This window comes from Sinohyriopsis cumingii, chromosome 16 (assembly GCF_028554795.1).
Source record: "Sinohyriopsis cumingii isolate HCF-2022 chromosome 16, ASM2855479v2, whole genome shotgun sequence".
NCBI classification, from domain to species: domain Eukaryota; kingdom Metazoa; phylum Mollusca; class Bivalvia; order Unionida; family Unionidae; genus Sinohyriopsis; species Sinohyriopsis cumingii.
In genome coordinates this window covers 51474679-51618857 of record NC_142976.1, presented here as the reverse complement: position 1 = coordinate 51618857, position 144179 = coordinate 51474679, and the positions used below count along the sequence as shown (strand labels likewise).

The 144179-nt window shown below is 35.9% G+C and overlaps 1 protein-coding gene across 1 annotated transcript; it reads left to right on the top strand.

Moving 5' to 3' along the window:
• Positions 1-26099: 26099 nt before the first annotated feature.
• On the top strand, positions 26100-112864 carry LOC149780395 (ATP-binding cassette sub-family A member 2-like). The gene is made up of 42 exons (XM_089937318.1): positions 26100-26153; positions 31209-31316; positions 32053-32146; positions 35533-35626; positions 36300-36397; positions 36812-37057; positions 40335-40456; positions 41489-41605; positions 45421-45634; positions 47984-48159; positions 53095-53198; positions 54878-54992; positions 55102-55292; positions 56072-56222; positions 56674-56878; positions 57392-57583; positions 58564-58637; positions 60054-60163; positions 61031-61162; positions 62892-62972; positions 63513-63709; positions 64978-65151; positions 65904-66215; positions 68156-68314; positions 69003-69596; positions 70082-70274; positions 71385-71490; positions 72601-72712; positions 73774-73834; positions 74337-74511; positions 79002-79117; positions 80237-80384; positions 82584-82707; positions 84363-84495; positions 85175-85301; positions 88354-88425; positions 91788-91894; positions 98295-98442; positions 107446-107580; positions 107978-108081; positions 108438-108822; positions 109683-112864. Exons 1-42 carry the CDS (start codon positions 26130-26132, stop codon positions 109863-109865), a joined length of 6513 nt encoding a protein of 2170 aa, XP_089793444.1. The 5' UTR covers positions 26100-26129; the 3' UTR covers positions 109866-112864.
• Positions 112865-144179: the final 31315 nt, after the last annotated feature.

The window sequence follows — 144179 nt, the reverse complement described above, 5'->3', positions numbered from 1 at the left end:
TATGTTTTTTATATGTTGTTGCATCAATTTCAAATACTTTAAAAGACTAAAAATAGAGAACGTAGCTATAGTTGAAAATGAAATTGATTTATTTTACAATTTGTACGAATTTCTGGGATGCGGAGACTGCAGATGTTTCTAAACTATCATCATGACATATAAACATGATTACAGACAGAAAACTTGTCAGAACCCAAAATCCTACTCTAGCTAACTCTTAAACGTCATGACATAATAATGCTCAGTTTTAAGATTAAATACCCCCACCAACAGACAAAAAAAAAAAAAAAAAAAAAAAAAAAAAAAAAAAAAAAAAAAAACAACAACAAAACAACGAAAAGTCCCATATGTTACACATTGCGATTTTGAAAGTTGAACTGTATCACTGACCTAAAGAGATGTAATATATCTATGTCCACTCGAAGCACTTCGTCTCATCCGGAGATGAACACTAGGACTGGAACATCCATTGTGTCGAAACAATGTATGTGCTTTTGTTTTATTTGTTTCATGGCAAAAAATGTTAATACTCCCTTTGCTATGTATCTTGAGTGGGCTGTTTCTGCAGTCAAATCGTCCAATCTAAAGGGGAGTTCAAAGAATCAAACTTGTAGTTTTTTTCTAATGAATATCGTCCTTACACATTGTTCAATGCTATTGATAAATGTGCTATTGATAAATGTGTGCAGACAGATCTTGATTTTCCCGCTCCACATCATATCTATGCTCATTTGCAGTCTGTTAAATAGAACTATCAAATTATTTCGTTAGTATTATATTCAAAGTATGTTTATTCATAAGTCATATTTATGTTCTGGATAGAAGGCACATTAAACAGTCTCTAATAATTTTCTTAAATGTGTTTGGTGTAGCTCAAGCATTGAACTCTTCATTTTCATATTTTAAGCCAGTAAGGATGCAATATCTTATTTTACAAATAACTTTAAGAGATATAGAATAAAACAATATACCATCCGTTTGACACAGGCTGGCATTCAGTTGCTAACCTTGCCAAATAGTATAGTTCCCAGGCAAGCAAGTTAACATGAATGGTGATTTCAACGACCAGGTTCATACCTTGTGATGAGTGTGAAAGTAATCTGGCCCCGGACTCACGTGTGATTTTTCCAAGTATTTGTGAACATTGAGACAATATGAACCACGTTAATTAGGCCTCTCCTCCTAATTAATTTATAGTTGACGAGAATAATGCGCCCCAAAACGACAGGACAGATGGCAAATGCATCAGAATATTAGGCAATTCCACACATCGCATCAGAACGCATGGCATTCCCAGACAAATCCTAAGAACACTATTTTACAGATCATCTCTATGCCAAACAACCGTTTTACACACGGAGTTGCAAAATATCAGAGACGGGATGGGCGGAAAATTTTGTACCGCGGTATAACGCAGTCTTTGTGAACATACAGCGATACGTACCACGGTGAATCGTAATAATAAAGAACCACCAATGTAATGTTCTCGGTTAGGGGCCTGACACCGTTTTTCGTTTCAGTCTGTCAATAGGTGGAAAACTATATTGCTCTGATTTATAGCATAGTAACATTTTAATATATCCATTATATTATTTGAATAAAAGATTAAATATCTCAGCTTAAAAGAGAATCACAGCACCCTCCCCTCGAATATTAAATGGTTGTTACCTTATTATACATACATTTGCTATATGTATGTTAATTATTGTACTCGTTGTAATCGTAAAACTGTGACTACATTGGTATGATTAAGTTTGCATTGTACCTGGCGTCCTGTGAAAGTCATTGTGCCGAGAACTCGCCAGCACTTAATATAATAAGCAGGGAAACTTTGAGAGGGACGCTAACATCCGGGCAAGATATATACCCGAGAGGATCAGTAAACATAAAACATATGGATTCAAAAAACGATGAAAAATTTAGTATACCTAATAAAATACTTTAAATTCAAACTGAAAACAAGTCCTCTCCTCAAAATCTTAGAAATTTTGCTGCCTCACACAGGATTACATATTCATAACACATCGATATGTTCCATTAAATAACATATCTTTTATGTTTTAATTCGACATTGTTTCAGCAAGGTTGATAAGAGACGAATATGTTTCGCAACATCCCATTTATGCACTACGTTAATATACGTAACACGTGTCAAACATGTGATTAATGGATCATAAATATAAGAGTATTTATAATAATAAAATTGATTTGTTACAAATACAACTATTGTGTAAAAAAAGTTTAATAATTTCATGAATGATTTTTTTTACGAAAAAATAAAAACACACTGTTAATATCATTAAAGGGTATATACCGTAAGTGCAATATTTGGCCCATAATCAGGTACAGATGAAGTTTGTATACATACATATACCCCTCTCTCTTCCTTAAATGTGTATTTAATTTTTAATCAGGACGGCGTTCAATAAAGGAAATCAACAATTAAAATACATATGGTTTTCTTCTCCATTGTGGCCAAAAATAGATTTTGCTGCTTTGTTGCTGGTTTAACGCTATTTTTCAGCAGACGATAGGCGGCCAGCATAAATTGTGGTGGAAGATCCCTGCAAAGCCAGGTGAAGAACCACAGGCCACGGGATGCTACTGGCAAGCTTTCTTACATAACCATACTGGCCGACAAACGAACCCACGTAGACTGAGGTGAGATGACAGTGATCGGTAAATGCGAGCGCTTTAGACCACTCGGGTACCCTGTGCCTTCATGAAAGGTTTAACAAAATTAATCTGGAATTTCCGTACATTCCCTGCTAAAACTACCAAAGTAACAGCAGAGTGACAAGGAACCGTAAACACTCACCCCTACAACAAAAAAAAAAAAAGAAAAAAAAAAGGGTTCCATCAATGGTCGCCTCAAGGATCTACAAGTGAGTGCTTGGGAATGGTTTCATCAGATATATTTATATGAACAACTACAAAAACACACAGCTTCTATGTTTAGAACATCATTAAACGTAAGTGTGAAAACGATTTTCCTCTCGATTGGTGGCAGTTTGATTTTTGGATTGATTAAAGAAAGGTATCACACTGTCACTTGCCAATCAGATATGATGCTTTCTTTTTGCCGGAATCCTTTTACGTGCGTGTGTGACTATGTATAGAAACAAAGAAAACTAATCTAGACTGGCCTAATATTTCCCAGGTGATGTGTCGAGTTCAAGGTCCTTTATTTTTGTTGTTGTTGAGAAATTAGGATTGTTCCAGAAGCAAATCGTTTACGAATTTGTTGGGAAAATGACCATCATCTAGCTCTGTTATTGTGTCTTAGCATTTTATATTAATGTCCCTTACTTCGAAAGTGCGAGTTTGTGTATCATACTAACAAGATACAAAGTCGTAATTAAGAGATACAAATTGAGTTCCAAGTGGCAATAATAGGCTTCCATAACACTGCGTTCTGACCGTAAAGCTTTTATATTTATCAATTTCAGCCAGCCATATTGAGAGTGGACGTTTTTCTTTTAAACTTATTTTCTGTAACTTAAGTAGCAATATTTGTAGAGAGTGATTTCGACTGACATTATACTTAAGACAGACCAATACACATGATAAACTTACAGCGCGATATTCATATCAGTTCGAGGGCAGACAAACTCACATTTCTCGCCAAAATAGCTCATACACTGTTATATTTCTGCCAGGATAGACTCCTCTTGTAAAGAATCTATAGACAAACTTATTGAATATTACATCTTGGCACTTATGACCCCAGCCTACTTTTATATCTTCTTTCGGGGTCCTGAGTGGCATAGTGGTCTAAAGCGCTCTCCGTTACGGATCACTGCCATCTCACCTCTGTCTGCGTGGGTTCGCGTCTAGGATTCGGCCAATGTGGATATGTGAGAAAGCTTACCAGTAGTTTCTCGTGTGACGGTGCTTCTTCCTGGGGTTTTCCCGGGTCTTCCTCCACCATTAATACTTCCCGCCATGCATAGCATATCGTGTGCTGAAAAATGGCGTTAAACCCCACAACAACAACAAAAATATCTTCTTTCAATAATCCAATCATCTGGTAAAATTATAGGATTAGGTGAGAAGTAAAAGGAATGGTATATTGGAGGGTATGGACATTGTAGAAGAACTATAAGTTTTCCATTATTTATAAGAGTTTCCCTTCATGAGTTGCGTGTATTGTTTTATATTAGGGATTACAATTCTATATTATACAGAAGAGAAAAAAAATCCTTTACATCCTAATATGTGTGAATGGGACAGGAGATTTACTTAAAAATGGGAGGGTAGGGGGATAGGTAATGGACATTACAGAGGTTTTACTTTAAATAAAAAGGGATCATGTGGTAAGATTGGGATAGAGACGATATTTTTTATTTTTAACAGAATTAAATTCAATTCGTGTACCATTATTACATATGGTCATTGAATTGGTAACGTTTGGTCCTAAAACATTTCATGTTAACCGGTATTTTTATCAATACTTTTCTTGTTAATGGCCAGAAAACTCCTCACATCATAAACTTAACGATGTAATATTCATTTCAGTTAATGGCCAGAAAACTCCTCACATCATAAACTTAACGATGTAATATTCATTTCAGTTAATGGCCAGAAAACTCCTCACATCATAAACTTAACGATGTAATATTCATTTCAGTTAATGGCCAGAAAACTCCTCACATCATAAACTTAACGATGTAATATTCATTTCAGTTAATGGCCAGAAAACTCCTCACATCATAAACTTAACGATGTAATATTCATTTCAGTTAATGGCCAGAAAACTCCTCACATCATAAACTTAACGATGTAATATTCATTTCAGTTAATGGCCAGACAAGTATGAATGGCAATTCGTGTTACTGGCAGTCTGTTTTAGCGCGTATAAAACATACGCCTATGTCTTCACTTTTAACGTTCTGTTTTTTAATCTAGCACGCTAAAATTTGTAATTAGCGTGCTGTTTCTTCATTTGAGCACGCTTAAAATGACAACTTACGCGTATGTTTCATTTTCATACGGGCTAGTTTTTCTAACGCGTAAGGATTATTTTTAGCGCTTTAGTTTTGCTCTGAATGCATGTCTGACGCTCAATTTTATGAAACTAGTGCGTAATTTTCCTCCGTCCAATCAAAACAGCTGTTATCATTACTCCCCCCACCCCGGTCTGGCAGAATTCTGAAAACAATAAGGGGGCGCTCTGCAGATATTATGAACTTCTACTGCTGTTGAAATACATTTGGATATCGTATTTGTGGAGATTGTACATATAATTAAAATGACTGCTCCCTTATGTTAAAACAAATTCCGTCTGAATTAGTCTACAACACATTATCTTTAGCAGTTATTACAATATGGAAAATGTATTTTGCCAGACTAGAAAATACTAGCTTCTGAAAGTGCAATGAATTAATTACCAGCTACATAAAATGTATAAAAAATGTTGTTATCGGCTCTTTTTTATATACAATTTACCTCGGAAATCTGTGAAAAGAAAAGACCAAGTAGAGCTAGCACTTTTTTGAAAGATGCACATCTGAAGCAAGGCCAAGCTGTATACGCTATAACCCAAAATACATCCTTCAGTCAAACATCAAAATAAAGGGAATTCAACATTCTTTGAACAGTACCTAAGGTATACAATGTCACTTTTAAATAGCAGTATAACCAGTGTGGAAAACCCAAACTAACTATAATAACATGTAACGGTTGTAACAAACGATCATTTTCCAGCATGTTGAAATATATAAAATTTAAAAAAGCTTTCAAATCAATACCTCCTGTTTATGTCAGATCTTCAATAATTCTGTCCGATATACTAATTCTGCATAAATTTTCTACCGTAACCTGGTTTCATTGTAAAATCTTTTACCTGTCGTCGCTTTCCAGCATGTTTTTACACTAAAGAGCCCCCATTCCACGCAATCTTTCCGGATATACAATAGTATGATTCATTTCATTGGACGACTGAAAATTGCAAACTTGCGCGCTAAGCATCAGAGAGGGCGAACAGACTCTAATTGACTCACCCTCGAATTGCAAAAAACAAAAGCCTTCCTGAAAATCGCAAAAGAAAATCGCAAAAAGAGGGATCGCGGTGACTGGGTGCCGAGTAGGAGACTTCGCCTTTCTGCTGCTATTAATTAAATAAAATTATAACAAATAATGCCACCAGCGCATGAATCTTACACAGCTAGATTAGCTTGAGAGCGATTAGAAGCAATTAAGAAATATATTCCGTTGAGAGATGCTGTTAAACAAAAACTACAAGCACGACAAGAATCCCAAGTTGAATTCACTACAGGTACAGAACAATTATTTAAGCCTGTTACAACAGTTACTGAAAAAGACGTAGAGGCTACTGAAGGTCTACTTGCGCCAGTACAACAAACTGCTGAGCAAACTGAAAAAATAGCGGCGAGAACTAAACAAACAAAAAAGATTTACGAGCACTTCCAGCTGAAATAGCTGCAGCTCAACCTCCACCCGTCGATGAAGAAATACTTGAAACTATTCGTACTGAAATCGCTGACGTAAAATAATTTGCTCGTAAACAAAAAGTATAAAAAAAGAGAAAATATTGAATTGATTAAAAAAGTTAAGAAAGATGTAGTTGAAGATATTAAAAATACTAAAGAACATGAATTGCCTGGAAAAATACTTCTTGGTGTGTATGAAAAATCTAAAATATTAAACCGTGGTTATGAAACCGTAAATGATGAAATTTTTATTAAATGGGTATATCGTGTATATTATAACAAAAAAAGCAAGTTAGACGCGATGATGTTAAACACGATGCACTTGTTGAAAAAATAAGAATACTTGATAAAGAGTTTAATAAACAACTATCTTCTTCTCCACTACCGCAACAACAGATAGAACAACAACAATGTTCCTCACCACAGCAAAAGTTGATGCTGGAGCTTGAAAGGGTTGAAGAGCTACCTAAAAAAGCAAAGATAGAAAACTCACCTTTAATATTATTTAAGAAAAGCGTGGAAACAACAAATGAGGAAAATGGGGCAACTGAAAGTGGTCTTGTTGCTTGTCCTAACAAGATCATCGATGACGTGCAACGACTAGAAATTCTCATAGGAGGAAAACGAGCTGGAAATAATTCTCCGGAAATAAGTAATGAAGCAGTTGATATTTGTCGGCGATTATTCCAAGGCGGTATTATGGATATTAATTTACCGTGGTCTTATTGATGAAATCGTGGAACGCTACCACAGTGATTAAACGAATAACTAACAAATAAGATGATCATACATGACTCACCGCAGACCTAAGATGATCAGAGTAGGAAACTCACGATTACCTGGTTAAAGCGCTTATTACGGGGATGTTAGTTCAGGGATTATTTACAAGGATAGCTCCAAAGGCAGGGCCAAACACAAAACTATTATCAATGAAAGCCATCGACGTTATTCGTGAAAAACGTTCTGGTGCAATCAGTGACGTTGCTGGTAATGTGTTCACTGCAATCAAAGACAGAATAGCACGATTAGTACGACGACGAAAGGTGGTTCAGCAACAACCAGAAAAATTACCAAGCACCGAAGTTATGCCCGCGAATGTCAGTAAAATAATAAATCAGGCTGCAAATAAAAAATCTAGCAGAGTTGGCTGTTGTACCTTCCGCCAAAGAAATAGAAAAAATATAACTGCAACTCTGATAACAGGACGTGGTCTTCGTGTTAGACGATAACAACTATAATAAAAAATGTTCAAGCGTATATACGACACTGCATTTTACATGGACGCACCAGTTCCCAAAGATGAGTCTGTGCATGATTATCAGTATTATTCTTATGATGCGCGCACACCAGACGCATGTGGAAGAATTGAATTACATGTTCAGGATACAGGTAGATATTTTATACTCTCTGAGGGGTTTATCGAAGTTGAAGGTAGACTCACAAAAGCAGATGATGCAGCATACGGAATTGGTGATTGAGTTGGTTTTGTAGTAATGGCATAATGGCGTAATTTAAAAGAGCTAAATACTCTATTGATGGAAAGGATGTTGAATCATGTGTTGAAAATGTCGATGTTGCCACGACGATACATGGTCTTGTAAGATACTCCGATGACTACAAAAGATCGGCTGGTCCAACAATGATGTTTACAAAAGACACATCTGATCAGCCACAGCACCGAAACGTAACAACGAATCCAGCTGGAACCAAAGTTGCATCAACGAATGAAGATTACAACATGGGATTTGCTACACGCCGATGAATGTTAAACGACAACGAAGGGTTTTGATGCATGATTCTACTGTCTCATACTTTTGGATTTTGCAAAGATGTTGGAAAGGTTATATTTGGCGCAACCATACATTCGTACTTTGTTAGAAAACCCACTGACAATAATGCAATATGGCATTATGTTGGAGTTGATGATGGTAAGGTAACACTAACAAAACTGTCACCGTGGATGCCAGTAATGACTCCTTTGCTTGCTGAAGAACAGCGATTAATTTCTTTTATGAACACAGGTGGTAAATCGATGTTATCATGGCTTATAATGTCCACGGATAGTTCTCCCGTTAACGCCGCTGGTTTGTTCATGTGGCAAATAGCATCACACCAGTGAGTGTAAGCATATATTTGTTGCGCTTCAGGCAAACCACAGAGTAAACAGACAAGAAGGAAATCCAATGGTATTTCACTCATTTGGAGTTTCTGAAGTTGTTTTGAGAATAAACGGACATCAAGAGCCATCTGAAGAAATACTGCTGGATTTTGAGTATAATCACGTTTCACGATAAATGTCGTATATGGGACATGTTCAAAACATCAATACCGATTTACAGATATATCAGCGCGATTTTACAACACTGTATCCGATTTATTACTTCTCGTTGGAACATTTTGATTTATTCAGGCAATCTGTCGTTGATATACACTTTCGAGCTCGCATAGCTCGAGTACCAGCAGGAGCAGCTGGTCCACCGGTTATTCCTGCTGGTGTTAGAGCAATCGCGGTTATACTCAACGACAAGGTAATGTTGCTTGAAGGAGCTGGTAGTCGAATGAAACTCGTTGATGCACCAGTATGTAACGATTTAAAAACACGAATATTTTATAAATGTCTTACCATCACGTTAGTGTTAGTCTGACTCCTGGTCAGAGTTAAAAAACTACAATCCTCGTCAGTTAAAAAACAGGAACCACAATAACGCTGAAGCACAATCAAACCACATGCGGTGAAAATAAACTGTCGTTAACAGAAAGTCAGATTAAACATTTTAGCAAGGCTAAACAATCCAAGATTGGAGTAGGACTTAAACTTTCCACTGGTGCCATTAGCGATACCGCTAAAACAGACAGGATATTCCCACTTCTCACAGCAATACCAGCGCTGATAGCCTCAGCAGAACCAGCCGTTGCAAAAGCAGTCTCGTTAGGTGCTGTTGGAACCGCCGCTAGAATGGCATTAAAAGAAAAGCAACGGGAAAGGGCTTAAGACTCATGGAGGAAAAGGTCTAAGGCTTCCAGAAACACTGTGTTGATTTCACCTATGTTAAATTTTGATTTACTTGATGCTGCTAAGCAACTAAAAATAAAAAATAAAAACTTTAGAGGTCTTTTTATGCTCGATCAGTTACCACAACAACCAAACAACACCGAAACATGTATAATTAACCTCGATAACAGCACAAGACCTGGAACACACTGGGTAGCATATGCAATTGATCTTCGTGGAATTGTTTCTTTTTTTTTTTTTACTCATACGGGTTAGCTCCACCGCAGGAATTTATCAATTATGTTGCACCGTGCAGAGTGCCAATCTGGTACTCAACGCTATTCAACGCTGCATCAGCGACACCATCGTTACCACCTCACAAAGTTGTGCACAATTATACAAGTCAACAGTTTGAGAAATCATTGATTTAGATCAGAAAGAAAATAATAATGCTTGATATTTACGGAAGTCTCTGCAGTGATACTACTAGGAGTAAAATAAAGTTCGACGAAATAGAGATTTGTCAAATTACGCGACCAAAGACGAACTCGCTGAAATCATGAACATGTCTGGGGTTGACCGAGATGAGGTTGTTGTTCTTCAGGATAAATACGGTGTTTTGAAAACGAGTAATATAAAATAGAATTATACAGTTCGTAGAGTTCTCGGTGCTACAACTGATAACATCCTTGTGTTTACTGACGGCGGTAAAATCAGAGACTCAAATATATCGTTTACAGCCATCAGATATGAAATTGCAAGAAACGTTGCTAATCGTTGGAAAAATACCGGTGACACAATGACAGGTGAACTCAATATGAACGGAAATAAAATAATAGTGCTCAGAGATCCAACATCCGACGAAGACGCGGCATCAAAGATATGTAGACGTTAACTACTTCACCGTTGATGGTAAATTATCCATGCTGCGGGTCGTGTATAACGTTCACGTAAGTACATTTACAAATTTCTGTAAATACGTTAGAAAAATTAATGAAAAAGCAGAGGAATTCTATGGTACCCCGCTGATCGCTGATGTGAAACTCTCTGATATCAAGACGGGCATTGAAACGATTTTAAAAACAAACAAACACTAGAGGATGTCGTAAATGGAATTCCTGATATCGTTAATAAAACAAATCTGATTAAAACTCCTCACAAACAAATCACCAATATAGTATACACAGTGTCTTCGGGATTCTCGACATGGTCACAGCAAAATAATACTATCAAACACACCTCAGAAGTCACTGGTGTGTACAGGTTGTCTGTGTTCAGCGCTGCAAAATTTAGTATTTGCACTACATATCCCTGGCGGCATTCAACCGATAAGTTTTCCGGGGTTGTGTCTGTTGTGTTAAATAGAGGGAACGATGAAACATTTATACTGGAAGCAGCTGATAAGAAATTAACCGCAACATCTTACTGGTAGTGTCTGGAATTTGTTGCTGAAACGCAATTGGTTACTGTGTAAGGTATAATGGAAGTTCAAACATTTAGATATGATCGAGTACGTAAATGGCAAACAGCACTAAAAACCATCGTTGACAAGTAAAGCGTGAATTTAAAACAATACCGAAGATGTGTAGTTGCCATAGATGTCATTGAGTACTCGGTATCTACACTCGTTGCGTCCACTGGCGTAGTGTTATCAGCGTTGACCCCGCTAACGGTAGCAGTTGCAACAATATATGTTTCATCATCGACGTCCATCGCTGAGATTTTTAATATTATCGCGAAAAAAATATCCAAGTTCACGAGTACAAATTTGCCTGATTAATCTGTGAGATTACCGACACCATCATAGGCGTACTCTAAACTGTCGTCGCTGATATCATCAAGCCTTGACGATACGACGAAATCAGGTTCCGAATTTGATATAATGGTTAAGACATACAGTGAAGTACTTGATTTAGAAAACCGGCAGCAGATAGTCGCAAAAACAATCCCGCTGAAAACCACGATGATATCAGTAAGCTCAACAAGCCCTGAATTCAGTATTAATTTTCTAATCGGATTCCAGTGAGCGAAATCGCTCTCGCGCAGTTGCGAGTATATTACATTTGCCCAAATGTCAGGTCAGGGTCATTCGGCGGTATACAATCAGATAATTCGTTGGTATTTGCAAATGAAAATAAACCAGATTTAACACCTGACTGGGTAGTTGTTGGAATATCAAATCGAACAGATCAGTGATGAATTTGCGCGTAGAATAAAAAAATATAACCGGGAAAGAATCCAAGATAGCAATAACAGTTTATGACCCAGCACTGTCCACCGTGATATAGATAAATTCTCCTGATTACGCCGTGGATATCATCGATCAGATATTCAGATCAGTGCTAGGATGGCCTGATGTTGCCCCGTTACTGCCTGCACTGATACATGAACCAAAACGGGCTGATTTGACCTCAGACAAACAGTCACATTGGAAAATTGCCCCATCATACAAAACCCGTTTACCTGATATAAAATACTCAACTGGGGTTAGCGGGTTTGACTATATGGGTAAGAACTTTGCAGTTTGGTATTTTCATGAACGCGATGGAGGTGAATATAAGCCTATATTTATTCGCCTAGATGAAATTACTAGATACGTTAGAATTATTAATCAAGAACATAAAATACAACGAGAAAAACTACAGCAAAGTTTTATTGAATATCTTTTTGACATAGAAAGTTCACGCAAGGAAATCATTAAGCAAATTGAAATATTAAACCAGCTTGTCTGATATGGAATATATTAACCAAAGAGTAATTCATGAAACAATTAATTATACTGATGACACAAATCTCTTTAAACAACAATTTTTAAATACATATTCGATAACAGATGCGGATTTTCCGGATTATAAATTTCCCGGGTATAACGCACACGAGTTAAAAAATCCGTCAATGATAACATTGATGAGTTTTTCCCTAAATTACTCGCCGGGTGGAGAAAGGTACACCACCCTAGGATAACATTCTCCGGCACAATAATGGACAACACGGACAGGGCCGTCATATTTCTCCGGGAATCGTAAATATAATCTCAACGATCTCAGTCTTGTGTGGGACGTAATTGATAGCAGCTATCAGACAAACACAGAAATATCCACACAGGCGCAGCAGGGATATATTCTTTATACGTTTACCCTGCAAGTTCTACCTGGATCTCTCATTGTGCAGGAACCAATTAACCCGGTCTATGTACGATGTCATAATCCGCTATTATCAAGAATAAATTTCAAACTAACTGACCAAAGCAATAATTTGATCGATCTTCGTGGAGAGACTTTAAGTCTGAATTTATATGTAAAATCTTAAAGATTTCCTCGTAGAGTGTTATATCTCTTTGACATAATCAAGTTACCAGCACGTACTTTAAAAATGGCACTGACGCGGGATACACATTAAAAACAGCAACAACAAAAATAATTCCGCGCCTTGTCATTGATAAAATCAGGGGTGGATATTTGTTTTACTGACAAAGGGACTAAAATCTGACATACTTTCACTTTTCATGTCTACGAATGAGTCTAACTTTCATTTTCATTACCACTAACAGCTTCTGACATAATTGTTCTTAGTTGTCTTATGCGAATATTGTCTTGTTTGGTTTGTATTCACGAGATAGTTCTGATCTAATTTTTTCGATTGCACGAGAGAGAGAGAGAGAGAGAGAGAGAGAGAGAGAAATTCCCTCAGGTCATTTTTTTTTTACTGCAGCTAACAATTTATGGTAGCGTATATCTCCCCTCCTATTTACGTTCTTGTAATGTTTCAAAATCATAAATAATTTTTTTCAGGATTTAGTTCATTAGATATATTTATGCCGTCTTTTTCTAACTTTTTAATAGCAGAAATAATATCATTGATGTTTCATAATTCATTATATACTAAATATACGTTTAAATGAACAATATTTTACACGCCCATATGAACTTCTAGGATGCCATATGACATCCTAGCATGTCCATAAGGGTGTTCTTTTTTACACCGAGGACATCACAAGCCTATGTTTTATTCTAGGATGTCATATGCCATCCTAGCATGCTCAGGGACACACGAAACACAACCTTCCATGTAAACCCCTAGCCTGTCAAACAACCGTCTAGCAGGCCTAAGAGGGGGTGTTTCCAGTAAGGACGGCATAGTACATGTTGTGTATACAAGGACGGCATAATCTCCCATGAAACCCTAGACTGTCAAATAACATTCTAGCAGGCTCAAGAAGATATACAGTAAATCTTAATTCTAAGGACGGCACAGTACATAAATCTTAATTCTAAGGACGGCACAATCTCACATGAAACCTTTACATTGTCAAATAACATTCTAGCAGGCTCGAGAAGATATATTTACAGTAAACCTTAATTAGAAGGACGGCACAGTACATGTAGTATATACAAGGACGGCACAATACATGTTGTATATACAATTTAATTAAACACGGGAGCCATTCTCTAAATTCAACAGATTTTCGCACACACACCCACACCCAAAATCAAGCCCAGGAGAGTGCAAAAGGACACCCACCATTTGGTGACATGGCGGGTGTGTGTATTTTTCCTGTTGAGTTTCGAGGCGTAGCGTGGGCCCACAATTATATATAGAAATATCACGAAATATTCGCAACCATCGATAGTTGTCAGTCATGGGACTCGATCGCTAGACCTCGAGTATCAGAGTTCTATGCTTTAGCAATGAGCTACGGAGACATCTGGCATATATATGTTTCAGAAAGTTATGTTGGATTGCAAGAAAATGATAGTTATTACAACACAAATTCAGAGAAAATACGCTATTATAAACGTTTTTCTACTTAACAAGTTCAGTTTTGAAAATAACTCAGGAAATGGTGTGACTACTCGCTCTTTGTGTTTGTCTTAAATATAATCGCAGAAGAAGTTCCATAATTGCTCTCCATGTAGTTTCTTCATGGTTTTGTATAATATCAATAATATGTCGATTAAAAACGAGTTTTTCTTCTGTTTGTACTCTTGCTGCATAGTCTAAAAGAACACTTCCTATGCCATATTTCTTAGTCATTCTGTCAATATCTGGTATAAATCCCGTCTATTTTAGCGGGTTGTTCGGATACTTACATAAGCGCATAATGAAAATCATTTTCCAGATAAAAGTCCAATCGACCTTACACAATCGGTTGAAAAAGAGCAATTTCATCCTATCTATGTATGCTTCCATTGACCAGAGTCCTAAGGTACTACTCGTTGCCTCCGTAGGCGAATATTTATGGAAAGCTTCCATACGTCGCGCTGCATATCTCTGGCATAACTCAAGTTCTTCTATATTCGAATTTGTGATACCTGACCATAGATCACATCCATATAAGACCGAGGGTAGAATAATTCTTTTCCAAATAAGATACGTACGTATGTATGTATGTATGTATGTATGTATGTATGACTGACTGACTGACTTTATTTCCTCTAAAAAAGAGATTACATCAGAATAAACAAATTCATGATAATACAAGATCATAAAATAAAACAGAAAATTGACAAAAATACAATATTAATACTGTGTCAGCTACCGTATTGACAAAACGAAATATCTCAATGCCTGCAATTATGCAAATCTGCAGTCATTTGGCGGAGCAAGGCACTAATCTTTTAACAGTTGCTTGATGATGATAATATTTCGAAAAGTTAATACGTCTATAGTGGTATGTACTTAACATTAAGTTCGAGATTGTAATGAAAATGAAATGAAAAACTTATTTACAAAATGAGATATATAAATACAGAAAACCATATAGAAATCTCTTGGAAATAAACATAAACAAATACATAAACAAATACATAAACACACACACAAACAGCTGTCATACAACAAAATTTGCGGATTTGAAAAGAAGACTTTGGCCTTTAATTGTTTATATTTAATGTTAATTTACTACTTACTTTAAATATCATGTTAGGGCATGTTAGTTGATAGTAGGGCACGCATTTTATTGTAGAATGAAGCTATGCTGTTTGCGGTCACCAACATGAGCCTATCTGATAGTCATCGTCAATAGACGACATGCAGTCAACCCTGCTTCCAAGAAGTGTCTCCAACAATATATCGTCTTCTTGATTGAATAAGTTAACCCCGTCTCTCAGTTCTAAAGAGTCAATCACTCTCTCAAAGAAAACGTTTCGTTCCTCAAGCAGCATTTCGCAGCCTAAAATAAGATGTTTCGCTCTGTCGTCAGTCTCTTTTCCACAGAGTTTGCATACCATAACTTTACCAACAGGCATGATATATAGTTTCATTACTTCAGAGAGAGGCCATAACATGGATGGATATTTACGCCCAAGAAACCATATATTACTTGGTTTTAAGTCCAAATGAATGTTTCTGAAGTGAATTAAATCACCCCTTAGTTCCATATTTGCTCTCCAGGTAGTTTCTTCATGGTTTTGAATAATATCAATAATATGTCGATTCCAGATGAGTTTTTCTTCAGTTTGTACTCTTTCTGCATAGTCTAAAAGAACACTTCCCATACCATATTTCTTAGTTATTCTGTCAATATCAGGTATAAATCCCGTCTGTTTTAGCGGGTTGTTCAGATACTGACATAGGCGCATAATGAAAATCTTTTTCCAGATAAAAGTCCGATCGCCCTTACACAATCGGTTGAAAAAGAGCAATTTCATCCTATCTATGTATGCTTCCATTGACCAGAGTCCTAAGGTACTACTCGTTGCCTCCGTAGGCGAATATTTATGGAAAGCTTCCATACGTCGCGCTGCATATCTCTGGCATAACTCAAGTTCTTCTATATTCGAGTTTGTGATACCTGTCCATAGTTCACATCCATAAAGGACCGAGGGTAGAATAATTCTTTTCCAAATCTTCAGACTTGTTAGAGGGTTCATTCCTCCATCTCTGATACCAATAAAAATATAAAGTGTTTGCCTTTATCACATGCTTCTTTTATCGCGTCGTTTGGTTTTAAGTTGTATTTTAGAGGTATGCCGGCATACTTCTTACTTTTGACTGACGGAATTGGAGATTTGTCGAGCATATGTATGTATGTATGTATGTATGTATGCATGCATGCATATTGTGTGTGTTTATGTATGTATATGTGTGTGTGAGTGTGTGCGTGCGTGCATGTATGTATCTATGACTGACTGACTGACTTTATTTCCTCTTTAAAAAGAGATTACATCAGATTAAACAAATTCAGAATAATACAAGATCATAAAATAGAACAGAAAAGTGACAAAGATACAGTAGTAATACAATTAGTAATACTGTGTCAGCTACCGTATTGACAAAACGAAATATCTCAATACCTGCAATTATGCAAATCTGCAATCATTTGGCTGAGCATGGCACTGATCTTTTAACAGTTGCTTGATGATGATAATATTTCGAAAAGTTAATACGTCTATAGTGTTATGTGCTTAACATTAAGTCCGAGATAGCAACGAAAATGAAATGTAAAACTTATAACAGTGTAATTCTATATGTAGTTTCTTTTCTTCATATGACGCATGTATTTATGCATATATATACTTGTTTGCGCGTATGCGTGCGTGCATGCATTTATCTATGACTGACTGTCTAAATGACTTAGTAACCTCTACAACAAAGAGTATATCAGGTTGCTAAGATACATATTATACATATCATAGAATTATGAGACACATCATAGACGAGAACGCAAGCATGATATATACATCGTCAACTAATACGTTTACAAAATGAGATATATAAATATAGAAAACCATATAGAAATCTCTTGGAAATAAACATAAACAAATACATAAACAAATACATAAACGCACACACAAACAGCTGTCAGACAACAAAATTTGCGGATATGACAAGAAGACTTTGGCCTTTAATTGTTTATATTTAATGTTAATTTACTACTTACTTTTAATATCATGTTAGGGCATGTTAGTTGATAGTAGGGCACACATTTTATTGTAGAATGAAGCTATGCTGTTTGCGGTCACCAACATGAGCCTATCTGATACGTCATCGTCAATAGACGACATGCAGTCAACCCTGCTTCCAAGAAGTGTCTCCAACAATATATCGTCTTCTTGATTGAATAAGTTAACCCCGTCTCTCACTTCTAAAGAGTCAATCACTCTCTCAAAGAAAACATTTCGTTCCTCAAGCAGCATTTCGCAGCCTAAAATAAGATGTTTCGCTCTGTCGTCAGTCTCTTTTCCACAGAGTTTGCATACCATAACTTTACCAACAGGCATGATATATAGTTTCATTACTTCAGAGAGAGGCCATAACATGGATGGATATTTACGCCCAAGAAACCATATATTACTTGGTTTTAAGTCCAAATGAATGTTTCTGAAGTGAATTAAATCATCCCTTAGTTCCATATTTGCTCTCCAGGTAGTTTCTTCATGGTTTTGGATAATATCAGTAATATGTCGATTCCAGATGAGTTTTTCTTCAGTTTGTACTCTTTCTGCATAGTCTAAAAGAACATTTCCCATACCATATTTCTTAGTTATTCTGTCAATATCAGGTATAAATCCCGTCTGTTTTAGCGGGTTGTTCAGATACTGACATAGGCGCATAATGAAAATCTTTTTCCAGATAAAAGTCCAATCGCCCTTACATAATCGGTTGAAAAGGAGCAATTTCATCCTATCTATGTATGCTTCCATTGACCAGAGTCCTAAGGTACTACTTGTTGCCTCCGTAGGCGAATATTTATCGAAAGCTTGCATACGTCGCGCTGCATATCTCTGGCATAACTCAAGTTCTTCTATATTCGAGTTTGTGATACCTGTCCATAGTTCACATCCATAAAGGACCGAGGGTAGAATAATTCTTTTCCAAATCTTCAGACTTGTTAGAGGGTTCATTCCTCCATCTCTGATACCAATAAAAATATAAAGTGTTTGCCTTTATCACATGCTTCTTTTATCGCGTCGTTTGGTTTTAAGTTGTATTTTAGAGGTATGCCGGCATACTTCTTACTTTTGACTGACGGAATTGGAGATTTGTCGAGCATAAAAGAAGGTATACCAGTCGTTCTTTTGTTAGTAAACAAGATGGTGCAACTTTTATCTGCATTATATCTTAATCTCCACCTTTTCGCATAGTCGGAAATTGTATCTAGCAGCTGTTGCATTGAATGACGCGAGTTAGACATTACAGTTGTGTCATCTGCTAATAAGACACAAGGCAGGTGGAGATCAACAAGATTTAGACCTCGCAAAGTGTGATCTAATTCCGTGATCAAATCATCTATCATTACAAGAAAGAACCAGGCAGACAAGATACGGCCCTGTCCTACACCCTGCATAATATCGAAGCGTTTGGACAGCTTGCCCGCATATAAAACAGAGCTTGTTACTCTCTCAAACGAATCTTTCATGATGCGCCAGGTCTTCCCTTTGATGCCAAGTCTGTACAACTTGTAGAATAACCCGTTATGCCAAACTGTGTTGAAGGCTTTAGCATTATCAAGAAATGTAGCATAGACAGGAGTATTTTTATCCAAATAGTAGCATATAGATTCTTTGATACAGAACGCTGCAGTGATACTACCGCAATTATTTCTAAAACCCTGTTGCAACGGATTTGGAAAAGAAATCTGTTTAGAAAATATAAGTAGTCTACTATATATAATTTGTTCTAGAACTTTCTGAAGCACTGGAATTATAGTTATATCGCGGTAATTATTCATATCTAATTTGTTCTTTCCCCCTCCTTTGAATATTGGTATAACCAAACCTTGTTTAAAGTGGCACGGGTACTTCTCGGCCTCGTACACTTTTGTGAATATAATTTCAAGTAATTGTACACTGCTTGGAGGGTCCGCAAACAGTAAATGCTCAGCAACAATACCGTCGTGGCCACATGCCTTATCTTTATTGAGAGAGCTAATTGCACTACTGATTTCGTCTCTAGTGGGGATTTTATCAACAAGTTCATCAAAGTGTGAATAGGTTTCTTTAGTTTGTTTTCTGACCTCTGCTAAGACCATCTGGTAATGATTTTCATCGTACAGATAAGTATTGTCAGGCAGTGATAAACTGGAGAAATGATTTGCCCATAACTCTCTAATAGAATCGTGATCGCGTACAATTTTTCCGTTTGATTCGATTTCATGAATGTAATCGCGTTTATTTCTTTTATTCCGTATAAAAGTATAGAAAGTAGAAATATCGAGCTCTGCAGCCTTTTCAAGCTCACTAAATTGTTCTCTATCGTATATTTCTTTAGCTTTCAATAATTCTTTTGCAAACAATTTCTTCGCTTTCTTATAGTTCGCATATGATATATATTCCCAACCTCTTGGCCTACCATTAGAAATCCATACCCTGCGTTTCAGCCGCATTTCCGTGTGAAACTTTTTTACGTTTAATAGTTTCCAATAGGGGTTAGCGTATGGGCAAAACCTCTTTATGGGGAGAAACCTAGATGCTGCTTCATGTAAAATCTTTACTGTGTCTTGAATAATAATTTCAATATCGACATTCGTCGCTAATTCTGCTTTATGCATTTGCGCTAACAATTCGTTGCGTGTTGCTTCCTTATATCTATTCATTTGTTCTGCTGAGGCTTTCTTCCAATTTATGGAATGAATGATATGCTCGTCAGCCATTGTTGCCTTATGTACTAAAGGTGTGACCAACTCTATTTTTACAGGAAGATGATCTGAAATGTTCAAAGGATGATCATCTATTATTTCTGCCTTAACCACTAAATCGAATTTACTTTTTTGCAATAGTATATGGTCTATCAAAGATTTTGATTTGCCATCGGTTGAGAAAAAAGTAAAATCTGGCCCTTCACAAATGGATTGACTATTAACAGATATTAAATGTCTATCGCTCAGAAACTTTTCCAGAATAGTGCCTCTAGCGTTTGATGTTAAACAATTTGCTTTGGAGCTAAACAGTGAACTTAGCTGACCATTGAAGTCTCCGGCAAGTACGGGAATGCCTTCTTTGCAGAAAATATCAAACTGATCCTTTAGTTCTTCTATTGTTTCGGAGTAACTTGCAATAGGAAAATTAGTTGATGGCAAAAGTGCCCCGAATATAAAATATTTAAGTCTATCATTACATTTTACCTCTATCCCTATAACTCTGTCACTGCCAACGCTCGACAAGGGATTAACGCGGAGTGATTTCCTATAAAGGATTGCTATTCCCCCGAACCCCGTATGCCTTAGCCTTTCTTCGAAATTTACTGCTAGTCTTTTGTCAGAGCGTGCGAATGATTTAAAATCTGGATGTATATTATCCAGGAAATTGAGCTGCTCCGGAAGAAGCCAATGCTCAGTAAGTACAGCAACATCTACCTCATTTAGCAAAGAATACAAGTAAGGTGACCCGTACATGACTCCTTTTACGTTCCACGTCAGCAAACGAAATGTATGACTAGACATTAGTTGACTTAACGAAAAATAGATTTTCAACACAAGTATTGTAAAGACTATATAGCAATTTACCATAATATATGTATTTTACTTACTACTCCTTTATTTATTTACGCCAGTACTGCTGGGTGTCCTTATCACCATAATCCTCATACCATTCTCTTGCCCATACAAAATTTGGCCAAAAACCTTCCTCTAAAACTTTCTCAAAGTCTAACTTATCTACCGTGATTAAAACAGTAAAAGTGTCCTTTCCTCCTTTTACTCGCCAATGCTTTAATATCTGAGAGTCAATTACTTCTACCCCTTTAATTTTAGCGTGTTTTTTAATACAGGTTCTCATCTCCTCTCTTGTTCTATCAACTGGTATTCTTGACATTAGAACTCGACGTTCATAAGAGTTCCTCATTCGTTTATGTGGTCTGTAGTTTCTGTTGGTTGTGATAACTTCAATCGGTTTGTTTACTTTATCAGTGTCCTTCAATGAGGTGCCCGGATTATTTGCTAATGGTGACCTTCTCTCCCTATCGTTGTTCCTTGTGTGTACTCGTGCCGAGTATTTCTGAACTAGGAGAAAATCACGTACATCGTTATCTTTAACTAATGTAGGTTCTTCGTTGGAAGTATTGAGTATGGTGGACAGTGTCGACGCCACTCCTTCCCTTAAGTCAGTTGACTTGGCCGTATATTCCGTTTGATCCGATAAATGCTTCCGCCGTTTGATATAATCAGAGTCCAGAGCATTTATCGCTTTAGCCCTCTTTTCCGTTTGTGTTTCATTTGAATGATTGCCCATACGCACTATATCAGCTAGTAATGTCTGAGTTTCTGCCTCACATTTTGAAGTTACATTTTCTTTAGCCTTGTTATATACTTTATCACCGAGCAATTGGTGTAGAAACAGCTGGTGAGCATTTATAGTTTCCAGCTGGTTATTTTTCTCCCTGAGTGAGATTCTCAAGGCCAGGTTGTCTTGTGATAACTTCTTCTCTTCCTCTTTGCATCTTCCTAATTCTGATTGTAACCTAGTCGAGTTAACATCTCTACTGAGCAGTTCTTTACGTATCTTGTCAAGCTCAGTTTTCAATTCATTTCTAATGTCATCTTTCATTTGTTGAATACTGCTTTGTATAAAATGTTTTAGGTCTATTATCTTGTATAAGTTCTCTGTTGTTATTGAACTGTCATTTTTATCATTTGATAGTGAAGATACTGAATTGTGATCTGATAACGTTATCACCTGTTCTGGTTTTGGTTCAGATCGCTGAGACTGTTTGTTAGATCCTTTTCTTTTAGATGCTTGACTCACGCGTGTACTGTTATCAATCGTGCCCGTGCTCGGCTTCTGTCTCGACGCAAGGCTTTTCACTTCAGATAAGTTGTTATCTCCTGTTAAGAAATGGCATGTATTTATGTATATATATACTTGTTTGCGCGTATGCGTGCGTGCATGCATTTATCTATGACTGACTGTCTAAATGACTTAGTTACCTCTTCAACAAAGAGTATATCAGGTTGCTAAGATACATATTATACATATCATAGGATTATGAGACACATCATAGACGAGAACGCAAGCATGATATCTACATCGTCAACTAATGCATTTACAAAATGAGATATATAAATACAGAAAACCATATAGAAATCTCTAGGAAATATACATAAACAAATACATAAACACACACGCAAACAGCTGTCATACAACAAAATTTGCGGATTTGACAAGAAGACTTTGGCCTTTAATTGTTTATTTTTAATGTCAATTTACTACTTACTTTTTATATCATGCTAGAGCATATTAGTTGATAGCAGGGCACACATTTTATTGTAGAATGAAGCTATGCTGTTTGCGGTCACCAACATGAGCCTATCTGATACATCGTATATATATATATATATATATATATATATATATATATATATACATATTCATACACATACATACACATACACACACACATATATATATATATGTATGTATGTATGTATGGATGCATGCATGCATGTTTGTATGTAGATATGTATGTATACATGCGTGCAATAACACACGCACTTACCCAGGTACATATGTATGTATGTATGTATGTATGTGTGTGTGTGTGTATGTATGTATGAATGTATGTATGTATGCGTGCATACATGTTGTGTGTGTGTACGTGTGTGTGCGTGCGTGCGTGTGTGTATGTATGTATGTATGTATGTATGTATACATGCGTGCACTAACGCACGCACTTACCCAGGTACGGACGTATGTATGTATGTATGTATGTATGTATGTATGTATGTATGTATGTTTTTATGTATGTATGTATGTATGTTTAGATGGATGGATGGATGGATGTATACATGCGTGCTCTAACGCACGCACTCATCCAGGTACCTATGTACGTTTGTAAGTATTTTTGTATGTATGTATGTATCCATGCATGTATGTATGTATGTATGTATGCATGCATGTATGTATACGTGAGTGCACTAACGCACGCATTTACCCAGGTACGTACGTATGCATGTATGTATGTATGTTTATATAGGTATGTATGTATGTATGTACGTACGTACATGTGTGTATATGTATGTATGTATGTATGTATGTATGTATGTATGTATATATACATGCGTGCACTAACATGCGCAATTACCCAGGTATGTATGTATGTATGTATGTATGTATGTATGCATGTATGTATGTATGTTTGTATGTATGTATGTATGTGTGTATGCATGTATGTATGTATGTATGTATGTATGTATGCATGTATGTATGCATGTGTGTATGTATGTATGCATGCATGAATGGATGAACGTATGTATATATGTATGTATACATGCGTGCGCTAACGCGGGCACTTACCCAGGTACGTATGTAAGTATATATGTATGTATGTATATATGTATGTATGGATGTATGTATGTATGTATGTATGGATGTATGTATGTATGTATGTGTGAATGCATGCATGCATGCATGTATATATTTATGTATGTATGTATGTATGTATGCAAGCATGTATATTTGTATGTATGTATGTATGTATGTATGTATGTATGTATCTATTTATGTATGTATGTATGGATGTATGTATGTATGTATGCTAGTATGTATATTTGTATGTATGTATGTATGTATGTATGTATGTATTTATGCATGCATGTATGTATGTATGTACGTAAGTACGTACGTACGTGCGTTTGTGTATGTGTGTGTATTTATGTATGTATGTATGCATGCATGCATGTATGTATGTATATATGTTTGTGTACATGCGTGCACTAACGCACGCACTTACCCAGGAAAGTATGTATGTGTGCATTTTCACTTTTTTAACGTAGCTTTAAAAATTTTGCAGCCATATCGCTACAATGTGTGCAGTGTGGCAGTTTATAGTGATGTCTAGCAGTGGGGCATCATGCCGCAGACATGTAGCACGATGTCCCACCCAGTCACATTATCCTGACACCAGTCCGACCAGTCCTAACACTAACCCCTTAATGCTGAGCGCCAAGTGAGGCAGCTGTTAGTACCATTTTTGTAAGTTTCTGGTATGACTCGGCAGGGGATCGAACCCACGACCTCCCGCATCCGAAGCGGACGCTCCAACCACTAGGCCACCGGAGCGGTTGTTTGTATGTATGTATGACTGACTGACTGACTGACTGACTGACTTTATTTCCTCTTTAAAAAGAGATTACATCAGATTAAACAAATTCAGAATAATACAAGATCATAAAATAGAACAGAAAAGTGACAAAGATACAGTAGTAATACAATTGTAATACTGTGTAAGCTACCGTATTGACAAAACGAAATATCTCAATACCTGCAATTATGCAGATCTGCAATCATTTGGCGGAGCATGGCACTGATCTTTTAACAGTTGCTTGATGATGATAATATTTCGAAAAGTTAATACGTCTATAGTGTTATGTGCTTAACATTAAGTCCGAGATAGCAACGAAAATGAAATGTAAAACTTATAACAGTGTAATTCTATATGTAGTTTCTTTTCTTCATATGACGCATGTATTTATGCATATATATACTTGTTTGCGCGTATGCGTGCGTGCATGCATTTATCTATGACTGACTGTCTAAATGACTTAGTTACCTCTTCAACAAAGAGTATATCAGGTTGCTAAGATACATATTATACATATCATAGGATTATGAGACACATCATAGACGAGAACGCAAGCATGATATATACATCGTCAACTAATGCGTTTACAAAATGAGATATATAAATACAGAAAACCATACAGAAATCTCTTGGAAATAAACATAAACAAATACATAAGCAAATACATAAACGCACACACAAACAGCTGTCAGACAACAAAATTTGCGGATTTGACAAGAAGACTTTGGCCTTTAATTGTTTATATTTAATGTTAATTTACTACTTACTTTTAATATCATGTTAGGGCATGTTAGTTGATAGTAGGGCACACATTTTATTGTAGAATGAAGCTATGCTGTTTGCGGTCTTATGCCCCAGAACTGTGTTCCCTGTTTGACATGTGAGTTCCCTAAGTTCGCTCCACTATACTACTACCGTACACAGTGGAAAAATGAAGTTCTCTCCCCTTACAATTTTAACATTCCGGTACACTTAGTACGACGTAATCTAAACATTATTAAACTTGACCTTAATGATAGCTGTGAATACTCTGTGAAATCTTCTAGCATAAGAATAAATCAAATACAGAAGTTTCTCCAATTACTGAAATCAATGATAAATATCCTTTGGAAAAAAATATATAAAAAAAATAAAAAATAATACGTTACATATTCAAGCCACGTTTATTTTACCGTTTCTACCTGTGAGTACATATATGCATACATACATACATACATACATAGATACATAGATACATACATACAAACATACATACACACATACATTTCTTTGCAAATACAGTGCTAACACCAGCATATAAACTGTGCATATGATATCGCCAGACTGAAACCGGATTGAAAGATAGGCAAATTACTACAAGCACAGCCTGCTTTATAAAGTGTAATACTAAATAAAGTGTTTTTTTTTTTAAATTTTGTTCATTTATGTCAATGCGACCATTATGTGGAGCCTTATGTAAATCGATTTTGTTGAAAGTGATAGAATTCAAGTCAATATTATCCGGGATATGTTAGTTATGCGTCATTTGATAGACTGACCCGAACGTTAACGGCTTTCGCCGGAACATAACGATCTCTGAAAATACATGTACTTACAAGTTCTTTTCACAAGCATTCAAATATACAATATGTAAACAGCAGTTTGTACACGACCCGACTAGAAGCGATATGGCGAGTAATCAGGACAAAGAGGTATTTCTTAATCTATTGATTAACGAATTATCTTTTACAATTAGAAGTTTTATATTTTAATCGCGTAAGACTTCATATGCAAATCAACTTTTTCATGTTGCCGTCAAAACGCACGGTGAAATCTTCAGACGTATACATGAGGTTAAGTTAATATCAGTGAGCTCAATGCATGTTTTCTCTCAAAATCGATTTTGTATAGGGCGGGTTGAACAATAATTGCATTGCATTAAAGTGCCATTGCTTTTTTTTTTTCTTCAAATGAGGTAGACGCTATGGTCATAAACCATGTTTACTTTTACGTCTAAAGCTGTGGAAGATCCAGCTGCCCACCCACCCCACCCTGTAAATAACACCAGTCTTGCCTGGAACAGGGAGGAAAGGGTTTATGGGTGAGAGTGGAATGTTGGAAATTGTGATGGGGTGGGAGTGGGTTCGGGTATGTTTCAGTCTCATGCAAAATCCAAAAATGAGTTTCATTTTTTGTGTGGTAAATTATACGAAATTGTAATGTTTCTGGTCTTGGCCACTGTTTCATCTTGAAATGAACACATCAAGGTTGCTCTCTCTCTCTCTCTCTCTCTCTCTCTCTCTCGATCTCTGAGAATCATACGTCCCTCTTTACCTTTTGAGCAGTTGTTTATGTGGAGAAGAAGAATTGTAGGACAGCCAATTGTCTCTTTTTTCTGTTGTAGCAAGCAATTATTATATCAATCATTTCTAAGTAAGCGACCTCAAGCAATGCAATGAACTGTAAATACAATGGTCTGTTCTATAAATATAATACTTGATCAATCCGTGTGGAAACTTGTTCTCTGAACATGAGCAGTTCAGAAAAATGCAAAATGATTTAATTGGGTTAGAATATAGGACACAGTGATCATGAACTTACTTTTCGAAAAGCTGCCTTTCTCCAGTCTGCTATTGAAACTCCGTACTAGGTTTGCATGTATAGACGTTGGTTTAAATTACAATCATTTCAGATAATCGATGAACAATGAATGATTGTTCATACAATGTCAACACACACACACACACACACACACACACACACACACACACACACAGAGGTACAACTATACATCAAGCAGAAAGTGTTGTATCTAGAACCATCATGAGGCTGCTATCTATAATAGGGAAATTATTATATGGTAAGAAAGAATATTATCATACAACTCTAGCGCAGATTCGCTTTGCGAGATATACTCGTATGCAAAGGGCACAGTCGTGTAACAATAAATTTGGGGATCGCCTGAGAAACTTGATTATGGGGCTCCCTCTCAGTAAAATAATTTGTTTCATGGGACCCTTGGGCCTGCCGTTTCTAAACGCCCCTCCAGTCTCATTTAGTATTATAGTTATAAAAAAATGCATTTGTTATGTATGCACACCATAAAAATGTTTGATTTGACTTTAAAAAATACGCTTTTATAATGAAAAAATTATTCGGCAATCTCTGTAAACAACCGGTAGTTTCCGCGTGCCAAAAACGGGTATGATGTACATGACGTACATGTATCCCTTCTATTCAACCTAGCCACTCAACTTTTTTTCGGGGGTGGAGGGACTTGATAACTTGGTGGGGGGGGGGGGGCAAACTTGACGGGCTTGTTAATTTTCGTATATAGGCTACATAAATTGTACAGCACATACAAATTCGGGGAAGGGGGCGGGAAAATCCCCCTTCCCCCCATGACGTACTTGTTTATAGTGGGGTTTTTTTTTTTTTGTCGACAACAAACACGTACTTCGTCTTGTGGGGATAAATATACGTCATTTCCGGTTAGCGTCCTTTATAGGTGGAAATGGTAGCTAAGGGGAAGTAATAGCGTTGTATAATTCTATTTTGAGTAATTAAATTATTTTTTTCTTTATACTTGATAATTTTTTAATTCTTTTTGTGCGAGTATAACTACTTTTAATCATGTAATGCAAATCTGATGTAAAAAGAAAAATGTTGCAGGATGACTGGTGACCTTTAAGCATTGCGACTAAAGTTTTCATTTTTATTTTGTTCCCTTTCACATTGGTATATTTCACCTTAAAGTTATTATTTCATATTATTTGTGAGCGGCCTCGCGTGGCAGTGTTATAAGACGATCGCGTTTACGAATCAGTCACATATCTCTGTCAGCGTGGGTTTGAGTCTCGACTTGATCTCGCGTACCTATGTCAGACTGGACTGTGTAATGTACAAGTACCAATATTTACAATGGGTACTATTCATTTTACTCATTACATGACACGTACATCTGTCAGCGGCGTATACACACATCTGTTATTCCATAATGCGAGGAGATATTAATGTCTACATTCGTATCTCTATACAAAAACTAGCGTTATGGACCATAACATGATTGTTAGGTTTTCCTCATAATGTAAAGATTTTCTATACGGGTAGGTAATATACGTCAACATAGCTCGTAGTACAAAGGAAACAGAGATTTCAAGATGATCGGTTGATAGTTTCAGCGATATAGGTAGGGCATACTCTATTTTCCATAGACATCAATTTTAAAATTTGAGTATTTATAACTGTGTGCGCTGGATAATAGAAGTGAACATCGAATGCACGTCTTTATACAGGTTTGCACATACGTTTTAAACGATAAAAAGGTCTTTATACAAGTTTGCACAGACGTTTTAAACGATAAAAAGGTCTTTATACAAGTTTGCACAGACGTTTTAAACGATAAAAAGGTCTTTATACAGGTTTGCACAGACGTTTTAAACGATAAAAAGGTCTTTATACAGGTTTGCACAGACGTTTTAAACGATAAAAAGGTCTTTATACAAGTTTGCACAGACGTTTTAAACGATAAAAATGTCTTTATACAGGTTTGCACAGACGTTTTAAACGATAAAAATGTCTTTATACAGGTTTGCACAGACGTTTTAAACGATAAAAAGGTCTTTATACAAGTTTGCACAGACGTTTTAAACGATAAAAATGTCTTTATACAGGTTTGCACAGACGTTTTAAACGATAAAAAGGTCTTTATACAAGTTTGCACAGACGTTTTAAACGATAAAAAGGTCTTTATACAAGTTTGCACAGACGTTTTAAACGATAAAAATGTCTTTATACAGGTTTGCACAGACGTTTTAAACGATAAAAATGTCTTTATACAGGTTTGCACAGACGTTTTAAACGATAAAAAGGTCTTTATACAAGTTTGCCCAGACGTTTTAAACGATAAAAATGTCTTTATACAGGTTTGCACAGACGTTTTAAACGATGAAAAGGTCTTTATACAAGTTTGCACAGACGTTTTAAACGATAAAAATGTCTTTATACAGGTTTGCACAGACGTTTTAAACGATAAAAAGGTCTTTATATAAGTTTGCACAGACGTTTTAAACGATAAAAATGTCTTTATACAGGTTTGCACAGACGTTTTAAACGATAAAAATGGAGAGTTTTGCGTCCTTTTTGAGATAACCGTCAGCAAATCATGGCACAGGCGCAAGCTCCCATTTTGTAAGCACGATATAATTTTGGCTCGCCAGGAAGAGAAAAAAGATGATACAATGTATGCGGAAAATGTGAAGAAAAAAGTAAAAACTGATTAAAGTCTCATAAAATTATTTTTGAAAGAAATCAAATTCCACGCTGATATTCCAGCCAATAGTCAAGTCTTGGAGATAAAGTGCCACATACAACGTCCAATAATCTTCACTTATTTTGTATCCTCAATGTTTGTCTTGAGTTCTTAAGCATGTAAGGAGTAATTAAACTTGTGGACGTTGTTGACAAGTCCAATACCGTGCGTAATAGCTGTGTTCTTAGAGGGGTCATAGCGTACAAATGAACCTTAATTAGCGGGGTCCCGATTGGCGAAGTGGTCTAAAGCGCTCACCGTTATGAATCACTGCCATCTCATCTCTCTCTGCGTGGGTTCGAGTCTCGAGCTCGGCCAATGTGGGTACTTGAGAAAGCTTACCAGTAGCTTATAGTGGGCCGGTGGTTCTTTCCGGGGTTTTCCCTGTACTTCCTCCACCATTTCTAATGGTCGCCAGTATACTTGTGCTGGAAAATGGCGTTAACCCCTATAGAAACAACAACCCTAATTAGTTACACACTTTTTTTTAACCATCGATGTCATACTGTAATGTGAACGAATTGATAAATGTACAGCCTGGATCAATCTAATTGACCACTGCCCTGCATATATTAGGGTCATACATATAAATAATTTTAAAATATAGACCAAACTGGTCAAATACATAAGTGTCGTATATCTACAGCAAAATCATACGAGCGTCCTTTTTTGTTGCATTTAACAGTTGTGATATATGGCTCAGCAGGAGCAATTTATACGTAGGTATGGTGCCGTATTTATATGTTTACACGTTGCTACATGTTTTAAAGGAACACGTTCTGGGGCAAAATTATGAAAGAATTCAACATGTTCGCTTCGGAAAGGTTTCATCAATTTCTCGAAAAGAGACCTACTTATATAAATACATTCTAACTTGCCAATTTAAAAGCAATAAACAATTGGCGTGAATTATACGTTTAAATAATACGATACGATTCTTTTGCCGTTTTAGTTTTGAGTATAGATAACTACCTGCCAGGCTTTTGGTTACAGACAATTAATTTACAATAAAAGAAAGCTTTGCAAATCTTTTGAAACGTCTTGACTACTCCAGTATATTTTCACATAACGGTAGTATTAACATAAGCACAAAGCATCGACGTTTATTGTCTAATGGAAAACCCTTTTAAAATTAACTGCAATATAAGATTCATTTGTTTCTAGTGACATTCATTAAGACCCCCCCCCCCCCCAAGAAAAAAAGAGAAAAGAAAATGATGATTACAAATGCCCAGCAGTTCAGATGTAAGGGGTTGGGGTGTGGTGGGGTATGATGGTTGGGGTGATCCTGTAGACATATAAAGTGGCATGAAGAACAACAAAATTACAGGACAAGTATTAAGTTTAAGTGGACGATAAACATCACAATTAATATATAGGTCGGTGCATATTTGAAAGAACGATAGCGAAAGAATAACCCAAACACATATTATGCATTGCGTATTTTATCCTCTAGGAAGAAGAAGAGTCGGAAGGAAGGCGGATAGAAAGAGACAAAACCGGCTTTTTCCATCAATTGAGACTGCTGCTGTGGAAAAACTTTACCATCAAACGAAGAAGCCCGGTAAGAGAGAGAGAGAGAGAGAGAGAGAGAGAGAGAGAGAGAGAGAGAGAGCGTAATTATTCAGTTCGTTATGTAATTAATATTAAATCAAGGCAAGAGAAACACATACAAAGTGTGGGTGCTCTGTGTTATACATATATATATATATATATATATATATATATATATATATACATTTACTGACATTGAAACTACAATTTCCGGAATAATGGAAAGGTAAGAACCAAAAGATATTGTACAAAATAATAGAGCGAACAGGTTTGGACACCAGCTAGCAACACAATATTGTAACTTAGTTTGCTGGCTATCATTTGCCAAATAACAGCCTTTCCAAAGCGTATGTCCGACATTATGTGATATGCAGTAAAATAATCCTTACAACCAACAATTAAAGACTAGTTTTAACATGATTTCGTGCTTTAGACTCTCACTGAATATTTGTCCAAGTCAGTTACGAATAACACGACAATCAATAAACAGAAATGAAAGCACTGAACTTATAAAACAGCTTGCATGATTATGTTTTGAATGGAAATATTGTTTCAAAATTACGTATTCTTCGACATACATACATACATACATACATACATATCACTCTATCGCACTTGAGCATCATTCGCCCGACATTGAAGCAGAGAGAGAGAGAGAGGGGAGGGGGAGATATAGGTAACTACGAAAATCATGTTTTTTCAAGCATACAGATTAAAGCACTATACTATATCCCTTTCTATTTCAGTTTGTATTGCTATTTGAACTTCTGACTCCCCTGGTTTTGTTTATGATTTTAATTCTGGTACGAAGGAATCAAGAAGCCTTTAAGATTAAAGAGTGTAAGTATGACTGTTTGTTTGGTTGTCTAATAGCTACGGGTATTTAAATCGATTTGATAATAAGAGAGCCTGACCAAAATCGAATAACTAGTATCAGTACAGAATATATGGGTCAATATGGACGTGGTAGCTAAGGAAACACGCATTTCTAGACTTGAACATTAGATGCTTGAATGCTCTGTGTTCGATTGACGTTTACCCTGTTTCTTATTTTAGTTGAATATATACGGTGATATATTCCAAACAGAATTAGCCCGGATAACTTGATATCGGTGCTGGGAAAGTGAAATGTCATGTCAGCAGCCCAGTTTGTAAATTGCCATATCGAACTATTTTCCTAGGGCTTAAGGATACTGAAGGTTTTTTTTTACTCTAAGTTTCTCTTTGAAAGTGTGTTACTACCTTTTATTGAATATATTTGAAATGTTCGCCGGAAACACCTTTGAAAAGCCTATTGGCTTTACAAGGATTATGTGTATAGCTAGCTCTTCGACAATCAACAATAAATCTAATTTATATAGAAGGCTTAGATGAAATTGTTTTGAATAATGAAATGTATATTGATAATTGTTTAAGACAATTAATGGACGAATTAGAAACATATATGGATTTCACCCTTTATTTTCTTGCTTGGTATTACACGGGCAGATGAACAAAGCGTATGCTCCAACTCTTATCCACTACTGATATGTGCAATTGATGCATGCGTATCATTGGCAACCATGAGTATCAGCCAGCTCATTCTTGATGCATGCGTATCATTGGCAACCATGAGTATCAGCCAGCTCATTCTTGATGCATGCGTATCATTGACAACCATGCAACCATGAGTATCAGCCAGCTCATTCTTGATCAGTATGTCAGCAATACTTGTGAGGAATCAACTCTAATTTTTTCTCAGTCGTTAGACACCCCCTTATAGCACGAAAATTGCCACAAACACATCCAACTAATGATCATAGTTACTTATACAAAATATTATAATTAATACTTGAATGAATATATATATATATATATATATATATATATATATATATATATATATATATATATATATATATATATATACTAGTTGCACATATAACTTTGAAGTTGAAAACTATTTTCTAACATCAACCTTTTCGCACTATCATGTCAAAAATGGGACTGTATCCTACTGAACTTAGCAAGATGGAACACCGGAAGTGGATCAATGCTATCACTCATTTTTCCCTAGTTCAATTATTCTCATGTACGGAGAGAACGAAATGTGTTGTGATCATATTAGTACATTCGGGCTGCAGGTAATATTACAAACGGGTTAGAAATTATAAATTGATGATCGACTTAAGTTTTGTGCATATCCTTGAATTTATTTGTTTTCAATTCTCTAGTAGGTTACAAACGAACGGGATGGCAAGCGAAGCTGCTAAATGCCATTTAAGCGGTCACCCTCCCCCAACCCCCCACCCCCAAATTCCAGAAACAGCCTTGGCCCATGATCGAGGAAAAAAAAAAAAAAAAAAAAAAAACCGGCACACGCACTGGTTACAGATTACAACAAACGTAATCGTCTGTATACCTGGCTGGAATGAGAGCTATCACATTTGGTGCATGTGGTTGCGCAGCTCAAAGGGAGTTATGGTTATCTACGGTTCATCCTAGCCCGTTATTATGCACCTGAGCAATCATTAATCAAATGATTTTGAACTTAAAACGAGCCTCGAACTCTTCACCTTTGACATTTTTGGCTACAAAGTCTAGCATGAAAACAAGTTTGTAAGTGGTATAGTTTGTGCCTAGTAACATTGTATCCAATCGTATAAATAACTTCGTATTTTGAAAGAAAGGTAATGCGATCAGTTCTGCTATACATATCAACAGAAACATGATCAGTATATTAATATACATAATTTTCAACTAATGCACATCATTGATTGCATCTCCTTTTAGGTAAAATTGTAAAACCTCAATAATCCAAACCAATTTAAAAACAAAACGTTTACTTGCAACCGATGGTTTTCAGTCAGGAGCTTTACCGATACAAATTTCTCCTGAACTTACAGTAATTAATATTCTGGAAAGCGAAATATTAATTAATGTAATGTATTCGGCACGTTGGATAGTGAAAAATACCTGAGTGAAACCGGTACTCGGACACGTTCGTCTTACGAATCAGTTTCAAGGTGTTCAGATAAACTTCAAATGGTGTTATATTGTGCCAAGGTCACTGGAGCAAAATGACATTGCCTACAGACACAGCACGGTAATCTACCAGGAACAATCAAAACAAGTTTTGAGCTGTCACCCTTCAGGTTTTTTTTTTTTTCCCGGCACACTTTATTTTAATACCTTAAGGGCCTATCATTAAATTTGTTGGATGGGGAAGGCATTTTTAGGATCTCATTTAGCACGGTAAGAGACTTTTGCTCTGATTTATCGGGAAAACAAACCTAAAGAAACAAACTTGTATATCTATTATGTAAGTTGATTGCATAAAATAAAATAATATACTACTACTATTACTACTACTACTACTACTTTCGTCATTTCAAAGAAATAAAAGTATTACGGGTCAAATAAAAATCCCATACGTCCCTCTCACCGCCCCCCCCCCTTTCCACGGCCAATAAAATCACCGGTTCCTTAGCCATCGAATCTCCTAATGTAGCCTTAAAGCAGTGGTTAGCGTACTTTTACTGTATGAAGACGCCTTCTTAACTTCAAAACATTTCATATGCTAACTGCGATGACTGGAAGGTCAAGACTCACGGCGATGCTATTTAACTTCGTGAACCCCTTGTTTAAGAACCACAGCTTTAAACGATACTGTAGTGATCCCTAACTCGATGTCCGCCCTTAGTTTTTCATCTTTTAACTGGTTTGGTTTGAGCATCACTATATTATTTAGGAAGGGGTAAAAATTTCACATAACTGAGGTAAAGAAAATTAATTATTTTGTAATACAGAACAATTAGCTTGGGCGTCATTTCTGGTGATCAAGGGCTGTGTTGCATGTTTGCAGATAAACACTAACAAAAGCAAGAGTCAAAACAATTAAAACTAGTTATATATATATATATATATATATATATATATATATATATATATATATATATATATGAATGATTGAAGATAGTTTGCCATTAGATGTGCTGAGCAGTGTATTAATCAATGAACACAATACATCAATACTTATGCTTGCATTTTTTAGTTGATTTCACTTAAAAGTCATAAAGCTCCGCTGTATCAAGTCAATGGAAAGTTATGTCAATGTTATTTACTGTTGGAGGAATAATCTGTGAAGATAGGTTCTATTGAACTGGTGCGCACACTCTAATTGATCTTTTCAAAACATAACATATAAATCCCAGTAAAACTGTGTGGCAAATGTTTTGATATTTCAGACCACTTTAAACCCATGCCCCTTCCTACCGCCGGTATCATTCCTTTGATGAAAAGTATGTGCAGTGACCAAACAGAACATCACCATGACCAGAGGTAGTTATCTGTCTCAGTCTGCCTTTCTGCCTCTGTCTGTCTGTCTGTCTGTCTGTCACATTCCATAATTGTCATTACCTCCGTTATTACCTTTTAAACCAGGCCTACTGTCCAATTTTTTACTCTGTATCTTCGGTCTTTTCCTCTTAGGCTCTCATTATCTCATGCAACAGACAGAATAAGGGGTACTCTTTTGTATTTTTTGAATTTTTATTATACTACCTAAATACTGTGTCCTTTTGACTTCAGTCTTTCGTAAACTATTCTTTATTATCAGATATCAATATTTTTCGGGCGGGGTGGGCTTGGGCGTGGATTAGGACAATGTTTTGTTTTCGAGCGAAAGTATGATAACAGTGTTTCTTAGTTTTAACAACAGGGTTCTAAAATACAGTCCAAGTTGTGTCTAGTCTGTTTTGTGTAACGGCCTTAAGGCATTCAGGCAGAGGTCGAATATTTATGAAATATTATTCGCTACTTCCACTCTCTGCCACCTACTTCCACTCTCTGCTACCCCCAATCATTTCATTGCTGCCGTGGGGAACGTTTGTTATAGATAATTTAAAAAAAAAATAATTAAAAATAATATTAAAAATGGCTAAAATGAGATTAATGACAGTGAGGTCCCGCTGTAAGAACTACATTTTGTCCATTTCTTGACTTATTTTACCAGATTAACAGAACTTTTGAGACACCTTGATGATATCGTTCACGTGCTACAAAAGTGTAAATTAGGAACACCTGTCCAATGTGATTCTTCAAACATATCAGGTAATTTAAATTGCAAACACATCACAATATCCTAAGATGGCCCCATTACTGATCTCTACCTCAAATGGAACTGCTTACAATTAAATATGCCTATCAAATCCTGTTTTTCTTTTGTTCAGCATGTTTAAAAAAAAATTGTTTTAGAGGAAATTAATTCAGAATAAGGATAAGCTTTTGCAACACTTCACCATGTTAATAATATCCCCATGCAAATACGAATATTAAAACTTGTGTGAGAAAATTAGATAACATTTCCAAAAATGTTTTAAAGATAGCTATTCAAAATGCTGGTTAATTTTCACTTTGCATCTATGAGGTTTTATCATATGGTTTAACTTCGAAACATGTTAGCATTATTTCTTCATTCTTGTCACATTGTATGGTTTTATTATAAAACATTTTTGTTTTCTTCAGAGAAACTAGCTTTATCGTTACTTGAACTGGATTCCTTTTTTGGAAAGGATCTTAAAGAAAAATTTGATTACACATTGAATACAAATTCGGAAGCCAATTATCCAGACAACAACGTGTCGGAACAAGTTCGCAATTCGTCCTCTACTAGGGTGAAACAGCGCCCTGTAGATCGTCTGATCGATATTTGGCGCAATGTCCAGCCATACATATGTGGAGAAGGAAATTCATCATCTGCCAATTCCACTGGTAAACACATAAACTCTACATATTGTTTCAGACAATATATGAACTTGGTTATATTACCCAAAGGTAACATGATGAAATACATTTGGAATATGCTCATTTGTCTATAGCGCTACGTTTTAAGGGTTCCTTATATGTTTGTGATTACTTGTTTGATTATGGGAAGTCGGTCCTAGGGAAATATTCCTCAGACCGAAATAATTAGACCATTACTAGGAACAAACGTCACTGAGTGAAGTATTAGTAAGTTTCCATGATGCCATGGTTTACTTGATGCTTGGATGTGGGTATGTGAGAAAGCTTGCCAGTAGCTTCTCGAGGGTCGGTGGTTCTTTCCGGGGATTTCCTGGGTTCTTCCTCCACCATTAATACTGGCCGCCATGTATAGCCTATCTTGTGCTGAAAAAATGGCGTTAAACCCTACAACAACAACAACTTGATGCTTGGATTTGATATCGCTCGGTTAAGTAACCCCTTTGTTTGTTACAATAATAATTAAAAATATAACTTATTTTCATAATATAATCCGGTATTTATTACTTAAATTAACTAAGTTTATTCTGTGTAAGGAACCTGCATTTACTAGCAGACTTTAAAATAATTCTGAATTTAATCTTTATGTAAGAATATATGTGGACCGGAGTGTGTGTGTGTATATATATATATATATATATATATATATATATATATATATATATATATATATATATATATATATATAATTCCAATGACTGCGTCTTCTACGCTCTACGCTTTGATTGAATGTAAAAGGTCACGTGATACTGATCTGGAATTTTTTACAGATCGATAAATTCTGCGGACTACTTTTGATTCCCTGTTACCAAATCATTTGATGTGAAGTTTTATCCACATCAACGCCTTACACCCTAATAATAAATAACAACAAGCTCCCACCCACCCATTCCTGTGATTTCCGATAAAAAAATGACTAGACACAGCATAAAATTGACCATTATAAGTTAAAACAATGTAATTGCACAGACCTTCCTTCACTCCAACACTCATCCCTTTGCTGAAGAAGGCATATAACAGGCTTTAGAAGCCAATCTTCGGAAATTATTGCATTTCACCTTGCCAACATGTTAAGCAGCGTTTATTAGAGGTCAGGGTCATATGTCAACCAAGGGATGTCACTAAAAATGGACACGATTTTTGGTTTTGAAAGATCGAAATGCGTAGAAAGTAACAACGACGTTGCTATAACAACACGTGCCATACGCAACCGTAATTTAAAAAAAGGAATATTCCTAGTTTAACCGCAACAACCATTTTTTATATATTAAAATATTGATCATAACAGTGTATCACTGGCATGACCCACAATGACATTCTACCCAGTATCACTGTATAAGGAATCGACGAATCTAGGCTAGCGAAGATATGGCTATGTATTCTACCGCAATTAAGAGGCTAATGAAAGAAAACTTCGATGCACATACAAGTGAATGTTTTGTTGGTTAAATCTGCTGATCTGATGTTAGAAAGGAAATGAATTGGAATTATAAGGATTAAATGATCATGGTTGGGTATTTATCGATGTGTAAATTTTACCTTATCACTCACAAAGTAAATAAAGTCCGAAGGAATTTATGTAAACTTTGTGAGTGATTAGATAAATTTACACATCGATAAATACCAAACCATAATCATTTATCCTACTATATATATATATATATATATATATATATATATATATATATATATATATATATATATATATATATGTTGACATGATATATGAATGTATCTAAAATCAGTTTAAATTATACATGCTGTGAATGTTGTCATTTTTTGACATGATGCTAAAAGTTTTACCAAATGTATTTTTATTTCCATAGACAAAGTTATAAAGTTGGACATTTGTACACATTTATTGATTTAGAGGAATCACTGATCGAACGATTATACAAAACAATTTCTTTTCAATGCTTATACTGCATTCCACGGGTCTATAAAATTCATCCTCAACATTTGATAAGTAGTGTTAGATAATTAAGTTAGACATTGTTTCAAAAACTATTAAATGAAATCTTGTTTTCATCAGAAAGGAATATTCTAATTGGTAAATATTGAGATGTTCATTTATTTGACAACAAAAGGTTTTATTGTGAATGCTACTCATTGATAAGTCCCTTGTTGCACGCTTTAGTTAAGCAGATTCAATGACAATGCTTATGCGGTTAATCAAAATGGTGTAGGGTCAGGCCAACATGGTATCAACCCTAATGATGAATGGCCATAAGGTATCAACCCTAATGATGAATGGCCATAAGGTATCAACCCTAATGATAAATGGCCATAAGGTATCAACCGTAATGATAAATGGCCATAAGGTATCAACCCTAATGATGAATGGCCATAAGGTATCAACCCTAATGATAAATGGCCATAAGGTATCAACCGTAATGATGAATGGCCATAAGGTATCAACCCTAATGATGAATGGCCATAAGGTATCAAAACTAATGATGAATGGCCATAAGGTATCAAAACTAATGATGAATGGCCATAAGGTATCAACCCTAATGATGAATGGCCATAAGGTATCAACCCTAATGATGAATGACCATAAGGTATCAAAACTAATGATGAATGGCCATAAGGTATCAAAACTAATGATGAATGGCCATAAGGTATCAACCCTAATGATAAATGGCCATAAGGTATCAACCGCAATGATGAATGGCCATAAGGTGTCAACCCTAATGATAAATGGCCATAAGGTATCAACCCTAATGATAAATGGCCATAAGGTATCAACCGTAATGATGAATGGCCATAAGGTATCAACCGTAATGATGAATGGCCATAAGGTATCAACCCTAATGATGAATGGCCATAAGGTATCAACCGTAATGATGAATGGCCATAAGGTATCAACCGTAATGATGAATGGCCATAAGGTATCAACCGTAATGATGAATGGCCATAAGGTATCAACCCTAATGATAAATGGCCATAAGGTAGCAAAACTAATGTCAAAGTTGAAATTTGCGCATTTCGGAATTGTGGAAAAAATTACGCACATTATGGCGTGCATATTTCTAAAGTCATATCCGAAGGCGTCTAAGGAATGAAGCAAAAAAAAAAATTGTAATATAAGTGCACGTGTGTGTGTGTCTGTGTGTGTGTGTGTGTGTGTGTGAGAGAGAGAGAGAGAGAGAGAGAGAGAGAGAGAGAGAGAGAGAGAGAGAGGGGTGGTGGTAGAGAGAGAGGTATACATTGTATTATGTTCCAAATCACTGTTAATTTTCTTCAGGTAAATTACATCTTGAATCATCAACGCAAGAGCATTTGGAGATATTGACACATATATTTTACAGCAATCCAAAAATCCTGTATGCTCCAAACAATACCGCTGCTAACCAAATCATTGCTAAGGTAAGATATATGTAGCCCCTTTGTATGCCTAATACAGCATCGATATGAAAAAATACTGATCCCGATATGCCAATATGCACGATCAATGCAAAAGAACTTCCCACTGTATGCTCCAGACAGTGTCGCTGCGAACCACTGTCCACTGTATGCCCCAAACAGCGTCTCTGCGAACCACTGCCCACTTTATGCCCCAAATAGCGTGGCAGCTAATAACTGCCCATTGCTTGCCCCCAACAGTGTGGCAGTGGACAGTTGCCCAATATATATCCCATACACTGACGCTGCGAACAACTGCCCAATGCATTGCACCAAAGTATGTAGCAGCGAACAACTGCCCAATGTATGCGCCATTCAGCGTCGCTGCGAACAACTGCTCACTGTTTGCCCCAAACATTGTCGCTGCAAATAAATGTATTGCCCTCGAATAAAAATATGCAAATAAGAACAGGGGTAAATTACGAATATTTAAACATGAACTGTCTTTAATTTATTTGGAATAAATAATTTTATTCCAGAAAGAATAATATAAGCATTTCACACACACACACACACACACACACACACATAATTTCTAGGATCTACTCAATATACTGTCTGCCATGTGTGTGTGTGTATATATATATATATATATATATATATATATGCAGTTTCTAAATGTTTTGCTTGTATGTATGTATGTATGTATGTATGTATGTATGTACATTGATAAGAAAAGAATGATGACTCAGTTGATTTCTCATTATTGTAGGAGTTGTATGTTTTTTAATAGGCAGGAACTGGCCCGTGGAAAGAATGATTGACCTTGAGAATCACACCAGAGAGGAGTATATACATGCATATCACCTAGTTCCTTAAACGTATTTGCTGGGTCCGAAACATAAGAGGCAAAAAGGACTAAGGCCCAAGTTTCAGTTCCATTTGTCCTAAAACTGGTATTATTTGAAGTCCAGAGTTAGAATTAGTTTATAATTTGACAGTGCTAAATGATTAAGTTGACACAACTTCGATTGTCCCAGTCCTTTCATTTTACAGTTGAATGAAACAATGGAGCTGATCGGAAATCTGACGTACGTTGCCAAGATGTGGCTGCATGTATCTGGAAATATGAGACAAAGCGCCGCCAACATCGACTCTATTTCAATTCAACAGGTAATTTTCTTGCCTGTCACCGACAATGATAAGAATGAACGCTGGATTTAATGCTCTCTCTCTCTCTCTCTCTCTGCAAATTAACTCGGTGTTTCACTTTATATAAACATATATTATCTCTATCCAGTGATCACAGTCTGAAAAGGATTTCTGAGATAGACAATTTACTATGTTTAATTTTAGCAGGACATGTAAAATGCATATTTTTCATTTCCACTTTGGATAAATTATTACCAAGGGTATGGAAGACGTACGCATACATTTTATTCTTGATCAGGTATGTAGACGAAAGTGACCTTCCCAGAAGTAGTCATACCAGCTGACATTGATAACGTTGTCCTTGTTTCTGTCGTAGTAACATGATCTTTGTTCATTGATATCTGAATTTGTAATATTGACCCTGACGTTTAAAATAGTTTGGCATGCTGTCCGCCTTTCGGTCCATCCACCAATACGACCCACTTTCGTTTCCATCGATTACCTATTTATTGTTTTTGTTTTAAGGCCACTTGAGTTTAAGAGATGAAGCGTAGTATACTAGTGTATCATCTTTACAAAGCGCGGTATACTAGTGTATCATCTTTACAAAGCGTGGTATACTAGTGTATCATCTTTACAAAGCCTGGTATACTACTGTATCATTTTTACAAAGCCTGGCATACTAGTGTATCATCTTTACAAAGCATGGTATACTAGTGTATCATCTTTACAAAGCGTGGTATACTAGTGTATCATCTTTACAAAGCGCGTCTCTGGGCTCTGAGTGGCTGAGTGGTCTAAAGCGCTCACCGTTACGGATCACTGCCATCTCACCTCTGTTTGCGTGGGTTCGAGTCTCGTATTCAGCCAATGTGTGCATGTGAGAAAGCCTGCCAGTAGCTTCTCGTGTCCGTTAGTTCTTTCCGGGGTTTTCCCGGGTTCTTCCTCCACCATTTATACTTGCCGCCATGTATAGTCTATCTTATGCTGAAAAATTGCGTTAAACCATACAACGACATTAAAGCGTGTACCTTACCTTATTACGGGTCCTACGTTCAACGTCAAGGTCGATGCTCAGTAATTTAAGTTTTTTCTTTTTCTAAAACTTTCCTGTAAGATGCATAACTTTCAAAACAATTTGTCATTAAGGACTGCAGCTTGCTACACGTATGGGCATAAGCAACTAATTCAGTACACACAGAGCATAAAGTAAACATCTGACCAAACCGGTATACTACTATAGTAATGCCGGCAAATCAGACTTACGTCTTCGGATTCGGCTAATGTGGGCATGTGAGAAAGCTGGTTCTTTCTGGGGTTTTCCCGGGTTCTTCCTCCACCATTAATACTGGCCGCCAGGTAAAGCCTATCGTGTGCTGAAAAAAGGGGTTAAACCCTACAATAACAACAACAACAAGGCTTATGTCTTATGAAAGATCTGTTCAAGACGAAACTTTTAAAATGAAGAAAATTACATCCTGCTCAAAACGATTCGGAGAAAATGTCTATGTAAGTACCTCCTATAAAAATCTGGCCTGGTGAAATATCCCCGTTTGCATCCAGCAGAACATGTGTGGCGACAAACCTCCAACCCTCCAACCCTCCAAAGAAATTACAAACAACGCCCTCCAAAAAGCCCACAAAAACAACAACAAAGAAGAACAAGAAAAAAAAAACAACAACATAAAATGATTAAAGCCCAAGCTCATTTATGCCTAAAATTTACACGTACGTATGTTTCTTATTTTATAATTTAAGCAAATATTAGCGTTAGTGCTGTTTAACAATTGGAGCGGCTAATCTGCGTTAGACACTGTTCATTATGATAATTGAAAAATACATGAAAGGACCTGTCTAAATCGGATTGATGTTGTTGAAACGGATTGTACGTCTTAATGCATTGTCCATTGTATGGTGATTTACCCAATTTGAAGAAGTCTGAAGTTTATGTCAGCTTTTAAAATTTGTATTGAACGAAATAAATTTTATTATCCTTTACCTATCCCTGATATGGTTAAATTAAGTACCAGAACTTGCAGCTTTGAATATTCTAAAATGCGGAGAGCATTTGTTTAGCAATGTATATACCCGTGAAATTTGTCGTAGGCACAGTTGTACTGTCGGTTAAGTGCTAAGACTATTCACTACAGGCCCAATTATCGTACATGATTGATCTAGCATTCGATGGAGCACACATTCGAACTACTTACGTTTCTTCATTGAAGACTGCGCTAAGATATATTTAGACTCACTGAATCGAAATTTTATAAATGCTAGTTCGTTTTGAATTTTATTTAAACAATAAAGCTAAACATATTTACAAGGCGTACCGGATGTAATAAATACAAAACCGCATTCGTGTTTTGTTCTGAGTCAGGAAAAGAACTCGTTTCTTATGGTTAAGAATACGTCACATCCTGACGAACTCGACGTACCCCTACCCCATATAATTTCTTTCCGCCGATTGAACGACACACGTGAACAATTTTGTGTGTTTTTGTTGTTGTTGGCTTTCTTTTTTTTTCGACTTATCTTCAAAGATCAAACTTCATTATATAGGTCACATTTAACAGCAAATCTAGGACATACGAAATAGGCATTGTTATTGAGCAAACTAGGTCACTCGAAATGTTTACCTCCATTGAACAAACTTCAGGTAATAACGCTTGTGTGTCTGTTCTTAGAAGATAGATGCATTCCAGTAACGTGCAATAATTTCTTATTATTTTGTTCTTGTACTTAAGTTCAAATCATGTTATTATCTCTGACAGTTTTTATTCATTCATTGTCTCCTGATGAATACCTTATGTTCGGTCAGACCGTTGGAAAAAGTTATTATTTTCTGCGCCCTATTTTCCAACGTTTTTTTTCTCATTAATTATATTTGTGCTTATGGTTTGCATTCCCATTCTGTTCCTTTCTTGCTCATGACATGGAAATACATACAAGTATTTTCGATTTACACATCATTAAATACGTGACAAACAACCTTGGACATATAGATGTCTTACAAATACGTTTCAATTTAAACTAAAAAGGTTTACGTCAAACATGACAAAACTGCATATTGTCACGAAACTTCAATACTTTTAGCAATATTACCAATTGCACAACGGTCATATTGATGACTATTTAGCGTCCTTCAGATACAAATTTGCTTCAGATAAATTCAAAGCTAAACTAAGATTTGAAGTGGACGCTGTTCTCGAATATCTCACCACAATATTGGGTTAGGATTCCTTAATCAAATGAAGTCTATTTTCAGTGTTTTCTTATCATAACTGTAACACTGTTTTATATTCTAGACAGCAGAAAGTGTCCGAGTGGTCTAAGCTTGCTCCATATTAATCGCGCTGTTAATCAATAGTTTGCCCTTGTCAATCAATAGCTTATCCTTGTCAATCAATAGTTTGCCCTTGTCAGTCAATAGCTTGCCATTATCAATCAATAGCCTGCCGAAAAAGCATTTTCGTTGGCCGTCAAGAAACCGACACTCCTTCATCCCCGCTATATTTTGTTTCTAAAACATGAGACATATTCCCTTAGGTTGGCATTTTTGCAACAGGTATACGCCCTCCAGTGTTTTTTTTTTGTAATCGTATTTTTTTAAAACTAATTGTATATTCGCAGTTTCTCAACGTTTTCGCTGATAACGTTCTATCACATTCGTGGTGTTAGTTCTCGGAACATTTTTCTTGTTGGACATAAATTTTAAATTTGCAGAGACTTACATTTTAGGCAAACTTCAACAATTAAAGAATATATGTGCAGATCAGGTTAAAACTGTTTAGTCACAATATATTTTACAACTAAGATATTTTCTTACTTAATGGTAGATTTTTGAAACACTTCTTCCCCGAAGCTTGACGGAGAACCTGAAAACTACGTTCACGGACGTGACGGTGTCGATTTTGGACCGAAGTGCACGTGGTTGGTTATCTTTCGTTGACGGAATTAATTTAGATGTCTTCAAAGGATTCAAAACAGAGAGGGAGCTACAAGATTATTTTCTTAAGAAGCAACAGGCTAATAACGTATCCGTCATTGCAGGTAAAACTATAAATAAATAAATAAATAAACCAATAAATGACTGACTGACTGACTGACTGAATGAATGAATGTATGAATGAATGAAAGAATGAATAAATAAATGAATGAATGAATGAATGAATATCGTTTGTAAACAATAATGAAACAAGAAAGGACTGAAGATTAAAACGTTATCCTATCGCATTTTATAAATTTTTGAGATTTCCGTCTTTTATATATCAGTTACGTTTTTGCCGTTGTTCTGCTTTGTGTCATCTACAGGGTGAAGTGTGCTGTTTCACCGGTACTGGATGCGTCTTGTTTAAATTGCCATTTTATTAACAGCTGGAACATATAATCTTGCGCATGTTCGTGCGTCTTCCCGTTTGTCACGACTTAGAAATTTTGACATGTTTGCAAGAACGTTATTAATTGAAACATAATTTGTTATATACGAGTTCATGTAATAAGAGCCGAGTCAAGTTTGACTTTTATTTTTTCCTTCGAAATTCTATTTGTCTCTCGTCTTTTATAGGGACAGTGGGATGACGCAGGATCTATGCCTTTGTACTTCTCTTTATTTGCCTGTTCGTCACCCTTTCAGTTCCACTTTATAACTTTAAAGCTGTTTGAGATATCTCTTGGAATTTTAATACATCATCTGTAGAAAGAGTGTCGTGTTTCACTTTGGCGATCATATTTTCAAGGTCAAAGTCATTGCACATCATTGTACCATTACCATCACATGTTTCTTACCACTTTTTAACTTTAAAGCTGTTTGAGATGAATGGATACATATTAGCATAGTTAATTATCATCACCAGGAGGTGTTTCATGTACCACGTTGGGGGGGGGGGTCCTATCTTAAAGGTCAAGGCTGAATATGTTATAGTTCCTTCACACTTTTCTTGCCACTCCAAGGTATACATACGTGTATGTCATTACCACAAGGTGTGTCGTGTACCATACTGGGGGTCCTATCTTCACGATCAAGGCCAAGACTTAATATGTTACGTCTTCATCAAACTTTACTTTCCTCTCCAATGTACGCTTGTTTACCATTATGACAAGGTGTGTCGTGTACCACAGTGGAGGCTCAGTCTTCAATTTTCAAGGTCAAATACATTGCTCAAGAGATTTTGTTTCTATAACACCGTTCTTTCTGCTCGTCTGAGATTATAGAATGAAACTTGGTATACCGATACACCAATGCCACATCTAGGTTCCTGTCTTCTGATTTTAGAATGAAACTTCGTATACCGATACACCAATGCCACATCTAGGTCACTGTCTTCAGATTTTAGAATGAAACTTCAAATACCTATGCACCAATGCCACATCTAGGTTACTGTCTTCAGATTTTATGTCATCACACTTTTCCATTCACTCAAAAATTTTAAAGAAATTTGATATTATGAAAGAAAAACTTAATATACCTATAAATCGTCGCACGAAGACGTGTTGCATGCTTCACTGGTGATAATATATTGAAGGTCTATGTCACGGCGTAATATTTAACGTTTCCGTGACATATTTGTTTCCGCTGTATCGCTTCATATCCCTTGTCTATTACAGGATATGATGTGGTATACCTGTACATCATCCTTCAAAGGTTTATTGCATACCAGAATGGTAGTACTTATGTTTTCAAGGCGAAGGTCACTGATTAATATAATACGTTTCCATGATACTTTTCCTTCCTTTTTTAAAGCAGTTCAGTTTAAGGGATGAAAAGTGTAAACTAATACATCATTCTTATAGATTTGCTGCGTACGAGAGTGCGGGTCGTCTTTTCAAGGTCAAGGCCACGACTCAATATTGCACTTTTCATCAGAGAATCGTTTCCGTTCTATGACAGTGAATCTGCTTCAGGGCAATGGGTGCATCTTTTTATAGTTACATGTCATCATTACAGGTATATTATGTAGCACAATGGATGTCTTATTCTCAAAGTAAATAGTAAATGCCATTGTCGTGGTGTTACATGAACTCTCTTTAATCGTACACCCTTTTGAGATGAAGTGATGAAACTTAAGTTAAAAGAACAAAATGTATACTTTTATTGTATTTACATCCATGTGCATCAAAAGGGAGATAACTGCGCAAGAGCACATTTAGGCTTAAAGTTGATAGCTTATCTTTCTCCTTTTTCAGCATTCTAAACATAGCAAAACAAAAACAACAGCAATAAGCTCCGATCGTAGTTCAGTAGAAATATGTAACATCGGCTTAGATTTAAATCTCAAAATGAAATATACATAGCGAAGTTGATCTGAAAATCAGGTTTCAACTGAAATTGTCAAGAGTTACTGCTATTGCTGTAGTTAACATTCTGACAAGTCTTAAAGTCATGCTTTGTTTCGTTTGCAGGAATCATATTTGACAATCTTTCGAACCGATCAGAACTACCGCCTCATCTCATCTACAGGATACGTCAGAACGCATCATTTACACCTCCAACACAGAAGATCCGAGATTTGTTTTGGTTCCCAAGTCCGGGAGATAATTATCTAAAATACTATTACTTCGGGTTTATATGGCTCCAGGTAACATACGTTTGATATCTGAGAGGAGAAAAATCGGTAAAATCGGCAGAAAAGCGGGGGATGCGGAGGGAGAGGGCAAGCGCGCGCGCGCACACACACACACACAGACATGGTAGGGCTAAGGGTTAAAATATGATCAGAAATGGATCTCTGTCTTTTCTACCAAAGTTCTGGATAGGATTTAATTTTCATTGTCAAGGAATGGGGAAAAACAATGGCCAACAATGCTGTGTCTTACCAGATAAACCAAAATTAACAGAGACAATATAATCAGTTCAGATCGTATGGTAACATCACCATCTACCCCCGATTAGCATCCACAGTTGTCCTTGCCAGCTCTACACACTCCTGTCATGAGGTATTCACTTTCAAAGGTAGGTCTATAAAGTGATGTTAAACGCGTCTGAAAATAGTTAGGGGTTCAAAACTTCGAGCGGAACCCCACATATAATATTCAATACGAATGCCCCTGCCACACGCAAACACGGGGGGGGGGGGATCTCACTTAATTTGGACGAATCCACATCTGAATTTGTGCATATCTTCACCTTCCCCACCCAGAATCCGATATTATATTCTTTCTGTCCTATTTTGGATCATTAAGATGAATTGGTTAACTTCGTGTATGCCAAAAATTAAAAAAAAAAAAAAACATAAAATACGCCTTGCGTGTTTTTTCATTATATGTTGAAGCACGAGGGACACATCAGTAAGCAGATAAATGGAGAGAATATTAAGTCATATTTGTTGATAACACTTTCTGATCGTAACTTATCGATGATGAAAAGGAATCAAAGTTACAGTTTATCTGCACTTTGGATCAAAGAAAGAACCAACTTTGAATGATTCATATCACATAAAATATTTTGCAAGACCACAAAGAGTTATGCTTTCATAATATAAGCAGATAAATGGAGAGAAGATCATGTCATATTTGTTGATAACACTTTCTGATCGTAACTTATCGATGATGAAAAGAAATCGAAGTTACAGTTTATCTGCACTTTGGATCAAAGAAAGAACTAACTTTGAATCATTCAAATCACATAAATTATTTTGCAAGACCTCAAAGAGTTATGCTTTCATAATATCACACTTATAATGTAAAGCTTATATTTAACCAAATTAATCATCTGAAATTAATAATCGATAGTTTTGTTTGTTATAACTAGTATTTTGCACAATGGATGTCGGAATAGTGAGGAATATATTTTAAATAGAAAGCTAAGATATCAACGTATTTTAAATAAGTGTCATTTTTCTTTCTTTCTTTGGCGAAGACACTGTCACGTGCTGTGCATGCACTTCAGATTATAAGAAGGCGTGAACGTAACAGGTCAGAAATGCATGCGTACCTCTCGTGACTTTCACGTGGCGATGTCAATAGAACACGTTCACACGCAAAGGTTGTACAAGTTCAACAAGTTCAAACAGAGATTGCCAATATTTTATACTCAAAGCTTGCAGTCCTAATTGGGTATGCATAACGCATCAATAATAATAATAATAATAATAATCACTTTTCCTTCCTTTCGTCTGTTTGTCCAACCCTTCAGCCTTCTTTCGTACCTGTCGACTGTCCGCATATTCTGCTTGAACAAAATAGTTTTAAAGCTAAAGTAATCAAAGAATCAAAGAATTGTGTACTTTTTTCTTTAGATCGAATGAGCAAAGTTTCCTTTTTATTAGTAATTGATGTTTAAATTTAAACATACAGACAGACAGATAAGTAGAAAGATTGTTTTTAAGTGAATAGATTCATTGTCAGTACAATAGTAACACTTAATTATTTGTGACAGTGTCGTACTATTTGCAAATGAAGAAAGCTCGTCTAGCAAACTTCCTCGAACACACTGCTTGAATTACATGGAACGTTCATGTTATTATCGTTTATAGAGATTGTCTGTTATCAGTGTCCTTTGTCCGGCCATCGTCTGTCCGTCAATTAGCACAAGTTTGCAGTATCCACACTTCCGAAATTGCTTGGAGCATTGTCACGAAACTTACACATACGTCGATTGTATGGTCCAGTTGTTCCTAAATAAAAACGTCACAGCGACCATCTAGAAAATATTTATATCGCTACTACTACTGATGTTGTTGTTGTCGTAGGGTTTAACGCCATTTTTCAGCACAAGATAGGCCAGTATTAATGGTGGAGGAAGAACTCGGGAAGACCCTGGAGAGAACCACCGACCCACGAGAAGCTATTGGCAAGCTGCTACTACTACTGAATGGAATGTCAAGCTAGTCCAATGAGAACGATGCCGTAGTTCTCATTGGACTAGTGTGGATACTGCAACGGTGGCGTAGTGGTTAGAACGTCCGCCTCGGAAGCGGGAGGTCGTGGATTCGAACCCCGACCGAGTCATGCCAAAGACTTACAAAAATGGTACTAATAGCTGCCTCGCTTGGCGCTCAGCATGAAGAGGTTAGTGTTAGGATTGGTCGATCTGGTGTCAGGCTAATGTGACTGGGTGGGACATCATGCTACATGTCTGCGGCATCATGCCCCAGTGTTAGACATCACTATAAACTGCCACATTGCAGACATCGTAGCGATATGACTGAAAAATTGTTAAAGCTACGTTAAAAATCCGAATCACACACACACACACACACACACACACACACACAACGTTGCCGTTGAAATTTTAATGTCATATGTCCAGAATTCCAATTTCACGTGTTGTATCAAAAATGCTTGTCCTTAAAGTTCCACTTTCTAGATCGAGATTTTAGATTGTATCTGTTGAATTAAACAGCAGTGTTGAAAGTTATATTTTCTATGACGAGGTTTTAGATTGTGTCGTTTGAATTACACGGCGGTGGTTGACATTTCAATGTCATAGGTCGAAAATTCCTATTTTAAGTATTGGTCCAAATAGTGTATGTTGAAAGTTCCAATTCATATGTTGAGTATTTAGATTTGATCTGTTGAATTACACAGCACTGGTTGAAAATTCGATGTCCAATGTCGAGCTTTTAGATTGTATCGTCTGAATTACACGGCGGTTGTTGACATTTTAATGTCATATGTCGAGAGTTTCAATTTAACATGTTGAATCACATTGATTGTGCTCAAAGTTCCATTTCGTATGTTGAGTTTTTGAATTGCATGTGTTGAATTACACAGCGATGGTTGGACATTTTATTTTGCTTGTCAGAATTGCTATTTTTATATGGTGAAATGATGTGTTGGTGATAAAAATAAAATTACACGATGTCCACTTGAACAATTCAAAATAATATCGAGTATTAAGATACATCATTCATGTATTCAATTATTAGGCGCCAAATTACATTTCATGCATTTACAGTTTGAAAGTTACCATTAACAGGTCGAGAATTACTATGAATGTCTTCGCTAGAAAAGTCGCTGTCGTGAACGGACCACACTGTTTTTAAACAAGAAGGCTGCTTCTCGTTGCTGTGAAATTCAACAGATGAAATCTAAATACTCGCCATATGAAATGGAACTTTCATCACAAACAGTTACATTCAACGTGTGAATTAGGGATTCTCGACATATCATATTGAAATTTCAACCACCGCTTGTTAATTCAAAATATACACTGTAACACGATGACATAGGAAATATAACTTTATACCACCACTTTTTAATTCAACATATAAAATCTAACATCTCGATCTTGAAAATGGAACTTTAAGTATGCATTTTGATCAAACATGTGATATTGGATTTATCGACATACGACGTCAATATTTCAACTGCAACATTCCCGTTGGACCAGCTTTTGTCCACTACGGCGCCTCATAGACACACAATTTGATCCAACACGTGATATTGGATTTCTCAAAAAACGACATCGAAATATCAACTGCAACTTTCCCATTGAACCAGCTTCTGTCCGCTACGGCGCATCATAAACCACCATTTAAGATATTATTTAATTGGCTGACAATAATTAGTGAGGAGTGTTTGAAGGCTAAAGTGAACAACCCATTATAGGTAAATCAAAGAGGTGATATATGTGTGTACATGTACAAAGGTTATTATATATCATTTCCTTGAAAGAGAATGTTTTAGCCATATGTATTATATGTTTGACAAGTTTGTGAACAGCGGCAACGTTTCTTTGAAGTCGGATTTTACTGCATGTATTGAATCATGATCATCTCAATTGTCGGAATAGTGGAGTCGATTTAGAAAGCAACTAATTATCAGAAAAGCCCAACAAAAATAAATATCAGAACTCTTGTTCACAGAGTTTTACCTTGTGAAGGACGCCAGCCCAAAATATGCACACAAAAAAAATAAGATGGAGGTGGCTATTAATTCTTTGCAAACAACACTTCCACACACGTCTATTCGGTTCTGACAAGGATTCACTCAGAAAATCCAGCAGAGAAGGTTAAACACCAGGATCGTCCAGTCCCTAGTGAGTGTAGTGATGAACACTAACGACACTTGTATTACCTCCAAACACCTTTGACCCCTATTTGAATTTATATTCGAATTGTAGCTATTGCAACGTTGTCTGACAATATTAAAAAGGGGAAAGTTTAGTCATCTGAAAATTGGAGTGCGGGCTTGTGGAATTCCTATGAGTACTTGGGGTTTAGACATCGATCTTGAAAACCTTTTTAACGGTATTTCACCAAAATGGAAAGTCATATCAACGTTGGATATCCAACGAAAGACTTCTTATGATACATTGTTGGTCCTAAATGAAAACAGTGCAAACGTTAAACACTCTTCTTCACAGAGCTAATTTGAAAATCTTGTTATCACTGAAGAATATCAGAGATTGTTTCGATGCTCAGTAATTAAAGGTAAGAAATGGTCTTATCTTGAATTCCTTAGAGCGTTTGTTCCTTCGAGGAACTCTTTTTTATTGTATTAGTAACTTCTAAACATTGTTTTTTTTTTTTCATTTTTTCTTCTTCATCATATCCTTTCTGCTTTTCAAGGATCTCGTTGACCGTGCAATAATCGACATCCACGTAGGTAGGTCTGTTGTGGAACCTGGAAACGTCCTACACCGTATGCCCTACCCATGCTGGCTGTGGGATCAGTAAGTAATTCACTAATAAATAATTAATTAATTAATTAATGGACTCGAAATTATGAGGAAAAATACAGAATTAATACAGGATTAATTGTTTACTTTAAGACCAAACTCGAAACCCATTTTGACACAGCACGTATAATAAGATTTATTTATTTTGAACGATAGATACCTCTTTTGGACGACCACTTATGTCTCCAGTAGTAATGCTCTGTTTGAAGTAATATTCCGATGTTAGTAGGAGTGAGCAGCTAATGGTCGAGCAATACTCTCGCGTGCTCATGAAGTAGATCAAGAATGTGATCGGCGTAAAGAAGCTGAATTGTGTGATTTTTTTATGTCAGAATCGAAATAATAATTTAAAAAAGGTGTCTACTTTAAAAGACAAATGAATTTTTTAATGCTGAAATACTCCAGCCATAAGGTGTCCATATTATGTACCATGTTGAATCGTGTATCCATTCCTTTTGTAATTTTTGTACAGTAACTCGGATTCTCCACCATTTACTGTTATGAAGGTTGTATGACCATTGCATTAATATTTGGGAAGAAACGAATTGTGTAGATTCTAGGCTCCAATGATCATAGATCAATGCAGCAGGGCCCTTAAGTAAGAAAAGTATTTGTACAAAATAAATTTAATCCCAGATACTTTGAGCAAACATTGTAGACTCATTGCATGTTGGACAATCAATACCCACATTGATATTGCGGTGACAAGATCAAATGTGAAAGTCACATAAGTATCACAATGGTTCTGCATGATATAATATGGTGTTTATACATCTATTGGGGCAAGGTTTTGATTACCTTGTATATGAAGCGTGAAAGAAACATGTATATTATTTTGGTTGAAGCGTTATAATCACATGGAGAGAAAGAAGAATGAAACGATTTCCAACAAAGCATGTCAGCTCTATAAAGAGTATTGATTTATGCTTGTTTATGTCATGCATTTGATACCAGCAATATAGGTTTTGTTTATAGGATTTAAAACAAAGACTAAGGTCAGCATGAGTCAAGATCGAAAACAAAGACCACAAATTAACACATGTTATGTGATACAAACCTAGAGCACACTTGATTAATGACTTGCATTTGAGACAAAAAAGAACTGATCAATTTTAAGGTCAACAGGTTAATTTTCAAAGCCATAGTTACTAAAGCAAGACCAACTGTTTTCTCGAAATAACTAGAATTAAATATGAAAGCACAAAATCACTCATCAGTACAGTGAAACTGTTAACCTTCCCGCTAACACTACTACATGCAGTTTTCTAAACATCTGCTTAGGTCATGGAACAAAGACTAATAATATTCTAAATCTACGTTCGTTAATGTTTTGAGGCGTATAACATATGCAAACACCATGCAAGGGGATCATATAAACAATTTCTCTGATACTTTATGTAATTTCATTCCCGCTGGTGTTTTGTTCATTGTGTTTGACACCAGATTATTTTCCACGCACATATAAAACATCTGTCTAAATGTCTAAACATTTTAAGACCAAATGATTGGCATGTAAGGAAAAATGCTCAGATGTGCAAAATTGAAACACTGCACAAGCAATATTATCTGGAAGCATGAAAATTCGGAATTGTAGAAATAACCCACATGAAAAAAAATTGAAATGAATTCTCAACAATTGTAATGGATTCTAATGATTGTCATTCCCGTTGCAGGTTTGTATGGCTGATACAGCATGTGGTTCCTCTGTGCTTCATGTTGGCATGGGTCTATACAGTCGCTATGTTGGTCCACAGCATTGTATATGAAAAGGAACACAGACTAAAAGAGGTGAAATTTGTTCTGACAAATCATGAATTCTTGCAGAATTATTATGTGCCACATTATATTATTATTATTATTACTATTATTATTATTATTATTCTTATTATTTTTACAGGTCATGAAAATGATGGGCCTCTCAAACACTGTCCACTGGTGTGCTTGGCTTATCTCTTCATTTATGCAGATGACGCTAACATCCCTTGTTCTAACGTTGATGCTGAAATTTGGCAAGATTCTTCCCCACAGTAATATTGGCATAATATTCATATTCTTAGAGGCATTTGTTACGTCAAGTATAGCTTTCTCGTAAGTATTCAATGTTATCAAGAACAGTTTCTTCACACAATCTTCAGTAGACCTCTACCTCCTCGTAACTCATTAGCATGTTTTTTTTTGTAATTTGTTTCAATCTGTTAATGAAATTTTCAGCAAGGATAATGGTGATGTCATTGAGTCTAACCATACCTTACATAAAGTTCGGCCCTACACCTGGTGAAATATTGATGTTAAGAGTTTCTGTATATATGATTAAAATAAAACACAGGCTGCCAGATATCTAAGTTCATTACAATTGTTCAGCTAATTAGGAATAGTTAACAGTTACTGCTTACTAATAATAGGACATTTCTTTGCTATGGTGGTAAATACTACATAATTGAATAGTAACATGTATTAATATTTAATAATACAGACTACTTTCCTTTTCAAATAAATTGCCTAAATGCGACAATACTCATTTCTTTTATTAGATCAGCTTAACTTTTGGGATGCGCATTATCCTTGGTGAATTAGACTAAATCCAACATATATATCATTGGGAAGTATTCTTTACATTGTCCCTTGATAAAACATCTTTGCTTGTATAGCTCGACATCAGTAGAAGAAATTAAAAACAACCAACAAAAACAAAACAAGAAAATGACAAACACAAACACACACATATAAAACAACAGAAATGAAAGCATTTTCTATGTAAACATGGACACCATCCAAGTACTGTAAAGAACAAAATTTACATTATGATAAAAATGATGATCAATATTATGAACATAAATTTATCGAAAGAATCATCTCCATTTTCATAGGTTTCTCATCAGTAGCTGTTTCTCCAAGGCTCGAATTGCTGCCGCCTGGGCTGGTATTATCTATTTTGTAGCCTATGTCCCTTACATCTATGTATCAGTTAAGGAAGAAGTCACTGGAACCCTTCTAACCGCCACCATTAAGATTGTAACAGTGAGTAGTTATTTGTTTACGGCAAAAAATTGAAATTTCCAAATGAACGTAATATGTTAAATTTTCACAGAAAAAACATTTGTTTTAAAGTTATCTCTGAGAATTGCTGATTCCTGAGAAATGATATTGGTTTGCCATATTTTATTGACATTGTATCCACATACAGTATTGTTCAATTTCAATTTGTTTAGATGTGTGAACTGTGCTTTAAATGTAAATGTTACTACACATCGAGTGAACAAAACAAAACCCTTTTCTCAGCTGATATGAGGTCTATAAAGATAAAATTGACGTTTACATTCTAACATTTAAGTACTGCCTAAAATTGGTTGACGTTTACATTCTAACATTTAAGTACTGCCTAAAATTGGTTGACGTTTACATTCTAACATTTAAGTACTGCCTAAAAGTGGAAAACTGCAGGGTTACTTTTCTATTATCCTTTCTTCAGTCTCTCTTTTCCACATCTGCATTTGGACTTGGCGGGAAGTATTTTCTGTTTTATGAGATAGAGGGCAGTGGTGTGCAATGGGAGACTCTCAACTGGTCGCCACTGGAGGGAGATACATTTAGTCTCCTGTACATCATACTCATGATGTGTCTCGATACGGTGCTGTACTTGCTAATTGCATGGTACATAGACAATGTACATCCAGGTAGGTTGATACATTACTGTATCATAAATTACAATTTATAACACAATTGAATAAGTCTTAAGTTGACATCTGTACCATCGGGATACACTTAAAGTAGAATCTTCCATGGGGATACACTTAAAGTAGAATCTTCCATGGGGATACACTTAAAGTAGAATCTTCCATGGGGATACACTTAAAGTAGAATCTTCCATGGGGATACACTTAAAGTAGAATCTTCCATGGGGATGCATTTAAAGTAGAATCTTCCATTCACTGTAATGATGATCTATCAGGATATCATCTGCGCTTGCTGATTTCATAATGCACTGACAACATTAAACCAACTCATAATACATTTATTTTATGTAAGAATTCATTTAGATATATTTAGGAGGTAGTTTATACTTTTGAAGAGACTATTTACATTCCTCCATGACCTGTACTTTTCTGATGCAAGTATTAAAGCATATATTACAATTTATAGATTATTAACAACCCATAATATGCAGCTATTCCTTTTCTGTATATAAGGATCGTATGGCCTTCCGAAGCCGTGGTATTTTCCTTTTCTGAAGTCATACTGGCTGTCCGGTCACGTTGATAGGCAAACGAAAACCTGCGCTAACCTCATTTGTGCATGTTGCCAAAATTGTGTTAGTAAAAGGGAAGGACTTTCGATCATAGAGGAGAATCAAGCATGTGCAATGAACCTGCAGTCAACAGGTTTGCTTTTTTCTGTCAGAAATGCTAAGGGGTACACGTTATAATGTTGGGCATAAAGATATTTAATACAATGAAATACGTAGTCAATAAAAATTTTAAAAAGTTTGCAGCAAAAAGATAAATTATTAATAAAGGTTATGAACATAATAAAACCTATCATAAATTATAATAAATATGACTTGTGCAAAGATAACGAACATTTTCAGATGCTAAAATTGTCACGACTCATAAAGCGTTTTCATCATAATTCATTCTAATATCATTTGAAGATGTACAATACAATATGTCCCCGAGAATAGTATTATCTTGCTTCAAGACATTTCATAGCATTTCTCATAACAGTGTCATCTTAAAAAAATAAAATTGATGCAAACAACTTTGAATCTAGTCTTTGTTCAGAAAAGACCAGTTCCTTTAAATAAAGTCACATTCCTATGATTTTGCATTGGCATGTAGTATTAATATTAAATATTTTAATTCTCACTTTGTTAAGCATGCATGAACAAGGTTGCACTTTAAATTCCATTTGCTAATGTTGTAGATTTAAAATCACTCTGATTTCCTTTGTTTTCTTTTCTATGTGGTTTAAAACACTAAATTTTCAGTACAGTTTAAAATGAATACAATTAAAATAGGACCGAGTACATAATAATGCATTATTAGTCTTGAACATTTAAGTATGTTTCTTGCATTGATGCTGACTGAACTTTAGTGACTGTTTGAAGCCAAAAGGACCACTAAATTCATGAAGGAAATGAATCTTGAGAACATGAAACTGTCCCCACTATTTGAAGAGTGACTTGAAATTGTTGCTTGTTAAAATGGGACATGATTTAAAACACTGAAACACATTGAAAATAAAGATAATGTTACCATTGCCAAGCATAAATTATATTTCCGACAAATAACACATGACTATATACACCGATGCTATAAATTATTTCATGTCTATAAGCTTGGTTGACATTTTTCCTTTACAGAAGATGGCAGTATCGGGTTTGAAGCTGAACCAATTCATTTGAAGCAAAGCATTCAAATTAAACATCTTACAAAGGTAAAAAGTTTAATCTGTTACACTCTAAGGCTAAAAGAATCAATTATATATTTAGAGGCCAAAGTTCAAAGCCAGTAAACCTGAATTATGTTTGATAGAGTAGATTTAGCTTAATTACTTCGATGTAATCAAACATATTGTAAATACTAAAATACCTATATTATACGAACGAATCTCCATCTACAGCCAGTTAATACTGAAAGGTGGACAATAAATTGTTAAGCATCACCTCTAAGTAATTGTCTCATGTAGTTTCCAATGTCCAGCAACAAATCAGATCATGAAAAAGAGCAAGCTTTGCCAGAGACAGGCCAATTCAGACTGAAGGAAAGATGTTCTTTTTTCATTTTGAAGCTGGGCATTGACCTTTAAGACGGAAGCTACAATTTAACATAAATATAATTCATTGACCCAAATTGTTGCAAGCAATATCAAAAGCTTTGATAACATTCTCTTAATGATTGACAATGAATAGCAAGTAAATAAAAACTAAATCTTTATTTTTGGTACATATTCTTTCTCTATTCCCTTAAGGTTTCTGTAAAGACTAGATCAGGAAAATGTAATCTAGATCAGGAAAATGTAATGCCATCCCATCATTAATTTGCTGTTAGAAATATTTTAACCTTTACATTTTATTCCATTTAATTCAGTAGCAGTTTCTATATTTTATTAAACAAATTCAACCATAAGTATGATTTTTGTGCTGTTCTGTTCAGTTGATACATCCCTGCTGTATAAACAGTTGATAAATCCCTGCTGTATAAACAGTTGATAACTCCATGCTGTACAAAGAGTTGATAAATCCATGCTGTATAAAGAGTTGATAAATTCATGCTCTATAAACAGTTGATAAATCCATGCTGTCTGCTCAACTTATAAATCACTGCTGTCTGCTCAGTTGATAAATCCCTGCTGTATAAACAGTTGATAAATCCCCGCTGTAAAAACAGTTGATAAATCCATGCTGTATAAAGAGTTGATAAATCCCTGCTGTATAAAGAGTTGATAAATCCCTGCTGTATAAACAGTTGATAACTTAATGCTGTATAAAGAGTTGATAAATCCATGCTGTATAAAGAGTTGATAAATTCATGCTGTATAAACAGTTGATAAATCCATGCTGTCTGCTCAACTTATAAATCCCTGCTGTCTGCTCAGTTGATAAATCCCTGCTGTATAAAGAGTTGATAAATCCCTGCTGTATAAAGAGTTGATAAATCCATGCTGTATAAACAGTTGCGCTAATTATGATCTATGCAACTATTGATCCGTCTTATCTGACATATATGGTGAAGGAAAATTGCAATTTTCTAATCTGATTATTCTTTTCTGATAACAGTTACAATATATATTTTAATACTACTTTCAGTTGTTTATTATTATTATTATTATTATTATTATTATTCTTCACAGATACATTCCAAAAATGAATGTCCGGCTGTCAACGGTCTCAACCTTAATCTATATGAGGGTCAAATTGTGGCTCTCCTGGGTCATAACGGAGCAGGAAAAACTACAACTATGTAAGAGTCATTTGAAGAATCTTCAAGTCATAAAATTTCAAATTAATATTCACCATTGAAGACAATTCTGCTGTAAAGTCACTATTTAATTTTGACCAAACAATCATAAAGTTTCGTGGAGTTGTCATTTCATGGCTTGGTTGTAAATGCACATTTTTATGAGGATAAAATGTCATAGGGTCTCGTAGTTTATCGTACTGTTGTTTTTGCAGTCATGAGTTTTAATTTCATGGATATTACTTACTCACAGTATGCAATCGTCATTATATATACAGCACACAATTGCCCCTAAGACATTTTCATCAAATACTTTGTTTCCTTTTTGTTTAGAGAACAATACATAATTGTTATGTAAAGTAAAGTAGAACAAAGACATCTATGTCATGACCTGGATTATACATGCATATTTTTATTTTAACTGACATCATTTAATTTGAATATTTTTAAAATTAGTATTGAAATATTCATTAAGTGTAACATATATACATACCCAGTAGTTCTGGTTTCTAAGTACATATTTATTATGATTAAATTGCACATCTAAAGTATCACTTGTCTAATTGATTATTCAATTAATATATATATATATTATTTCAGGCAGTGGGATTTTTTGCATAATGACAAATTGTTGGTGGCATAATGGGTACATTTGAATTATATATATTTGAATTGCAGAACTTGTTGCCAATATCCATATTGATTTCATATCAAACAGAAAAATGTATCAACTTACAATAATAGCTCCAGCAGATCTTTTTAAAGATGTTCCTTCCGTGAAATGGTCAGTGTATTGCACAAAAAAGTAAAGAAGCTATAAATAGATAAATGGCTCATGTTCTAGTGTTCTGTTCATTTTCTCAATAATAGGTCCATTTTGACGGGTATGTACCCACCGTCCTCTGGTTTTGCCATTGTATATGGGCTTGATATACGGACAGATATGGATGCCATCAGGCAAAGCTTGGGAATGTGCCCTCAGCACAGCGTTCTTTTCAACAAGTGAGTAAATGAAAGTAGAATATATTTTTCCTTCCAAAACAACATGCCACTTTATTGATTTGTTTCATTTTGTAAATTCTTTTGCACAATAAAAACCTTCGAGTAAGTTGTATTTGTTTCCCGGAATCAATTACTTTAGAACGAAAGATTAAGATCTCAAGCTAACTAAATTGTGAACATAGACAAAATAAAATTATGCTAGAAATATGAAAAGCATTAGTGCAAATGTCATATGTCTTGATACTCATGTTCTCATATTCATACAAACAGCTTTGATAAACAATTCACTTGAATCATGTCGCATAAATTTTATCCAGGTATGCTAGGTATTGAAAATATTGTATTTTACTTGCTGTCCCAGGGATTGGAAGAAACAAAGTCTTCTCATTAGCTGCTGAAATCCGGCTGTTACGATTTTGTGGTCTTAAACTAAATAACGTAATAGAGCAAAAACTAGCATGTTTAGTAAAATTCAACAAATAATTTATTTCCCTAGAATACAAAGCAAAAATTAAAAAGACCTTAGTCTTTAATCCCCAAATGTAGTTATACAAATCCAAAAGTAGTTATACAAATCCCAAACCAAAAGTAGTTATACAAATCCAAAAGTAGTTATACAAATCCCAAACCAAAAGTAGTTATACAAATCCAAAAGTAGTTACACAAATCTAAAAGTATAGATTATTCAGAAGGGATTTCAGTTTTGTTCCAAATGAATTCCATTCTTCAATGTATTGATGCAGCAGTAGCCTGGAATAGTATTGATGTGCTAATAGGTCTAATGTATCACAATGATATGATCACAAATGACTCCAAATGAGTTCAGAATAATCCCAAATAGTTATTTAGTCTGAAAGTATTAATGAACACTTTGTAATATCAATGAATAATTGAAATAGATAAATTCTCTAAAATTAAAACTAAGGACAACTAAATGCATGAATCCAATTTAGATACCAAGATAGCAATGATTGATTCTGATATAAATAACTAGTATTAGAACCTAAAAACACAATATGTTGACTAGGCTGAGAATCTAACTTTTATTCTATATTATCAGCAAAATCAGGTATATTACTAAAACTGTTGACAAACACAAGGCACTCGAGGAATTCCTGACGATAAAACCAATGACCTGAACTTGAATCAAAGTAGACATGTTTAGCTGCAAATAATAATAATCTTAATATATAATCTAAATTAATTGTGTAATATGTTGTTTACAAAGCGAAAGACATTAGACAGGCAGTAGTTACAAAATTCTACCCGTAATTATAGACAAAGGCCAATAATAATACAATAATAATACAAATTAAACAAATTAAATATACATAACTGGGGGTATCCACTTCTTCCACAACTTATCACGTTGATGTTATCAGTATTATAAAGTTCTGTGTACTTTTGAATCTGGATCAAAATACTTTGAAAGTTAGTAAGAGAATTGCATAAGAATATTAGATTTGTAGGACATAAAAAAATTCAAACTGTTTGCTGCCAACATCTGAGTAGAGACATATTGTTGCAAATAGAGTCAAGCTTCCACAAATTACTGTCAATATCTGAATGGAGTCAAAATTGTAAATTCTTAATAGAAGCACTTTGTAGCAAATTGAATCAAAATCCCACTGATTACTACCAACATCCAAATATTCTTTCCAAGTATTAGACAGATACAAATATTTCACAAAACATAAATTAATCAAGAAAATAAAACTTTGTTTTATAGACTAACCGTCTCAGAGCACCTTTGGTTTTATGCTAGACTGAAAGGAATGAAGATGGCTGATATTCAAAAAGAGTCTGAGAGGTATGTAGCCCTAGGCATATCTATCTATCTATCTATCTATGCATGATTTTATTAGCTTTGAGTAATATGAATAAGTTCCAAAGGTATTCAGAATGATTTAGCTACAGAGGAAATCACTGATTTAAACCCAAAATGACTTTAAATGAATTCATGGTAATTCAAATACCGTTATTCTGTACAGTTATTATATATCCAAAGAATCTTTACATGTATGTTAAAGTACTGCAGTTTTAATGAATGATTATATTAAATATATGAATCAATCCTCTCATATAACTCTTCCAAGGTCAATATAATGTATATGAATGTTTAATTTTGCATAATAATCACATTATTTACAATGCTAAGATGTAAAAGCAAGAATGAAATACAAGGTTTTGGTATTCAAATGTTTGTGCTTGGAAACATTATTCTCTGATTGGGATATTGCATTATTTAGTTGGGTATATTGGAGTCATATTTAAGTAACCTAGTTAGATATAAGTATTGCAAGCTAATTTTGTGCTCCCTGTTTTTGAGAAACTGATAAAATAATTTCAGAATGCTTAGTGATCTTGACCTTGAGAAGAAACAAAACAGTCTAGCAGACACACTGTCTGGTGGAATGAAGAGGAAGCTATCAATTGCAGTAGCTTTCGTGGGAGGAGCTAAAACTATCATATTGGATGAACCCACGGCTGGTGTGGACCCCTTTTCAAGACGTGCAATATGGAACCTTTTGTCAATGTACAAGAAAGGTTGGACACAATCCAAAGTCTATTTTCTAATAATATTCACAGATTAATTATGTATGAGAGAGAGAGAGAGAGAGAGAGAGAGATAGAGAGAGAGAGAGAGAATGTGTGCTTGAAATATCCCAAAAGGCAACTACCATCAGTTGGGACCAAATAGAACAATTCTGAGTTTGTGTTGTTGATGTGTACCATCATTTTAGTAATAATAATAATAATGACTTTATTTAAAGAGGGTAACACAATTAGCTAAGAACTAATTTACGTTGAGGCCCTTATACAAAGAAATTTATTTATTTTATCTGCATCTCTGAAGCCACTGGACATATTGGGTTTGGAAGAATGTTATAGAGCAGGCATTTCTAATCTCAACTGGAATACTATTCCAGAGCAAAGTTCCAGAGTATTGGAAACTTTTTAAAAATAATTTCTTATTTGGTTTGGGAATTTTATACTGTTTGCTAGACATGGATAGCAGGTGGGGTGTATTGCCAGGTAGCCTATACTAGAATAGCGATTGTACATATTCAGGAGCACTATTATTGGATATCATGTACATTAATTTGGCTTTTTTCAAATGGATTCAGTCTTTAATAGGTAATAATTTTAACCTACCAGCTAAATTTTCCTTGCTTTCTTTCTGGATTGATATTAGCCCAAATGCTCTTTTTTGGAGATGTGCCAGCTTTACTTTGTTTTTACCATTTGAATTACCCCATACTGTATTACAGTAAGCTTTGTTATTTATACAAAACTTCTTGACAGATTATTAGTAATGTCAGATGCACTTTAAATTACATTCTTTAGTGAGAACCTTAGACCTTCATTCACTTTTGTGGTTTCACAAATAACACTGAAGAGACATGTCTGGACATAAAAGGGTTTGAATACAACATTGAAATATCACCAGCACCTTGAATAATTGAAATCCGCCTTTAAGAATGTTTTTGACAAAGGTTTCAAAAAGCATTGGCTTGAAGAGAAGTTAGTAAACTACTTTAAAATATTTGCTTTTATCATCGAATAAGTAAGTGTAATTCAAGAACAACAATATTCTGATTTGTAACTTGAGAATCTTGTTCTTACTACTGAGCCACATCCATGTCTGTGTGAGTGTGTGTCTAATTGTGTGTGTGTGTCTAGTTGTGTATGTGTGTGTGAGTGTGTGTCTAATTGTGTGAGTGTGTGTGAGTGTGTGTTTAATTGTGTGTGTGTGTGTGTGGTGTCTGTGTGTATGGGGAACGATACTTACAAAATATTTCTTCATTATCCAGGTAGAACAATTCTCATTTCCACACATCACATGGATGAAGCAGAGGTCCTTGGAGACAGAATAGCTATTATGTCGTCTGGCCGATTGGCTTGTCTAGGATCTTCTTCATTCTTACACAACACTTTTGGTGGAGGCTATAGATTGCATGTACTGAAAATACAAAGGGAACATGACCGTGAGTTCTTTTAGTAGTGTCTTATTGAATGTCAGTATGGGTGAATTCTAAACTTAAAATATTTGCACGTAAATTTTACGTTGGAATTACAGGTTCAGCACTCATCTGTTGCTAATAATATAAAAGAATAAACATATATTAAGTTAATCATTGCAGCCTGAGACACACAATAATTACTGTAAATGTATAGACAAAACACATCCTTTGATACATTTGAAATTATCAATGTTTTGCGATTGAGTACAAGAAATAACTATTCCTGATATAACTGAACCCTCTAAAACTACTAGCATGACACTGAGAAAATGATTTCTGGACTTAATTTCCAAACTGAAAAAGTTCACTGAATTTATACATTGTCTGGAGACTTTTACCATCTGGGATTCTACCAGTGATCATTTGATCTGTTTGATACAGAGACAATGGCTAATTTGTGTTCATATTACTTCTTATTTATGTTATAAACATTTGGAAGGTTGTAGGTCTTTATAAAATTAATAGTTGTCCATTACTGTATGAACTGTGTAATTTGTAATAACAATACACTTGGCGAGTAGTATATTCCTTACATACTGACAGGCATTTATTATTAAATTCAGTTCTCTCTCTCTCTCTCTCTCTTTATATATATATATATATGCACACACACACACACACACACACACACACACACACACATATATATATATATATATATATATATATATATATATATATATATATATATATATATATACATATATATATTTCAGATTCACAGGGTGTGATGGAAAGAATGGACAGAGCTGAAAACGAAAACACTTGTAAACTGACACTGACCATAAAGACACATGTTCCTAAAGCAAGAGTTATATCAGAATCCATGGAGGAAATTCATTATGCCTTTGGAAAAGACGACAAGATATTACCAAAATTAGCAGATTTATTTGAAGTTCTGGAGAATAATTTAGAAATGTTTAACATTAAAAGCTATGGAATCACAGAAAGCACGATGGAAGATGTGTTTTTAAATGTGACAGCAAGGAGTATGAAAGGCAATAATGGTGATGAGATGAATCAAATAGGTATGCACTGTATTTAAACTTTAATGTTTTCTCAGTACGTTATCTTTCAAATACAGGGTAGGTACATCACTGCAACCTGATCTTCCTGTATGGTACGTTGCCCTTTCTGGGACGGACTCTGCATTCTGTGAGGGCATTCCAGCATTAAATGTCCATAAATCTGATAATTACATTTGATAGCATTTACATATATTTATCTGGCATCACTGGATTTATATCTTTCAATTTCAGTGCCAATGTTATCTTAAATGCTCCAGATAATTGCATAAAATGCCTCCTCTAGTAGAGGACTTTTGTAACACTGAAAAGAAACTCAACCACACTTGAAATGATCGAAGAGATAACAACCAGCCTGTTCTATCTAGTTATCTTGTAATGATCACTTTGCTAGATATAAATAAAATGACTACTAGATCTATGCTGAGGTTTGGACCAAGACAAAGATATTCCAGTCAAGGGGTTACCTAATTTGTCTCCCCATGAGGCTCTGCCAAAGGGATACCAAAAACTTAATCCCACAATTGGGATTTCCTTGTCTTGGTACAAATACTGACATAGATTCTTTTCCTTACTCAGTTGTTTTCAGTTAAATTAAAATAATCCTGGACTTTTGCAATATAATTTGCAGATTCAAATCTCAATATTCAACAGGTAGTATTATTGTCTCTCACCCTGTATAAAGGTCATAAGATTTTGCCTTCTTTTATCAGATATGAACAATAATCTAAGTAGGATCTAAATATGTATGTTTCTCTTAGAAAAGAAACAAAACATTATGAAAAGAAGAAAATGAAAACAAGTTCCAATTTGTAACTTGTTGTATGTATTGCGCAGTGAATATCTTGAGCCACATGCTTTCATTTTGAAGATGAATATGTTAATGAGGGTAACAGAGTGACCTGTCGACTCTAAGTGGAAACGTTCTACGCATTAGAAAATAAAAGATAAACACATTAGATATTAAGACTGTATTATCACATTTAATTGATGTCATATGAAAATAACTATAAATAATTAATATCTTTTATAAGGTTAAATTTGAACTTTCGTTAATTCTAATTTGGAAATGCTCAATGGTAGGCATCTGTACGATACTGTGCAGTACAATAGGTCTACAGGGTACAGTCTAACGAAAGTGTGTAATGACATCAGGAAATGTCTAATTCATGACTTTCTTGGAAATTTAGATTTTGTTCTGTCCTCAAAATATGGTACGTTTTGCTATTGCTAGTGCAATGACATGTACAATGAAATCTTCTTGTGGAATATCATGTGGACTGATGAATGGACCACTCTGGTTGTTAAGTGCAGGAGTTTTCATGTGCAATCACACTATTATATTTGATTTTACTAACACATTTCTGGTTTTTGCCAGCTTTGCACATTTATAACAAATCCGTCAGCACAGCAGAAGACATCAGGGGTTTCTTAATAAAAGTAGTTCCTAGTGTGTGGACACAATAACTGAAATGAGACATCTGAGATAACTATCTGAGATAGGAAAAGTAAGGTTAGCAAAACAGGTAGATTTCTCCATCACATGGGTGATAACATTGAATCTCAGCAAAGTAATTGGGAGGGTTATGTTATTGGCAAATAAAATATAATTATTTCAGCAAAATCTCGTTGTCCATAACATGGTTTGCTGGAATGCATTAAATCATTTAATCTGTATTTATGCTTCACTAATTCATACTAACATTTTGAGGTTTGTGCTGTTTTAGGTGACTTAAGCATTGGGTAGAGAATTTGTATGATTTTAAGTTGCTGGAGCTGCTTTCAAGACTAACAAGGTAAAACTGATGAATTTATGAATGATATCACCATTTTGTAAATGCGTACATTTAATGCAGAATACTTATTGTTACTAAAATCAGAACATACAAGGTATGCTTTAATCTAGAATTTCCTCCTCATGTATCTGAAGTTAAATTCTACAGATTACGTGGAAAGTACCGATGGTTCAGGAGATAAATCCGTGTCTCATCCAACACCCGAAGACATTCATGGTGTTCAAGTATGTATTGATGTGTCCTGCAGTAGTCAAAATATGTCCCACAATGATGGACACACAGGAATACAACATGATGGCTACATAGGTAAAATTCAAATTTTTACCTAGAAATAAAAATATAGAACTAAGTTTCATACGGTCTGGAAAAATGTGTATGAAATCATTTAGTTTCTTTCTTTGCGAATAGAGAAACAAACAGAAATGAAAATATATTAGTACACACTGAATTTGATAACAGTCTCATGCAGTTTATATTCTTTTCTATTTACAATTAGCAAAGAGTCTACTATAATTTCTGAACTAAACCTAACAAGATTCACCTGCTTCATGATATAGACTGATTTAAGGTTTCAATATTGTGTTTTAGAAAGGCATGAAAGAGTATAAATGGTTATATTATAACAATACATATAGGCTTTAATGATACCACCTCTGTCAAGAATTGAAATAGTTTGGTAAAATAGGTAATAGCCAATATTCAGAATAAATCTGGAGAGACTGCATTATTTTTGTTTCTGTTTGCAGTATATGAAGATTACATATGCTAATTTATAACCAGGTATATCAGATTTCATTGCATTTTCTTTTGTATGTTTAAAACAAATGAGCTTCTTCTTTAAATAAAGTCATTGTTATTCTTATTATTATTACTATTATTATTGTTATTATTATTATTATTGTTGTTGTTGTTATTTTTATTATTATTATTATTATAATTATTATTATTATTATTATTATTATTATTATTATATTTTGCTTTGTACTCTCTACAGACATAGCATGTATACCTAATCCAGCATCAGTTCAGCCAGGACGAAGAAAGAGACTGCTTTTAACTCTGAACCATTTGAGAGCAATTCTAGTCAAAAGGTTTCGATATGCAACTAGAAACGTTAAAGGGATATTTTCACAGATAATATTACCTACCATATTTGTATCAATAGCCATGACCGTTGCACTTTCTGCCCCTAAAGATGAGGACCCACCACGGTTAGAACTCAGCACATCACAGTATGCAAAAGCCTTAAAACCAAGAGGAAACTATGTGCCATATTCTAATGAACACTCCAGTAACAGGTCTCTAGAATACTTGCAGGATGCTGGTCCCGAAGATATAATCAACACATTTTCATACCCATCAGGAATAGGTGCAACCTGTGTATTAAAATCTCCAACGATGAACGAAACACAAATTGCAGTTGTTGTTAATTCTACTATATATTTTGTTTTATTGGAAGAGTATTTTTCAAGCGGATGTGATTCTGTGTTTGAAAAAGAGACATATGCGAGGTATTATCCAAGAAGTTTGAAACACAAAAACTGGATTGACGATAAAATCTCATCTATGAAAGAATCTGATATAAAAGGTCAGCATACGTATCATCGATTGAATCCACATAACAATTATTAATCTTGCTATGATTTCTGATATAATTAGTTTTTGTTGTTATTTGTTTTTCTTTATTTTCTTAATTATTTTGGTAATAGATCATCAACATGGTCACTGGTATAAACCATAAATATTTATATTGATATATTGAGGTTTGACATACGATGTAAACCTGTTCTGCCATATGACAAATGGACTATTTCACAGATTACCCTCAAATAATTATCAGCATATCATAAACCTACAAAAAAAAATCACGATTCTGTAAAATACAGAAATAAAATATGATTTTATTCAAGCAACAAGTAACAGCTTAGAACAAAAATCTTTGTCTATCACTCCTGTAATGTTTCAGCCTTCAAAACTTCATACAGTGGGATTTAATGCTTACATTCTCTGTCATGCTTTTATTGTCAGACTTAAGTGTGCCCGTTATAGTGCATTTCCCGTCGTTTGTTGCAGATGTTAAAGAATTTATACAATATTATCCGGAATGTTCCTGCAGAGAGGACAATTCTGGATTCTCATGTTACAAGCAATGGCACGCAGAGCCACCAGAGAGGGTAGTTGTGACAGGAGACAAGCTTTTGAACATTACAGGGACAAAGACTGAGAAATATCTCCTTAATACTGCAGATGAATTTAAACTCCATAGGTACAACACATTTGTTATTACTTACATTTATCTGTAATATAAGGCAAAGTATTGCATGCTTCAAATATACCAACCCACAAAAAAGGATGCATCACTTTTGAAGTCACATTTTATTCCTAAGTGATATTGTTGTAAAAGTTGTATTTGCTGGCATGAATTGCCTTCCTGTTAGAGAGAATGTGATCAAAACTTTCTGAAAGATTTGAAAGAGACAATAAATGTATTACGTTATTACTTTTGTAATGTATAAAGTATGACTAAAAGATTTGAAAGAGACGATAAATGTATTACGTTATTACTTTTGTAATGTATTAAGTATGACTAAAAGATTATGGTTCTTTTTAAATGAAATGGTGCCTGTTTCTTGTCAAGATAAAAAATCAGTCATAAGCTATGATGTTTAGTGAGGTGAGCTATTGTAAGATTTCATTGGACTTTGTAGTGTATAGTGTCCTTTCCCCACTAGTTTCTCATTACATGGTATATGAATCAACAAAATATATTTTACAATGCTGAGTGACAAATTATTAGTCAATATTTTTAGCAGCTTTACTTATGATTACCATAATAATAGATATACAGGCACACACACACACACACACACACACACACATATATATATATATATATATATATATATATATATATATATATATATATATATATATATATATATATATATATATATATATATATACAGACTGGTAAGTTGGGAAGAGGTTGGCTTAAAATGTATTGAATTTAGATAGGAATATAATTTTGTTGTTGTTGCTGTTGTTGTTGTGGGGTTTAACGCCATTTTTCAGCACACGATAGGCTATACATGGCGGCCAGTATTATTCGTGGAGAAAGAACCCAGGAAGACCCGAAAAGAACCACCGACCCACGAGAAGCTACTGGCAAGCTTTCTCACATACCCACATTGGCTGAATCCGAGACTCGAACCAGTGCAGACAGAGGTGAGATGGCAGTGATCCGTAATGGAGAGCGCTTTAGACCACTCGGCCACTTGGGGCCCCTATAATTTTGTATAAACATTTAAGATATTTACATTTAACTGTCCAAAATTTAAGATTTTTTGACGGTTATTAAGTATCTGTAATCCTTCAGATATGGTGGGTTTTCATTTGGAACCGAAGAAGCATATGTTCCGTACAGATTTAATTATCCAACAATCGACTGGTTGAGGAAGATTGCAGTTAGAGGATCAGCCGAGGTATGTTGTTCCTCTTTATATTCTGACTTGTTGTTCAAATGTACAGTGTGATTTATAGTTGTACATAAATGTAATTATTAGCAGTCATCTGCTTAAGATATGAGCCACACCAATGTTAGTGTCTTCGATACATACTAGAAATCACATTCAATTCAAAGACAATAGTTAGAAAAACATGCATTGAAAAAGAACTGCATCAAAGCAGACAAGTTCGGTCATTAGAAATGTTTTGTGCATTTCTGATCACCGCTTAGATGGCTTGAGTGGTAAAAGCATCTGTCTCAGATGGGATAGGTCGTGGGTTCGAATCCCAGCCGAGTCATACCAAAGACTTATAAAATTGATACTAGCAGCTGCCTCGCTAGGTACTCAGCATTATGAGGTTAGTGTTAGGCCTCGTGTCAGGATAATGTGACTGGGTGGGACATGATGCTACATGTCAGGATAATGTGACTGGGTGGGACATGATGCTACATGTCAGGATAATGTGACTGGGTGGGACATGATGCTACGTGTCTGTGGCATAATGCCTTAGAGCTGGGCATCACTATAAACTGCCACACTGCAAAGATCATAGCAATATGATTAAAATTGTTAAAGGTACATTAAAAATACCAAAAAACACACATACAAACATATGCATTTTTGATTCTTGTGAAACATACACCGAATGAAATTATTATCAAATGCAACTTCGAGAAATGGAATGAAAAAAGAACAAGATAAATAATTGCTCAGTAATGTGCTTACAAAATAAAATGGATGATGATACCAAAAATGTTTGATACGATTGTAATGGAATCAGTCATAGATCAATTGTATTTGATGTCATAAAATAATTCACCATTTTGGAATTTCACTGTCCAAGACTGCTAATACAATATACAACCTGATCCATGCAAGGGTCATATACTTATTCATCATTAGCAATGGATATAATAGTTTTGTTAGTTTTTCCTGATTACTGAATATCTGTTATAATCGGTGTAGTCTAATTTAGAACTATTTAGTTTCTAATTGGAATAGCAGATTAAATAACTTATTGATCACATACTTTATGGAAGATAAGATCAGTATGGAAATATTAAATCTGCGTTTGTTTTATTGCAGGTCTGGTTCAATCAGAAAGGCTTCCATTCCATGCCAACATATCTGAATGCCTTAAACAATGCTATCTTGCGAGCAAACTTACCTAGGAACAAAGGCAATCCAGCTGCGTATGGTATGTAGTCAAAGCTTGTTTTACTTAGAAAGTGGAAAATTATAAATACATTTTTAGATTGTTATCGAAATGAGTGGACAACTTTGGCATGATAATATGAACCTCCAAGGGAAAATGAAGTTTGTTTGAGTTTGGTCATGAAGATATTTAAATGTACCAGGATGTAGGTGATATGTCTTTCTTTTTGGAACAAATTTAATAGTGTTTAAAGGGATTGTATAATGCATAAATGACACACCAATGTACTCGAAGTGCTAATAGTTGACAAAGGAAATTTCTACTGAATATTGCAAACATAGGTTTGCAGTACTATTTGCATGTAGTATTCACTCGATTCTGTTGTTTGAATTGTAGTTTAAGTATGTCATGATTTGCAGAAAATATTTAGATTTCAAGATACATTTAAAAAACATTCATTGTATAATCTGGGAACAAAGATAAATTTTACAACTCAGTGTCTATTGTACATCCATAAGTAAAATCACTTTACATTAAGTTTTATATTGTACATCCATAAGTAAAACCACTTTACATTAAGTTTTATTTACTATGTATTGCAAATAGCATGAACCAATTAAACATTTTGATTGTTAGAAAGGGACTGAAAATTCTTTAATGGCACTCAAGTGCTTTCCTGCATGGAAATATTATTGGATCATGGGCCATATATATATATATATATATATATATATATATATATATATATATATATATATATATATATATATTCCAGCTTCTATGTGTTGTGTGACATATCTATGTGGAATCAATATCATAACATTAAAGGTTCTCTTTCACAGATTAACATCATATTGTCACATTCCTTTTAAAGTACGTGTCTAAAACAATGGAACTATTTCAACATCCTGTACTAGATACAAGTAATGTAAGATCATAAACTTACTTAAATTTAATATTTTGTATACTTTCTGAAAATGGGGAGTAATAATATCAGCTATTATAGGAGAATATTGATTTAATAATTTTTTTCTTCAAACTTTGTTTATGTTGTTAACATAGACAGAACGTTGTGAATCTATCTCGACATTTTTTGAAAACAGGTATCACCACGTATAACCACCCGATGGATGGAACAAATGACATAATGGAATCCGATTACATGTACGTTATAAAATTTGTTTGTGCTTATTGCAGGTTGATCACACGCTGTAGTTAAACATTTTTACAATGCCATAATTTGCTATTGGCAAGCTGCTTTCTTTAGGCTAGCCTAAATAATATATTTTAAATGCAAGCAAAAGAGCAGACTTATCAAATTTCGTGAATTATGTGTTGATAAAATCTGAATTGAAATGCAAAGTACATAGACATAAAGATCTTGGCAGATTGAAAAGTATTGTAAAAAGCATACGTTATGTTTATTTCTATTTAAGTATCCAAGATACATAGAAATTTAAATTAACATGATAAAAGGTGTTGATGGAAGTTATTTTGTTTTCAGAATTGATTGCAGCTTTGTAAATATTGAATTTGTATTTGATATGTATCGATTATAAAAATTGCATTGTAAATACAGAGATTCCTGTTGTTCAATATTTTATTTACATATGTATGTGTTTATTCTTTCTTCAGTATAACTACAGTAGGAATTATCATATTTCAGCCAAGGAGGTACAGACGTGTTAATGGCCATTTTTATCATTGTCGCCATGTCATTCGTCCCTGCCAGTTTTGTTGTGTTCCTCGTGTATGAAAGATCCATAGGTGCTAAGCACATGCAGTTTGTTTGTGGTGTGAATCCACTAATCTACTGGGCAGCCAATTATATCTGGGACATGGTAAGAAGACTTGTGATAAGATCAATGAAGGCACCTTCAATATCTATACTTGGTTTGTTGAAACTAGTTAATTATGTAGTGTGCAGAATAATAACATATATACAGGTTGTGTTGACAAACTTTCCTTTTCCGTAAAGTGAGTCATGGTTTACAAAAAGCTTTGTTTCATTGACATCCAGATTATCTATGGAAGACCTATCAGTTCCTCAATGACCACTGGAAAATAGCAGAATTATGGTAGTCATATAAAACATTTTCATGGCTAAACTGAGTGCTTTACATTCCAATATAGGGATTATGTTTCATTGACTACTATTGAAATGCAGTGGCAACAGGGAAAGGAAGAACTGGATGGTTTTATTAATAAAGCATACAAATTCCACCAGTCACTCAAGTGTGCTGTAGAAATATCTGATACAAACCAAATGGTTTTATGCGAGCAACACAAATCACTGAGAACAAATTCTACGCAGATGTATACCCAAAACCAGCAGAAAATTCTGTCCAATTGCAACCCTTAACATTCTATTAAAATATCCCCTTTGGCCAGGCACAGAGACGAAGAATGATATTTAGTCTATATTTGTATTACATTCTTTGATTTAAATTACAACAACTGTACATGAATAGATATTTTGCTTACATATGTGACATTAGTTTGTGCCATTCACCTCAGAAAGGGCATCTGTGGATCTCGAAAGCACTTAGTCATTTTCTTAGACCAACTGCACCGTCCCTAGCCTTGTGCATTTCTTCTCTCTGTCTCTCCCTTTCTCCTTTCTCTTTGGGTCTCTCTCTGCCTGTCTGTCTGTATCTCTCTGTCTCGGTCTCTCGATCTCTGTCTATCTGTTTGTCTGTCTGACTCTCTCTCTCTCTCTCTCTATATATATATATATATATCAGGTGTGACCCTGCAATAGCATGCTCCATTATAACATGAATTCGGATACAGTGTGACCCCGCTATAGCATGCTCATTTATAACATGAATTCGGATATAACACTGTTGTGGTGTGGCTCCCAAAATTTCATATACATGTATTTTTCTCGTACACGAAAAGTAGCTTTTTCTTTTTAAAAGTACAAAAAATAATGTATAAAAAGCTTATTCTAGGATCGCATAGGGCTTTGCAATGTCGCAAACTTGGATTTTTCATCCTTATTGGTGGCGAAATATACCATCTGCAAATTTTTTTTAAATTGGTGACATTGTTGGCGGTTTAAACTTGTATATACAACCATCGGTTTGAAGTGGAGAAATTCAGAGGCCATGAAAGGAAGCTGCAAAGTGGATAAAAAATGCACTGAAATTTATCTGTTGTTATGTAAACAAATTCTTTGTCCATATTGACAAGCCATCTAAACGGTGCATTGTTATATCAAAATCTGCTTATCTTCACATCTAGCATGAGTACTATATATCATGAGATATCAGCTTTTTTGTTGTTGACATATCTGGCAACGGAGATCAACTGGACACGTCATTATCTAGTAATCTATCTTTTGTTGGATGTTTGGCCACTCGCTCATAATTAATATATTTACAAAGACTGACATTTGTATGTGGATGGTAAGTAAAATTCCTCTTCTTTTTACCCAGAATTAAATCCTTCAGAACACTCACATTTTTTATAATAATCCCTTTCATCAGACCAGAACACCTGCATCTCTATCATCCGTTGACCCTTTGTTCAATTTCTGATGCATGCATGGAAGGCAGCACCACGTTGCTCCCACGAATGTTTAAAAAAAACACATCTCACATATTAGTTTATTCAATAGGCAGGGAGGAACAGTAACTAGAATAGTCCAAATGATGGTCAATTCCTTTTTAAAAATGTACAGAGATAAAATAACTTGCTGAAATTTCAGAGGAAAAAGATTGCCTTTGAAGCACCGATTGTTATGAAAATGTACTCAGCAAATGGAATATAAAATCAGTCTCAATCATGCAGTACATTTATTTGATGTTGCCATAACAATAAGAAATGGGCATTTGTTTCGTTCTCCAAAGCTGTCCTTTGCCGGTGACTTCAATAACGTACACACCCTTCATTAGAGAATGCCGACTACAATCTTCAATAAAAACAAACAACTTTTCTTCAAAGGAAGTTAGTACTAAACATAAATAAAAGTAATGGAATGTGATGGATTTTTGCATTTTCCAGCATGACTGGAACACATTACCTGTGCTATGAAAGTTTCCTTTTTGCAGGGAAACAATTTATCCCTACAAATGCTACCAATAGTGGCTTAAAACGCAAACTAACTTTTACCTTTTACTGACTTGGGACATAGTGAAATGTAATGTGCTTCATCATTCATTAAGTAATTGTGCTTTGGTTTTCCACTAAATTCAGACCAACAAGACCTGTGACAAAATTACTGAATATTTTAAATCTCTTTGTGTGCATATTTTCTATGGAATCACTTGTATTGTGGATTCAGTGTATATGATGAGATTCGTGGGTGAGTACATGGTGTTGATACTCTATTCATGCTATACATTAGACATGTATATATAAACAATATTCACGTATATGTACCAATTCATGGTTCTCTAAATAAAGTAAACTATTATAAATGCCTTCTCTGTTTTCACTATAGGTGTATATCTCATTTAATATACATAAATTTAAGATCATAACTGGGCCAGTGAAGCATGTATTTTACTGTCTGCATTTATTAACTACCCCCTCAACATTTTTTTGAGGGAGGGGAGAACATGCCTCATTTTAACTGACCTGGTTGCTTATAGCATGGTTCGGTCTATAACACGGTTGGGTTCTATGGTTTCCAGCTCCCTTGTTATAGTGGGGTCATACTGTATATATATATATATATATATATATATATATATATATATATATATATATATATATATATGAAATTCTTTACTTCAACATTCTCCTTTATCATTCCAATGTACATGTATTTTGTTTATGTTTGTGATCCGTGCCAGAATCTTGACACTTCCCAGTATGCTGTTTTTGTTTATATTAATTCTTAAGAGTTCAATGACATTTGAAAAAACTCTTTATCAGGAGAGTTGTGTGTAGTCTGTCTTCAAGGTTTCTTATCAATCTATTAAGCAGTTGTGACTGGGACTCACATCATCTTTGGGAATCATCTTATCGATTCCTTTCTTACAGCTCTTTAGAACAAAGACACAGAAAAAATAGCGAGCCAATATTTTGATTGCTTTAATCAGACACTGTGGAAATTTTACTGTATGATCATGAAAGCTAGTCTTGTAGACTCTGAATATGTAGGTCCAATTAAAGAACATTTATTATGCTTTACTCCTGAGTGAACATAAGTGTCCAAGATACTTTAGATTTTCCAGTTTACATTTGGTGTCAAATACTAATTTACATTATGCAAAATTTGGCAGGACGTTTTACATTCCTTTTCCAAAAGTTATTATTGTTACATACATAATTTATATGTGTATGTATATTATTTATCATACAATACTAGAAGTTGTATAGTTTGTCAATCCAAATGTAAAATGCACAACTTTGTTTTAATTTCAGAAGGTCTTCAAAGGACAAATACTAAACAAAAATGACCACAGCAAAGGTTAAAGCTGAAATCAAAATAGTTGCTTAAAGGTTTCATGCCACCAAGCCAACCGCTCTGGTGACGTAATAGTTAGAGCGTCCACCTTGGATGTAGGATATCGCGGGTTTGAACCCTGGCTAAGTTATAACAAAGACTTATAATGGTACAAACAGCTGCCTTGCTAGGCACTCAGCGTTAAGAGGTTAGTGTTAGGACAGGTTGGCGTGGTTTCAGGATAATGTAACTGGGTTACAGGACATCATGCTACATGTCTGAGGCATGTCCTTAAGTGCTAGACATCACTATAAACTGCCACATTGCAGACATCGTACCAATATGTCTGAAAAATTGTTAAAACTCCATTAAAATTCCAAATCACACACACACACACACACACACACACACACACACACACAAGCAATTACATCAGTTTACAGTCATATTGTTGCAGATATTTCAACTAACGGAAAACACTCCCCTTCACCCCCCCCGCAAAAAAACAAAACACGTGTTCCATTTTCCAGGTAGTGTAACATACACAAATGGTTTCCAAAGTGTTTTAAGTATACTGTTCATTTCTTTCAGACATGAAATCCAAAAGACCAAAACAGCCAAATGTTCAGCAATAAGAAACTGACATTTATTAATCTGTAAACTTCACAATTTATTTACGTGCAAAGAACATAGAATAGATATGAACCACAACTTACATTTCTCTGGTCTTGCGTTTCTAAACCTTTATATGCTTTACATATTGAGTACTACATATGTGTTTGGCATCGGACATGATTAGCATGCCTTGCATGTCAATATTAGTATTAAAGTATATCTTGCCAGTTTTCGCATGTAATTCTTGCATGTTTTATTAAATATATGACACTTGTTTGATTTCAATACCTACACATTCTTACCACTTTGTACTTTCAGTTGAACTACTTGGTCCCTGTCACATGCATCATCATCATTCTGTTTGCCTTCCATATTCCAGCCTATGTTGAGGGGGACAATTTTAAAGGTGTTCTTGCTCTTTTTCTTATTTATGGGTGAGTTGACAAATGCCATTATAAACTCATTGTTAGTTTGTCTTCTGTTGTAATTTTGAAACAAAACTCGCATCAAAATGTAATTAGGTTTTTTCTAGACTTTTCATGGTACATTTGCATGGGATTAAATAAACCAAAGTCTTGTTTTGGATGAAGTTTTTGGTGTGTCTTAGAAAACAGAAAGATTGACCTACAGAAAAAACAGCAAAGGCAAGTAAATTTTAAAAGCAGTCCATCATATAGATGACACTCTAATACCTTAGTGTTCAATATTTGCATGTGGCTAGAATTTGACTTAAACCCACATACGCGAAATGACATTGATCTTATTTCTACAAAATGTCAATGGTTGGGGTTCTTGTCATTACAACCTAACATTCCAGCTATTTAAATGTCAAATAGGATGAAGCAGTCCATATTCTAGTCAAATAGTATGAAGTAATCCATATTCTAGGCAAAATAATGCAATGGTTGAAGGTTTAAAAAAAATAAAGCTGATTAAGAGGAGCGTTTAAGGCACCCCTTTTAAAATGATATGATCTGTGCAAATTACCACTCTCTTAATTAGAATGGGGTGAAAATTAAGAATACAGAGCAATTCCAAATCTTATGTCACCAGTGTAAAGAAAACCACGTATTAATTATGATTATTATGATTATTATGATGATTATTATTATGATTATTATGATGATGATGATTATTATTATTATTATTATTATTATTTTCATATTACCACCAGGATGATATTCTGCTGCATTGGGTATTGTAGTGAGATGGGAATGTATGAAAATATTCTGTTTTTAAATTTAGTCTACACGAAAATGTCACCCACTGCATATTATTAATATCCTACTAACTTGAATAAAAATATGGCACAGTTCCAATGAGTTATTGTCTATACAATATGGATCTTAATGGTGTTGTAGAAGCTGATATTACATTATATGTGCCATCGATGAAACGGCTCACTTTAATTACTTATGTTAAAAATAAAATCTAGCTTCAGGTATTTAATGAATCACCATGAATGAATATAAACATATGTGAACTCTACTTGTTTACAAAAGCTTCATATTTCGGCTAATGTCTAGACAATAATAATTTTAACATTCTTTCAGGTGGTCAATTACCCCGATGATGTATCCATTGTCCTTCCTGTTCCGAGAGCCCAGTGTTGCCTACATAGTTTTGATCATCATTAACCTATTCACAGGAATAACTTGTGTGATATCAAGTTTCATCTTAAGATTGTTTAATTTTGATCAGGTAAATTTATTTCACATTTCACCAAGCAACATCAGTCATCCACTGTAGTATGCAGTTAAGTTACAGAGGCAATTGAATAACACAGATTTTCATCCATCTTTTCGCCCATTTATTTAAGTCTTTCATTTCTTTCTAAATTTCTCGATTTATTGAAACATTATGTGACATAACTTAAAATTATATTTATATGAATGAAATAATTTAAATGAAGAATAAGCATAAAAAACTCCAGTATGCTTTATAATTTTATTTAATGACATGTCTGCCTGATTAGTACATTTTAAACCTTTACCTCGTGCAAGCGTCTTTGGATGCTTGTACTCCATTCGCATGGAAGCGCCTTTTGATGCCTCTACTCCATTCTCATCTGAGCGCCTTTTGATGCCTGCTGTAAACATCAGCCATTTTAAGCTGGTTTTCGTAGCACCACTTTCGGGGAAAATCCCCTAATAGATACTACATTAATTTCTGTGAATGACAATTACGTCAGATCAGGTGGTCACTGTTTATGCACTGGTCGATATCTGCTATTTAAAGTAACTGGGTCGTAATCTCCACTCTCCAAAATGGCGGTCGCGAATTTCATTCAGTACTTACAAAGTTTTCACGATTAGAATCACAACTATGAAATATTCAATAACTTAGGTAAAGGCTCAGATATTGATGTAGACAGCAATTAGTTTTTATAAATTATCAAATTCAGATGACTTAGTGATGTAGATGCAGACAAAAAACTCGTGGCCTCACTGACATGATGGTGAATGAGTTCTCTCAAGATTTTAAAGCACATAAAAAATTCTTCCATGAAAAATAATTACACATCTATAACAATCGGACTTTACTCTTAAATTTTTCCACACGTAATAGATGTGTAACAAATATATAAAATGGTTAAAATTGCTGTTAAACATAACATACACTACATTGCTTAACAGTTAACAGGCAGGCCTATGTGTATGGAGTCGAATAGGTAACAGGTGTTCTATTTATAGTGCACTGCACTTTGTAACTATGCTCTATGAGGTAAAGGGTTAAGCAATGTTGCAGTACAATATCAGCTGAGTTTTTTAATACTGCATATTTCAACACTTGCTATATTGTGGTTATATATATATATATATACATGTATATACAACAACAGCACTATATATGTATATACAACAACAACAGCACTATGTGTGTATATATATATATATATATATACAACAACAAAACTATATATGCATATACAACAACAACAACAACACTATATATATATGTTATTGTTGTTGTTGAAGGGTTTAACGCCGTTTTGCAGCACACGATAGGCTATACATGACAGCCAGTATTAATGGTGGAGGAAAAACCTGGAAAATCCCCGGAAAGAACCATTGACCCTCGAGAAGCTACTGGCAAGCTTTCTCACATACCCACATTGGCCAAATCCGAATATATATATGTATATATACAACAACAACAACACTATATATATATATATATATATATATATATATATATATATATATATATATATATATATATATATATATATATAACATAATGTGCATAATTGTGAAATAAAAATAATTAAGAATACATTTGGAAACTTCTATTATGTACCAATTTCACAATTTGTTAACAATAATCAGAAAAGATTATCTGAAAGAATATATGTCATGGAGATTTGAGAACATTGTTAAGCTAAATTAACATCTTTTTTTTAGTTGCAGAGTGTGGTTTGTATCACTAAATTGATTCTAACTGTCTATTTAGTCAGAAATGTAATTCCAAATATTTTATCCAATAAAGATATTTGAATATTGTACCTTTTTCCCAAACCATAAATGGTTTATTTTGAATGGAAAGGCTCATTATTTCTCAAGTAACTCCCCTGATTATAAAATGACAGTTACTATGTGTGCTCGATAAATTAAGTTACCATGTCTAGTCTGTTGCCATTATGTGATTAGAAATTTCAGACCTTGGATCAAATGGTTATGTAAGATTAATAAACACTAATGAAAAGCACCTGCACTTGTGCGATGTGTGGCAGCTAATTGAAACAATCACATGTGTACCGAATGCCTATTCATATGTTTTGTCATTGCCTCTATAAATAGACAGAAAATGCTACAGTGCAATAAGTAGCGATTTTCAGATCCTTTTGAAGCAGTTACTTACATCAGAAATTCAGCGTGATCTTTTTGTATTCTCCTTCAGGGTCTAGATGGTGCATATAAAGTCATCGCTGATATGTTCTTGGTGTTTCCTAACTATTGCTTAGGGGAGGGTTTGATGGCAATTGCTTACAACCACTACCTCAATACTTTCTATTCACATACTGGTAAGTACTTTTTAGATGATTCCATAGACAAGAAAGTAATCATGCTAATTACATTGACTAAGTAAAACCTACTAAAAACTATATTGTTTTTAAAGTAATGTTCTTGTAGTGATGTTTTTTTTAGGCTTTGTTGTCTTGCATTAACTTCACTCTACTGACAATCGTAGCTACTTTGTCAATGCTGTTATCTACAAATACAGTAAGATATAAAATTATTATATTTAGTTGGTACATGCATATGTCACACATTTTATTTGCTGGAAGACCGTTTCTATTCATCTCATTACCTAGATTAAGCCAGGTTTTCTCTGATGCGGAAAAATGGACCTTAATTTTACGCATTTCTTTAGAATTAGTTCACAGTTGCTCCTGGTGGATACCAATACTTTGTCCAGCCTGGTTCATAGATCATTGGTGCATTTTTATTAATGGAAATTTGGTGTTGTAGTTGGTTGAACTCCTGTGTTTAGAATATGGTGATACTAGATGACTTTAAAGGCGTATATGTGTCAGTCATTAATATTTCTTTTGCATCACAGTTGACATTCAGTTAGTCAGAATCTGTTATTTAAATTTGTTGTGTTCTTTGGAAGAGATAGTTGATTTAGTTTGTATACCTTTACGTCTGATGTCTTTCTTGATGGTTTGAATGCTATAGACGTTTATGCTTTGCGGCTAAGTATGAAACAACATGTTTCCTTCAGTGATTGACCAAGATAAGGTTTGCAATCTTCAATGATTATAGTATATGTGACAACATAAGGAATAATGTATGATATTGACAGAGTAAAGCAATGTTTTAACTGAAAACAATAGGAATGTCCGAGCCTTTTATGGCAGCATGCTGGAAACAAAACCTTGGATGTAAATAATGGCCATTGATATCTGCCATGAGTCTTATGCTTGTTATTGAATCATATTAACTTTAACATCATCACGATGACTTGCCGTATCATGACTAGGCACTACTTAAGCAATAGTTTATGGTTATTGAAATGGAATGTTCAATTTTTTTCATTCCAAATGTGCAGGAAAAATGCTACAAATTAATAGTGGTGGTATTTGATTGATTATTAGAACCCTATGAGTATTACATTGACACATATCAGTTTGTACCAATCTGTTCCTCATACATGTAGCCAGATGTTCATGTGCTAAAACAAACTTTAGGATGCGTTATTGAGATTATCTTAGAGTCTTCTTAAGAGTTTTGAAGTTATGTGACTCACATCAGAAAGAGACAAGAATGTTTTAAATGACCCCAAACAGGCCTACTGCTTTGTCTACTAATCACTGATGTTAAAATAGTTTCACATTGACTTTATCAGGTCTATTACCTACTAAAATATGTTGTAATTTTGCGTGCTTGTTAAGTGTATGATACTGAAACGAGTTTTCAAGTTTTTCTAATATTGCTTTCACTTTCTATACGTTTTTAAAATGTTAATGATCAGATGATATTTCATAAGCATTAAGATGTAGTAAATGGCCTGCAAGTCCATTATTACAACCAATTTACAGCCCCCCCAACAAATAAATTCATATACAGTTTCAGATAAATGCATAGAAATGCGATATTATACTTTTCTTCATGTTATTATTGCTTATTTTCTATTTGTATTTTTCCGTTAAATAACGAATCAATTTCCTTTCAGACAATATGGATAAGATTCGATCACCTTTGGAGTGGGACATTGTTCTTAAGAAACTTGTCGTGATGTCGGTCACTGGTGTCATATTTTTTGTGTTCACTGTTCTGTGTGAATGTGAGTTTTTTAGCAAATTGAAGTAAGTACATCAACATTTTCCATCCAACAAGCAAACAATGTTTGATTTTAGAATGAGACACTATCAGAATGTAATCAGATAATTTAATGTACACCGACTGTTGTATGATGTATCATCAAGGTTGATATAATTGCCAGATCATTAATGTAACCCAGAATAAAATTATGAACTTGAAGGTGGCAGAGTTTTAAATCTCCAATATATATATATGTGTGTGTGTGTGTGTGTGTGTGTGTGTATGCGTTTGTGTGTGTTCATGGTTTTGTGGTAATTGGAAAAATATTAAATAAGCATCCATGTTTTTAGACATGTTTGGTTTTAGTTATCACTCCAAAATGTAAGGAACGAAAGAAAATGAGAAACTATTTCATTTTGATTTTATGTAAAGTGGCAAGTACTCATATCATGGGAAATTATTATATTTCAATAACCTATTGCAACTGTATACAAGCATGTGACACGCTTTGTTTAAAATTTAAGGTATTTGGAAATGTTATTGCATGAAGCTATTGCATGTGACACACTGTGTTTAAAATTTAAGGAAATGTTATTGCAATCTTTAAATGAGGACAAAGATGTGTTTCATGATAATATTTGGGATAAAGAGCCAATGCTGAATATGTGCTCCAGTTGACATACCTGCAGTTGTAAACTTTTCTTAAATTCTAAAAACCCATAGGTGCCAAAGAAAGTTAATGGACCACACCTCACAGCAAGAAGATGACGAAGATGTAGCTCTGGAGAAGAGACGTGTTGTGTCAGAGTGTAGACAGAATGACTTATTAAGAGTTGTCTCACTGTCAAAGGTAAGTGTGACTGCACATACTGGGTATTGAAAAAGTGCAAGGCAATCTGAAAAACTCAGAATGCTCAATCCTGCAAAGAACCGGCCAGTGGGTAGATTTCTTGATGAAGGTTCTTTGAGATTATATATATATATATATATATATATATATATATATATATATATATATATATATATATATATCTGGAAACTGATGGGCCTTCTGAATGTGATGGTTGCACGCATTGGGGTGGGGTTCTTCCAATATATATTAATTAAATTATCATGAAAGTTCCACCTGGGCTCGTGGGGTTAGAAAGTTAAATTAGTGATGAGGTAGATTTACAGCTCTGAGCCCCCAGTCAGCACTGCCAATGGTTAAATTACAGAGAACACGAAGATGAAGTTCAATTAATAACAATTTAATAAATTCGGTAATTTAAAACGATAAACTCTCACTCACCCGTCTTTCCCTCGATCAAGTGACAGCCTAATTCATCCCATGATTTACAGTGTGAGTTCGATTTTCTCCCTGTCCTTGTGTCTACTCATCTCTTTCTTTCCCGCTAATTCCTTCCTTCCTTCCGTTCCTTCAACACCTCCTTTGACTCCGTTTCCCTCTTGACTATCTCCTCCTCCAAATTCGCTCCCAATTTCCTCTTCCTCCCTTCTCTCCCCTTTTCCTCCTAGACTTCAACTTCTCCTGACTTCTCTCCTTTCTTCTCCTTTCCTCCATCTCTCTATCTGAGACTACGGGACCAAACTGTAACTGGTCTGTCCCTCAAAACTTACTGTGAAAAACCACAAGGCGTTAACATATGCTTATCGAATCTCACCTCACACTAGATCAACAATTAATCATCAGATAAGGCTATTACGATTTCTGTCACGCATGCGTACACATCGAAATTCCCACACACTTCTTGCAGGGCAAACAATGGCGTAATAACACGGTATCAGCGAATTGTCATACAGACATCAATACATTGCGTCACATTGTACTACAATATGAAAACAATCAGATGCATGTCTGTACATTACACTCCCACAAGCATACACAAATATTCAACAAGTGCAAAATCTATAATCACATGAACACGTGCTAGTCTACTATAAAATACCCACATAGCGAATTACAATATTAACTCTTACGACGGCTAGCAAGCTATATTATTCTTTACAAATATCAACTCATTTCTTCAAAATATGCAAACCTATTAACACCACAAAGTAATTCTTCGTACTACAGTTCTAGTAATAATAAAGTATACATACGACCTACAATTAAAAATGCAGTCGCATTCCGCAAAGACCGAACAGCTAGCTCACTGACCTTATTTGAAGCTGTCTGTACTTAGAATTTCCTGTTCTAAGATATTCCCGCCAATAACGAATGGCTGTTCAGAATTATGCTATCCTCCTCTGGGCAATCTCTCTAGTGAACTAATTCTTGCCGGAAGAGGTGGAGATATAATTCTAGCCAAATCAGGGTCTCTCCCCTATCTCGATTCTGATTTGGTGGCACTGTGACCCTGTCCTATCGTCTTAGCGGCCAGTTCAACCTGGCTCTCTGTCTGCAGGGAAAAAAGTTAAGACACTCCCACTTCTTCGGGCAACTTCTTTTGATCTGGACAAATGTTTCCACATCTAGGTGATAATTGACCTTGCAGCTCCTAGGTCTGGCTCTCCACTTCTAGCCACAGCAATCTTAAGTAAGGGATTAGTGCTAGCCTGCGGCAATGTTTAACATCAAACAATGGCTTGTCAGAATTACCTTGATTATACATGTTTCAAACTGGGGCTACTCTGGGTCGGGGTAAACTTGACACTGAATATAAGTTATATTTTACTTCACTCCAATTTATTAAAATAAAAATCAATACTCTTTCAAGGCTTTTTAATATAAAAATGGATCGTATAGAAGAAAAACACTCATAATTCTAATATTCAGCATGGTTATATATTACCGTGTAGACATCCTTCAGAATAGAAAATATTATTTAGTTACTTTATTATAACATTAAAACATTCTGTATTATATTGTCCTGATAATATTCATAGGTGCTAGAAAAAAATGATTCTTTTAGAGAATAAGAAATATACCAGGTGCTAAATTTGGTGTTTCATGTATTTTGGTAGCATGGCAGAGTCTATATATGCTGTGTAGGCTAAATTTGGTGTTTCATGTAATTTGGTAGCATGGCAGAGTCTATATATGCCTTGTAGGCTAAATTTGGTGTTTCATGTATTTTGTTAGCATGGCAAAGTCTATATATGCCGTGTAGACTAAATTTGGTGTTTCATGTATTTTGGGAGAATGGCAGAGCCTATATATGCCGTGTAGGCTAAATTTGGTGTTTCATGTATTTTGGGAGAATGGCAGAGTCTATATATGCCATGTAGGCTAAGTTTGGTGTTTCATGTATTTTGGGAGAATGGCAGAGTCTATATATGCCGTGTAGGCTAAATTTGGTGTTTCATGTATTTTGGTAGAATGGCAGAGTCTATATATGCCATGTAGGCTAAATTTGGTGTTTCATGTATTTTGGTCGAATGGCAGAGTCTATATATGCCGTGTAGGCTAAGTTTGGTGTTTCATGTATTTTGGTCGAATGGCAGAGTCTATATATGCCGTGTAGGCTAAATTTGGTGTTTCATGTATTTTGGTCGAATGGCAGAGTCTATATATGCCGTGTAGGCTAAATTTGGTGTTTCATGTATTTTGGGAGAATGGCAGGTCTATATATGCCGTGTAGGCTAAATTTGGTGTTTCATGTATTTTGGTCGAATGGCAGAGTCTATATATGCCATGGAGGCTGAATTTGGTATTTCATGTATTTTGGTAGACTGGCAGAGTCTATATATGCTGTGTAGGCTAAATTTGGTGTTTCATGTATTTTGGTCGAATGGCAGAGTCTATATATGCCGTGTAGGCTGAATTTGGTGTTTCATGTATTTTGGTAGAATGGCAGAGTCTATATATGCCGTGTAGGCTAAAATGAACAAATTATGAAATTTATAACAACCGCATACCATTATCATTATGTAATCATATATATTTGATATATTTTCAGGAATTTAAAAGCAGAAAAAGAGGTAAACATAAAGCAGTCAATGACATATCATTTGGAATTCCTGCTGGTGAGGTAAGTTAAGACAATTTGCTTATCTTAGGCTTAAAGTGGCGCTCTCCAGTTTTGTATTTTACATAGGGTTAGAGGTTTAAAGAAAAACAATTTTTCCAGTTTTCCTAACCAGTTATACTGCTCTTTTTAAGATAAACCTTGATTATCGTAGGTATTGTTCATTGGAGTTGTAATTTCCTTTATTTCGGTGTAGGACTGATAAGTGGAATATGGGTTATAAAGCATACTGCTCGGCCTTTTTTTTGAGGTGCACCTTTAAAAAAAACCTGTGAGCTTCACTTGGTAATTTTTACTTACTGGACTTCAGATGTATATTGTAAAAATGAGCCAATAACTCTTTTTCACTATATTGTAATTCATTCAGTGCACTTTAGAAGCTGGTGTTGTCTCATCTGCCAAAATTCCTCTTCCCTATTTTAATAACTGCTAAAAGAAGTTTACTTTGGACTAATTTAGACTGATGTTTTTAGCAAAAGGTAGCGGTCATTTTAGATAGCATAGATCATATAAAACGACCTCCAGTACAAAGAAATTTACTCAATAGTACATAAATGCAACATAGAGATATATCAACATTCTCTCCATTGTACATGTTGCAAATGTAAACAACTTCACTTTACACCCACCACTCTCTCAAAAGTTCATTAATATCTGTTGAGTGCCCTCTAAATGACTTCATAATTGCAATTGCATTAGTTGGTATTTACATTGGCCAGAGCCTAATTATGTAACATGGGCGAGCTTCATTTAATTATGAGTGAACTATATAGAGGACTACTTTATACCAGCATATATAAATACAGTCATGTGCATAGTAACTAATGTAAAGACTCAAAGAGAAGACAGAATCTGCACTGCATGTCTTCAAAACAATGTAATGCTTTTTTTAAAAATGAAATAAATTGATTTTTGAAAGAATCAAATAACAAATCCTTCTATTACTTTTCATGATAACATCATTCTTTCTTAGATAATATTTGATATAAATTGGCCTGATCATGTTGAGTCCATCCATGAAAGCATAATTACATCTTAAAGTATTTTTATATCTAATAGAACAACATATTCTTTGTTTTGAATATTATGCTTTCACATGTGCCATTTATACACAATCTTAAGGCAATGCTGTGGAATGTTCAGAACCTTAGCTTGGCTAACATTGGTGGGAATTACTCATTTCATGTTGGCACATTTATTGCGTTGTTGAAGGAGAATCCTGTGTGCTATAAATAGCTATTTTTAAGAAACCCTCAAGAAGTACTTATAAGCAAATATAAGGCTCTAAAACTGGTGTGAAATATTTGTCAACAAGCAAAATGAATATAAAGGATATAATTGAAATGATGAGAGCTTTTTTATTGTTTCTTGGGATGGGTATGTGTTGTTATGTACTATGTGAATCAGCAACTGGCAGTTTATGCTGCAATACACGCAAAGAAGCAACATTAAAATCTTACCTGATACTGTAGCCAGCTTGAACAGCTGAATGCCTTTAAAATGTATTCTCATTTTTTATAGCATTTTGTAGCATAGCATGATAGGGTGCAGTGTGGCCTGATGACGTGGTGTGGCGATGTTCAGTATAGTGCAGTGCAGAGTGATGTAGTGTTGTGGGCATATTATAGTGCAATTATAACATATTATATTTTAATATTAACATTAAGAAGTTATAAATTGCGGACATTGTTGGAATTACTATGCATTTTATCCCAACACAGCAGTGAATATGAGGAACATTTTGATTGGTTCCAAATGTCTTGATGGCATAGTAATGTCATTACTCTCCTATTTTGTAGTTCCATTGGGAATAATGTTTAAGGTTATTTACTGCAAAGTATTATGACCTGCGATTGAACAGGGGTGCTGCATTGATTTTAATTTGCTGGTGTGTTTCGGGACTTAAAATGTACATTGTCATGGGTTGATGCTGACATGAGGTGTACATTGTATCGGGGGTTATGCTCTCATAAATCATTTTATAAGGTGTCATGATGTCATAAAGTACATTATATCGGGTTTATGCTCTCATAAATCATTTTATAAGGTGTCATGATGTCATAAAGTACATTATATCGGGTTTATGCTCTCATAAATCATTTTATAAGGTGTCATGATGTCATAAAGTACTTTATATCGGGTTTATGCTGTCATAATTGTACATTGTATCGGGGTTATGCTATCATAAAGTGTATATTTCATAGGGTTTATGCTGTCATAAAGTATATGTTGTATCAGGTTTATGCTGTCATAAAGTGTATATTGTATCAGGTTTATGCTGTCATAAAGTATATTTGTATCAGGTTTATGCTGTCATAAAGTGTATATTGTATCGGGTTTATGCCGTCATAAAGTGTATGTTGTATCAGGTTTATGCCGTCATAAAGTGTATGTTGTATCAGGTTTATGCTGTCATAAAGTGTATGTTGTATCAGGTTTATGCCGTCATAAAGTGTATATTGTATTGGGGGTTATGCTGTCATAAAGTATATGTTGTATCAGGTTTATGTCGTCATAAAGTGTATGTTGTATCAGGTTTATGCTGTCATAAAGTATATGTTGTATCAGGTTTATGCTGTCATAAAGTGTATATTGTATCGGGTTTATGCCATCATAAAGTGTATGTTGTATCAGGTTTATGGCATCATAAAGTGTATGTTGTATCAGGTTTATGCTGTCATAAAGTGTATGTTGTATCAGGTTTATGCCGTCATAAAGTGTATATTGTATTGGGGGTTATGCTGTCATAAAGTATATGTTGTATCGGGTTTATGCCATCATAAAGTGTATGTTGTATCAGGTTTATGCTGTCATAAAGTGTATGTTGTATCGGGTTTATGCTGTCATAAAATGTATATTGTATCGGGTTTATGCCGTCATAAAGTGTATGTTGTATCGGGTTTATGCTGTCATAAAGTATATGCTGTATCGGGGGTTATGCTGGCACAAAGTGTACTTTGTATGTGGGTTGGCTGACATGAAGTGTACATTGTATTGGAGTTTATGCTGTCATAAAGTGTACGTTTTATCTGTTTCATTTACTTATTGCTCATAAAAATTACTTTGCGGCAAAATAGCCATTAGTATTCAAAAGCAAATTCTCAATCTTGGTAAATGAATGCCCTGAATATATTAGCATCTGTTAATTATAACAAACACAAAATCAGTAATTGTAACGTGTTTTAATACTTGCATTTGAGGACAAAACATGAAGTGGAAACTGTAGGGTAAATCAAAACATCACAGACAACAAGACAATTTTCAATCGCCCATTCAAACACAAAATGGAAATGTGGAGAAAAAAATTCTTCGTACTTTGTGGAATATTGTCAAGGTTTTGTCATCTGTAATATTTGTTTTTACAGTGTTTTGGACTTCTCGGTGTCAATGGAGCTGGTAAAACCACCACATTTCGAATGATTACTGGTGAGGAGATGCCATCGGCAGGAAACGTTTACGTCAAGGGTCATAGGTAAATGCAATATTGAAATGGGCTTCCTAAACATGTCAACAAGGCAGATTATTGAACAAAAATTAATGTAATGGCAGATGATTTCTATCTATAACATAACTACTGTGTTGTGAACATTAATATACTTATTTTGTATATATACTACGTGTAATAACATCTCATTACATCCCGATAATGTCTTAGCATCATGCAAAGGAAAGAAGTAACAACTGAGGCATCCAACTGCTATTGCAGTACCATCAGTTGATAAATGTAGAGAAGATTTCCATTAAATATAACCTTGTGAACAGGTCCAGTTGTGTTTGTTTCTCTATAGAAAACTGCCTTATACTAATGTCTGTAATCGAGTCAGATGAAAAGTAATTAATGTAAACAATGAATTGGAAGGCAAATTGAATAAATTGATTTGATAGAATCAGATAAAACAATCTTTATAGTTTTTCTGAAAATAATTCTTTCTTTGAGTAGATTTATAAAAAGCTAGGAAACTCAAAATCTGCCAGCATGAATATTGGGGCTACAACACTTTCACTGAGGCACATTACACTGAATGTAAAACTATAGTTAAATGGATATGGGAGGAGGGGGGATCCAAAGACTAACATTAAAACAATCAGACTCACAGCCCTACAATGTAAAACACCGACACTGGGGTGAATGGGAGATATTGGCCACTACTCCTCCATCGTAACTGTCTGGGTTAATTATTGTCTTGCACTGTTTGACTATTGAACCCTCATCACTATAACCATTAAGCGATAGTCTTAATTTCATTTTTAGAAGCCCATGCAGGTAGCCTAAAATGTTAATGAACACAAAAATAGATTTAAAGAAATTAAAATTGGTCACTTTATCTGGGCAATCACGCTTCATCCAAGTCACAATGAACTCAAGGAAACATCCAATTCAAGAATCATTTGTATGTCAAACAAGGCAAATTATTTTTTGCTTTGAATTTTGAACTTCTACCCAGATCACATGTGCCAGGTAGATAAAATATTAAGAACATGCCGTGAAATGTTCAAATCTTATGGCTGCCTACAATAGGTGGAATAATTTGTTTGATGCTGACGTAACTATTACATTACAGATTGAGAATCCCCATATCTACAAATAGTTACGTACCAGATGCCCTGAGCATGAATTGATATGCTTAAATAATGCTCAAATGCTGACATGAAATATCCTTAAAAAACCAAAACTAAAAATATAATTAAAGAATTAATACAGTTTTTAAGAATTGCAATTGTAGGAGTTCAGTGTTGTCTTTCTATGAATTTATGATGGTATCAACTGTCAGTTGCTGACTCACCAAGCTTACATAACGCCATTTGGGTGGGGTTCTTTTTTTTGTGACTTGGCAACTGGGAGTTCTTCTTTGGTTGTCAGTCATGTCCGATGATGATGCTAGTTGTGCTGCCCGTGATGTTACAGGTTGGGCATGGGAAGTTTCTAGATGCATTGGTCTGCAATGGTCTGCATTGGTCTGCAATGGTCTGCAATGTGCCATTTGTCTCTTATGGTTCCAAGTCATTGGTGGCGGTCATCCTCCACTGCTTCAACAGCCTTTGAGTGTTCTTGGCCGAGGTTTCTAGCTCATTGGGTTGGTTTCCACACCATTTCAGGTACACTTATGGTTGTCTTTGTACCTTTTTGATGGGGTGCCCATGTTTTCACTTTCCCTGTACTAGCTAACCGAAGGGTTGTCTTGGTATTCTAGTCTTCTCCATCCAAATGACGTGGCCAAACCATCTGAGTGGGACGTTTTGTAGCAGTGCCTCATTGCTAGTAACACATACCATTTTGAAGACTTCTAAGTTGGACGCCCTGTCTTGCCATTGTATGGGTATGATTGACTTAATAATAATAATAACGAAGACTTTGTTTAGTGCCTAATCTTTAGAAGCTCTATGTGCTTTACAACATTAGACAACACCTACAACAAAAAACATATATAATGATATGATTACAAAAGCAAACACCATGAATTAGAAAACATGAAAACATACTGAAAATATTTAAGGTAGGAAACATTATTAGGTCTTTAAGTTTGTTCTTGCAGTTGAAATAAGTGAGTTTTAAGAGCACTCTTGAATGGGATCACTGTGTCTTTGTGTCTAAGTTCAGTGGGCAATTCATTCCACATTGCTGGGCCCTGGTATGCAAAAGAACGTCGTCCATATAACTTCGTTTTCATAGTGGGAATAATGAGTATGCGGATGTCAGAAGAGGAGCATAAGTATCTTGCTGGTTTGTACACATGTGTGAGGTCGGATAGGTATGTTGGACTGGATGTAGTGACTAGACTTAGTGAGCACATATGGAATTGCTTTGAGCTGCTTCATGTGCCTGTAGTACACAGTCCAAGTTTCACAGCCATTGATCAGGGAGGTGAGAACGAAAGCTTTATAGACCTTGATCTTGGTGGACATCCGAATGTCTTGTTGCTGCAGGACTCTGATACAAAGTCTTTTTAAAGCTTGTATTGCTTTTCCAATCCTGGCTGTAATTTCCTTATCCATCAACCCATCTAAAGACACTGTGCTTCCAGGTATGTAAAGTTTTCCTTGTTCTTCAGCTGTCTTCCCTCAATCTTGATGGTGGGTTGTGCTGGGTTTATGTAAGGACCTGGCTGAAGTAGTATCCCTGTTTATTGTTAGACCAAAGATCATGGATGCTTCAGAAAACTTACTCTCAGTGGTTTGTGGGTGGTTTTCCTTGTGTGCTATAAGTGCACAGTCACCAGCAGAGCTTCAAAAAGTAGTCTGCACAGTTGTTTTGTTCATGCAGAGAGCTGACGCAAGTCAAACATTGATCCTCCAAGGCGATACTCGCTGTAGACTCCAATGTCTATCAGCCCTGCTTCACTCTTGTTGAGATGGCAAAGACCTCTGAGTTTTCTTTACTGGCCAAACCTCTTCTGTCGTGTCATCCTGGAACATCACGATTAGGTTGGCAAATTTCTGGGTGAGCCAAATGTTCTAAGGACGAACCACAGGGCTTCTTTTTTGACCGTCAAAAATTTTTGTGAGGTTCATAAACACTGTACATATATCCATGCGCTGTTTCATGCATTTTTGCTGTATTTGCCTCACAGTGAAGTTCATGTTGACTGTGCTGCGGCCTGGTCAGAATCAACAGTGTGATTCAGGTTGCAGTTCCTCTGAGATAGTTGAGTCAAGTTCATTCAGGGTGGTGTGGGCAAGAATCTTCCCAGCAATGGATAACAGAAATTCTTCCATAACTGTTGCAGTCAGCTCAAGCACCTTTATTCTTGTATAGTGAGATGATGGTGGCATCTCGTAGATCTGTAGGCATCTCCTCCTCATTGCAGATGTTGGTGAGGATATCATGGAAATGCTGCAAATGCTTTAGTGCGAAGAGCCTTGAATACCTCTGCATAGATTCCATCTTTGCCTGATGCTCTGCCACAGTTCTTTGTTTTAGTGGCCTTCCACACCTCCTACTCAGTCGGGGGCAAGTCCAGCTCATCACAGACTGGCTTTTGTTAGATTTGTTGTAGTATTGCTCTGTCGACAGTGCAGGGCGATTCAAGAGCTGGCTGAAGTGAATCTCTTTTAACTTTGTCCATTTTTAGTTGGGTTTCCAGTCAGTGGTCACTTAATGGTAGACAGCTTGTTTTCTAGCTTGATTTGGAGTTCCCACTTGTGCTTCTGATACTGTAACTAACTTGCTTATGTGGAGGACAGGCCTGATATTTTGGGTCACTTGTGGTGGTGTGGGATGATGTGTAAGGTTAAGCTTTGTTCTAACAAGTCTGTGGTCAGTCTGTGGTCAGTCTGTGGTCAGTACAGCAATCTGCTCCACACTTGGCTCTTGTGATGAACATATATCTGATGTCTCTCTGCTTAATGATGACATAGTCTATGATGTGCCAATGTTCAGACCTTGGGTTCATTCACGTTGTCTTGTATTTGTTCACTTGTCTAAATATGATGCTGAAGATCACAAGGCTGTGTTCAGCAATTTGTGAAGGAGAAGCATACCATTACTGTTCATTTTGCTGAGCCCATGTTCACAATCACACCACTAAACTGAGCTTGGTCAATGCCAACTATGGCATTGAATTCACCTAGCAAGAATAGCTTATCATTGTCCAGAACAGACGTGAGGATAGAGTCAAAGTTGGTATAAAACAGTTCCTTGTTTTCATCTGGGTATGTCATCATTGGGGCATAGGTGCTTATGATTGTCATGAAGGGTTTACCACTCTAACGGAGACAGAGCTTCATTAGTCTCTTGCTGATGCACGTTGGTAATTATGGGAGCTGGCTCAGTAGGTTTGTCCTAATGGCAAGTCCCACTTCATGCATCCTGTCCTCTTCTATTGCCTTTTCCTTCCAGAATATAGTGTACCCACCTATCTCTGTCAGCGATCCATAACCCAGCACGTCAAGTCTTACTGAGTACTTGGGTTGTGCAACAAAACCTGTGCGGGTGAGCTTTTAAAGTGGGAAAGTCAATGTACCGGGGAAATCCTACTCTTTTGGCCATGGGAGCTGGTTCCCATTGGCACTAAGAATCACTATGTTTGGAGTGTCCATTGGTTGCAGTGGATGGCCATGACTTCTAATGTGCCTCCTAAATGCCCTTGGCGCTCTACAGAAACTTGTCTGTCTGCTTTTATGGTATGGCTGATGGGTTGACTATGCCCTTATCTGCCCAGTCAGCCGGATCACACTTTATTTGAAAGGGTTGTCAGGCCCCTTTATTTAACCAACAGGTGGGCAGTGGTCGGTGTGATGACAGGGTGTGTCAACACCGGTGGGCCTGCATGCCACACCTCTGGGGCCCACTGCTGCTCCGAGATCCCCTTCAGTTCTGCCTGGGATCGAATGATGCCAATTTACCCTGTGTTGCCACGAGGAGGCACTGCAGGAGTCTTGGCAGTGGAGAGGCTTTGTACTGGCAGAGGGAGGCTTGCGTACTTTGCTCCCAATGTTACCACTAGCTGGAAGCAGAAAGTGCAAACACTAGCTTACAACTACAACTACACTACTGCACTGGACGCATCACATACACCCTGTAGCATGGGCACTAACACATCGGCAACTGATACTTAATACCACCATAAACTCAAAGGAAACAAAATTAAACTCGTCAGTAATTCAGAGTTATTTCACTGCACAAATCTGTGGGTTGAGTACAATAAAATTTGTATTTGTTGTTTGATAGATTATACTCTTACATTTGTGCTTATTGGAAATACAATTTATGCAACTCGTCATGAAGTTTAAAAAAAGAAACAATTCTTATCATGTCTTTGTGAGAATCACGTTTTTTTATTCATTTTGTTAGGTACATGTTTCTTACGTCCAGAGAAACGTTTACATACTAATACATCAGTAAATAAAATTCCCTCAGAAATGAAATGATACTTTTCATGTTCTCAAATTCATTCTTAAATTCAGCTAAAAATGCACTGAGTAAACCAAGGTCCTCTGCTCTAAAAATTAAGTTATAGTTGTCAATAAACCATATAGAACCAAATTTTGCTGTGGCTGCAAATTGCTTTGAAATATCATCGTCTTTAATACTTTGTCCTAGCAAACCTACCGCTCTGGTGTCCTAGTGGTTAGAGCATCCGCATCGGATGTGGGGGGGTGGGTGGGTTTGTGGGTGCCAACCTTGGCAGAGACTTGCAAAATTGGTACTAACATCTGCCTCGCTTGGCCCTTAGCATCAAGAGGTTGGTAGGCCTGGTCTGCTTGGTGTCAGGAGAATGTGACTTGGCGGGGCTTCATGCTACATGTGTGCAGCATGATGCCCCAGTGCTAGATATAACTATAAACTGTCACACTGTAGACATCGTACTGAAAAATTATTTAAGCTACGTTAAAAAATCCAAATCACACAAATACCAAACCTGAGGAAAGAAGAAATTTGTCAAGTTTGATTGAAAATCGTTTTTTATTGAGAAAAAATATTATTTTTAATCATTTCATTAAACACTTGTACAAATATAAATAACAATGAAAATATATTACCTTATGTGCCCTCTAATAAGACGAGTCTAACTGCAAACTGTGCAGACCCAGACCTGCTGCCGCCTAAACCTTCAGCAGATCTGGATCTCTTTAGTTGTTAGGAGTAATCACTAGAGCAACAACATAGACCTTGATCTGAATGTGCATTATGCTGCCACAAATCAGGATTGTTACTGTTTGCAGTTTGATCTCGACTGATAAGCAAGTAGTACTGTAGATGATGTAGAGATCAATATTGTGTGCAGCAGATCTGGCATGACTGATCACAATGAATTCAAAAGTAAAAATAGGGAAGCTCAGTAAATTCAAAGTTCCTCAAGATAGTTACGGATTGCAAGGTTATACTGTATGTATGTATTTATGTATGTATGTATATTGATACACTGTTTCAGTGTCATGTCCAACCTACAACTTCGCCATGCACATCAATCTATAGGATACTGTCCGCAGTATAATGCCCTGTTTGATGAGCTAACAGGCCGGGAGCACCTCCACTTGTATGGCAGACTAAGAGGAACACCTCCAAAGGATGAAAATAAGGTCTCAAACACTCAAACCTTTATTCCTTTTTTGTTTTAGGACCAGATAGAAAGTCAAAAAGGTACTGTTTCCCTCATGTCAAGGCATCATATTTCATATATTTGTAATCGATTTACAATAAATATGTTTTGCCAAAATATTTTATGTTCTTATGACCCCAAGATTTCATATAATTTTGCCAATCATATTTTTATGTTTGTTTCCTATTCAAAAGTTGAACCTGAAAACTTAGTCTAGTCAATACATTTAAACTATTGAAGCTCAAAGTAACTATATATTTGTTTACATTTTGGCCTACTTCGTGTGTCCATGTATTGAGTGTATTATGAAGTACACTGATCAATTACATCCAACCGGGAAACGTTGGTAACGTAAAAACATATATAGGTGCTTAGTAAGGTTTATTTACAGTCTTGTCCCTGTATTAGTCATAAGTTAACAGATGACGAGGTAATCTTGACTGATAATGGGTACTTGAATTGCTAAAGAGACAATGAGATAATAAGACTGACTGATTGACTGACACGGTGGATGTTCTATCTGTCAGAGGAGGTGCAAAGTTAGATTTATTGATATGACGGTCCTCGTATTTGTCAAAGATCTGTTTAATAAGATTAATAAACATGCTGGTCCTTCTATTAGTAATAAGTAAAATGTTTATGAAATAAAAGGATTCTGAGTGAGGCTGATTAAGATTGCGGCCCTGGTATTAGTCATTGATAAATTGACAAAGAGATGAATTGTGGCCCTGGTATTAGTCATTGATAAATTGACAAAGAGGTGAATTGCAGCCCTGGTATTAGTCATTGATAAATTGACAAAGAGATGAATTGTGGCCCTGGTATTAGTCATTGATAAATTGACAAAGAGATGAATTGCAGCCCTGGTATTAGCCATTGATAAAACAATAAAGAGATGAATTGTGGCCCTGATGTTAGTCATTGATAAATCAGTAAGGAGATGAATTGTGGCCCTGGTGTTAGTCATTGATAAATCAGTAAGGAGATGAATTGTGGCCCTGGTGTTAGTCATTGATAAATCGATAAGGAGATGAATTGCGGCCCTGGTGTTAGTCATTGATAAATCAATAAGGAGATGAATTGTGGCCCTGGTATTAGTCATTGACAAATTGATAAAGAGATGAATTGCAGCCCTGGTATTAGCCATTGATAAAACAATAAAGAGATGAATTGTGGCCCTGGTGTTAGTCATTGATAAATCAGTAAGGAGATGAATTGTGGCCCTGATGTTAGTCATTGATAAATCGATAAGGAGATGAATTGCGGCCCTGGTGTTAGTCATTGATAAATCGATAAGGAGATGAATTGTGGCCCTGGTATTAGTCATTGATAAATCGATATGGAGATGAATTGCAGCCCTGGTATTAGTAATTGATAAATTGATAAGGAGATGAATTACAGCCCTGGTATTAGTCATTGATAAATCGATATGGAGATGAATTGCGGCCCTGGTATTAGTCATTGATAAATCGATATGGAGATGAATTGCGGCCCTGGTATTAGTCATTGATAAATTGATATGGAGATGAATTGTGGCCCTGGTATTAGTAATTGATAAATTGATAAGGAGATGAATTACAGCCCTGGTATTGGTCATTGAAAAATCGATAAGGAGATGAATTACAGCCCTGGTATTAGTCATTGATAAATCAATATGGAGATGAATTGCGGCCCTGGTATTAGTCATTGATAAATCGATATGGAGATGAATTGCAGCCCTGGTATTAGTCATTGATAAATCGATATGGAGATGAATTGCAGCCCTGGTTATTGATAAATTGACAAAGAGGTGAATTACAGACCAGGTATTAGCCATTGATAAAACAATAAAGAGATGAATTGTGGCCCTGATGTTAGTCATTGATAAATCAGTAAGGAGATGAATTGTGGCCCTTGTGTTAGTCATTGATAAATCGATAAGGAGATGAATTGCGGCCCTGGTGTTAGTCATTGATAAATCGATATGGAGATGAATTGTGGCCCTGGTATTAGTCATTGATAAATCGATATAGAGATGAATTGCAGCCCTGGTATTAGTTATTGATAAATTGACAAAGAGGTGAATTACAGCCCTGGTATTAGCCATTGATAAAACAATAAAGAGATGAATTGTGGTCCTGATGTTAGTCATTGATAAATCAGTAAGGAGATGAATTGTGGCCCTGGTGTTAGTCATTGATAAATCGATAAGGAGATGAATTGCGGCCCTGGTGTTAGTCATTGATAAATCGATAAGGAGATGAATTGTGGCCCTGGTATTAGTTATTGATAAATCGATATGGAGATGAATTGCGGCCCTGGTATTAGTCATTGATAAATCGATATGGAGATGAATTGCGGCCCTGGTATTAGTTATTGATAAATTGACAAAGAGATGAATTGCAGCACTGGTATTAGCCATTGATAAAACATTAAAGAGATGAATTGTGGCCCTGATGTTAGTCATTGATAAATCAGTAAGGAGATGAATTGTGGCCCTGATGTTAGTCATTGATAAATCGATAAGGAGATGAATTGCGGCCCTGGTGTTAGTCATTGATAAATCGATAAGGAGATGAATTGTGGCCCTGGTATTAGTTATTGATAAATTGACAAAGAGATGAATTGCAGCCCTGGTATTAGCCATTGATAAAACAATAAAGAGATGAATTGTGGCCCTGATGTTAGTCATTGATAAATCAGTAAGGAGATGAATTGTGGCCCTGGTGTTAGTCATTGATAAATTGATAAGGAGATGAATTGCGGCCCTGGTGTTAGTCATTGATAAATCGATAAGGAGATGAATTGTGGCCCTGGTATTAGTCATTGATAAATCGATATGGAGATGAATTGCAGCCCTGGTATTAGTAATTGATAAATTGATAAGGAGATGAATTACACCCCTGGTATTAGTCATTGATAAATCGATAAGGAGATGAATTACAGCCCTGGTATTAGTCATTGATAAATCGATAAGGAGATGAATTGCGGCCCTGGTATTAGTCATTGATAAATCGATATGGAGATGAATTGCGGCCCTGGTATTAGTCATTGATAAATCGATATGGAGATGAATTGCGGCCCTGGTATTAGTTATTGATAAATTGACAAAGAGATGAATTGCAGCCCTGGTATTAGCCATTGATAAAACAATAAAGAGATGAATTGTGGCCCTGATGTTAGTCATTGATAAATCAGTAAGGAGATGAATTGTGGCCTGGTGTTAGTCATTGATAAATCGATATGGAGATGAATTGCGGCCCTGGTATTAGTTATTGATAAATTGACAAAGAGGTGAATTGCAGCCCTGGTATTAGTTATTGATAAATTGACAAAGAGATGAATTGCAGCCCTGGTATAAGCCATTGATAAAACAATAAAGAGATGAATTGTGGCCCTGATCTTAGTCATTGATAAATCAGTAAGGAGATGAATTGCGGCCCTGGTGTTAGTCATTGATAAATCGATAAGGAGATGAATTGTGGCCCTGGTGTTAGTCATTGATAAATCGATAAGGAGATGAATTGTGGCCCTGGTATTAGTCATTGATAAATTGACAAAGAGATGAATTGCAGCCCTGGTATTAGCCATTGATAAAACAATAAAGAGATGAATTGTGGCCCTGATGTTAGTCATTGATAAATCAGTAAGGAGATGAATTGTGGCCCTGGTTTTAGTCATTGATAAATCAGTAAGGAGATGAATTGTGGCCCTGGTGTTAGTCATTGATAAATCGATAAGGAGATGAATTGCGGCCCTGGTATTAGTCATTGATAAATCGATAAGGAGATGAATTGTGGCCCTGGTATTAGTCATTGATAAATTGACAAAGAGATGAATTGCAGCCCTGGTATTAGCCATTGATAAAACAATAAAGAGATGAATTGTGGCCCTGATGTTAGTCATTGATAAATCAGTAAGGAGATGAATTGTGGCCCTGGTGTTAGTCATTGATAAATCAGTAAGGAGATGAATTGTGGCCCTGGTGTTAGTCATTGATAAATCGATAAGGAGATGAATTGCGGCCCTGGTGTTAGTCATTGATAAATCGATAAGGAGATGAATCGCGGCCCTGGTATTAGTTATTGATAAATCGATATGGAGATGAATTGCAGCCCTGGTATTAGTAATTGATAAATTGATAAGGAGATGAATTACAGCCCTGGTATTAGTTATTGATAAATCGATAAGGAGATGAATTACAGCCCTAGTATTAGTCATTGATAAATCGATATGGAGATGAATTGCGGCCCTGGTATTAGTCATTGATAAATCGATATGGAGATGAATTGTGACCCTGGTATTAGTCATTGATAAATCGATATGGAGATGAATTGCGGCCCTGGTATTAGTAATTGATAAATTGATAAAGAGATGAATTACAGCCCTGGTATTAGTCATTGATAAATCGATAAGGAGATGAATTACAGCCCTGGTATTAGTCATTGATAAATCGATATGGAGATGAATTGTGGCCCTGGTATTAGTCATTGATAAATCGATATGGAGATGAATTGCAACCCTGGTTATTGATAAATTGACAAAGAGGTGAATTACAGCCCAGGTATTAGCCATTGATAAAACAATAAAGAGATGAATTGTGGCCCTGATGTTAGTCATTGATAAATCAGTAAGGAGATGAATTGTGGCCCTGGTGTTAGTCATTGATAAATCGATAAGGAGATGAATTGCGGCCCTGGTGTTAGTCATTGATAAATCGATAAGGAGATGAATTGTGGCCCTGGTATTAGTCATTGATAAATCGATATGGAGATGAATTGCAGCCCTGGTATTAGTTATTGATAAATTGACAAAGAGGTGAATTACAGCCCTGGTATTAGCCATTGATAAAACAATAAAGAGATGAATTGTGGCCCTGATGTTAGTCATTGATAAATCAGTAAGGAGATGAATTGTGGCCCTGGTGTTAGTCATTGATAAATCGATAAGGAGATGAATTGCGGCCCTGGTATTAGTCATTGATAAATCGATATGGAGATGAATTGCGGCCCTGGTATTAGTGATTGATAAATTGACAAAGAGATGAATTGCAGCGCTGGTATTAGCCATTGATAAAACATTAAAGAGATGAATTGTGGCCCTGATGTTAGTCATTGATAAATCAGTAAGGAGATGAATTGTGGCCCTGGTGTTAGTCATTGATAAATCGATAAGGAGATGAATTGCGGCCCTGGTGTTAGTCATTGATAAATCGATAAGGAGATGAATTGTGGCCCTGGTATTAGTTATTGATAAATTGACAAAGAGATGAATTGCAGCCCTGGTATTAGCCATTGATAAAACAATAAAGAGATGAATTGTGGCCCTGATGTTAGTCATTGATAAATCAGTAAGGAGATGAATTGTGGCCCTGGTGTTAGTCATTGATAAATCGATAAGGAGATGAATTGTGGCCCTGGTATTAGTCATTGATAAATCGATATGGAGATGAATTGCAGCCCTGGTATTAGTAATTGATAAATTGATAAGGAGATGAATTACAGCCCTGGTATTAGTCATTGATAAAACAATAAAGAGATGAATTGTGGCCCTGATGTTAGTCATTGATAAATCAGTAAGGAGATGAATTGTGGCCCTGGTGTTAGTCATTGATAAATCGATATGGAGATGAATTGCGGCCCTAGTATTAGTCATTGATAAATCGATAAGGAGATGAATTGTGGCCCTGGTATTAGTTATTGATAAATTGACAAAGAGGTGAATTGCAGCCCTGGTATTAGTTATTGATAAATTGACAAAGAGATGAATTGCAGCCCTGGTATTAGCCATTGATAAAACAATAGAGATGAATTGTGGCCCTGATGTTAGTCATTGATAAATCAGTAAGGAGATGAATTGTGGCCCTGGTGTTAGTCATTGATAAATCGATAAGGAGATGAATTGTGGCCCTGGTATTAGTTATTGATAAATTGACAAAGAGATGAATTGCAGCCCTGGTATTAGCCATTGATAAAACAATAAAGAGATGAATTGTGGCCCTGATGTTAGTCATTGATAAATCAGTAAGGAGATGAATTGTGGCCCTGGTGTTAGTCATTGATAAATCGATAAGGAGATGAATTGTGGCCCTGGTGTTAGTCATTGATAAATTGATAAGGAGATGAATTGTGGCCCTGGTATTAGTCATTGATAAATCGATATGGAGATGAATTGCAGCCCTGGTATTAGTAATTGATAAATTGATAAGGAGATGAATTGCGGCCCTGGTATTAGTCATTGATAAATCGATAAGGAGATGAATTACAGCCCTGGTATTAGTCATTGATAAATCGATAAGGAGATGAATTGTGGCCCTGGTATTAGTCATTGATAAATCGATATGGAGATGAATTGCGGCCCTGGTATTAGTCATTGATAAATCGATATGGAGATGAATTGCGGCCCTGGTATTAGTTATTGATAAATTGACAAAGAGATGAATTGCAGCCCTGGTATTAGCCATTGATAAAACAATAAAGAGATGAATTGTGGCCCTGATGTTAGTCATTGATAAATCAGTAAGGAGATGAATTGTGGCCCTGGTGTTAGTCATTGATAAATCGATAAGGAGATGAATTGCGGCCCTGGTGTTAGTCATTGATAAATCGATAAGGAGATGAATTGTGGCCCTGGTATTAGTCATTGATAAATCGATATGGAGATGAATTGCAGCCCTGGTATTAGTAATTGATAAATTGATAAGGAGATGAATTACAGCCCTGGTATTAGTCATTGATAAATCGATAAGGAGATGAATTACAGCCCTGGTATTAGTCATTGATAAATCGATATGGAGATGAATTGCGGCCCTGGTATTAGTCATTGATAAATCGATATGGAGATGAATTGCGGCCCTGGTATTAGTCATTGATAAATCGATATGGAGATGAATTGCGGCCCTGGTATTAGTCATTGATAAATCGATATGGAGATGAATTGCGGCCCTGGTATTAGTCATTGATAAATCGATATGGAGCTGAATTGCGGCCCTGGTATTAGTCATTGATAAATCGATATGGAGATGAATTGCGGCCCTGGTATTAGTCATTGATAAATCGATATGGAGATGAATTGCGGCCCTAGTATTAGTCATTGATAAATTGATATGGAGATGAATTGCGGCCCTGGTATTAGTCATTGATAAATCGATATGGAGATGAATTGCGGCCCTGGTATTAGTCATTGATAAATCGATAAGGAGATGAATTGCGGCCCTGGTATTAGTCATTGATAAATCGATAAGGAGATGAATGTAAGGTTTGAATGATATGGTGGCCCTTGTATCGGTAATTGGTAAGGAGATAAGGAAGTGCTAGGTAAGGTTGACTGACATGATAATTGGAAAGGAGATAAGGAAGTGCTAGGTAAGGTTGACTGACATGATAATTGGTAAGGAGATAAGGAAGTGCTAGGTAAGGTTGACTGACATGATAATTGGTAAGGAGATAAGGAAGTGCTAGGTAAGGTTGACTGACATGATAATTGGTAAGGAGATAAGGAAGTGCTAGGTAAGGTTGACTGACATGGTAATTGGTAAGGAGATAAGGAAGTGCTAGGTAAGGTTGACTGACATGATGTCCTTTGTATTGGTTAATAATTAAGATATGTGAAGATGCTAGATAAGGTTCATTGACATGATGGCCTTTGAATTGTCATTGATAACTAGATACGGAAATATTAGGTACGGTTGACTGACATGGTGGCGCAATATAATACTTATCGGTAAAAGGTTAAGGAGGTGGGAAGTAAGGTTGACTGACATGCTATCCTTTGAAATATAAATTGGAAAAGAGATAGGAGATGCTCAGAAAGGTTTACTTACATAGTTAAAAAGACACAGGACATGCTAAGTAAAGTTGATTTACATTGTAGTCCTTTTACTGGTCATTGTCAATATGATAAATTGGTGCTAAGCAAGTTTGATTTACATTGTGGCAATTGTGTGTTGGTCATCGATACAGTGATAAAGCGTTGCTAAATAAGGTTGATTTATGTGGAGATCCCTGGATTGCCCATGGGTAAAGATATAAGGAGTCACTGAAGAAGTTTTATTAATCAGGTGGAAATATTAAAGTTAATCAATTCAGTATCTATTATCTGCAACATGGGTTAATGTATGGCACCTTTTAAATCTAATTAAAACACATTTCGGGATCTAAGGTAGAATGAAGCTGTGAGTCCTGCAGTTTGTCATAACTGACAGGTCACCAGGACCAAGATAATGATGTATATTAATTAACATACAAACAGTAAAGCTTTTCTCAATTTCTGTCTTGAAGGTACATATTCGGTTCATGATATACATTTCAAGAAAACTGAATATAAATTTATACAAGAAATTTAGTACAGTTTGCTACGTTTCTAACCAGTAGTGATGCAGACAAATTCTTAGACAAGCTAAACACATCATGTGACACTTTATAAAGGACCACATGTTATATGCAATAAGATTTTTCTCTCTCATCCCCTTTGAAAATGCATGCTAACAACACTTGAGTGACAGCTGTAACAGATGTATGGGGTTTTGGGTTTCAACAAGTATTCCTTTGAATTTTGTCTTCTTAAAATGCAAAAAGTGAAAAGAAAATTGAAGAACTTGTTATCAGTGAAAACACCCTGATGATTGGGCGTGTGACTTAGATGTTGGAAAGATTTTGAAAGTGTTGGTATAATATCGCGGAAACTGCACATGTTTATTTCTAGACTCTTGTTTAACCGCTTGCACAACACACATGCTTTGAATCCATATAGGTAATGGTTCATGTCATGACACCACTTTGAAGAGTTAACGATTCGAAAACTTTGTTTTATATTATTGATCGTTGACAGATGCAGTGCTCCTTCTGATGGATTAATGCAACTTAGAATAGAGAGAAATAATTTATCTATTAGAAAGATCATAAAGATACTGCTAGAATTTAAGCTTATTTGGATACCTTCTGTCAATCGTACACTGTTCCTTCTTTTAATTGGCATCTGAAGGTCACCCTGTCATATTTTCTAGGTTGTTACCCATTCATTGGAAAGACTCGGACTGCTTAAATATGCAGATAAACAATCCAAAACATATAGTGGAGGAACGAAACGGAAATTATCCACAGCCATAGCATTGATCGGGAATCCTCACGTTCTTCTCATGGTAAGACAGCTTGTTGCACATGTCTCTGACTTTATACCTAGCCCCATTCAACCCAGTCCAGCTGACTGGACTAGGTACAATAATCCGTATGTACCATTATTAATTTTCAATTGACTCTGTGATATTTCTGATGCAAGTAAATATAAATGTTATGGCTGTGGTACCACAGCATCATACGTCCCTTAAATGATTATTCAATGATTTTGTAAATTAAACATAAATCTAGATCAATTAACCATGTGTTGTTAATTGCAATTGTTGTTCTACGTGCCTTATGTATATTTGAGAGACGTGCCTGTCGTCTGATCCTGACCTTGTGTCTGAAATTTAGCAGTAAATCAATAAATCCGCCTTTACTTGATTAAATTCTTTTTATGCCATTATATTTATGAAATAGGATGAACCTACTACGGGAATGGATCCTCATTCCAAAAGATTTCTATGGGACTTCATAACAGATATCACAAAACAAGGACGGGCTATCCTGCTTACATCACATAGGTAAGTGCACATCTTATTTCTCCTCGCTTGTTTGAGAGATAGTACAAAAGTCAGATACACAAACGTGTCAGTGTCTTTTTTGGCTATTTAAGCGAGAAGCTTGATTCATATTTGTTCCCATATAATCTTTACAGCAAGCAGAGCATTTCATATGTGCAGTGCAATATACAATGTATTTTATATTATCGCTCCCAAGATGTTCAAAACTATATGCATGTCAAAAACCATATTTGTAGTAGGAAAATGTGACATTGCTTGTGAACCTGGCTATTTAGCTAGTTATTTTGACTAGAACATATGAAACAAGAGCAGTCACGAACATTCACATGTATCACATTGTTGTCTTTTTTGTTCAGCATGGAAGAATGTGAAACACTCTGCTCTCGGTTGTCGATTATGGTCAACGGTCAGTTAAAGTGCCTTGGAAGCAGTCAACATTTGAAGAATAAGTTCGGCTGTGGTTATACCGTGACCCTTCGTGGTCTTTTCAAATCATCGTCATCATCCAACTCAGTGAGCTCATTTTCCTCGACATCTTCTAGTGATGGATTGCCCTGTATGGTGGATGTAGTCAAAAGGACATTTCCAGATATTAAAGTGAATGATTTCCATGAGCAATTTCTCAGATTTGAAATTCAACAGAGAGACATTTCTATCGCAAAAATATTTCGCTTTGTAGATGAACTGAGGGTAACCTACTCACTGCAAGACTGTAGCATTACACAGAACACACTTGATCATGTAAGTATAACTTTGGTAAACGCCAATACTGATTTGCTTGACATAATGCGAAAGACTTCTTCGATCAGGGCTGAATATTCATCTTACTTGGCTCATGTATTTCCTTGCCATACTAGCAGTAAAAATGGTGAAGATTTAATTTATGCCAAGAGTAGACTGATCGGTCTTCGAAAGTGTATCTTTTGAAATGATGCTCTAATTTCTTTGCCACTAGATAACATTTCATTGACAGTGTATTGACTACTGGAAACACATCCTGCATCTGCATCTCTTTAGACGTGATTCTTTAAGCATACATTATAATTTTGGCTTAACTGATTGCAGAAGTACAAGTAAAGAAAATGTAATATTGGGAGAAATGTCATTGTAATCTTTTATGATATCAGAGGTAGATATCACTGAAGTATGTTCACAACAAAGCCACACGAAAGTCTGGTTGAACAACGGTTAGCTCAGTAGTAACAAACCTTTTGGACCATGGTCCAAATATACTTCTTTATCTATTACTGTCTTTGAGATATTGAATGATATCATTTTTCTTGTTATTGCTGTTCTTGTTGCCGTTATGATTAAATTTGCCTCTAAAACCAACAAGACCAGGCAGACACAAATATAACAGCAGCAGTTTTTTTTAAAGTGCAAACCAACAACCGCTTGGTCATTTTTAAAAATATTTTAAAAGTCATACCATTTCTAATTTTATTTATGAACTATGCATCAAGTCTGATAGTGATACTGTGTCAAGGCACACCAGTAAATTGCCTGTTTTACACCAAAAGCTAAACAAGTTCAATTATTTTGCTAGTTTTTATTTCCTTGCTTTATAGACTGTCTACTGTGACAAAAATATCTATTTCCAGGTTTTTGTCAACTTTGTGAAGCAACAAATGGATGACACACAGACCTCAAAGATCACAGGAAGGTGCTCCAGGCGGGAAACGGCAGAGCCACCTACATATGATGATGATTTGGAACTCCTTATTCCATTACACCCTAATGACTGCAGAGACGAACATGATAGTCTACTTAGAGATTGTGCCTAAACTGACAAGTGCAGTGAAATTGAGAGTGGCAAATATCACTAAGCCATACCTTTACTATCAGACCAGTGATGCCATTTTATCAATTGGGGAACATTATTTGAACTTGATTATTCTTTTGAAGGTGTGGTTTACTCAGTTTTAATCTTTGTTTTCTTTAACCATGATGATGACTTCCTGTTTTGTTGTAAGACCAAGTATTTATCGCTTAGAACAGGTTAAGATTAGTGCAGTGTATTTTGTGCAGTGTATTTTGCAAGATGCATAATTAGGTGTTTGATGATTATTGAGGATCTTTATCAGACAGACAGACAGACGCAAGGTAGGGAAAGAATAAACTAATTCTTTTCTTCTCGAGGATATAGGTCAGTAGTATTATCAGTTACGAAAGTGAGCTGATGCTAACCTATATTTTCTTGCAAAAGGAACTTGCTTCCAGGTTTTCCCAAGATCTGCTCACCGAAATGTCCCGAGTGTTGTTCATATATGTTACCTCCATTACGAAGATTTGTCTTCGCTAGATTGTGTCTGGATTGTAAGTCAAATAGACATAGGGTGTGATCTTGATCATTTGCCCCCAAATAACATATGTCGGTTTTAACATCATTGAACCAAGGAGAGAGAGAAACATAACAGAGAGAGAGAGAGAGAGAGAGAGAGATGCATTCAAGAATTGTAGCATGTTTATATGGTATGTTTAAAGATTTTGTTATAGGTAGAAAAGAGAGACCAGCAAAACAACACATCAGCTAGACTACATTGTGCGAATTTCAACTAGCCAATCAATTTAATTTATGGCCCTTGTCTTGCCAGACTTCTGCAGGTTTGTATAATTGGTATCATGTAACACATGTTATTATAACATCTCTAGTTTGTGCATATTACGTGGTGTAAGTTCAAGTTCACGTTTTGCATAATCTCGTCTTTTTTAATATCTCCAAAACAGAGGAGATGTTGACGACATTGTGTTACGTGCAGAATTTATTAATTACTAAGAACTACATTGATTTTAGAGAGTATAGAAGCTGATGTCTCCCATAGAAACCATCATTAAAGATGTATTTATACACCATGGGCAAATCACAGTTTGACAATATCAAATGTTTTCTATATCACATTAATTTATTCCATCACATCCACACTCATACTATATATATATTTCTTAGATTTTGTTTCAGATGCATGAAATGAATTCAGTCTGTCACAGAATTAAAATTATATAAATGTATGATTGCTATTACAGACATAATCCATTTTGCTAGCAAAACCAAGTTCCCTCCTGTCTTTGTCTTTTAGATGTATTTGTTTGATTACCATTTTTGCATGATACAAGTATCTTATGCATATCTTTACTTATATATATAAACATAATAGATTTTATAAGAAAAGGGTATCGAGTAGAATATAGTCGATTTCATTAGACCCGAGTATATAGTGTAACATGAAAGTCGAATTTGGAAGACTTAGGTGTAGAATATGGCATGGTTGTCGATTTTGTAAGACAAGTGGATAGATTACATTGTATGACAATTGATTTCGATCACATGAATTCAGATAACAACACGAAGGTTGATTTCCTGCGAAATGAGTATAGAGTGCATCACAGTTGATTTCATAAGACATGAGCAAAGAAGACAATCTGACAGTCGATTTCATAAGACACGACTAGAGTACAATATTGACAGTCGATTTCATAAAACGTGAGTACAGAGATCGGTATGACAGTCTATTTTATAAGACACGAGGATAAAATACAACATGACAGTTGATTTCATAAGACATGAGTTTAGACTACAACAGGACAATCGATGTCATAACACAGAATACAGAGTACAACTTGACAGTCGATTTCATAAGAAATGAGTACAGCATACAACATGACAGTCAATTTCATAAGGCATGAGTGTTTACTACAATATGACAGTTCAACTCATAAGAAATGAGTACATAGTACAGAGTGAAAGTCGATTTCATAAACATGATTACAAAATACAACATGACAGTCGACTTGATAAGAAATGAGTACGGAATACAGCATGACAGTCGATTTCATATGACATGAGTATATATATATACTGTAACATGACAGTTGATTTCATATGACATGAGTATATATATATATACTGTAACATGACAGTCGATTTCATATGACATGAGTATATATATATACTGTAACATGACAGTTGATTTCATATGACATGAGTATATATATATACTGTAACATGACAGTCGATTTCATATGACATGAGTATATATATATACTGTAACATGACAGTTGATTTCATATGACATGAGTATATATATATACTGTAACATGACAGTCGATTTCATATGACATGAGTATATATATATATACTGTAACATGACAGTTGATTTCATATGACATGAGTATATATATATATACTGTAACATGACAGTTGATTTCATAAGACATGAGTATATATACTGTAACATGACAGTTGATTTCATATGACATGAGTATATATACTGTAACATGACAGTTGATTTCATAAGACATTAGTATACTTCGCATTATTCAGATTTTAGCAGTCATTCAAAGACTCCGTCCTGAAGTTTCTTTGTTTTCTTTATTTATATATTTATATATTTATATATTCCTTTTTTGGTGTTGATTGAGCTTCACATTATATTTGATTATTACATGTTTTATGGTCAGTGTGTTTGTATCAGTATGTATTTGTTTCTAAATATCTGCATCTCACGATTCTCCATTACTCATGCAATCAAATGCAAGTTTTAATCACACTTGACATGTTTTATTTAATGGTTCCATTATATTTGTACGTATATGTTGACATCATTTAATCATTTCTAAAAGTGTTTGTTGTTTAACCCCCAATAGTTGATTTTTATTTATATTCAGATGAAATTACCGTCCATACCATATTTATGTGAACATTCTTTCTTTTAATAGCTTTTTGTGAATATGTGTGTTTTAATGGTGTATTTTTTTAACAAATAAAGAAATTTCATTGTGCATATTTCCTTGTTGTTGTGATGATATAGCTGTCACATAGGCTATAGCTTTTCTCTTTTGGACCCTTGCATAAATATTAAACTGTCCCGAATAATTGAAATAGTTACGTGAAAACCGGATTTTATATATAATATTAGTCATATAAGACGTCTGTTTTTCAATCCTTCTATATTCAATACAATCATACATAATCGCATCAACGTATAACTACCCAGATGCCTGCTTGATTCCCTACCTATGCATTACCTACCTACGTACGTACAGAACATAGTTCAATTCAATTCACTTTAATTCTTTATTTCCAAATGCAAATTTTGATATTGCCAGTACGGAACAAAACACAATGAGGACAAACATAGTACAGTAAAGTCACGTACCCAGTGAAGCTCATTTAAAGGTGATGTGATTTTGACATCTTGCAGATTAGCAAGTGTAATTGTTTGATCAGTAAAATGACTAATAGCGTAAAGTTATTTTTAAATTATATTGAAGCAATTAAAGACCAGTGAGTGGGCAATCATGTTAGACTAAAGATGGGCGAACAGATTACACTAAATGCTATCCTGTGTATCAGTCAGCATGCTACTGACCAAAACAATACACACCCAGGTATATAACAAATGCAAAGTCTAAAATAATTTTCTTCAAAGTTTTCAACTGAAACCAACGAGATTCGATTTGACCGGAACTAGTACTAAATGTTGGCTCAGAGATAAATCATCAGAAGACTGAGAGCATGAACACCATATGCCATATTTGTTTAAATGTTACTCTTTGCAACAGAGCCCAGCATAAAGATCATTTGATGACCTAGAAACAATGCTTCAAATATGTGATATGAACATGCATTCAAGTGCACGTGGACCTATAATGGCAATGACCAAAGACGCATGCCTAGTATCATAACATATCTCACGTCCACTTTGAACTACAGATATTACCTGATTTGCCGCTGCATATACAATGAATGATGTCAATCTTGAAGTACAAGACACGGTAAATATCAGGTAATTTCCTACCGCTTTATACTTATTTCATGAGGGACAGTGATAAACAGACAGACGGATATATATATATATATATATATATATATATATATATATATATATATATATATATATATATATATATATATATATAATTTTGAAGATATGCCTTGCCCAGGTTATGTCATGATTATAATTTAGTAAACATAGGACGTAGTCTCGCTAATTTGCCCCAAAATAACATAATCAGTTTTAGCATCTTTGATCCAAGGAGAGAGATAAACATAAGAGAGAGAGAGAGAGAGAGAGTGCATGCCATATTTCAAAAGATCAGAACTGTCACAATATGGTTTAGTACAAGCATGCGAGCTGAGAGAAAAGCTAACTTTTTGAAAGTTTTAAAGAGGTGAGTATAAATGTAAGATTAATTAAAATGTCTATAAAAATGTTTATAAAATCCATGTCATGTGTGTTTAACTTGCATTGCTTGTTAGTATTTTATTTGTTAGATATCTTTGCATTTTTTTTTTTTACAAATGTTTATATGCCATTGTAATGTAACATTTTATTCTGAACTTAATCTTGTCCAAGTTTATTTTCTACTTGACCTAAATTGTTTTTTTTTTTAAATTCTTAAAACAATTAATACATAAGTAAAATATTCTTTATGTTTATGAGCTTAATATCAGGATCATTGTTAATAGAAGTAAACATGTTCATTTGGAAGACTCTAATAATAACCAAAATTTTATTTTGTAAACAATATGACATTTTTTGAAGGTTATTTTCCGTTAGGTAATAGTTTTGTTGTTTAGAAAATGCTAATTGTGATCTGAGGTCAAGTGGAGGACTCGATTTTGTCACAGAAAAGAATATTCATTCGTATTTTAACATCCGAGCAGAATCAAGTTATTGTTGTGTACAGTATTTGATTTGGAGTTATTCAAACTATTTGAGAAGAAAAAAAACCCCACCAAAAGTGGTCTGATAACATTCTTCGAAATAGAGACTTGAATTCATACTGAAATTTCAAATAGCGATTTCTTCTCATGTTATATTATTTTGACCCGAAAAAAGACTGTTGACACATCAACACTTTATGAGTCATCAAAGGCACATCAACACTTTTAGCACTGGACTTAATTTGGATTTCTACTAAAGTTTATTCCGAACTTGAAATTATTAGGACTTATGTCTGCAATTCTAAGATTTTTTGGGATTTAATTCACAATACCATACATTTTATTTTTCTTCATTTTGCACATTATACTCTAGGGATTTTTTTTATTTGTTCAATTTTGCAAATGTTGTTGCTTTTTACACTTTTCTGTTACATAGACTCGTAACATAATGTAAACCTTTTTGTAAGTCTTTTTACGAGTAAACATCTCAAGTTGGTGTCTTAGTGATGAAGGAGGAGGAAGTAGTAGTGATAAGGCCATTGGAGGAAGTGGTAGTGATAAGGCCATTGGAGGAAATAGCATGGTAACCTACCTAAAGCGATCCGACTATAGGATTCGGACTCGCACACTTTTGGAAATGAGTCCAGCAAACTATCTACTGGACCACCGTGCTTCATTCCACTATTAGCTGCCTCTTATGGTGTAACACAACATCTTACATCCCTAACCCAATGGGACAATACTATTATACATCACCCAGCCCCGACGGGATTTGACTGTCTGATAAATTACACCCTTGACAGCATACACACATTGCATAAAGTTGCTTCACAGTCTTACTCTGCTGGATAGTATTGGACAGCAGCAGGGAATTTGAACAGACCACTTGGTTGAAATATAATTTGCTTAAAACAAAACATCAAAAAAAAAAAATAAGGTCATGTATGTACTTTGTTTACATATATGAGGTTGCGCCTTCCCTGCTGCTATTAACTTATCCAAATATTTTATCAAGTCCGATTCGATATCTTGTTCTGGGATCATGTAAATTTATTGCTATAAATCCATGCGGAGTAGCTTGTACTCGTGAAAAAAAGATTCTAAATTTATTTATATCCATGTTACTGCTACACCAAGTTTGATGAATATTTTGCAACGTATGTGTATCAACTCCATTAAACACAACTAAAATATTACAGTTGTCTCCGATTACTTTTGGTATTTGTCTGTATCGCTGAGTAACATAAATCACATCAGTGTTTTTATGTCTACCTTGAGAAAATATTCTAGCAGGATTTGACTGTTTGTCCTGCATAACATCATCGTATACAACCAAATTATTAATAAATCCGTCTATAGAACCTACTGATGGTGCTTCATCAATATTGGTTATAAACTCGATAACATCATTATTTTTGTCCAATAATCTTGCGTTTTCATTAAAATCTTTAAGCACATCATAACATCGTTGATCATCTACAGACGGGGCTACCAAATACAACTTATCCCATTTTAGCCATCTCATTATAAGATTAAGTAACAACTATGTCTTTCCACTTCCAGATGGTCCTATTATCATCATCCTAATCGAGTTCGGTAACGCAGGATGGTGTTTGACAGGTTCTCGTTTTTGAGTTGCTGAGAAATCAATTATATCCATATTATATAAATACATGAATCTATATTGTTTACACTGTAGAACTAAAACCCCAACTAATGATCTATCCACGGTTACAACAAAAAATGCGAGAATAGCATATGGTGGAAAATGTGCAATATGTAACAGAAAAAAGTTTTCTTTTTTACCTAAAAAAGATGGTGGTGATATTGCTAAATTAATGTTAAAGTTCCCAGGCACTCCCTGGGCTAAATACTCTGGAGAAAAACATCTACCAGGATATAATTATTGCGGTGCTGGTACTCGACTCAGTATCTGACTTGATAATCCGGATCAACCAAAACCAGGCGAGCAACCAATAAACGCTATTGATAAAGCGTGTCATGTTCATGCTGTAGCTTATAAAAGCAAAAACCTACAAGACAGACATATTGCAGATGTGAAGTTGATTCATTCATTAAATTCCGTAAAAAATAAAATATGAGAGAATCTTTAGCTAATTGGTTAGTAAGATCCGAGATGAAAGGTAAATTAGCGCTAGGGGCTGGTAATGTATAAATGGAATTGATTTATTATTCTCCAAGAGGATACTGGAGGGGTAAAGCAGCAATTAGTAAACTCGCTAAAGCAGCAAAAGTCAAGTACTCTACTGCTAAAGCGTGGTTATCCAAATAGGCAATATGGCAAATTTGTTTACTGCCACCTAAGCAAATTCAATTTGCACATTTTGATGTTAGTGTTCCTAATGAAGTTCATCAAGCTGATATATTATTTCTACCACATGATACAGGTAAAATTGGTCAACGTCAAATAACATACAAATACGCGCTAACTGTTGTTGATGTTGCAAGTAGATACAAAGATGCAGAACCGCTATCAACTAAAACAGCATCTGAAGTAGCCGATGCGTTTGGACAAATTTATTAATGAGGTGGTCTACAATGGCCACAACTATTACAGGTTGATTCTGGCAAGGAATTTCTTGGTCTAGTATCATCGTTGATGAAACAACATACTGTCAAAATACGACGAGGACATACTGCGATTCACCGTGATCAGGCAATTGTTGAACAATTTAATTTGAGCGGTTATTTGGATATTAATATGCGAAGGAATTTATTCAGGATACGAGATCCCGCAAATGGGTGGCAAGATTACCAAATGTGATAACTGCATTAAATAATGGGATTATTCGAACAACCAACATGAAACCTATTCATGCAATCACAAAAAATATATACCCGTACTATGACGTGATTTTTCAGGGCATCCAGTATTAGGTAATACCACTGTCAGGTATTATATGAACCCGGTGAACTGGAAGGTGGTAAAAAAAGAGCGACTGATCCTATTTGGAGTATTGTGACACACAAAATATCTAGCGTAACAAGATCTACTGGTAGACCAGCAATCTACAGACTGGATTCAACTGCTCCTCAACGTGGATTTGTAAACAATTACCACCCAAATCACTTAACTAGCACCAAGGGTGTCAGCACCCTGACGTCGATTACACTCAAGACAGGTCTACATAGTATTTTCTCGTGTATGACCAAGATTGTTATTTTTTCTGTCTACGGTAAATTGTCTTGGATCATTTTTCAGATACCGCGATAACATTATACAATTACAACTTGCACAATGATTATTCTGTTGTTGTTTCAGTGTGTTAATAAATTCAACATCAAGATCAAAATCGCGTTTATTTTTTTGTCACTTTGTTTATAACCAGCCAATTTTTTCTTATTATATCATTATCGAGGTCATCATTGATCACTGACGAGTCCATGACGATTCTCCGCAGTTAAGATATTTTTCTAACTCGAGATACTGCAAGATAAATTAAGTTCGACCATTCGATACGATCATCAACGATCCAAACAACTGTATCAGTAATAGTTAATCCCTGAGATGAATGAATCGTCATCGCGTATCGAAGCGTCCACGGCGATTTATCAGCACGTAGAGCATCTTCAACAACATCAACATCAACTGCGACAATATCATTCAACACAAGATTCTGTTTCCCCTGTCCCGGTATATCAACGTCAATATTTTGCCGTCGTGTATCCGTTGGTCGATAACATAACGGAACTGGCAACGTTGGAAACTTTTCTCGTTGTAAATGAAACAACTCCCGTTGAAGTGTATCACGAACTATCTTTCTACTTGCAACTATCAAATCGTGTGGTCTCCACGTTTGTGGAAAGTCTTTCATGGGTGTTTGTGAAATTATCTCGCGCATAATTTCACACTGAATTTTATTCGGTTGTAGTCTGATTAATTTTTTAAATTCCTTTAATTCTGCATCAAGTGCTCTATGATCATCAGTTATTTCTTCGTAATAATCAACAAAATTTCTCAGCCAATCATGTGGAGATGGTCCAACTACGGGTGGTGGTCGACCGTGATCGCCGCACATTATCATAGCAGTATTTCTTGTTAATATAACCAGTGGAGAAATGTTTTTAACACTTCCAACGACACAGTACATATTTCATCCCAGATTATAATCCTTGGAATATATTTTTCTCCAATTCGATCAGGAGTCCATGCGTCACTTTTGTACATAAAAAGCTGTGATAAGTACATGATTGTACTCCTCGTTGTTTCATTTCTCGCGCGAGTCTGTATGTAGGAGTTAGCACGATCATATCTGAGTTCTGAAATAGTTCGATCGCTCGAGTGGGTTTTACCAGAACCTCCAGATCCGTTTAGATAAACTGTCTTGTGTCTAGTTATTGGATCGTATACCGATGGTGCAGACGATAGCTTTAATGTTTGATGTTTTTTACAATAAATATTTTTAACTTGAACATCAGCGGATTTGGAATAATTAAGTAGTATATTCCTTTTTTATTCTCCACGAACCCCACGATGCACAAGCGTCTATATTTAATTTTTCTAACAGTCCTGAATAACTTTTATTGATATAAAACGAATCCGTGGCAACTCTGACAGCAAACTCAGATTTATTGAAACGTGCACTAACATTGAAGATCTTAAATGAGTAAACTGCGGTGACTCACCGTCCATATAGCTCACAATTGTACCTAATTTAGTTCCGTTTGGTAAGAAAGCTATTTTTCGATGTATAAACGTGTTTTTATTCGTTGTATCAGCGATTATAAAATCTAACTCAGCATTGTCCATGATCAGTCTTGTACAGTATCGTTTATGATCATATGATCCTCCTTGGGTGAAGTTGGCAATTATTTCTCTGCCAAGATCTTTTGCGATTTTATTTTCGTAATCAGTTTTGTTGGGGTTTTCATCATCGGATTAATCTTTTTATTGTGGTAACCAAACTTCGGTTTGTTTCCAGTATGATATAATTGCTTCACTTACAATCAACGATATTAATATCACACAATCAAGCATATATCATAATAGTACTATTGGTGCCCACATACTTTCTGAAAAATGCCTACCGAACCAAACATAACAAATCGTATGAATATCTTTAGCAAACTCGAATGATTCGACTCAAGCAAGTTCAGTCAGATCAAAATCCGGTAATGGTCCATTTATCCATACTCGCGTCATTTTGTGTGTCGGATGACCGAATCTTTTAAAATATACAGAAAATCTCCGTATCCGAGAAAACCTCCTGGACAACATGCAACCATATCAACCGAAATAACATATTTATGATCGTATTTAGTATTCCATAGTCCACCGGGCCCGTATTCGACACAACTCGATATTATATTATTGAGAAAATTAAATCTAGTTTGTTTCCACGAATTTTTCTTTCTAGCAAAATGAACCGCAACTGACGGAACAGTAAAACAATTGTTTAATAGTTCGTCAGTATCATCAGTATATTGCGGTGGAAGATTTTTCATTTTCTCGTGGAGAAGATCTGTTCGATAAATAACACCATTCGGTCTTACAAATTGATCAAATTTACTTTTTTCTTCCATATCTGATTCGTCGTTCTCAGAACTTTGAAACAACCATACTGACACAGGATCGTTTTTACTTATTTCGTTAATAAAATCAAACATGCCTCCCCCCGGATAATTTTGGGGGGTAAAATTTAACAGTTCGATTTCGTGGAAACACTGTTAATGCGCTAGTCCACGCGTGCGCGTTATGATCAATAATTTTAATCGAAGCTCCTTTTGATTTATATTTTGATTCATACAAAATCTCTCCTGTTATCGTCGTTACGGTTATTGGGAATTTTAATTTTTTTCCTAACTCAGCGACATCTTTGATAGATGCTCCAGTATCTTTAACCATTTCTCCCCACTCGTTTATTATTTTACGTCTTTCATCCGTTAGACCGTTTCTACGAGTCGAAACGGTAAAATGTTCTGTTACTGGTTTAGCTACGCAGTTTATTTTTGAAAATTTCATCGGCTTCAGATTATCAACGCTAGGTTTTTCATTTATCGGATAGATTCCATTAATAACCGCGGTCACAGGATGCGCTCATTCATAATACGGTTTGTCAATACCAGTCAACAGACCTGGTTTGGAATCTTTACTTAGTACGACAGTTTTTTTTTATTAGCATGAACAGGATCATATTTGTCACGGATAATCCAATCATCTGTTTCTGTTAGCATGACAAATTTTATTCTGAAAAGATATTTGCGATTATCAAGATAGTTAATGATAATTGCTGCTCGTTTGTCGTTCATCGTAGCGTCGATGATATCTTTGTTGCGTATAATCTTGAACGTTGACCAGACATGAGATGCACCAATTGTGCGAATTTTTTTTTTGTCGATGTGAATTTTATTAATCAAACTTTTATTTTTGGGATCAAACAGATCTTGCATCGGTAGGTCAGGAGATATTCTGTCGAGATTAAATTTATCTGCTTTCCAAGGCTTGATTCGGGATAATCTATCGAATTCGTTCATATTATATTTCAAGCAAGTATTTAAATTAAAATATCATATATACAATGTCTCGATGCAAATGGTTGATGATCGGTTCATTGACTCCTTTTAATAAATCCTGTAAAAAGGAATTATGCGGACAACATTTGCAGAGCGTTCGTAGAGCTTGTTTAGGATCAATACCGTGTCTGCGATGAGGTGTTGAAGTACTAGGAAAAACACGGTTGTGCTCAAAGTGTAGTAGTAAAAATATCGAGAGCTTAATAACGCTATAAAATCCGTAGAGGACTATCTAACTAAGTTTTCAGACAAATTATGATTTAAACAAATAATATAATTTATTTAAATGGAGCAAAATATGAACCACGAGTTTATAAAGCATCCTACAATAACAAACTACGAATCAAATCGTGATGGTATGATTAGAAATTGCAGGTTGAAAAAACCAGTTGGTGTTATTAATAGTACTGGATATCTAAAGTTTACTACTGGGAAGAAAACTCATCTTTGTCATCGTTTCACATACGAGTGTTTCTTTGGGGTGATCAAAGACGTCTATGTGATCGATCATATTGACGGAAATAAACTTAATAATAACTTATTCCACCTTCAAGCTGTTACACACAGTAATAATTCTGCACGGAGAGAGACTGGTAAATATGAAAAGACAGTTCTAAATCTAAATCTACAGATGTAGATACTGGTGAAGAGAAAACGTTTCAATCAATGTATTCTGCTGCGAAATACTTTGATATTAACTCGCGTGTGGTAAAATACGTCGCAGAAAATATAACCAAGTCCACTCCTTCCAAGAAATATAAGCAAAGAATCATTTTCCAATATCATTAGGGAGATAAACTATCATCTTTAGCAAGTAATTACCTCAGATTATATTAACTATTTATTTATTAATTTTTTGGTCAGAAATTCCCACTCACATACTACTTATTTTTTCGACCTGAGCGAAGGGAGATAATTCTGTAAACATATTTCTCCGTAGATTGTGATTTTTATGGTCGTAATTAGTTAATTAATCATCTACGTCGTAATTAATATCAATAATTATACTCGTAGAAGGATTTTTTATGGTTTCTAACTTACAAAGTAGAAAAATAAACGTGGTTACATCGTACAATATAGCAAGTTATTTTTAGATCTGTTCAGAACACGCTGTTTAAATACAGATATTTTACGATCTATTCAGAAACCGCTGTTTTAGTGCAAATATTTTACAATCTATTCAGAAACCGCTGTTTTAATACAGAAATTTTACGATTTAGTCAGAAAGCGCTGTTTTAATGCAGATATTTTACGATTTATTCACAAACCGCTGTTTTAAAGGAGATATTTTATGATTTATTCAGAAACCGCTGTTTTACTGCAGAAATATTTTATAATCTATTCAGAAACCGCTGTTCTAATGCAGAAATATATATAACTTACAATCTATTCAGAAACGTATATATATCAGATGGCTCATTGCGTACGCGTCGAACTATGAAACTCGAGGTCTGGCGATCGAGTCCGATGACTGACATCTGTCGGTGGTTACACTTATTTGCAATTTTTTAATCAATTGGGGCTCCGCCGAAACTCAATAGAAAAAAACACCCTCCCACCATGTCACTACGTGGCGGATACATGTTTTATATCACCCACGGGCTGATTATTGGGGGTGGGTGTGTGAAAAAAATCTATTGAGCGTAGAAAATAACCACGTATATGTTGTATTGTCCTTAATATCGTGCTGTCGTTAATTAAGATTTATATGTTGTGTTGTCCGCTGTTTTAGTGCAGAAATATTGCATTGTCCTTAGAAATAAGTTAAACACTAGTTAAGATTTATCCTCTAAACTTGCTAGAATGCGGTGGTAGGCAAGGAGTTTATGGGGATTATTTTTTAATTGCTGAATAAACCATATTCAGTTTGTTAAAATTTGTTTTAAAGATATATATATATATATATATATATATATATATATATATATATATATATATATATATATATATATATATATATATATATATATATATATATATATAATTTTAACAATCTGAATATGGTTTCCTCAGCAATAAAAAAATAATATGCTAAATAGTGAACCATAAATATATAAATGATGTAATTGTTGCTATTAAAAATTAGAAAAAGACGGCATTAATATATTTGATGAACTGAATCCTGAAAAGATTATTTCTGGTTTTGAATTTTTAGAACAACGTAAAATTGATGGTGGTTTTACACTGTCGTCTGAATAAAGTTTATAAAACGAATTCAGGTAGCGATGTTCCAGTCACTAGCTGCAGTAAAAGATGACCAGGTCAAGGAATTCGTCCATCTCACTGCCGCAGTAGAAAAAATTAGATTGGGGTTGTGTCGTGAATACGAGGCAAAGAAAACAATGCTCGTGTAAGACAATTAAGACAAATTATGTTTGATCGTGAAACGATCCAAAGTAACTTCGTTACTGATGAAACGATCGAACATGAGCACGTGTAATGTTTTATTTATTCTGAAATATTTTATTTTTCTGAAATATTTTATTTATTCTGAAATATTTTATATTTTATTATTCTGAAATATTTTATATTTGATTTATTCTGAAATATTTTATTTATTCTGAAATATTTTATATTTGATTTATTCTGAAATATTTTATTTATTCTGAAATATTTTTTCCATAAAATCTGATCGGTTTGTATAATTTTGAGTACCAACCACCCCATCAGAATTAACAAACTGATCGATTTGTATAATTTTGAGTACCAACCACCCCATCAGAATTAACAAACTGATCGATTTTGTTAATTTTGAGTACCAACCACCCCATCAATTTCAGAATAAATAAAATATTTCAGAACAATAATAAAATATTTTTTATAGTATTTTTTGCAAAACTGATCGATTTACATGATTTTGACTACCTATCTACATGTCAGAATTAACAAACTGATCTATTTGCATAATTATGAGTACCAACCACCCATGAGAATTAACAAACTGATCGATTTGTATAATTTTGACTACCTAACTACCCATCAATTTCAGAATAAAAAAATATTTCTGATAAAATAAAATATTTCTGATAAAATAAAATGTTTCAGGATAATAAAATATTTCTGATAAAATAAAATATTTCAGAATAATAAAATATTTCTGATCAAAGATCATTTCTATAAAAGTCTTACAACAAAAATCTACGATTTTACATACAGATTCACAATTAATTCTTCCCCACGCAGATCAATTAAGTGTCCAAGGTGGTCAGTTAGTTTAAAATTTATTCGTGTTAACATATTAGTATGACACCGCAGATAAACAGGATTGGTTGGTACTTGCACGATCAAATCCCCAGGGGGAACTTGTGGAGTAAACGTGTATAATATATATTCTTGTTAAGCCTGATTTGATTTTCCAAGATCTATTTGATAATTGCCATCGATCACATCACAAACTAGATTGACTGCGATTGTCGACGTTATATTGACTATTCCCGAAGATACATGTCTACCGCCTCCGTATAGATCATTATTGTATCGAAGAACAGTTGCTGGTGGGGCTATTTTTCTCCATGATTCGACGATTTTAGGAAAGTTTTTATTGATAAGATCATTGAGTAATGATAATAGTTCGCCGATTTCAAATCCTGGTCGTGTAAAATTTAATAAATCTGCTTCAGTTATTTTATAATGATCAATATATGCTTGTTTGATACTATTTTTTCTCCTGTATCTATACAGATTATTAGCATTTATTACCTCAATAATCGTCTGATTAAAGTATTTAAGATCTGACACAGTTTGATTTAAATGTTGTATCGTTGCAATGATTTGATATTTTAGATCGATATTGGGATACTCCAGATTGTAATTTTTAAATAAATGTGCTAATGTCGTTAATGTAGTTGTGTATTCAGTTTTAATTCTACATGCTTTTTCTCTGAAATTTTTTCATAAACAATATTAGTTGAAGTTGTTTTTATCATAATCAATGATAGAAAACGGTACCATATGATATAATTTTCCATTATGAATAATAACATGAATATCCTTGTCAGTCTATGGATACAAATTTCGGTATTTTGGAACTGTTATAAATTTTCTTTCATCCGTGAGAAATTCATTTATCTTCGGTTCTGGTGGTCCTTCATGCACGGGAGGAACATCCGGCCATCCTAACGCTGTTCTGATGGAACTTTGATATATATCTACGACATAATCAGGAGAGTTTATTTCGATTGCAGAAGACAGCGTTGGCTCATGAACGTTAATTGACATTTTTTATTCTTTCCCGGTGATATTTTTTATTCTGCGCTGAAATTCATCGTTGATTTGCTCAACTACCAGTTGGTATTCCAACAACGTTCCAGTCAGGTGTTCCATCCGGTTTGTTTTTATTAGCAAATACAAGCGAATTATTTGCTGGTGTACCATTAAATGATTTCGATCTGATATTTGGCCAACTATACTATACTCGTAATTGCGCTAGTGCAATTTCTTTTACTGGAATTGCAGTTGGAAAATTGATGCTAAATTCAGGATTAGTCGAGCTTACTGAGATCATCGTGGTCTTGTGCGGGGTTGTGTTTGTCACGCTCTGCTGGAGTAGTTGTATATTTTAATCATCTCTGAAAACTCGAAATCAGATATAATTCCATCACTGAGACTCGCTGATAACAAAGAAGATAACTTCGAGTATGCGACCGTCGCCGTATGCAATTTTATCATGTAATCAGATAATTTTTCATTCGTGCAAGTGCAAAATTTTTGGAAATAATATTAAGAACACCTGCAATCGTTGTTGTAACTGAAATACAGATTGTCACGGCTACTGGTGCCATCATTGTCATTGTTGATAATATCACAACGGTTCCAGCAACGACAGCGGATACTGAATAAACAATCACGACGATGATAAATAGTCATCGTCGACATTTTTTTATTTTTAGTGTATATTGTTCGACGATATCTTTTAATTTTACTTGCCATTCACGTGCTTGATTGTACCTGGAATGTTGCGATGCAACATCATTTTGAACGTCGATTGGGGTATTCATTATTATTTTATGCAGTACATAATTGAGGTGTTTCAGCTACAAATTCCAAACACCACCAGTAAGATGCTGCGTTTAATGTCTTATCAACTGCTTTCAGCATAAATTCTTCTTCGGTTCCCTTATTTAATACAACAGACACAACCCCAGAAAACCTATCGGTGGAATGTCGCCATAGATGCTTTGAAAATATCTCAAATTTTGCAGCATTGAACACAGACAGCCTGTACACACCAGTGACTGTTGCGATATATTTGATAGTTTTATCCTGCACTGACCATGTTGCAAATCCCGATAATACTATGTACACGATGTTGGTAATATGCCCGGGTGTAACTCCAGGTGGAATTTTAATCAAACTGGTTTTATTAACGATCTCAGGAATCCCCGCTACGATATCTTCTTGTGTTTATTTAATCGTGTCGATGTTCGTCTTGATATCAACGAGTTTTGCGTCAACGGTCAACGGATTACCAACAAATTCATCTGCGGTTTCGTTAAGTTTTCTAAAATTTCTACGAAGATTTGTGAACGCGTTTACGTGAACGTCATACTCGGCCCGCAACGTGGATAATTTACCATCACAGTGTTGTAGTTGACGTCAACATATATTTTTGTTGCGGCATCTTCGTCGGATGTTGGATCCCTTAAAACCACTATCTTATTCCCGTTCATAATGAGTTCTCCCGTCATTATGTCACCGGTATTTTTCACGCGATTAGCAACGCTTTTTACAATTTCATCTCTGATAGTTGTAAACGACACATTTGAATCCCTGATTTTTCCGCTGTTAGTAAACACAGGGATATTATCCGTGACCGCACCAAGTACTCGTCGAACTATATCATTCCATTTGATATTGCTAGTTTTTAGTTTACCATATCGATCCTGAAAAATAACAACATCCTCTGGGTCAACTTCAGCAAGATTCATAATATCAGCGTGTTCATCTTTAGTCGCGTACTTCGACAGATCAATGTCATCTTTCTTTTTTTTTAACGCCGGAAGAAGATTTTCTTCCGTAAATATCAACCATTATATAAGATCTAAGATCTGTTTAAAACGAATCGGTTGCTTGTATAATCATGCACGACTGTATCTGGCGGTTTGGATGATTTTGATATAGCGTTAAGTACATTAATTACTTCACGGCCGCATATTGGCGGATCTGTCATTGTTTGTGTGGGTAGCGTTGAATAACAAACTTTCGCGTGAAGTGGTGCAACATACTTGATAAACTCACTCGGTGGAACTAACCCGTACGAATCGAAATAAACGATTCCACGTGGATCAACCGCGTATGATACCCCGTGAGTACCGGGTCCTGAATTCGAGTCGAGATTAATAATACCTGTTTCAACACTGTTTGGTTGTTTCGGTAATTGATCTCGCATAAAAACACCTCTAATTTTTTAATTTTTAATCGTTTAGCAGCATCGAGTAAATCAAAATTTCATGCTGGAGCGTCTAACGAAGTGATCCTGGAAGCCTCAGACCTCATCCCCAACGAGATCCTGGGAATCTTAGACCAGATCCCTTTTTATATCCTTTTCCTGTTGTTTTCTTTACAGCCATTCAAGCAGCGGTTCCAACAGCACCTAACGCGGATGCTTTTGCTACAGCTGGAGCGGCAGCAGCTATTAACGCTGGTATTACTGCAAGAAGTGGAAAAAACCACCTGTTTTAACCATGTCCTTGATGGCACTCGGAGAAAGAACAAGTTGAACTCCAGTGTTTGATTTCAGTGCTTTATTGAAGTGTTTAATCTGATTTTTTGTTAACGATAGTTTATTTGGACCACCACTAGATTTTGTTTTAACGTTATGTTTGTTCCGCAGTTTTTTGTTGAATTTGATTGTAATTTTTTCACCTGACCGGGAGTCAGAGTGACATTAACGTGATTGTATGACATTTTATGATAAATACTTGCCACGCTCCAAATAATGATTATAGATTTTCCACTGGTGCATCAATGATTCTCATTCGACCACTACCACCTTCAAGTAACATTGCTTTGTCATTACATATAACCGCGATTGCTCTGTAGTTAACACCACCACCTCTATTCACGCTGGCTTTAAAGTGTATATCAACGACAGATTGCTTCGATAAATCAAGATGTTCCAGCAAAAAATAATAAATCGGATATAAAGTTCTAAAATCATGCTGTGATATTTGCAAACCGGTATCCACATTTTGATCACGTCCCATGAATGTCACCAAACGATGATATACACGTGCTATATGATTTTGTTCATAATTTAGTAGTATATTTTCCGTTGGTTCTTGTTGTCCGTTTATCCATAAATTAACCTCGGTGACATTTAGTTGGTCAAATATCATATGAGAGTGAGTTTGTGAGTTTAATCGATTATGATTTTACAGCGCTATAAAGATATGTCGTGGCGCAGAAACACCTTGCTGTGATACTATATGCCATGCAAACTGCCATGCAAACTGACCGTTAGTATCACTTTGTGCAATATCTGTGGTTCTTGTTAACCACGACAACAGAGGCTTACCACCTGTATCCATGAAAGAAAGCAATTTTTGTTCTTCTGCGATCGTTGGAGTCATTACCGGCATCCACAACGATAGTTTTTTTAGTACTACTTTACCAACATCACCAGCAAGAAGACATGACCACTTTAGTATGAAGACATGACCACTTCAGTATGAAGACATGACCACTTTAATATGAAGACATGATCACATTAATTTGAAGACATGACCACTTTAATATGAAGACATGACCACTTCAGTATGAAGACATGACCACTTTAATATGAAGACATGACCACTTCAATATGAAAACATGACTACTTTAATATGAAGACATGACCACTTTAATTTCAAGACATGACCATTTTTCTCCTTCTTTGTTTAATTTTTTCCAACCTTTTCTTTTTCTTCTCTTGGTTTTGTTTTTCTTCATATTGTATATATGTTTTTACTCCGTCCTTCAAAACATGATAAGTATTTTCATTGGAGTTTATCCGGTCAATATTCCGGTTTATTTTATACACCGAATCAACCCATGTTCTACGATTAATATTTTTAACATATTCAGGTTTTAAAAAATTATATCTCTCTGAAAAATTTGAAGCAGCAAACATACCAAAATTAATCATATCGTCATAAGTTTCTAATTTAGAACATTTTATTATCTGTATACCACGATCAGTAAATTGTTTTGTAAAAGTAACATGTTTATCATCAACAGGGTCAGTAACAGTAGGTGGAAGTTGAGGTGGAGGATGAGCTGTAGCTATATCAGTTGGAAAATCTCGTAAAATCATTATTATTTTTTTAGTTCGTTCTGCGGTTTGTTTTAATACTGGAAAAATACCATTTTTCCTCTCCTCATCCTCCTCCTTAATATCTCCCCATATAGTTTTTTCAGCAGCCGCTGCAGCTTTTTCAGTAGCCGCTACAGCTTTTTCAGTAGCTGTAGTGACGAGTTTAAATAGTTTTTTAGTGTCTTCTTCGTACTTAACTTGTTCTTCCTGCTGCGCTTGTAGGTTTTTTCTAAATGAATCTCTAACAGGAAGGAATTTCTTAATTGCTTCTAATCGTTCTCGAGCTATTCTTGCAGTATAAGATTCCGGATGTAACATTTTATTATAACAATAATTTTTTTAATTAATTGCAGCAGGGAAGGGGCGACCTCATATATGTAAACAAAGTACATACATGACCTTATTTTTTTCGTATGATGTTTTGTTTTAAGCAAATTATATTTCAACCAAGTGGTCTATTCGCCTTCCCTGCTGCACGGACAAAAAAGTTTTTGCCAGTATAAATTTGCCTGTACTAGCCTGAATGGCCCAACAGTTTATGTAAATGTATTTTTAAGAGTTAGGAACTATTGTGTACACATGGTATAACAATTACTCCCTGTATCTTCTTTCCAAAAATCCATAGCATTTGTAATTAATGATTTGCAGTGCAAGGTAAAAAATAGTGTGTCTGTGTGTGTTTGTGTGTGTGTGATTATGATTTTTAACGTAGCTCTAACACTTTGTTTAGTCATATCGCTACGATGTCTACAATGTGACAGTTTATAGTAATGTCTGGCACTGGGGTATCATGCCGCAAACATGTAGCATGATGTCTCGCCCAGTCACATTATTCTGAAGCCAGGCCGACCAGTCCTAACACTAGCCTCTTAATGCTGAGCGTCTAGCGAGGCAGTTGTAAGTACCATTTTTATGCCTTTGGTATGACTCGTCAGGGTTTGAAGCCGCGACCTGCCGCATCCGAGGCGGACGCTCTAACCACTGCCCACCGGAGCTTTTCAATAATAGTAACTAATCCTATACCACATCAGATATAAATTAATACACCTGTGCTAGTCCTTAAAACTGTATAGTGATACACATAACCTACTAGTAGCTATAGCGCTAATCATTAGTCAAACGTAGCCATTAAAACAAATGTACAATGTGTTTAACCTTTCCTTCTGCTTTTAATTGGATTAATTTCAATAAGACGTATATTGATGTAAATCCAAGTACAGAATATACTTCTTTGGTTGGTATATCCCAATGTACGAGTTTAGATGGATCCCCCGCCCCACCATCTTCTTTTCTCTGTCAAACATACACAGTAACACAAACAGACAATAACAGATATTGTGTATGTGATCATTAGTGTGTGGGTAGTTGGATGGATGCATACTAAGAACTAGTAGTATGTGGAAAGGGGATCTTGCAGACTAAATAGACGAGTCGGCAAATCATTTTACTGTACTACTGTTTATATGTTTATTTATATAACCGCTAATCAGACCAAGAATCAATCTGATAGTTCTGTGTTTAAAACATGAACAAGTACAAATTATTGAATACGTTGGGAATTGAACTGAAAACAGTATGAAAATAAGAATCAAATAGTGTTACATTACAAAATATATTTTGACATTGCTCGGATGTATTTACATAAAAATGGGACCTTGTAGGTGTTTGCACAAGGAAATATGATGGTACGCGTAGCCATCTTGTATCGCTGCATATGAAACAAGAGATGATACTATGCAAAGTGTATCCTTGCGACCTCGTGTATTATGCATTTCACTTTGCTAAAGTCAACCGCGTTTTATTTATAGCCACCACAGTATCCACATTTTGACTTGCTCCGAATTTAATTAATCAATAAGACTGCATATGATTTGCCAAAAAAACCACACTCTTACATTAGAAACTTTTGAGCATTTATGGTATCTATGTACAAAAGTCTATAATTCCAGATGTCTGTATGTTTGTCTGTCTGTCTGCATGCATGCATGAATGCATTTATGCATGTATGTATGTATGTATGTATGTATGTATGTATGCATGTATGTATGTATGTATTGTGATATATATATAAGTTGTATTGTTAGCTTTTTCCAGTAGTTATGTATATCTGTGTCTTGCAATTGACCTTAGTCCAAAACCAAGTTAATGTCCAGTGACATTTATTATGTAAACAACATAATACATAGCTAATATTTCTTTATGATTGTTTATTAAATATTAAGACTATTATTAATTGTAAACTGCGTCTTGATCTAGCAGATGATAACTAAAAACGCAAATCAAGAAACTGATTCCTTTAAGCTTACTCTTTTCACGTGAATAGGAATCACACCATATTGCAAACACTTTATGTCCCAAAAGGTTATTTCTTTCCTAGAAGTGTCTAATTTGAGTGGAATGGGTTTTTTGAGCTGATTTAGTTCTGCTTGTCTCGATTTGATCCTTTGTGCTGGAACGGTTTATTCCCGTGCATTTTTTGCATCTCGCATTTTCCCTTTTCTTTTCCTTGACTTTTCATTGTGTTTGAGATAGCATTGCTCCTGCTGTTCTGTTTCTGACAGCTGCTTCATTTTCTCTTTTTTTCACTTTTCTTTAAACGTTCTGGACACTCTGATGATAAAATTTCATATGTCGCGTTTCTTGGAAAATAAGCTAACTTACGTGTCAGGAACTCATCTCAGTAGTGAATAGGGATACCCTAGCGACAATGGGAATTAGCATTACAGACCCCCCCCCCCCCGGGACTGTTTAGCGACTATGTAAATTTAACATTAACCACCCTGGGACTGTTTAGCGACTATGTAAATTTAACATGGACGAAAAATCGTGGGACTGTTTAGCGACAAGGGAAATTAACATGGGAAATAGATTTTGGGACTGTTGAGCGACAAGGGGAATTGAACATGGGAATATGGGACTGTATAGCGTCAAGGGAATTTAAACAGGGTGGGACTATATAGCGACAATGGGAAATGAACATGGGATATTTCTTTTTTTTTAAAAAAATAAAAATAAAAATAAAAAATGGGTAGGCAATGGAAAGTCATTCTCTTTTCGAGACCTATGAGTGGCCCTGAAAAGGGCCTTTGGGTTTATGTTAATGTATCCATTAACATAGAGGGCACAGCATTGGTCTTCTTCTTGTCCTTAGGCTGCGTCTCACTGTAGGACCGTAAATCAGGACTCTTTTGAGGCATCCTTGTCTTTCTACGTAGATCCTACGTATCCACAGTCTGGTATCTGTCCTGTGGACAACTGTCCACTTGGATCGGACATACATGGGTATGTCCATCCGGAACATCATGGAAGACACAAGCGTAGAAGATTGCACATCGGTCCACATCTTGAGGCACCGAGAACAGATGAATCAATGCAGTGAACTGCACTTATTTATAGGTAGAGGTAGGATTGAAACGGATTGAGTTTGTTGACCAATCCAAACACGCGTTACAAAATTCAGTCAGCCCGCATCCAATCCGAAGAGAGCAGTCTGTGACGTCACGTGGTCTATATAGATTCGCTAGCGCCTGTGTGCAGTTAATCTATGCGACAGTGATTCAACATGACGGAAACTCAGAAAACGATCCATTGGGGTGCACCAGCAGTGGAGACCGCCCAAGGGAACCCGGACTTACTTTCAGAAGAGGTAAATTGGGATTTTGTGGATTTTCTTACCTCGCAAGAATTTGTTCCGGAACCTTCGTCACCTTCTTCATTACTGCAAGTGGAGAATTTTAGACAGAGACATAAAGAAGAATTTGATAAATTTATACAACGACAAAAGGAAGCGGAACAAGCTTTTCTCCTACAGCAACAGCAGCAAGAAGAAGAGGTAAGAAAAAAACAACAACAAGAAGAAGTAGCAGCAAAGAAACAAGAGGGTGAAAATCAAACGGTCACAGTACTGTTGGACATTTTAGCGGAGTTAAGAAGTCTGAAACAAATGTATCAGACTTCTTTATCACGACCGAAGAGAATACGACCTTCCCGAGCTAAACACGTCAATCCTGTGACTAAGCCTGTCGTACCACCCTTAGTGATTTCAACCAAATCATCATCATCATCAACAGTACGCAGTCCAGAAGTAGGCCTTGGCCGTGGCAAAGGCTTAAGGCAGTTAAAGTTGATTGCTTAAACTCACCCCTACACCAATAACCAAAGGCCCTTTTTAGGGTCACCCACGTCTCTTGAAAAGAGATACACTTTCAATTGCCAATAACTAAAAAAAAAATAAATAACCATTTTACCCTTATAGTACGTGTCTGTGTATGAGTGTGTTTGTGTGTATGTTCTTTTTTTAAAATCAAAACTCAAAGACACTTACCTTATATAATTAATTTATTCTTTTCTCCATAGTTACAATCCAATTCACAATTCACAACAGAACACTTTATAAAGTTCATTGACTTCTTCTATCTCATTGTTTACTCTCTCTGTTTTTTTTAAAAATTTCTTCACCCTCACTGTCTTTTTCCTCCTCTTCCTCTTCACTTTCTTCCCTTCTTCTTTTCTTCTCCTGTTTCTTTTTCTTTATCTGGCTGCTTTCTTCCTCTGAAGAATCCCTCTCTTCTTCTGAAGAATCCCTCTCTTCTTCTGAAGAATCCCTCTTTTCTTCTGACTCCTCTTGTTTCTTTTTTGGGCAATCTGGAGACCAATGTCCTTTTTCTTGACAATAATAACAGGTATCTTGACTTTTGTCTTTTCTAACCCCTTGTTTTCTTCTTTGACGGTCTGGACACTCTGAAGACCAATGCCCTTTTTTCTGACAGATATAGCAAGTATCTTGACTTTTATCTCGAAAGGAAGGAGAGTAGTCCGTCGGCTGGTCTGAAGAGAATTTTCTAATGACAATAATCGCAAAGCTCTGATGAAACGTTCGATTTGGCTAGTCTCTTTCATCGTTGTGCTCGGTTAGAGAGTGAAATGAATAGTGATAGGACAAGACACACACCCTTTTATATACGTTGGTTTGCTATGACTATAAATTAGCCCATGGTGTTTAAACTTGAGTCATTTGACGTTTTTCACTCAAGATGAAACGATCCTATTCATTCGAGAAGAAAGAAGAAGAAAGTAAGAGGCAGAAAAGTGATCTATCGCCTCGTACCAGGGACGAAATCTTGGCACAAATTCATGCCAGTGATTTTGAAGAGGACATGAGTGAACCAGAATCCGAACCCTCTAAACCAAGTTCACCACCCTTAGTCAACCCTGAAAAGTACTATTCCATTCGAGAGACGGAAAAGCGCTCCTCTAGAAAATTTAGAACCACGGCTTACAAATACACAGTGAAGTTTAAAGATTTCAAATCCGACGTACCGTTAGAGAAAGCAGAAGGGTTCATTACTGGGGTGTGGGATTCTTTGCTCACTGCACTCAAGCAACAATGTCAACCCAAAGAAGACGATCGCTTGAGACTTTCCATACAACACGACTGTTTGAAATCCCCTGTTTGGATCGAGTTTAGCAGACCCGCAGAATTGACTGGTTCCAAAGTCATGGACAAGATTCAACACGTGCAACAATCTAATGACCAGTTTGACATCACCGATGGAAAAGCCACACTGGACATGACCCACGTCTCTCCTCCTCAAGGGACTGGACGCAATAAGGTGTTACTGGTGAACGACCTTCGCAGTACCAAAAAGAGTCTCGTCCAAATTCACAATTCTCAAGACCAGATGTGTTTAGCCCGAGCCATCGTGGTGGGACGAACCTATGCCAGCAAGAACGACACGACAGAATGGAAAAGAGCTTGGAAAACTATTCAACGATCGGACCGAGCCAAACAACGAAACGAAGCAGAACTCCTGTTGCAACAAGCTGACCTATCCAAAGACACACCCTGCGGCATTCCTGAAATGCAAAAATTGCAAGATGTCCTAGCTCCACGCTACATCTTGAAAGTGCACCCTCAAGAAGTGCGTGGGCCTCTGTTGTTTCGAGGGAAAGACTTTAAGGACGGAAAATACATTCATGTCTATTATCACGATGAACATTTCGATACCATTACCTGTATCACTGCATTCCTGGGATACGGTTATTACTGTGAGAAATGTGACCATGGCTATAATAATCGAGAGCAACACAAACATTGCGGATTGAAATGCTCAGGATGTTTGGCCTCTTCACCCTGTCTGAGCGAAGGACAAGAAAGAGTACATTGTCCTGCTTCTCTGCGCAAGTTTGTCAACAACATCTGAAGACGCAAGGTTCACAGCAGAAATGTGCTTGTCAGCTCCTGAGATTGTGCCCTACCTGTGGACAAGGCCTATGTACCAATACTGTCAAGGCACACGTATGTCGAGGAAAGAAAAAATGTCACATTTGTCATCACATCGTGGACTTTGAACACGAATTCTACGTGCAAAAATACCAACCCCCACCAGAGAAAGAGGATGGTCACAAGAAGAAAGGCAATTTCATCTTTTTTGATTTCGAATGCATGCAAGAGACCGGCATTCACATTCCTAATTTCTGCGTGGCTCATCGAGCGTGCGAGAAGTGCATTCAGGAACCTATCTTCAGTCATTGCCCTCACTGCAGCAAGATTCCTGGAGGGCGTGAAAAAATCTTTCGAGGACCGAACACGTTAGCCGATTTTGCACAATGGGTCTTAGACCCCATCGACAAGACGTGGAGCCAAGAGGACATCGAACGTTACGGAGATTGTCATCGTCATGCCACGGTGATGGCTCACAATTTCTCCGGATACGATGGACAGTTTCTTTTGAGATACTATACGGAACAAGGCACCGAGCGTCCTAAAGTGACTTTGAACGGAGCCAAAATCATTTTCATGCAAGTGGGACAAGTACAGTTTAAAGATTCAATGAGTTACTTGGCCATGCCTTTGAGCCGAATGCCTAAAACGTTTGGAATGACAGAAATGGCTAAAGGGTACTTTCCACACTTTTTCAATACGGAAGCCAATCAACACGCCGTTCTACCCCATTTACCTGAGGCTCACTATTACGACCCCGACAACATGCGTACCGAACAACGAGAAGCTTTCTACGCTTGGTACCAGGCTCACGCCTCGGACCCTTTCGACTTTCAGGAAGAAATGTTAAAGTATTGTCGTTCCGACGTGGACATTTTACGGCGTTGCTGTGGGAAATTTCGAGAACTGTTCATGGAACACGGAAGGGTCGATCCTTTGAAAGAAGCTTGCACCATTGCCAAAGCGTGTTCCTTAGTGTATCGACAACGATTCATGCCTGAAAACACCGTAGCTGTCATCAGTCCTCAAACGACCCACTATGTCAAACGTCAATACTCGGTCAAAGCCCTACGTTGGTTACATTACTTGTGCGACAAGGAAGACAAATGGATTCAGCATGCCAGCAACGGAGGGGGCGAAAAGACCATCGGAACGCATTCGGTCGATGGCTGGGACTTAGAAAACCCCAAGATCGTGTACGAGTTTAACGGTTGCTTATTTCACGGATGTCCCGTCTGTTACCCTGACCGTGGCACTAAAAATCAGTTTTTACAACGAACCATGGAAGATTTGTACCAGGACACTTGTCAGCGACGCCTAAAGTTAGAACAGCAAGGATACCAAGTGGTGGAAATGTGGGAACACGAATACGATCACCGTTTGAAAACCGATCCCGAGTTTAAACGCCTCGTGGAAAGTTACCAGTTCATGGACCTGCTGAAACCGAGGGATAGTTTGTACGGAGGAAGGACCAATGCCACCTGTTTGCTGTACCAAGCCGACGAAGAGAAAGGAGAAGAAATCAAATACTTGGACGTGTGTTCACTGTATCCCTACGTGTGCAAATATTGTTGCTTTCCTACAGGGCACCCACAATTGTTCACGGAACACATCGACCTGAAAAACATTCGACAATACGAAGGCTTGATCAAGTGTAAAGTTTTGCCGCCCACGGACTTGTACCATCCCGTGTTACCTCACCATTGCCAAGGCAAACTGATGTTTCCATTGTGCCGTACTTGTGCCGAAACGTGCAACCAAGACTAACCTTGTCAGCACACCCAGGAAGAACGGGCCTTGACGGGAACCTGGGTCAGCATAGAATTGTTCAAAGCTCTGGACATGGGATACCAACTGTTAGAAGTGTACGAAATTTGCCACTTTCCCAAGACACAACAATACCACAAGGGTGACCCCAGTCAGAAAAGCATTTTCGCCGATTACGTGGATGTCTTTTTGAAACTGAAGCAAGAAGCCAGCGGCTATCCTTCCTGGTGTCACACTCCCGAAGACGAAAAGACATTCAAAGAGAAATACAATGAACAAGAAGGCATCACTTTAGATCACATCGAGAAAAACGAAGGCAGGTGATCGTTTGCCAAAGTGATGTTAAATTGCTTGTGGGGAAAAATGGCACAACGTCCGTGTTTACCCAAGACGGAATATTTGACCGAACCTTCCCGCTACTTTCAGATGATTCAGGACAAAACCAAATTCATGAAACACGTGGACATCGTTCGCGAGGATTTGATCTTGGTCAATTACGAAGAAGATCTGGACTTTGTACAAGACGACCCTTTTGGAAAAGTCATCATTGCGGCTTACGTGACAGCCTATGCTCGCTTAAAATTGTACGAAGCTTTAGAACTGTTAGGGGAACGCGTCCTGTACTTTGACACGGACAGTTGCATTTACATCCATCACCCGAGTCAACATCACCCTGACATCGAAGGAGACCGTTTAGGAGCCTGGACAGACGAGCATCCCGACGACAAGATTCTAAGTTTCGTCAGTGGCGGTCCCAAAAATTACGGCTACGAATACCGGGACAAACAAGGAGAAGTGCACACGATGTGCAAAGTGAAAGGATTGACTCTGAATTATCGTACCAGTCGTGTGGTCAACTTTGGGTTATTGAAAGAAGCCTTGCAATCGGGAGAGGATGGAAACTTTAAAGTGACCACCTATCAACCGAACAAGATTGTACGTTTTCCCACTCACCACATCGTCAGTCGACCCTTCGAAAAAGTCTATCAAATCGTGTGCCAGAAGCGAGTTCGACTTTCCAATCATTTCACCTTACCGTATGGACACGTCGGTATTGGTCTGTATATAAAAAGGAACCCTAGGCAAGATCGATAGTTCATTGTGACTTCCAAGACCGAGCGAACAAGATGAATACTTTCAGAGAAACACAAAACAAGTTTAGACAGGTACACTTCAAGTGTGGGACTTCGGAAGTGGAATGCGATTGTGAGCCTTGCCATGGGTACGATGCTGTACGTTGTGACCTTAGCGATGCCGTAAAGCATCATGGGAACTTTGTTCTCACTACCCCTATAATGAAAAGTGATGCTGTGCGTGTCAAACCTGAGGGATGCGAAAGCGATGCCGCTCGTCCTCTTGGACATTTTACTGGGTTTCGTTTTAAAGGGGAATGTTCACCTTCACGTCTACCCCCCTATGGATGTCATCCAGCTCTGAGCAAACTCCTGTCCAATTCACCCAACCCTCATCGAAACAAACCTGTGAAAGACGAATATTCGTTTCCTGTGCGTTTGTCGGAATACTGCGACTTTGAAAATCGTCTTCAATCGTTCAAAGGAAAATGGCCTAAGTATCTGGGAGGACCGACCCCCGAAGAATTAGCCAGAGCCGGATTTTTCTACTTGGGCGAAGGAGATAAAGTCAAGTGCTTCAGTTGCGGTGTGTCACTTCACCACTGGGAACCGCAAGATTCGGCCTACGTAGAACATGCTCGATGGTCACCGAATTGTCATTACTTACCCTTAGTGGGACCGAGACATTAAAGTAACTTACCATGTCGTTGACGAAGAAGAAACCAGTTTGGCTAGGAGTCAAATGTTGGACATCAACGAGACCAGTATTTAAACTTCATTTCAAAAACGATATTGAATCATTACCTAAAGAACTGCAAGAAAAGATTTACAAGGAAGTTTGGCAGGGACTTGCCAGAGTGAAATCTCAATGGGTGACTGTAGAACTTTTGTGCCGAGAAATTCACAAGAGGAAAGTGAAAAAAGTCAACCAGTGTGTTAGATTTCTTTGGGTCAAGTGTGCATTCGTCCTATTGTATTACTCTAGACCGTTTACATCAAAAGAGGTCAGTGACATTCTTGGACGTTACCCTGCATGACAGTGGCCAGAAATTACTCACTATGTGGATTACTTTTGCTCTAGGAGAAGATTGTGAATTGTACGGACTGACCTATTCATGGATACTTTACAAGAGAACATTTTGGGCTTGCCTGTGGAGTTGAGAGAACGCATTTACCGAGAGCTGGTCAAAATACAAGTGAAACGTAAAGAACAATTGCATCCGTTACGTCACCAGATCTTTAAGCACTGGTACCTGAATGGTATAAGAGAACTGATTCGTCAGAAATTGTTTCAGTGGTCAGTCCTTGTTCAATACTTCCAGGCCCCCGATGATCCACGTGTTGATCATTTTGGTTACTTCGAGATTCACCTAGTATAACACATTGAGGAAGACAAGGTAAAGGATTGCCGACATATTTTACGTGGAATCTACTTAGCGGAAGAGGAAACTTCTAAACGAAATCTGACGTTTCGGTTACAGTATGCAACATTTAAATTCCCCACTGGAGAACGAACATGTCTGGCTAGAAAGTACTTGTATTGTTTTCGAAACAAAGAGACTATAAAAACAGGCTGCCATGCCACGACTTTTATCATATGTAATCCAACAGATTCCGTGGAAGGAACTCAATGACCATATTCAAACCGTGGATCATTACCATCGATTATTACAAGAACTGTATCCATTCAATTTGGGTCGACAAGTGGTGTGTGTCTTAGTGACTTGTTTTCTGGGATTTCGTTTACCAGCCGATTCCTTGTGGACTCTTTACGAACAGTATTTACCACCCATTCAACATGAAAGTGGTGCCTTCAAATGTTCACGAAAAACTCCTTTTGCTCAAAGCCTTACATTTTCATCTGAATACTTCTCGACCTCTACGAGAAAAAAAGATTCGTCAACTTTTAGCTACCCAAGACGTGTATGACGATGTGTGTGTAGCTTGCGACTTACACCCCCATTGGACAGATGTCCGTGCCTGGAAAGAATGGGATTTTGAGGCTGTGACCCAAGAAGTGGCCCATTATGCACGAGAGTCGTTCAAGGAAAAAAGTTACTTTTCAACCAGTGTTAGTGACGGTGCCAGAAGAACCCGTCACCCAGGACAGGACTGTCGTGGACAGGCCTGAAAGACCCTTTCGGGAGGACACTTGTGTGACCTTACCCCCTACTATAGAACTGGTCAGAACTTTACCTAAAACATGTTGTACAGACAATTGTGTTTATTCCACGTTAATGGTTATCATGTGCCTTTTATCCTTGTACTTAAGCCTTTGGTTTTTATGTATTTTTGTCTTTCGTATTCATGTTTAAAACATTCAATAAACGTGTTCTGAAAAAAAGTATATAAACTCTCGTCTTGTTTGTTTTCGTGTCACAAGTGACATTCCTGACACTATGGCTACCTCTGCTGTCTCTGCTCCCTCTTCCTCCACTGTCAAAGTCATCGACGAACACTTAGATCGTGCCAGTTGGGAGGCTTTGTATCTTCGCCATCCTTTTAACATGCTCATTGCTGGACCTAGCGGTTCAGGCAAAACCGAATTCGTCAAACGTTTGATCGAACATAAACATCATTTGATCGATCGACCACCTCAGCCGATCGTGTGGTATTACAAAGAGTGGCAATCGGCGTACAGCTTCTTGCGAGAAAGTCAAGGCGATTCCAGCGTGTTTGTAGAAGGCATTCCTACAGAAGACGACGGCATCGTCTCTGACTCCCGTCAAACCCATTCGGTCATTTTTGACGACATGTTAGGAGAAGACGAAGAAGAAATTAAACTGTGGTTCACGCGCAAAGGGCATCACCGTAATGCCAGTGTCGTTTACATCACCCAAAATTTGTTTCAACAAAGTAAAACCCATCGCAATATGAGTCTCAATGCGCATTACGTGGTCTTGTTTAAAAGCCCTCGAGATAAATCGCAAGTGCAAGTCTTAGCCAAACAGTTAGGAACGCCTTGGCTGACTCAGGCGTACGACGATGCCACTCAAACTCTACACGCCTATTTACTCGTCGATTTGAAACCTACGACCCCCGAGGATTTGCGATTTCGTACCCACTTGTTTCACCACTGGTGCCAAGACGGAGGGCCTGTCCTGTACACGTCTCCGTCCTCGACTTAATTTCACTTCACAAAAAAATCTTTAAAAACCTCAGACCCTTTTCGTCTGTCTGACACACATTTTGAACATGACGTCCCTTCAGTCGCATCTTCCCGTCAAATTGATTCGTGCCTTTTATGGCATCAGTCGAGAAAAATATCCACAAATACGAGCTCGTGTCTTAGAAGCTAGTCTCAAAGAAGTCTTACGATGGTTCACGGTGACGGCACGTCAATTACTCCAAGGAATCATTCAGATTCCTCATCAAACCAAGCGCTTTTTTGATCGAAACAAAGTCGCTTTGGTCCAACTGGCCGATCTCCGCATCGACACTCAAACCAAAAAACAAATCATTTTGAAACCTGGAGGGAGCGGTACTCTAGGAGGGGTCATCATTCGCTCTCTCTTAAAATGGGATCCTAATGCTCCCAAACTTCTCCCCAAGAAAAAAGTCAAACGAAGCTCCAAGAAGAAGAAGAAAAAGACCAGGTCCCCAAGGAGAACTTCTCCAGTGGCAGGACCCTCCTCTTACCAGACACCACCTCCCCGGAAAAAGAAAAGAAGCCCTCAGAAAAGGAAACAGAGAAAAAGTCCCCAGAAAAAGAAAACTAGTCACAAGAGAGGCACTTCTTCGGCCAGGACGCAACCTTACACTCGCAAACCACGACCTGCCATGGCGGTGACTGCGTCTCCGGCAGCCTCACGTTCATCCACTTCCCCGTTGATGACACCAAGAACTGAAGAGACTTGGAGACGTTGATCACACCAAGAACTTCTCCGTTGATGACCCCAAAAAGAACTTCCCCAGTGGCAGGATCCTCCAATTTAGTGGCAGTGGCTGCTGCTCACAAAGTACCTTCTCCCAAAATCAAAGTCCAAGAAAGATCGGGCATGTTACAAAGTTTACTGGATTTGTCCAAGCAAGAACTGGCTCGATTTAGTCCGTTGCGTACCCCTGCACGACGTGTCATGCCTGTCCTCAAACTGATACGACGTAAAGACAATCAGTGGCGACGCGTTCCAGTATAAAAAAGGCCTGTGACTAAGTCGGGGGTATCAGGGTTTTTGGTGCTTCTGAAGACTCAAAGACGTCACCCTCCAGAATACCCCAAGGAAAGAAAAGAAAAGGACTGCCTCCTCGTTTAGTCAAACATGGGGACATGTTATCTGTCCTGTCCAAAGCTTCTCCACCTCTACGAAAAAAACTCATTCAATCGGCCTCCAAAGAGGTCATCGATACCGTGTGCGAATGCTGTTTGAACGTCTTTAAAGGCACGATCCCTTTGTCCAAACACCAGAAACAATGCTTAGGTAAACATCGTCACGTTCTTCGCCAAATGGTTCAAAAGAAAATTCCCATTCGTCAAAAGAAGAAGATGTTGGTCCAACGTGGAGGCATTTTACCCCTCTTGTTAGGCCCTTACTGAAAGGAGTCTTGGGAACCATCTTGGGAGGGCTGGTGGGAGCAAGATAAAAAGGCCCTCGGAAGTCCCAAGATCTCAGAATCGACCCCTGACAACCCCATGGAAGGACGAAAACTAGCTTTAGTGCCTTACAAACGATGGATGGAATACCATCGTTGGCAAGAACAACGCACCCCGCATTTACCTAGCAATCCCCATTTGAGCGAGATGTCCCAGTTACAACACGAATTGCAGTCCTTGATGGATCGCCAAGATTTGTCCGAAACAGAAAAATCGCAAAAGTACGATCAACTCTTGCAACGACTGCAACTTTTTCACCAGAAAGCTTTAGACGAAACAGCTCTACCCACTCGGAAAGATTTTAAGACCTTGATGAAGAGTCCAGTACCATCACCAGTACCAGTACCACCACTACCAGTGACCAAGACAGAAAAAGGAGAAGAAGAAGAAGAAGGGTTTCAAACTCCACCAGAAAAATTACGCAAGTTAACAACACCACCTACCTCCAGAATTGGATGGATTCAAAAGATGATGGCTACCCCATCTTCATCACAAGAAAAAAAGAAAGTGAAGACAGAAGTGAAGACAGAAGTGAAACAAGAACCGATATCCCCCGCTCAGACATCCTCCTCTTCAACACCTATTGCCGGCCGCACACGCAAAGCATTGCAATCCAAGAAAATACCCCAAGAGAAAAAGAGTAGCATCCTCCAAGAGTGGGTGTCTTATTAACACACAAACAAACACAAAAATGGAAAAAGTCTTAGCCAGCATTTACTACGATCCCTCTCATCCTGCAGGTTACGCAGGAGTTCAAAAATTGTATCGTGCTGCCAAAACTCGATTGAAAAGTCTCCGTTTACCTCAAGTGCAACGATGGTTACAAGAACAAGCTACCTACACTTTACACAAACCCATTCGACGCAAGTTTGCCAGAAGTCGCACCCGAGTGGAAGGCATCGATCATCAATGGCAAGCCGATCTAGCCGATGTCTCTCATTTGGCCAGCT

What these genes read in the sequence shown, in the direction of transcription:
- LOC149780395 (XM_089937318.1), top strand. Translation starts at nt 26,130, where the DNA reads ATGGCGAGTAATCAGGACAAAGAG. An exon ending in AGGAACACAGACTAAAAGAG is followed by an intron (nt 54,993 to 55,101) that starts GTGAAATTTGTT and finishes TTATTTTTACAG; the next exon opens with GTCATGAAAATGATGGGCCT. An exon ending in TGATGAGATGAATCAAATAG is followed by an intron (nt 66,216 to 68,155) that starts GTATGCACTGTA and finishes TAAATTCTACAG; the next exon opens with ATTACGTGGAAAGTACCGAT.